Genomic DNA, 144,179 nt, shown 5'->3' with positions numbered 1-144,179 from the left:
TTTTTTCAATTTTTCGGGGAAAATTATTCTGCGCCTAATCGTTTATTTATCGCGTTAAACGGCATCCGCGCGAGCCAGGGGACTCATATATGCCGAGACTGAGCGCTTACGAGACACTTTATTTTTCGTCGGAAAAATGATAATTCCCTGGGCTATAGGCTTAGCATTTTTGCAATTTTCGGCGAAAATTATTCTGCGCCTAATCGTTTATTTATCGCGTTAAACGGCATCCGCGCGAGCCAGGGGACTCATATATGCCGAGACTGAGCGCTTACGAGACACTTTATTTTTCGTCGGAAAAATGATATTTCCCTGGGCTATAGGCTTAGCATTTTTTCAATTTTTCGGGGAAAATTATTCTCGGCCTAATCGTTTATTTATCGCGTTAAACGGCATCAGCGCGAGTCCGGGGACACATATATGCCGAGACTGAGCGCTTACGAGACACTTTATTTTTCGTCGGAAAAATGATATTTTCTTGGGCTATAGGCTTAGCATTTTTTCAATTTTTCGGGGAAAATTATTCTGCGCCTAATCGTTTATTTATCGCGTTAAACGGCATCAGCGCGAGCCCGGTGACTCATATATGCCGAGACTGAGCGCTTACGAGACTCTTTATTTTTCGTCGCAAAAATGATACTTCCCTGGGCGATAAGCTTAGCATTTTTTCAATTTTTCGGGGAAAATTATTCTTGGCCTAATCGTTTATTTATCGCGTTAAACGGCATCAGCGCGAGCCCGGGGACTCATATATGCCGAGAATGAGCGCTTAGGAGACACTTTATTTTTCGTCAGAAATAATATTTCCCTGGGCTATAGGCTCAGCATTTCTTCAATTTTTCGGGGAAATTTATTCTCGGCCTAATCGTTTATTTATCGCGTTAAACGGCATCAGCGCGAGCCCGGGGACTCATATATGCCGAGACTGAGCGCTTACGAGACACTTTAGTTTTCGTCGGAAAAATGATATTTCCCTGGGCTATAGGCTTAGCATTTTTTCAATTTTTCTTGGAAAATTATTCTCGGCCTAATCGTTTATTTATCGCGTTAAACGGCATCAGCGCGAGCCCGGGGACTCATATATGCCGAGACTGAGCGCTTACGAGACACTTTATTTTTCGTCGGAAAAATGATATTTCCCTGGGCTATAGGCTTAGCATTTTTTCAATTTTTCGTGGAAAATTATTCTCGGCCTAATCGTTTATTTATCGCGTTAAACGGCATCAGCGCGAGCTCGGGGACTCATATATGCCGAGACTGAGCGCTTACGAGACACTTTAGTTTTCGTCGGAAAAATGATATTTCCCTGGGCTATGGGCTTAGCATTTTTTTCAATTTTTCCTGGAAAATTATTCTCGGCCTAATCGTTTATTTATCGCGTTAAACGGCATCAGCGCGAACCCGGGGAGTCATGTATGCCGAGACTGAGCGCTTACGAGACACTTTATTTTTCGTCGGAAAAATGATATTTTCCTGGGCTATAGGCTTAGCATTTTTTCAATTTTTCGGGGAAAATTATTCTCGGTCTCATCGTTTATTTATCGCGTTAAACGGCATCAGTGCGAGCCCGGGGACTCATATATGCCGAGACTGAGCGCTTACGAGACACTTTATTTTTAGTCGGAAAAATGATATTTCCCTGGGCTATAGGCTTAGCATTTTTTCAATTTTTCGGGGAAAATTATTCTCGGCCTAATCGTTTATTTATCGCGTTAAACGGCATCCGCGCGAGCCAGGGGACTCATATATGCCGAGAATGAGCGCTTAGGAGACACTTTATTTTTCGTCGGAAAAATGATATTTTCCTGGGCTATAGGCTTAGCATTTTTGCAATTTTTCGGCGAAAATTATTCTGCGCCTAATCGTTTATTTATCGCGTTAATCGGCATCCCCGCGAGCCAGGGGACTCATATATGCCGAGACTGAGCGCTTACGAGATACTTTATTTTTCGTCGGAAAAATGATATTTCCCTGGGCTATAGGCTTAGCATTTTTTCAATTTTTCGGGGAAAATTATTCTGCGCCTAATCGTTTATTTATCGCTTTAAACGGCATCCGCGCGAGCGAGGGGACTCATATATGCTGAGAATGAGCGCTTAGGAGACACTTTATTTTTCGTCGAAAAAATGATATTTTCCTGGGCTATAGGCTTAGCATTTTTGCAATTTTTCGGCGAAAATTATTCTGCGCCTAATCGTTTATTTATCGCGTTAAACGGCATCCGCGCGAGCCAGGGGACTCATATATGCCGAGACTGAGCGCTTACGAGACACTTTATTTTTCGTCGGAAAAATGATAATTCCCTGGGCTATAGGCTTAGCATTTTTGCAATTTTTCGGCGAAAATTATTCTGCGCCTAATCATTTATTTATCGCGTTAAACGGCATCAGCGCGAGCCCGGGGACACATATATGCCGAGACTGAGCGCTTACGACACACTTTATTTTTCGTCGGAAAAATGATATTTTCCTGGGCTATAGGCTTAGCATTTTTTCAATTTTTCGGGGAAAATTATTCTGCGCCTAATCGTTTATTTATCGCGTTAAACGGCATCCGCGCGAGCCAGGGGACTCATATATGCCGAGACTGAGCGCTTACGAGACACTTTATTTTTCGTCGGAAAAATGATAATTCCCTGGGCTATAGGCTTAGCATTTTTGCAATTTTTCGGCGAAAATTATTCTGCGCCTAATCGTTTATTTATCGCGTTAAACGGCATCAGCGCGAGCCCGGGGACACATATATGCCGAGACTGAGCGTTTACGAGACACTTTATTTTTCGTCGGAAAAATGATTTTTTCCTGGGCTATAGGCTTAGCATTTTTTCAATTTTTCGGGGAAAATTATTCTCGGCCTAATCGTTTATTTATCGCGTTAAACGGCATCAGCGCGAGCCCGGGGACTCATATATGCCGAGAATGAGCGCTTAGGAGACACTTTATTTTTCGTCGGAAAAATGATATTTTCCTGGGCTATAGGCTTAGCATTTTTACAATTTTTCGGCGAAAATTATTCTGCGCCTAATCGTTTATTTATCGCGTTAAACGGCATCAGCGCAAGCCCGGTGACACATATATGCCGAGACTGAGCGCTTACGAGACACTTTATTTTTCGTCGGAAAAATGATATTTTTCTGGGCTATAGGCTTAGCATTTTTTCAATTTTTCGGGGAAAATTATTCTCGGCCTAATCGTTTATTTGTCGCGTTAAACGGCATCCGCGCGAGCCAGGGGACTCATATATGCCGAGACTGAGCGCTTACGAGACACTTTATTTTTCGTCGGAAAAATGATAATTCCCTGGGCTATAGGCTTAGCATTTTTGCAATTTTTCGGCGAAAATTATTCTGCGCCTAATCGTTTATTTATCGCGTTAATCGGCATCCCCGCGAGCCCAGGGACTCATATATGCCGAGACTGAGCGTTTACGAGACACTTTATTTTTCGTCTGAAAAATGATATTTCCCTGGGCTATAGGCTTAGCATTTTTTCAATTTTTCGAAGAAAATTATTCTGGGCCTAATCCTTTATTTATCGCGTTAAACGGCATCTGCGCGAGCCAGGGGACTCATATATGCCGAGAATGAGCGCTTAGGAGACACTTTATTTTTCGTCGGAAAAATGATATTTTCCTGGGCTATAGGATTAGCATTTTTGCAATTTTTCGGCGAAAATTATTCTGCGCCTAATCGTTTATTTATCGCGTTAATCGGCATCCCCGCGAGCCAGGGGACTCATATATGCCGAGACTGAGCGCTTACGAGATACCTTATTTTTCGTCGGAAAAATGATATTTCCCTGGGCTATAGGCTTAGCATTTTTTCAATTTTTCGGGGAAAATTATTCTGCGCCTAATCGTTTATTTATCGCGTTAAACGGCATCCGCGCGAGCCAGGGGACTCATATATGCTGAGAATGAGCGCTTAGGAGACACTTTATTTTTCGTCGGAAAAATGATATTTTCCTGGGCTAGGGGCTCAGCATTTTTGCAATTTTTCGGCGAAAATTATTCTGCGCCTAATCGTTTATTTATCGCGTTAAACGGCATCCGCGCGAGCCAGGGGACTCATATATGCCGAGACTGAGCGCTTACGAGACACTTTATTTTTCGTCGGAAAAATGATAATTGCCTGGGCTATAGGCTTAGCATTTTTGCAATTTTTCGGCGAAAATTATTCTGCGCCTAATCGTTTATTTATCGCGTTAAACGGCATCAGCGCGAGCCCGGGGACACATATATGCCGAGACTGAGCGCTTACGACACACTTTATTTTTCGTCGGAAAAATGATATTTTCCTGGGCTATAGGCTTAGCATTTTTGCAATTTTTCGGCGAAAATTATTCTGCGCCTAATCGTTTATTTATCGCGTTAAACGGCATCAGCGCGAGCCCGGGGACACATATATGCCGAGACTGAGCGTTTACGAGACACTTTATTTTTCGTCGGAAAAATGATTTTTTCCTGGCCTATAGGCTTAGCATTTTTTCAATTTTTCGGGGAAAATATTCTCGGCCTAATCGTTTATTTATCGCGTTAAACGGCATCAGCGCGAGCCCGGGGACTCATATATGCCGAGAATGAGCGCTTAGGAGACACTTTATTTTTCGTCGGAAAAATGATATTTTCCTGGGCTATAGGCTTAGCATTTTTACAATTTTTCGGCGAAAATTATTCTGCGCCTAATCGTTTATTTATCGCGTTAAACGGCATCAGCGCAAGCCCGGTGACACATATATGCCGAGACTGAGCGCTTACGAGACACTTTATTTTTCGTCGGAAAAATGATATTTTTCTGGGCTATAGGCTTAGCATTTTTTCAATTTTCGGGGAAAATTATTCTCGGCCTAATCGTTTATTTATCGCGTTAAACGGCATCCGCGCGAGCCAGGGGACTCATATATGCCGAGACTGAGCGCTTAGGAGACACTTTATTTTTCGTTTGAAAATGATATTTTCCTGGGCTATAGGCTTAGCATTTTTTCAATTTTTCGGGGAAAATTATTCTCGGCCTAATCGTTTATTTATCGCGATAATCGGCATCCCCGCGAGCCCAGGGACTCATATATGCCGAGACTGAGCGCTTACGAGACACTTTATTTTTCGTTGGAAAAATGATATTTCCCTGGGCTTAGCATTTTTGCAATTTTTGGGGGAAAATTATTCTCGGCCTAATCGTTTATTTATCGCGTTAAACGGCATCCGCGCGAGCCAGGGGACTCATATATGCCGGGACTGAGCGCTTAGGAGACACTTTATTTTTCGTCGGAAAATGATATTTTCCTGGGCTATAGGCTTAGCATTTTTTCAATTTTTCGGCGAAAATTATTCTCGGCCTAATCGTTTATTTATCGCGTTAAACGGCATCCGCGCGAGCCAGGGGACGCATATATGCCGAGACTGAGCGCTTAGGAGACACTTTATTTTTCGTCGGAAAAATGATAATTCCCTAGGCTATAGGCTTAGCATTTTTGCAATTTTTCGGCGAAAATTATTCTGCGCCTAATCGTTTATTTATCGCGTTAATCGGCATCCCCGCGAGCCCAGGGACTCATATATGCCGAGACTGAGCGCTTACGAGACACTTTATTTTTCGTCGGAAAATGATATTTTCCTGGGCTATAGGCTTAGCATTTTTTCAATTTTTCTAATCGTTTATTTATCGCGTTAAACGGCATCCGCGCGAGCCAGGGGACTCATATATGCCGAGACTGAGCGCTTACGAGACACTTTATTTTTCGTCGGAAAAATGATAATTCCCTGGGCTATAGGCTTAGCATTTTTGCAATTTTTCGGCGAAAATTATTCTGCGCCTAATCGTTTATTTATCGCGTTAAACGGCATCAGCGCGAGCCCGGGGACTCATATATGCCGAGAATGAGCGCTTAGGAGACACTTTATTTTTCGTCGGAAAAATGATATTTTCCTGGGCTATAGGCTTAGCATTTTTGCAATTTTTCGGCGAAAATTATTCTGCGCCTAATCGTTTATTTATCGCGTTAATCGGCATCCCCGCGAGCCAGGGGACTCATATATGCCGAGACTGAGCGCTTACGAGATACTTTATTTTTCGTCGGAAAAATGATATTTCCCTGGGCTATAGGCTTAGCATTTTTTCAATTTTTCGGGGAAAATTATTCTGCGCCTAATCGTTTATTTATCGCGTTAAACGGCATCCCCGCGAGCCAGGGGACTCATATATGCTGAGAATGAGCGCTTAGGAGACACTTTATTTTTCGTCGGAAAAATGATATTTTCCTGGGCTATAGGCTTAGCATTTTTGCAATTTTTCGGCGAAAATTATTCTGCGCCTAATCGTTTATTTATCGCGTTAAACGGCATCCGCGCGAGCCAGGGGACTCATATATGCCGAGACTGAGCGCTTACGAGACACTTTATTTTTCGTTGGAAAAATGATATTTCCCTGGGCTTAGCATTTTTGCAATTTTTCGGCGAAAATTATTCTGCGCCTAATCGTTTATTTATCGCGTTAAACGGCATCAGCGCGAGCCCGGGGACACATATATGCCGGGACTGAGCGCTTACGACACACTTTATTTTTCGTCGGAAAAATGATATTTTCCTGGGCTATAGGCTTAGCATTTTTTCAATTTTTGGGGGAAAATTATTCTGCGCCTAATCGTTTATTTATCGCGTTAAACGGCATCCGCGCGAGCCAGGGGACTCATATATGCCGAGACTGAGCGCTTACGAGACACTTTATTTTTCGTCGGAAAAATGATAATTCCCTGGGCTATAGGCTTAGCATTTTTGCAATTTTTCGGCGAAAATTATTCTGCGCCTAATCGTTTATTTATCGCGTTAAACGGCATCAGCGCGAGCCCGGGGACACATATATGCCGAGACTGAGCGTTTACGAGACACTTTATTTTTCGTCGGAAAAATGATTTTTTCCTGGGCTATAGGCTTAGCATTTTTTCAATTTTTCGGGGAAAATTATTCTGCGCCTAATCGTTTATTTATCGCGTTAAACGGCATCCGCGCGAGCCAGGGGACTCATATATGCCGAGACTGAGCGCTTACGAGACACTTTATTTTTCGTCGGAAAAATGATAATTCCCTGGGCTATAGTCTTAGCATTTTTGCAATTTTTCGGCGAAAATTATTCTGCGCCTAATCGTTTATTTATCGCGTTAATCGGCATCCCCGCGAGCCCGGGGACTCATATATGCCGAGACTGAGCGCTTACGAGACACTTTATTTTTCGTCGGAAAAATGATATTTCCCTGGGCGATAAGCTTAGAACTTTTTCAATTTTTCGGGGAAAATTATTCTCGGCCTAATCGTTTATTTATCGCGTTAAACGGCATCAGCGCGAGCCCGGGGACTCATATATGCCGAGAATGAGCGCTTAGGAGACACTTTATTTTTCGTCGGAAAAATGATATTTTCCTGGGCTATAGGCTTAGCATTTTTTCAATTTTTCGGGGCAAATTATTCTCGGCCTAATCGTTTATTTATCGCGTTAAACGGCATCAGCGCGAGCCCGGGGACACATATATGCCGAGAGTGAGCGCTTACGAGACACCTTATTTTTCGTCGGAAAAATGATATTTTCCTGGGCTATAGGCTTAGCATTTTTTCAATTTTTCGGGGAAAATTATTCTGCGCCTAATCGTTTATTTATCGCGTTAAACGGCATCAGCGCGAGCCCGGGGACTCATATATGCCGAGACTGAGCGCTTATGAGACTCTTTATTTTTCGTCGGAAAAATGATACTTCCCTGGGCGATAAGCTTAGTATTTTTTCAATTTTTCGGGGAAAATTATTCTTGGCCTAATCGTTTATTTATCGCGTTAAACGGCATCAGCGCGAGCCCGGGGACTCATATATGCCGAGAATGAGCGCTTAGGACACACTTTATTTTACGTCAGAAATAATATTTCCCTGGGCTATAGGCTCAGCATTTCATCAATTTTTCGGGGAAATTTATTCTCGGCCTAATCGTTTATTTATCGCGTTAAACGGCATCAGCGCGAGCCCGGGGACTCATATATGCCGAGACTGAGCGCTTACGAGACTTTATTTTTCGTCGGAAAAATGATATTTCCCTGGGCTATAGGCTTAGCATTTTTTCAATTTTACGGGGAAAATTATTCTCGGCCTAATCGTTTATTTATCGCGTTAAACGGCATCCGCGCGAGCCAGGGGTCGCATATATGCCGAGACTGAGCGCTTACGAGACACTTTATTTTTCGTCGGAAAAATGATATTTCCCTGAGCTATAGGCTTAGTATTTTTTCAATTTTTCGGAGAAAATTATTCTCGGCCAAATCGTTTATTTATCGCGCTAAAAGGCATCCGCGCGAGCCAGGGGACTCATATATGCCGCGACTGAGCGCTTAGGAGACACTTTATTTTTCGTCGGAAAAATGATATTTCCCTGGGCTATAGGCTTAGCATTTTTTTTCAATTTTTCGGGGAAAATTATTCTGCGCCTAATCGTTTATTTATCGCGTTAATCGTCATCCGCGTGAGCCAGGGGACTCATATATGCCGAGACTGAGCGCTTACGAGACACTTTATTTTTCGTCGGAAAAATGATATTTCGCTGGGCTCTAGGCTTAGCATTTTTGCAATTTTTCGGCGAAAATTATACTGCGCCTAATCGTTTATTTATCGCGTTAATCGGCATCCCCGCGAGCCAGGGGACTCATATATGCCGAGACTGAGCGCTTACGAAACACTTTATTTTTCGTCGGAAAAATGATATTTCCCTGGGCTATAGGCTTAGCATTTTTTTCAATTTTTCGGGGGAAATTATTCTGCGCCTAATCGTTTATTTATCGCGTTAAACGGCATCCGCGCGAGCCAGGGGACTTATATATGCCGAGACTGACCGCTTACGAGACACTTTATTTTTCGTCGGAAAAATTATATTTCCCTGGGCTATAGGCTTAGCATTTTTTCCATTTTTCGGGGAAAATTATTCTGCGCCTAATCGTTTATTTATCGCGTTAAACGGCATCCGCGCGAGCCAGGGGACTCATATATGCCGAGAATGAGCGCTTAGGAGACACTTTATTTTTCGTCGGAAAAATGATACTTTCCTGGGCTATAGGCTTAGCATTTTTTCAATTTTCGGGGAAAATTATTCTGCGCCTAATCGTTTATTTATCGCGTTAAACGGCATCCGCGCGAGCCAGGGGACTCATATATGCCGAGACTGAGCGCTTACGAGACACTTTATTTTTCGTAGGAAAAATGATATTTCCCTGGGCTATAGGCTTAGCATTTTTTCTATTTTTCGTGGAAAATTATTCTCGGCCTAATCGTTTATTTATCGCGTTTAACGGCATCAGCGCGAGCCCGGGGACTCATATATGCCGAGACTGAGCGCTTACGAGACACTTTATTTTTCGTCGGAAAAATGATATTTCCCTGGGCTCTAGGCTTAGCATTTTTGCAATTTTTCGGCGAAAATTATTCTGCGCCTAATCGTTTATTTATCGCGTTAATCGGCATCCCCGCGAGCCAGGGGACTCATATATGCCGAGACTGAGCACTTACGAGACACTTTATTTTTCGTCGGAAAAATGATATTTCCCTGGGCTATAGGCTTAGCATTTTTTCAATTTTTCGGGGGAAATTATTCTGCGCCTAATCGTTTATTTATCGCGTTAAACGGCATCCGCGCGAGCCCGGGGACTCATATATGCCGAGAATGAGCGCTTAGGAGACACTTTATTTTTCGTCGGAAAAATGATATTTCCCTGGGCTATAGGCTTAGCATTTTTTCAATTTTTCGGGGAAAATGATTCTCCGCCTAATCGTTTATTTATCGCGTTAAACGGCATCAGCACGAGCCAGGGGACTCATATATGCCGAGAATGAGCGCTTAGGAGACACTTTATTTTTCGTAGGAAAAATGATATTTCCCTGGGCTATAGGCTTAGCATTTTTTCAATTTTTCGTGGAAAATTATTCTCGGCCTAATCGTTTATTTATCGCGTTTAACGGCATCAGCGCGAGCCCGGGGACTCATATATGCCGAGATTGAGCGCTTACGAGACACTTTATTTTTCGTCGGAAAAATGATATTTCCCTGGGCTCTAGGCTTAGCATTTTTGCAATTTTTCGGCGAAAATTATTCTGCGCCTAATCGTTTATTTATCGCGTTAATCGGCATCCCCGCGAGCCAGGGGACTCATATATGCCGAGACTGAGCGCTTACGAGACACTTTATTTTTCTTTGGAAAAATGATATTTCCCTAGGCTATAGGCTTAGCATTTTTTCAATTTTTCGGGGAAAATTATTCTGCGCCTAATCGTTTATTTATCGCGTTAAACGGCATCCGCGCGAGCCAGGGGATGCATATATGCCGAGACTGAGCGCTTACGAGACACTTTATTTTTCGTCGGAAAAATGATATTTCCCTGGGCTATAGGCTTAGTATTTTTTCAATTTTTCGGAGAAAATTATTCTCGGCCTAATCGTTTATTTATCGCGCTAAACGGCATCCGCGCGAGCCAGGGGACTCATATATGCCGAGACTGAGCGCTTACGAGACACTTTATTTTTCGTCGGGAAAAATGATATTTCCCTGGGCTATAGGCTTAGCATTTTTGCAATTTTTCGGCGAAAATTATTCTGCGCCTAATCGTTTATTTATCGCGTTAAACGGCATCCGCGCGAGCCAGGGGACGCATATATGCCGAGACTGAGCGCTTACGAGACACTTTATTTTTCGTCGGAAAAATGATATTTCCCTGGGCTATAGGCTTAGTATTTTTTCAATTTTTCGGAGAAAATTATTCTCGGCCTAATCGTTTATTTATCGCGTTAAACGGCATCCGCGCGAGCCAGGGGACTCATATATGCCGAGACTGAGCGCTTACGAGCCACTTTATTTTTCGTCGGAAAAATGATATTTCCCTGGGCTATAAGCTTAGCATTTTTTCAATTTTTCGGAGAAAATTATTCTCGGCGTAATCGTTTATTTATCGCGTTAAACGGCATCCGCGCGAGCCCGGGGACTCATATATGCCGAGACTGAGCGCTTACGAGACACTTTATTTTTCGTCGGAAAAATGATATTTCCCTGGGCTATAGGCTTAGCATGTTTTCAATTTTTCGGGGAAAATTATTCCGACCTAATCGTTTATTTATCGCGTTAAACGGCATCAGCGCGAACCCGGGGACTCATATATGCCGAGACTGAGCGCTTACGAGACACTTTATTTTTCGTCGGAAAAATGATATTTCCCTGGGCTATAGGCTTAGCATTTTTTCAATTTTTCGGGGAAAATTATTCCGGCCTAATCGTTTATTTATCGCGTTAAACGGCATCAGCACGAGCCCGGGGACTCATATATGCCGAGACTGAGCGCTTACGAGACACTTTATTTTTCGTCGGAAAAATGATATTTCCCTGGGCTATAGGCTTAGTATTTTTTCAATTTTTCGGGGAAAATTATTCTCGGCCTAATCGTTTATTTATCGCGTTAAACGGCATCCGCGCGAGCCCGGGGACTCATATATGCCGATACTGAGCGCTTACGAGCCACTTTATTTTTCGTCGGAAAAATGATATTTCCCTGGGCTATAAGCTTAGCATTTTTTCAATTTTTCGGAGAAAATTATTCTCGGCCTAATCGTTTATTTATCGCGTTAAACGGCATCAGCGCGAGCCCGGGGACTCATATATGCCGAGACTGAGCGCTTACGAGACACTTTATTTTTCGTCGGAAAAATGATATTTCCCTGGGCTTAGCATTTTTTCAATTTTTCGGGGAAAGTTATTCTGCGCCTAATCGTTTATTTATCGCGTTAAACGGCATCAGCGCGAGCCCGGGGACTGATATATGCCGAGACTGAGCGCTTACGAGACACTTTATTTTTCGTCGGAAAAATGATATTTCCCTGGGCTATAGGCTTAGCATTTTGTCAATTTTTCGGGGAAAATTATTCTCGGCCTAATCGTTTATTTATCGCGTTAAACGGCATCAGCGCGAGCCCGGGGACTCATATATGCCGAGACTGAGCGCTTACGAGACACTTTATTTTTCGTCGGAAAAATGATATTTCCCTGGGCTATAGGCTTAGCATTTTTTCAATTTTTCGGGGAAAGTTATTCTGCGCCTAATCGTTTATTTATCGCGTTAAACGGCATCAGCGCGAGCCCGGGGACTGATATATGCCGAGACTGAGCGCTTACGAGACACTTTATTTTTCGTCGGAAAAATGATATTTCCCTGGGAAATAGGCTTAGCATTTTGTCAATTTTTCGGGGAAAATTATTCTCGGCCTAATCGTTTATTTATCGCGTTAAACGGCATCAGCGCGAGCCCGGGGACTCATATATGCCGAGACTGAGCGCTTACGAGACACTTTATTTTTCGTCGGAAAAATGATATTTCCCTGGGCTTAGCATTTTTTCAATTTTTCGGGGAAAGTTATTCTGCGCCTAATCGTTTATTTATCGCGTTAAACGGCATCAGCGCGAGCCCGGGGACTGATATATGCCGAGACTGAGCGCTTACGAGACACTTTATTTTTCGTCGGAAAAATGATATTTCCCTGGGCTATAGGCTTAGCATTTTTTCAATTTTTCGGGGAAAATTATTCCGACCTAATCGTTTATTTATCGCGTTAAACGGCATCAGCGCGAACCCGGGGACTCATATATGCCGAGACTGAGCGCTTACGAGACACTTTATTTTTCGTCGGAAAAATGATATTTCCCTGGGCTATAGGCTTAGCATTTTTTCAATTTTTCGGGGAAAATTATTCCGGCCTAATCGTTTATTTATCGCGTTAATCGGCATCAGCGCGAGCCCGGGGACTCATATATGCCGAGACTGAGCGCTTACGAGACACTTTATTTTTCGTCGGAAAAATGATATTTCCCTGGGCTATAGGCTTAGTATTTTTTCAATTTTTCGGGGAAAATTATTCTCGGCCTAATCGTTTATTTATCGCGTTAAACGGCATCCGCGCGAGCCCGGGGACTCATATATGCCGATACTGAGCGATTACGAGCCACTTTATTTTTCGTCGGAAAAATGATATTTCCCTGGGCTATACGCTTAGCATTTTTTCAATTTTTGGAGAAAATTATTCTCGGCCTAATCGTTTATTTATCGCGTTAAACGGCATCAGCGCGAGCCCGGGGACTCATATATGCCGAGACTGAGCGCTTACGAGACACTTTATTTTTCGTCGGAAAAATGATATTTCCCTGGGCTATAGGCTTAGTATTTTTTCAATTTTTCGGAGAAAATTATTCTCGGCCTAATCGTTTATTTATCGCGTTAAACGGCATCAGCGCGAGCCCGGGGACTCATATATGCCGAGACTGAGCGCTTACGAGACACTTTATTTTTCGTCGGAAAAATGATATTTCCCTGGGTTATAGGCTTAGCATTTTTTCAATTTTTCGGGGAAAATTATTCTCGGCCTAATCGTTTATTTATCGCGTTAAACGGCATCAGCACGAGCCAGGGGACTCATCTATGCCGAGAATGAGCGCTTAGGAGACACTTTATTTTTCGTCTGAAAAATGATATTTCCCTGGGCTATAGGATTAGCATTTTTTCAATTTTTCGGGGAAAATTATTCTGCGCCTAATCGTTTATTTATCGCGTTAAACGGCATCCGCGCGAGCCCGGGGACTCATATATGCCGAGACTGAGCGCTTACGAGACACTTTATTTTTCGTCGGAAAAATGATATTTCCCTGGGCTATAGGCTTAGCATTTTTGCAATTATTCGGCGAAAATTATTCTGCGCCTAATCGTTTATTTATCGCGTTAAACGGCATCCGCGCGAGCCAGGGGACGCATATATGCCGAGACTGAGCGCTTACGAGACACTTTATTTTTCGTCGGAAAAATGATATTTCCCTGAGCTATAGGCTTAGTATTTTTCAAATTTTCGGAGAAAATTATTCTCGGCCAAATCGTTTATTTATCGCGCTAAACGGCATCCGCGCGAGCCAGGGGACTCATATATGCCGCGACTGAGCGCTTAGGAGACACTTTATTTTTCGTCGGAAAAATGATATTTCCCTGGGCTATAGGCTTAGCATTTTTTTCAATTTTTCGGGGAAAATTATTCTGCGCCTAATCGTTTATTTATCGCGTTAATCGTCATCCGCGCGAGCCAGGGGACTCATATATGCCGAGACTGAGCGCTTACGAGACACTTTATTTTTCGTCGGAAAAATGATATTTCCCTGGGCTCTAGGTTTAGCATTTTTGCAATTTTTCGGCGTAAATTATTCTGCGCCTAATCGTTTATTTATCGCGTTAATCGGCATCCCCGCGAGCCAGGGGACTCATATATGCCGAGACTGAGCGCTTACGAAACACTTTATTTTTCGTCGGAAAAATGATATTTCCCTGGGCTATAGGCTTAGCATTTTTTTCAATTTTTCGGGGGAAATTATTCTGCGCCTAATCGTTTATTTATCGCGTTAAACGGCATCCGCGCGAGCCAGGGGACTTATATATGCCGAGACTGAGCGCTTACGAGACACTTTATTTTTCGTCGGAAAAATTATATTTCCCTGGGCTATAGGCTTAGCATTTTTTCCATTTTTCGGGGAAAATTATTCTGCGCCTAATCGTTTATTTATCGCGTTAAACGGCATCCGCGCGAGCCAGGGGACTCATATATGCCGAGAATGAGCGCTTAGGAGACACTTTATTTTTCGTCGGAAAAATGATACTTTCCTGGGCTATAGGCTTAGCATTTTTTCAATTTTCGGGGAAAATTATTCTGCGCCTAATCGTTTATTTATCGCGTTAAACGGCATCCGCGCGAGCCAGGGGACTCATATATGCCGAGACTGAGCGCTTACGAGACACTTTATTTTTCGTAGGAAAAATGATATTTCCCTGGGCTATAGGCTTAGCATTTTTTCAATTTTTCGTGGAAAATTATTCTCGGCCTAATCGTTTATTTATCGCGTTTAACGGCATCAGCGCGAGCCCGGGGACTCATATATGCCGAGACTGAGCGCTTACGAGACACTTTATTTTTCGTCGGAAAAATGATATTTCCCTGGGCTCTAGGCTTAGCATTTTTGCAATTTTTCGGCGAAAATTATTCTGCGCCTAATCGTTTATTTATCGCGTTAATCGGCATCCCCGCGAGCCAGGGGACTCATATATGCCGAGACTGAGCGCTTACGAGACACTTTATTTTTCGTCGGAAAAATGATATTTCCCTGGGCTATAGGCTTAGCATTTTTTCAATTTTTCGGGGGAAATTATTCTGCGCCTAATCGTTTATTTATCGCGTTAAACGGCATCCGCGCGAGCCCGGGGACTCATATATGCCGAGAATGAGCGCTTAGGAGACACTTTATTTTTCGTCGGAAAAATGATATTTCCCTGGGCTATAGGCTTAGCATTTTTTCAATTTTTCGGGGAAAATGATTCTCGGCCTGATCGTTTATTTATCGCGTTAAACGGCATCAGCACGAGCCAGGGGACTCATATATGCCGAGAATGAGCGCTTAGGAGACACTTTATTTTTCGTCTGAAAAATGATATTTCCCTGGGCTATAGGCTTAGCATTTTTTCAATTTTTCGGAGAAAATTATTCTCGGCCTAATCGTTTATTTTTCGCGCTAAACGGCATCCGCGCGAGCCCGGGGACTCATATATGCCGAGAATGAGCGCTTTGGAGACACTCTATTTTTCGACGGAAAAATGATATTTCCCTGGGCTTAGCATTTTTTCAATTTTTCGGGGAAAATAATTCTGCGCCTAATCGTTTATTTATCGCGTTAAACGGCATCAGCGCGAGCCCGGGGACTCATATATGCCGAGAATGAGCGCTTAGGAGACACTTTATTTTTCGTCGGAAAAATGATAATTCCCTGGGCTATAGGCTTAGCATTTTTGCAATTTTTCGGCGAAAATTATTCTGCGCCTCATCGTTTATTTATCGCGTTAATCGGCATCCCCGCGAGCCAGGGGACTCATATATGCCGAGACTGAGCGCTTACGAGACACTTTATTTTTCTTTGGAAAAATGATATTTCCCTAGGCTATAGGCTTAGCATTTTTTCAATTTTTCGGGGAAAATTATTCTACGCCTAATCGTTTATTTATCGCGTTAAACGGCATCCGCGCGAGCCAGGGGATGCATATATGCCGAGACTGAGCGCTTACGAGACACTTTATTTTTCGTCGGAAAAATGATATTTCCCTGGGCTATAGGCTTAGTATTTTTTCAATTTTTCGGAGAAAATTATTCTCGGCCTAATCGTTTATTTATCGCGCTAAACGGCATCCGCGCGAGCCAGGGGACTCATATATGCCGAGACTGAGCGCTTACGAGACACTTTATTTTTCGTCGGGAAAAATGATATTTCCCTGGGCTATAGGCTTAGCATTTTTGCAATTTTTCGGCGAAAATTATTCTGCGCCTAATCGTTTATTTATCGCGTTAAACGGCATCCGCGCGAGCCAGGGGACGCATATATGCCGAGACTGAGCGCTTACGAGACACTTTATTTTTCGTCGGAAAAATGATATTTCCCTGGGCTATAGGCTTAGTATTTTTTCAATTTTTCGGAGAAAATTATTCTCGGCCTAATCGTTTATTTATCGCGTTAAACGGCATCCGCGCGAGCCAGGGGACTCATATATGCCGAGACTGAGCGCTTACGAGCCACTTTATTTTTCGTCGGAAAAATGATATTTCCCTAGGCTATAAGCTTAGCATTTTTTCAATTTTTCGGAGAAAATTATTCTCGGCCTAATCGTTTATTTATCGCGTTAAACGGCATCCGCGCGAGCCCGGGGACTCATATATGCCGAGACTGAGCGCTTACGAGACACTTTATTTTTCGTCGGAAAAATGATATTTCCCTGGGCTATAGGCTTAGCATGTTTTCAATTTTTCGGGGAAAATTATTCCGACCTAATCGTTTATTTATCGCGTTAAACGGCATCAGCGCGAACCCGGGGACTCATATATGCCGAGACTGAGCGCTTACGAGACACTTTATTTTTCGTCGGAAAAATGATATTTCCCTTAGCATTTTTTCAATTTTTCGGGGAAAATTATTCCGGCCTAATCGTTTATTTATCGCGTTAAACGGCATCAACACGAGCCCGGGGACTCATATATGCCGAGACTGAGCGCTTACGAGACACTTTATTTTTCGTCGGAAAAATGATATTTCCCTGGGCTATAGGCTTAGTATTTTTTCAATTTTTCGGGGAAAATTATTCTCGGCCTAATCGTTTATTTATCGCGTTAAACGGCATCCGCGCGAGCCCGGGGACTCATATATGCCGATACTGAGCGCTTACGAGCCACTTTATTTTTCGTCGGAAAAATGATATTTCCCTGGGCTATAAGCTTAGCATTTTTTCAATTTTTCGGAGAAAATTATTCTCGGCCTAATCGTTTATTTATCGCGTTAAACGGCATCAGCGCGAGCCCGGGGACTCATATATGCCGAGACTGAGCGCTTACGAGACACTTTATTTTTCGTCGGAAAAATATTTCCCTGGGCTATAGGCTTAGCATTTTTTCAATTTTTCGGGGAAAGTTATTCTGCGCCTAATCGTTTATTTATCGCGTTAAACGGCATCAGCGCGAGCCCGGGGACTGATATATGCCGAGACTGAGCGCTTACGAGATACTTTATTTTTCGTCGGAAAAATGATATTTCCCTGGGCTATAGGCTTAGCATTTTGTCAATTTTTCGGGGAAAATTATTCTCGGCCTAATCGTTTATTTATCGCGTTAAACGGCATCAGCGCGAGCCCGGGGACTCATATATGCCGAGACTGAGCGCTTACGAGACACTTTATTTTTCGTCGGAAAAATATTTCCCTGGGCTATAGGCTTAGCATTTTTTCAATTTTTCGGGGAAAGTTATTCTGCGCCTAATCGTTTATTTATCGCGTTAAACGGCATCAGCGCGAGCCCGGGGACTGATATATGCGAAGACTGAGCGCTTACGAGACACTTTATTTTTCGTCGGAAAAATGATATTTCCCTGGGCTATAGGCTTAGCATTTTGTCAATTTTTCGGGGAAAATTATTCTCGGCCTAATCGTTTATTTATCGCGTTAAACGGCATCAGCGCGAGCCCGGGGACTCATATATGCCGAGACTGAGCGCTTACGAGACACTTTATTTTTCGTCGGAAAAATGATATTTCCCTGGGCTTAGCATTTTTTCAATTTTTCGGGGAAAGTTATTCTGCGCCTAATCGTTTATTTATCGCGTTAAACGGCATCAGCGCGAGCCCGGGGACTGATATATGCCGAGACTGAGCGCTTACGAGACACTTTATTTTTCGTCGGAAAAATGATATTTCCCTGGGCTATAGGCTTAGCATTTTTTCAATTTTTCGGGGAAAATTATTCCGAACTAATCGTTTATTTATCGCGTTAAACGGCATCAGCGCGAACCCGGGGACTCATATATGCCGAGACTGAGCGCTTACGAGACACTTTATTTTTCGTCGGAAAAATGATATTTCCCTGGGCTATAGGCTTAGCATTTTTTCAATTTTTCGGGGAAAATTATTCCGGCCTAATCCTTTATTTATCGCGTTAAACGGCATCAGCGCGAGCCCGGGGACTCATATATGCCGAGACTGAGCGCTTACGAGACACTTTATTTTTCGTCGGAAAAATGATATTTCCCTGGGCTATAGGCTTAGTATTTTTTCAATTTTTCGGGGAAAATTATTCTCGGCCTAATCGTTTATTTATCGCGTTAAACGGCATCCGCGCGAGCCCGGGGACTCATATATGCCGATACTGAGCGCTTACGAGCCACTTTATTTTTCGTCGGAAAAATGATATTTCCCTGGGCTATACGCTTAGCATTTTTTCAATTTTTCGGAGAAAATTATTCTCGGCCTAATCGTTTATTTATCGCGTTAAACGGCATCAGCGCGAGCCCGGGGACTCATATATGCCGAGACTGAGCGCTTACGAGACACTTTATTTTTCGTCGGAAAAATGATATTTCCCTGGGCTATAGGCTTAGTATTTTTTCAATTTTTCGGAGAAAATTATTCTCGGCCTAATCGTTCATTTATCGCGTTAAAAGGCATCAGCGCGAACCCGGGGACTCATATATGCCCAGACTGAGCGCTTACGAGACACTTTATTTTTCGTCGGAAAAATGATATTTCCCTGGGCTATAGGCTTAGCATTTTTTCAATTTTTCGGGGAAAATTATTCCGGCCTAATCGTTTATTTATCGCGTTAAACGGCATCAGCGCGAGCCCGGGGACACATATATGCCGATACTGAGCGCTTACGAGCCACTTTATTTTTCGTCGGAATAATGATATTTCCCTGGGCTATAGGCTTAGCATTTTGTCAATTTTTCGGGGAAAATTATTCTCGGCCTAATCGTTTATTTATCGCGTTAAACGGCATCAGCGCGAGCCCGGGGACTCATATATGCCGAGACTGACCGCTTACGAGACACTTTATTTTTCGTCGGAAAAATGATATTTCCCTGGGCTTAGCATTTTTTCAATTTTTCGGGGAAAGTTATTCTGCGCCTAATCGTTTATTTATCGCGTTAAACGGCATCAGCGCGAGCCCGGGGACTGATATATGCCGAGACTGAGCGCTTACGAGACACTTTATTTTTCGTCGGAAAAATGATATTTCCCTGGGCTATAGGCTTAGCATTTTTTCAATTTTTCGGGGAAAATTATTCCGACCTAATCGTTTGTTTATCGCGTTAAACGGCATCAGCGCGAACCCGGGGACTCATATATGCCGAGACTGAGCGCTTACGAGACACTTTATTTTTCGTCGGAAAAATGATATTTCCCTGGGCTATAGGCTTAGCATTTTTTCAATTTTTCGCGGAAAATTATTCCGGCCTAATCGTTTATTTATCGCGTTAAACGGCATCAGCGCGAGCCCGGGGACTCATATATGCCGAGACTGAGCGCTTACGAGACACTTTATTTTTCGTCGGAAAAATGATATTTCCCTGGGCTATAGGCTTAGTATTTTTTCAATTTTTCGGGGAAAATTATTCTCGGCCTAATCGTTTATTTATCGCGTTAAACGGCATCCGCGCGAGCCCGGGGACTCATATATGCCGATACTGAGCGCTTACGAGCCACTTTATTTTTCGTCGGAAAAATGATATTTCCCTGGGCTATAAGCTTAGCATTTTTTCAATTTTTCGGAGAAAATTATTCTCGGCCTAATCGTTTATTTATCGCGTTAAACGGCATCAGCGCGAGCCCGGGGACTCATATATGCCGAGACTGAGCGCTTACGAGACACTTTATTTTTCGTCGGAAAAATGATATTTCCCTGGGCTATAGGCTTAGTATTTTTTCAATTTTTCGGAGAAAATTATTCTCGGCCTAATCGTTCATTTATCGCGTTAAACGGCATCAGCGCGAACCCGGGGACTCATATATGCCGAGACTGAGCGCTTACGAGACACTTTATTTTTCGTCGGAAAAATGATATTTCCCTGGGCTATAGGCTTAGCATTTTTTCAATTTTTCGCGGAAAATTATTCCGGCCTAATCGTTCATTTATCGCGCTAAACGGCATCCGCGCGAGCCCGGGGACTCATATATGCCGAGACTGAGCGCTTACGAGACACTTTATTTTTCGTCGGAAAAATGATATTTCCCTGGGCTATAGGCTTAGCATTTTTTCAATTTTTCGCGGAAAATTATTCCGGCCTAATCGTTTATTTATTGCGTTAAACGGCATCAGCGCGAGCCCGGGGACACATATATGCCGATACTGAGCGCTTACGAGCCACTTTATTTTTCGTCGGAAAAATGATATTTCCCTGGGCTATAGGCTTAGTATTTTTCAATTTTTCGGAGAAAATTATTCTCGGCCTAATCGTTCATTTATCGCGCTAAACGGCATCCGCGCGAGCCCGGGGACTCATATATGCCGAGACTGAGCGCTTACGAGACACTTTATTTTTCGTCGGAAAAATGATATTTCCCTGGGCTATAGGCTTAGCATTTTGTCAATTTTTCGGGGAAAATTATTCTCGGCCTAATCGTTTATTTATCGCGTTAAACGGCATCAGCGCGAGCTCGGGGACTCATATATGCCCAGACTGAGCGCTTACGAGACACTTTATTTTTCGTCGGAAAAATGATATTTCCCTGGGCTATAGGCTTAGTATTTTTTCAATTTTTCGGGGAAAATTATTCTCGGCCTAATCGTTTATTTATCGCGTTAAACGGCATCCGCGCGAGCCCGGGGACTCATATATGCCGATACTGAGCGCTTACGAGCCACTTTATTTTTCGTTGGAAAAATGATATTTCCCTGGGCTATAAGCTTAGCATTTTTTCAATTTTTCGGAGAAAATTATTCTCGGCCTAATCGTTTATTTATCGCGTTAAACGGCATCAGAGCGAGCCCGGGGACTCATATATGCCGAGACTGAGCGCTTACGAGACACTTTATTTTCCGTCGGAAAAATGATATTTCCCTGGGCTATAGGCTTAGTATTTTTTCAATTTTTCGGAGAAAATTATTCTCGGCCTAATCGTTCATTTATCGCGTTAAACGGCATCAGCGCGAACCCGGGGACTCATATATGCCCAGACTGAGCGCTTACGAGACACTTTATTTTTCGTCGGAAAAATGATATTTCCCTGGGCTATAGGCTTAGCATTTTTTCAATTTTTCGGGGAAAATTATTCTCGGCCTAATCGTTTATTTATCGCGTTAAACGGCATCAGCGCGAGCCCGGGGACTCATATATGCCGAGACTGAGCGCTTACGAGACACTTTATTTTTCGTCGGAAAAATGATATTTCCCTGGGCTTAGCATTTTTTCAATTTTTCGGGGAAAGTTATTCTGCGCCTAATCGTTTATTTATCGCGTTAAACGGCATCAGCGCGAGCCCGGGGACTGATATATGCCGAGACTGAGCGCTTACGAGACACTTTATTTTTCGTCGGAAAAATGATATTTCCCTGGGCTATAGGCTTAGCATTTTTTCAATTTTTCGGGGAAAATTATTCCGACCTAATCGTTTATTTATCGCGTTAAACGGCATCAGCGCGAACCCGGGGACTCATATATGCCGAGACTGAGCGCTTACGAGACACTTTATTTTTCGTCGGAAAAATGATATTTCCCTGGGCTATAGGCTTAGCATTTTTTCAATTTTTCGGGGAAAATTATTCCGGCCTAATCGTTTATTTATCGCGTTAAACGGCATCAGCGCGAGCCCGGGGACTCATATATGCCGAGACTGAGCGCTTACGAGACACTTTATTTTTCGTCGGAAAAATGATATTTCCCTGGGCTATAGGCTTAGTATTTTTTCAATGTTTCGGGGAAAATTATTCTCGGCCTAATCGTTCATTTATCGCGTTAAACGGCATCCGCGCGAGCCCGGGGACTCATATATGCCGATACTGAGCGCTTACCAGCCACTTTATTTTTCGTCGGAAAAATGATATTTCCCTGGGCTATAAGCTTAGCATTTTTTCAATTTTTCGGGGAAAGTTATTCTGCGCCTAATCGTTTATTTATCGCGTTAAACGGCATCAGCGCGAGCCCGGGGACTGATATATGCCGAGACTGAGCGCTTACGAGACACTTTATTTTTCGTCGGAAAAATGATATTTCCCTGGGCTATAGGCTTAGTATTTTTTCAATTTTTCGGGGAAAATTATTCTCGGCCTAATCGTTTATTTATCGCGTTAAACGGCATCCCGAGCCCGGGGACTCATATATGCCGATACTGAGCGCTTACGAGCCACTTTATTTTTCGTCGGAAAAATGATATTTCCCTGGGCTATAAGCTTAGCATTTTTTCAATTTTTCGGAGAAAATTATTCTCGGCCTAATCGTTTATTTATCGCGTTAAACGGCATCAGAGCGAGCCCGGGGACTCATATATGCCGAGACTGAGCGCTTACGAGACACTTTATTTTTCGTCGGAAAAATGATATTTCCCTGGGCTATAAGCTTAGCATTTTTTCAATTTTTCGGAGAAAATTATTCTCGGCCTAATCGTTTATTTATCGCGTTAAACGGCATCAGAGCGAGCCCGGGGACTCATATATGCCGAGACTGAGCGCTTACGAGACACTTTATTTTCCGTCGGAAAAATGATATTTCCCTGGGCTATAGGCTTAGTATTTTTTCAATTTTTCGGAGAAAATTATTCTCGGCCTAATCGTTCATTTATCGCGTTAAACGGCATCAGCGCGAACCTGGGGACTCATATATGCCCAGACTGAGCGCTTACGAGACACTTTATTTTTCGTCGGAAAAATGATATTTCCCTGGGCTATAGGCTTAGCATTTTTTCAATTTTTCGGGGAAAATTATTCTCGGCCTAATCGTTTATTTATCGCGTTAAACGGCATCAGCGCGAGCCCGGGGACTGATATATGCCGAGACTGAGCGCTTACGAGACACTTTATTTTTCGTCGGAAAAATGATATTTCCCTGGGCTATAGGCTTAGCATTTTTTCAATTTTTCGGGGAAAATTATTCCGACCTAATCGTTTATTTATCGCGTTAAACGGCATCAGCGCGAACCCGGGGACTCATATATGCCGAGACTGAGCGCTTACGAGACACTTTATTTTTCGTCGGAAAAATGATATTTCCCTGGGCTATAGGCTTAGTATTTTTTCAATGTTTCGGGGAAAATTATTCTCGGCCTAATCGTTCATTTATCGCGTTAAACGGCATCCGCGCGAGCCCGGGGACTCATATATGCCGATACTGAGCGCTTACCAGCCACTTTATTTTTCGTCGGAAAAATGATATTTCCCTGGGCTATAAGCTTAGCATTTTTTCAATTTTTCGGGGAAAGTTATTCTGCGCCTAATCGTTTATTTATCGCGTTAAACGGCATCAGCGCGAGCCCGGGGACTGATATATGCCGAGACTGAGCGCTTACGAGACACTTTATTTTTCGTCGGAAAAATGATATTTCCCTGGGCTATAGGCTTAGTATTTTTTCAATTTTTCGGGGAAAATTATTCTCGGCCTAATCGTTTATTTATCGCGTTAAACGGCATCCGCGCGAGCCCGGGGACTCATATATGCCGATACTGAGCGCTTACGAGCCACTTTATTTTTCGTCGGAAAAATGATATTTCCCTGGGCTATAAGCTTAGCATTTTTTCAATTTTTCGGAGAAAATTATTCTCGGCCTAATCGTTTATTTATCGCGTTAAACGGCATCAGAGCGCGCCCGGGGACTCATATATGCCGAGACTGAGCGCTTACGAGACACTTTATTTTTCGTCGGAAAAATGATATTTCCCTGGGTTATAGGCTTAGTATTTTTTCAATTTTTCGGAGAAAATTATTCTCGGCCTAATCGTTCATTTATCGCGTTAAACGGCATCAGCGCGAACCCGGGGACTCATATATGCCCAGACTGAGCGCTTACGAGACACTTTATTTTTCGTCGGAAAAATGATATTTCCCTGGGCTATAGGCTTAGCATTTTTTCAATTTTTCGGGGAAAATTATTCTCGGCCTAATCGTTTATTTATCGCGTTAAACGGCATCAGCGCGAGCCCGGGGACTCATATATGCCGAGACTGAGCGCTTACGAGACACTTTATTTTTCGTCGGAAAAATGATATTTCCCTGGGCTTAGCATTTTTTCAATTTTTCGGGGAAAGTTATTCTGCGCCTAATCGTTTATTTATCGCGTTAAACGGCATCAGCGCGAGCCCGGGGACTGATATATGCCGAGACTGAGCGCTTACGAGACACTTTATTTTTCGTCGGAAAAATGATATTTCCCTGGGCTATAGGCTTAGCATTTTTTCAATTTTTCGGGGAAAATTATTCCGACCTAATCGTTTATTTATCGCGTTAAACGGCATCAGCGCGAACCCGGGGACTCATATATGCCGAGACTGAGCGCTTACGAGACACTTTATTTTTCGTCGGAAAAATGATATTTCCCTGGGCTATAGGCTTAGCATTTTTTCAATTTTTCGGGGAAAATTATTCCGGCCTAATCGTTTATTTATCGCGTTAAACGGCATCAGCGCGAGCCCGGGGACTCATATATGCCGAGACTGAGCGCTTACGAGACACTTTATTTTTCGTCGGAAAAATGATATTTCCCTGGGCTATAGGCTTAGTAATTTTTCAATGTTTCGGGGAAAATTATTCTCGGCCTAATCGTTCATTTATCGCGTTAAACGGCATCCGCGCGAGCCCGGGGACTCATATATGCCGATACTGAGCGCTTACGAGCCACTTTATTTTTCGTCGGAAAAATGATATTTCCCTGGGCTATAAGCTTAGCATTTTTTCAATTTTTCGGAGAAAATTATTCTCGGCCTAATCGTTTATTTATCGCGTTAAACGGCATCAGCGCGAGCCCGGGGACTCATATATGCCGAGACTGAGCGCTTACGAGACACTTTATTTTTCGTCGGAAAAATGATATTTCCCTGGGCTATAGGCTTAGTATTTTTTCAATTTTTCGGAGAAAATTATTCTCGGCCTAATCGTTCATTTATCGCGTTAAACGGCATCAGCGCGAACCCGGGGACTCATATATGCCCAGACTGAGCGCTTACGAGACACTTTATTTTTCGTCGGAAAAATGATATTTCCCTGGGCTATAGGCTTAGCATTTTTTCAATTTTTCGGGGAAAATTATTCCGACCTAATCGTTTATTTATCGCGTTAAACGGCATCAGCGCGAACCCGGGGACTCATATATGCCGAGACTGAGCGCTTACGAGACACTTTATTTTTCGTCGGAAAAATGATATTTCCCTGGGCTATAGGCTTAGCATTTTTTCAATTTTTCGGGGAAAATTATTCCGGCCTAATCGTTTATTTATCGCGTTAAACGGCATCAGCGCGAGCCCGGGGACTCATATATGCCGAGACTGAGCGCTTACGAGACACTTTATTTTTCGTCGGAAAAATGATATTTCCCTGGGCTATAGGCTTAGTATTTTTTCAATGTTTCGGGGAAAATTATTCTCGGCCTAATCGTTCATTTATCGCGTTAAACGGCATCCGCGCGAGCCCGGGGACTCATATATGCCGATACTGAGCGCTTACCAGCCACTTTATTTTTCGTCGGAAAAATGATATTTCCCTGGGCTATAAGCTTAGCATTTTTTCAATTTTTCGGGGAAAGTTATTCTGCGCCTAATCGTTTATTTATCGCGTTAAACGGCATCAGCGCGAGCCCGGGGACTGATATATGCCGAGACTGAGCGCTTACGAGACACTTTATTTTTCGTCGGAAAAATGATATTTCCCTGCGCTATAGGCTTAGTATTTTTTCAATTTTTCGGGGAAAATTATTCTCGGCCTAATCGTTTATTTATCGCGTTAAACGGCATCCGCGCGAGCCCGGGGACTCATATATGCCGATACTGAGCGCTTACGAGCCACTTTATTTTTCGTCGGAAAAATGATATTTCCCTGGGCTATAAGCTTAGCATTTTTTCAATTTTTCGGAGAAAATTATTCTCGGCCTAATCGTTTATTTATCGCGTTAAACGGCATCAGAGCGAGCCCGGGGACTCATATATGCCGAGACTGAGCGCTTACGAAACACTTTATTTTTCGTCGGAAAAATGATATTTCCCTGGGCTATAGGCTTAGTATTTTTTCAATTTTTCGGAGAAAATTATTCTCGGCCTAATCGTTCATTTATCGCGTTAAACGGCATCAGCGCGAACCCGGGGACTCATATATGCCCAGACTGAGCGCTTACGAGACACTTTATTTTTCGTCGGAAAAATGATATTTCCCTGGGCTATAGGCTTAGCATTTTTTCAATTTTTCGGGGAAAATTATTCTCGGCCTAATCGTTTATTTATCGCGTTAAACGGCATCAGCGCGAGCCCGGGGACTCATATATGCCGAGACTGAGCGCTTACGAGACACTTTATTTTTCGTCGGAAAAATGATATTTCCCTGGGCTTAGCATTTTTTCAATTTTTCGGGGAAAGTTATTCTGCGCCTAATCGTTTATTTATCGCGTTAAACGGCATCAGCGCGAGCCCGGGGACTGATATATGCCGAGACTGAGCGCTTACGAGACACTTTATTTTTCGTCGGAAAAATGATATTTCCCTGGGCTATAGGCTTAGCATTTTTTCAATTTTTCGGGGAAAATTATTCCGACCTAATCGTTTATTTATCGCGTTAAACGGCATCAGCGCGAACCCGGGGACTCATATATGCCGAGACTGAGCGCTTACGAGACACTTTATTTTTCGTCGGAAAAATGATATTTCCCTGGGCTATAGGCTTAGCATTTTTTCAATTTTTCGGGGAAAATTATTCCGGCCTAATCGTTTATTTATCGCGTTAAACGGCATCAGCGCGAGCCCGGGGACTCATATATGCCGAGACTGAGCGCTTACGAGACACTTTATTTTTCGTCGGAAAAATGATATTTCCCTGGGCTATAGGCTTAGTATTTTTTCAATGTTTCGGGGAAAATTATTCTCGGCCTAATCGTTCATTTATCGCGTTAAACGGCATCCGCGCGAGCCCGGGGACTCATATATGCCGATACTGAGCGCTTACGAGCCACTTTATTTTTCGTCGGAAAAATGATATTTCCCTGGGCTATAAGCTTGGCATTTTTTCAATTTTTCGGAGAAAATTATTCTCGGCCTAATCGTTTATTTATCGCGTTAAACGGCATCAGCGCGAGCCCGGGGACTCATATATGCCGAGACTGAGCGCTTACGAGACACTATTTTTCGTCGGAAAAATGATATTTCCCTGGGCTATAGGCTTAGTATTTTTTCAATTTTTCGGAGAAAATTATTCTCGGCCTAATCGTTCATTTATCGCGTTAAACGGCATCAGCGCGAACCCGGGGACTCATATATGCCCAGACTGAGCGCTTACGAGACACTTTATTTTTCGTCGGAAAAATGATATTTCCCTGGGCTATAGGCTTAGCATTTTTTCAATTTTTCGGGGAAAATTATTCCGACCTAATCGTTTATTTATCGCGTTAAACGGCATCAGCGCGAACCCGGGGACTCATACATGCCGAGACTGAGCGCTTACGAGACACTTTATTTTTCGTCGGAAAAATGATATTTCCCTGGGCTATAGGCTTAGCATTTTTTCAATTTTTCGGGGAAAATTATTCCGGCCTAATCGTTTATTTATCGCGTTAAACGGCATCAGCGCGAGCCCGGGGACTCATATATGCCGAGACTGAGCGCTTACGAGACACTTTATTTTTCGTCGGAAAAATGATATTTCCCTGGGCTATAGGCTTAGTATTTTTTCAATGTTTCGGGGAAAATTATTCTCGGCCTAATCGTTCATTTATCGCGTTAAACGGCATCCGCGCGAGCCCGGGGACTCATATATGCCGATACTGAGCGCTTACCAGCCACTTTATTTTTCGTCGGAAAAATGATATTTCCCTGGGCTATAAGCTTAGCATTTTTTCAATTTTTCGGGGAAAGTTATTCTGCGCCTAATCGTTTATTTATCGCGTTAAACGGCATCAGCGCGAGCCCGGGGACTGATATATGCCGAGACTGAGCGCTTACGAGACACTTTATTTTTCGTCGGAAAAATGATATTTCCCTGGGCTATAGGCTTAGTATTTTTTCAATTTTTCGGGGAAAATTATTCTCGGCCTAATCGTTTATTTATCGCGTTAAACGGCATCCGCGCGAGCCCGGGGACTCATATATGCCGATACTGAGCGCTTACGAGCCACTTTATTTTTCGTCGGAAAAATGATATTTCCCTGGGCTATAAGCTTAGCATTTTTTCAATTTTTCGGAGAAAATTATTCTCGGCCTAATCGTTTATTTATCGCGTTAAACGGCATCAGAGCGAGCCCGGGGACTCATATATGCCGAGACTGAGCGCTTACGAGACACTTTATTTTTCGTCGGAAAAATGATATTTCCTTGGGCTATAGGCTTAGTATTTTTTCAATTTTTCGGAGAAAATTATTCTCGGCCTAATCGTTCATTTATCGCGTTAAACGGCATCAGCGCGAACCCGGGGACTCATATATGCCCAGACTGAGCGCTTACGAGACACTTTATTTTTCGTCGTTAAAATGATATTTCCCTGGGCTATAGGCTTAGCATTTTTTCAATTTTTCGGGGAAAATTATTCTCGGCCTAATCGTTTATTTATCGCGTTAAACGGCATCAGCGCGAGCCCGGGGACTCATATATGCCGAGACTGAGCGCTTACGAGACACTTTATTTTTCGTCGGAAAAATGATATTTCCCTGGGCTTAGCATTTTTTCAATTTTTCGGGGAAAGTTATTCTGCGCCTAATCGTTTATTTATCGCGTTAAACGGCATCAGCGCGAGCCCGGGGACTGATATATGCCGAGACTGAGCGCTTACGAGACACTTTATTTTTCGTCGGAAAAATGATATTTCCCTGGGCTATAGGCTTAGCATTTTTTCAATTTTTCGGGGAAAATTATTCCGACCTAATCGTTTATTTATCGCGTTAAACGGCATCAGCGCGAACCCGGGGACTCATATATGCCGAGACTGAGCGCTTACGAGACACTTTATTTTTCGTCGGAAAAATGATATTTCCCTGGGCTATAGGCTTAGCATTTTTTCAATTTTTCGGGGAAAATTATTCCGGCCTAATCGTTTATTTATCGCGTTAAACGGCATCAGCGCGAGCCCGGGGACTCATATATGCCGAGACTGAGCGCTTACGAGACACTTTATTTTTCGTCTGAAAAATGATATTTCCCTGGGCTATAGGCTTAGTATTTTTTCAATGTTTCGGGGAAAATTATTCTCGGCCTAATCGTTCATTTATCGCGTTAAACGGCATCCGCGCGAGCCCGGGGACTCATATATGCCGATACTGAGCGCTTACGAGCCACTTTATTTTTCGTCGGAAAAATGATATTTCCCTGGGCTATAAGCTTAGCATTTTTTCAATTTTTCGGAGAAAATTATTCTCGGCCTAATCGTTTATTTATCGCGTTAAACGGCATCAGCGCGAGCCCGGGGACTCATATATGCCGAGACTGAGCGCTTACGAGACACTTTATTTTTCGTCGGAAAAATGATATTTCCCTGGGCTATAGGCTTAGTATTTTTTCAATTTTTCGGAGAAAATTATTCTCGGCCTAATCGTTCATTTATCGCGTTAAACGGCATCAGCGCGAACCCGGGGACTCATATATGCCCAGACTGAGCGCTTACGAGACACTTTATTTTTCGTCGGAAAAATGATATTTCCCTGGGCTATAGGCTTAGCATTTTTTCAATTTTTCGGGGAAAATTATTCCGGCCTAATCGTTTATTTATCGCGTTAAAGGGCATCAGCGCGATCCCGGGGACACATATATGCCGATACTGAGCGCTTACGAGCCACTTTATTTTTCGTCGGAAAAATGATATTTCCCTGGGCTATAGGCTTAGTATTTTTTCAATTTTTCGGAGAAAATTATTCTCGGCCTAATCGTTCATTTATCGCGCTAAACGGCATCCGCGCGAGCCCGGGGACTCATATATGCCGAGACTGAGCGCTTACGAGACACTTTATTTTTCGTCGGAAAAATGATATTTCCCTGGGCTATAAGCTTAGCATTTTTTCAATTTTTCGGAGAAAATTATTCTCGGCCTAATCGTTTATTTATCGCGTTAAACGGCATCAGCGCGAGCCCGGGGACTCATATATGCCCAGACTGAGCGCTTACGAGACACTTTATTTTTCGTCGGAAAAATGATATTTCCCTGGGCTATAGGCTTAGTATTTTTTCAATTTTTCGGAGAAAATTATTCTCGGCCTAATCGTTCATTTATCGCGCTAAACGGCATCCGCGCGAGCCCGGGTACTCATATATGCCGAGACTGAGCGCTTACGAGACACTTTATTTTTCGTCGGAAAAATGATATTTCCCTGGGCTATAAGCTTAGCATTTTTTCAATTTTTCGGAGAAAATTATTCTCGGCCTAATCGTTTATTTATCGCGTTAAACGGCATCAGCGCGAGCCCGGGGACTCATATATGCCCAGACTGAGCGCTTACGAGCCACTTTATTTTTCGTCGGAAAAATGATATTTCCCTGGGCTATAGGCTTAGTATTTTTTCAATGTTTCGGGGAAAATTATTCTCGGCCTAATCGTTCATTTATCGCGTTAAACGGCATCAGCGCGAACCCGGGGACTCATATATGCCCAGACTGAGCGCTTACGAGACACTTTATTTTTCGTTGGAAAAATGATATTTCCCTGGGCTATAGGCTTAGCATTTTGTCAATTTTTCGGGGAAAATTATTCTCGGCCTAATCGTTTATTTATCGCGTTAAACGGCATCAGCGCGAGCCCGGGGACTCATATATGCCCAGACTGAGCGCTTACGAGACACTTTATTTTTCGTCGGAAAAATGATATTTCCCTGGGCTATAGGCTTAGTATTTTTTCAATTTTTCGGAGAAAATTATTCTCGGCCTAATCGTTCATTTATCGCGCTAAACGGCATCCGCGCGAGCCCGGGGACTCATATATGCCGAGACTGAGCGCTTACGAGACACTTTATTTTTCGTCGGAAAAATGATATTTCCCTGGGCTATAAGCTTAGCATTTTTTCAATTTTTCGGAGAAAATTATTCTCGGCCTAATCGTTTATTTATCGCGTTAAACGGCATCAGCGCGAGCCCGGGGACTCATATATGCCGAGACTGAGCGCTTACGAGACACTTTATTTTTCGTCGGAAAAATGATATTTCCCTGGGTTATAGGCTTAGCATTTTTTCAATTTTTCGGGGAAAATTATTCTCGGCCTAATCGTTTATTTATCGCGTTAAACGGCATCAGCGCGAGCCCGGGGACTCATATATGCCGAGACTGAGCGCTTACGAGACACTTTATTTTTCGTCGGAAAAATGATATTTCCCTGGGCTATAGGCTTAGCATTTTTTCAATTTTTCGGGGAAAGTTATTCTGCGCCTAATCGTTTATTTATCGCGTTAAACGGCATCAGCGCGAGCCCGGGGACTGATATATGCCGAGACTGAGCGCTTACGAGACACTTTATTTTTCGTCGGAAAAATGATATTTCCCTGGGCTATAGGCTTAGCATTTTGTCAATTTTTCGGGGAAAATTATTCTCGGCCTAATCGTTTATTTATCGCGTTAAACGGCATCAGCGCGAGCCCGGGGACTCATATATGCCGAGACTGAGCGCTTACGAGACACTTTATTTTTCGTCGGAAACATGATATTTCCCTGGGCTTAGCATTTTTTCAATTTTTCGGGGAAAGTTATTCTGCGCCTAATCGTTTATTTATCGCGTTAAACGGCATCAGCGCGAGCCCGGGGATTGATATATGCTGAGACTGAGCGCTTACGAGACACTTTATTTTTCGTCGGAAAAATGATATTTCCCTGGGCTTAGCATTTTGTCAATTTTTCGGGGAAAATTATTCTCGGCCTAATCGTTTATTTATCGCGTTAAACGGCATCAGCGCGAGCCCGGGGACTCATATATGCCGAGACTGAGCGCTTACGAGACACTTTATTTTTCGTCGGAAAAATGATATTTCCCTGGGCTATAGGCTTAGCATTTTTTCAATTTTTCGGGGAAAGTTATTCTGCGCCTAATCGTTTATTTATCCCGTTAAACGGCATCCGCGCGAGCCCGGGGACACATAAACAAATAGCCTAGATTAATTTTCTCGGGAAAATGAAAAAAAGTGAAGGCTATATATAGCCCATGAAAATATCGTTTCAGCCAAGAAATTTAAGTTCCCTCTAAAGCGTTAGTTCTTTTTACTTTACTCCCCGCGCAGGTGCTGATCCCAATTTACGCGCTAAATAAACAAATAAGCCTAGATTAATTTTCTCGTAAAAAAACCGGGAGAACCACACGCAGACACTTTTGCAGCCGCACTGATTATTTTCAAGGGTGTTCGTTCAACTCGAGCAGAGATAATTAAGCTCTTTTACTGATAAAGAAATCGGCGGCTTTACTGGCACGTGCGCTTGAAATATGGTGCGATAACCCCGGAAGGTCGCCGGATTTTTCGACCCATGAGCCACCTAAGGTTATCGGTGTAATAAGTGGTTATGCGCAGATAGGTTTACGCACACACACACACACACACACAAAAGAAACAAGAAAACGAAACGAAATAGGCAAGTGCTCGTTACAGTGACGCCGTAGCAGTGTTCACACAGTGAATGGCTCGTGCTGAAGGATTGCTGACGCCGATTCCGGAAAGGACTCCGGAAATTTCGACCACCTGGGCTTTTTTAACGTGCACCTGAATTTGATTACACGGGCGTTTACGACCCCATCGAAATGCGGCCGCCGTGGCCGGGATTCGATCCCGCGACCTCGTGCTCAGCAGCCCAACACCATAGCCACTGAGCAACCACGGCGGTTTTCCCGCGATGAATAAACGGACCTGTGCCGATGTGCGCTTGTAGTGGTGCAGATGCTTCGGATGTGTTCTTGAAGTTTGGGGGGTGGTGCAGATGCTTCGGATGTGTTCTTGAAGTTTGGGGGTGGAAATACATTTGTTGAGGTTGAAGAGGAAAGGGGAGACCATCCTTCACCCCTCCCCTCTTTTTTCGTGGACCGGGGTGCCCTCAGTTTTACGCGGAGTCTTTGGAGAAAGCAATGAACCTGCTTTTAAAGAAGGTGCGCCATTTCCGCATGTTTTATGGCTGACACGCGAGAGGACTCTATGGGAAAGGAGGCAGTTTATGCGGTTACACGGCGCGGATTCTCGTTGGGCTTACGGCCGATTTACGCTCGAGCCGTACCCATCGCCGCAAGCCGCACCGCACGCGTGTAGTCGCGCGAAAAATTGCACGTATCCCGCACTTGTGCAAAAATTACCATTTACACTGTGTGCACAGTGTATACCTTACACATTGTGAGCCGAAATGTGTGCACACGCGTTTGGTACGTGCAATCTTTCGCGAGACCGCACGCGTGCGGTGCGGCTTGCGGCGATGGGCGGCTCGAGCGTAAATCGGCCCTTGTTCCAGCGATGTTCGTTCGTGCAGCGAACACGTAGTTGAACTGAAAGCCGTGCAAGTTGGTACCCAGTCACATTCATACATGGTTTGCGCTTGAAACACGCGGACGAAGGAAAGGCTTCCGAAGCCGCTGAGCAAGGGGTTCAACAGGGACACGATCGCTCCGACAGCGCTTATTGCAGTCTTCAAAGGACCCACGACAGTCGCAACCCAAGGTGTGAAAGCTGCAGGAGGAAGAGGGAGAAGAGGAAGTGGAAGAAAGAGGGGGAAACTTACGGAACGACTCTCTGTCCGGGTCGCCGCTGTTGCTGCCCAGCTTGGCCGCAGGTCATTTTGTCCGTTATTGCGCACACGGCTCTGACCGTCGCGTCTGATGGTCTGTCGACCATGGCGAGAGTTTATCAACCCCTTGAATAGGCGTATAAATCAGGAGCATCTACAGAGACAACTCCGGATTCTCCGTACATCCCAGCTTCAGTACTGCAATGGTTTTCGAGAGCTAGACGACCTCCATAACACTTGGGCCCAGCAGAGGAGGAGTGTGCTGTTGCTCCATCCCATCTGTCATAGCCCATTGAGAGTACCTCAGCTTGGGTACATTTTAGCGCATTCAATCGATTAAGTTGCTGTTGATTTGTTAATGAAATTTGCTTTATATTCGATATGCAAGAGGGATAAGTAAAAAAAGCCTCATAGTCACTCTTTACAAAGAAGTGAACTTCCTTCTGAACAACTGACAAAGATATCTTAAGGATGTGCAAATCAGTAAGAAATTCCAGCCACTTACCTCCGCCTCGCTGTACGCTATACATGATATAGCTCGACCAAAACTAGCAGTCTGCTGTTCAAGCTATAGCAAGCGCCTTGCGACGAGACAATGTTTCAAACCTTCCTGTGTTTTGTTTCAACAACACTTACAGCAACATGAAATACAATAAACAAAGCTTAATTAGCAGAAAACGTCCATCAATACTCGCCGCGCCCACCCTTTCAACCCGGCTTTCTACAAAAGTTACGCGGTGCGATGTTAAAACCCGTGTGCCACTCGCACATGATGGCGGCAAAGGCGGAAAGACACACATCTTCGAAAGCTTTTCTTTATACTAATATCTCGACTGGTCACTAAGAAAAATGAGGAACATTTCGTACGTACTTGGCATTAATTAGTCGACTAATGAGATAAAAACTCTAGGTGCGCTCATTAAATGTTCAGCTCCCCCCCCCTCCCCCTCCCTCGTCGAAACTTATTAAACAACGCTACGGCCTCGTCTTGGACGTCCTGCGTCTCCTGCATCATCCCGAGCACGTCCCTGTCGGTGCCGCTCGCTTTGCGGACGTCGGTGATGCCGCGGCTCGTCTCGGGCAGTCGCACGAGCACGGCGACGCCACCGAACACCGCCGAGCCTACGACGGCGAAGCCGAGGTCCTCGCGGCCCACGTCCTCGAGCATGGCGAGCGCCGAGGCGGCCGTGGCGCCCAGCCGGCCGCACGCGTAGGCGCCGCACAGTGCAGTGCTGCGCACGCGCGTCGGGAACAGCTCGGCCACGTACAGGAAGTTGGCCGGAGCCTGGACGCGCGCGCAGCACTGCGCCACGACCAGCAGGGCGTCGCCACACCAGGCGCGGATTGGCCGAGATGGCGACGGCGAAGAGGAGGCAGGTGCCGCCCAGCAGCCTCATGGCGGCCACCAGGAACTGGAGCCTGCGGAGATATAAGCGCGATGGCCGATTGCGGCGCGCCGGACGAGTGAGATTCGGCATGGCTCCGAAGTACACGGTCGACCGCCTTTAGGTCGAAGTGCCTGGGGCCCAACGGACTGCCTTAAACGGACTGCCTTAAATGGTGTGCGATAATAAGCGTTGTCACTCACCTGCCCCAGGTCATGAGCGCCAGGTACATGACCACGTATGAAGGCGCAGACAGGACGACGGACACGATGCTTATCGTCGCGTCCTTGCGCATCCTGCTAGACCAGGTGAGGCCGTAGAAACCCAGCATCAGCGTGAACGTCACGACGAACACTCCGGCCATGCGGGCGCCCCTGGCTTCCGCGCCGGGCGCGACCCCGGGCGACAAGGTGCCCTCGCTGCGGTTGATGTCGTCGCGGAGCCTCTGCATGGCCCGCCTGGCCGTGACCCGGTGCACGTCGTTCACCCTGGCGGCCTCGAGCATGACCGCCTCGGCCTCGTCGACCCGGCACAGCACCAGCAGCCAGGCGGGAGACTCGTGCACAGAGCACACAGCGAGCACCAGCAGCACCGTCGGCGACAAGATGACCACCTGCAGCACGGTCCAGGAGAGCGGGAACACCGCCAGAATCAGCAGGAACACGTCGACCAGGAAGACGCCCAGCGAGCAGGAGATGCCCACGTAGAAGACGCGGTAGGCGAGCGGCACCACTTCGTAGAGAAGAATCAGGGCGACAACGAAGACGGCGCTGGCGCAGGCCGAATTCACGAACCTGGTCGCCAGGTAGAGCCAGTAGGAGCGCGTCAGGCAAGTGCACACGGTACTCAGCAGCAGCACCGCGAAGCCCGACGCGATGACGAGCTTGCGCCCGTACGTGTCCGCCAGGCACCCGGCGACCGGCACAATGAACAGGGCACCGCTCATGTAGACCGCGTTGGCCAGGGACAGCAACCACGTCCGGTGGCACACCAGGTTCCAGAAGCTCCTCGCGGACCGGCGCGCTTGAGCGGCGTCGTAGTCCCACGCGTCGCACTCGATGGTCTCGGTGTCGTTCGGCTGGTGACCCGGACGGACGTACGCGAGGCATTCGCTGGGGCTCCCCGCATCGTCGACGGGAACGCCGACGTTCTTCCAGCGGGCGGTGGAAAGGTCGGCGAACTTCGAGGGCGGTCGGCACCAGTGGTGCACGGGTCGAGCAACCAGGGAGGACGACTGGCTGTGGCAGTGCAGCACGATGAGCGTCAGCACGACCAAGCAACAGAGGAGACGCTGGAAGTCGCCGTGGCCGTAGATGGTGGTGCCGCACTCCAGCTGCTGCTGCGTGCCGTCGACGTCTCGGTCCTGTGCGCAGCTGGTCGCGGGCTCGCTCGACACTTGCTTCGGGGTGCGGATCGCTGGGCCTTTCTTTTTCCTGCTGGGAGTGCCGCTCATGCTCCTAGGCATCTTCGCGGCAGTCGCTGCAGGGGTACGGACAGCGAACGAATCGTAGCGGTCGTCGCAGGTTTCAACAATGCGTAGCGCGCGCTGGTGTTCCACTGCGCGGGCTCGCTCGCTCAAGAGTTGCTGATGATGATGGCTTTTTACGGCTTTTTAGCGAATGACGCCACAGCTGCCCGGAATAATCGCAGCCTGTGCTGCTCATGATCGTGATGGTTTTCATACTATGGCACACAACCACAGCGGAACGTTTGCTCTGCTAGACCAGTTAAAGTCGGGCCGCGTCCTCCTCTGAGTTGCAGCCAGCTCGGCGCCCACAAGACATAAATCAAGGAGCTCTATACTGGCCACACACAAATAAAGGGGAGACTGAAGAAGATGGCGCTTGCAAAACGTGCGTTAAGCGTTCACTATTTCGCTGTGGCTTCAATTCAGGGCTTCAGTGAGGCCAATCCCCCACGTGGCCCCATTGGAGGCAATGAAAAGTATACACACAATAAAAACATCACCATCATGGAATTTTTTTTTTGGAAACGAAACTCTTTTTGGTTCTCGCTTGCTGCATAGCACCAACTTAGGGCGGTTTTTCTTAATTACATTTTCTTTTACCTATCTTAAACCCCTATCTATCCGAATGAAGTCGGGTAGCAATGATTATGTTGCAATCAATAACGGTGCTACACAGCATTATGACGTAAGCAACGTATGGTTTAAATAGGAGAGAATCGGATGTTGAGAGACCTCCTCGCTACCCCCCCCCCCCCCCCGCCCCACCCCCCACACACACAGGTTGGTCTTAAAACAAGTTCCCTGGAGTGGCAGGCCCGTCGTGGCTAGCTCTTTCCCAGCACAGGTGAAGGCTACCGTTGCCTCCCCATCACCTCTGAAAGAGAGATGAGGCAGATGAAGTACGATGATAACTCCAGTCATCGAGAGATGACTGCTTACCATCCGCAGTCCAGCGGACTTACGCAGCTATTAAACAACACCGTCACACACACCAGCACAAAACATGGGAGCGTATGTCTTGCCTTACGTGACCTTCGGGCATAATACCGCGGTACAAGAAAGATCGAGCTTCAGTCCATTTTACCTCGTTTAGAGCCGCGAAGTTCAGAAGATGCTGAGTGCTATGCATCCGTGTCAAGACATCGAGCACCTAACTACTGACGCCGAGGAATTTGATGAGAGCGCTGAGGAAGCTCGCCAGCTCGCGCAGCTGCACATCGGTCAGCAGGAACACACACATGCACGGCGTTACAACATCCGCCAAAGACAAGTGTGCTACAACTCCGGAGACCAAGTGTTGGTGTAGACTGCAGTTCGCTGCCACGGCCTTTGTGAAAAGCTGCCGAGCCGGTATTTTGGCCCATGCAAAGTGCTGCGCCGCATTAGTGATGTGAACTACGAAATCGTTCCGGACAGTGCGACACAAACATGGCTTCGAGAACCACTTAGCCCTGACATAGTTCACGTTGTGCGCATGAAACCATGTGTTGCGCGGTCTTTATTATTTTTTGTTCATTTATTGGCTTCTACATTTACCCTCCCATTTCCAGCTAATGTGGTCACCTCTCTTGAGAATGCACATCCCGCTTCACCACTGCTGAGCTTTTGTACTTCCTGTAGCTGTCCCTGGAGCTGTCCTTGTAGCTGTCCCTGTAGCTGTCCCTGTGTTCTATGCGCGAGGACCTGCCTTGAGCACATTTTTTCCCCTTTCTTACACCACTTCTTGAGCATCGAGCCGATGCTCATTCCGAGGAAGGGTGTATCATGGCACTTGCAGTCAGTGGGCACAATGCAAGAGAAGAGACAGGCAAGGACAAGAAAGAAAGAAGTAAGCGTGCTACCCACCCCGCTCGATAGCCAGGTCTCACCGGCGTGTTCTTAAGGAACCAGCTATCCTAAATAAACGTTGTCAGTTTCCTTTCAATACATGTGACAACAAACATACATACATACATACATACATACATACATACATACATACATACATACATACATACATACATACATACATACATACATACATACATACATACATACATACATACATACATACATACATACATACATACATACATACATACATACATTTGCACATACGCTCACCAAAAGCGACAAAACTTTTATTCTGTAAAACATTTTCTGTAAAAATTTCTGTAGACATGCCTTTGATATTTGCCATCGCAGTACAGAAACCCGCAAATCTTCAGCAGCAAAACGGCGACCAATCTCTTTCAACGGTCTAGTCCGCTCATGGAAAGAACCGCATACGCGCTGACAAAAATCGAAGTGTCCATGCTACTATGTCATTGTATTTCAACCCTTGTAATGGCCCTACAGCGTGGACGACAGTATTAATAAATAAATGAAATGTAATGCAAGCTGCTCAGACAATTCCGGTCATTGCACTTCCGCTCAGTTCTAACTGAGCCATGTGAGTGCAACGGATGGCGCCGCACTCCCCGACAAGCCCCAAATTCGATCGCAGCTGCTGCGCATTATGCAAGCACGTACAGGCACCCAAATCTTTAACTGGTGTGCGGGAGCGGCGACTTTTCCGGGCGTCAGCGCCGTATGACGCGGCGAGGCTGGAAACAGCCTAGTAGACGATGGGCCCATCTGAGCGCGCTTTGTCCGCATGCGCTTAGCCTCAGACTGTTTCCAGCCTCGCCCCGTCAAACGGCGCTGACGCACGGAAAAGTCGCCGCTCCCGCACACCAGTTAAATATTTGGGCGACTGTACGCGTGCACTGGCTCACACTCTGAAACGAGCTATCAGGCCGTTGCTGAAGGTACCACCCATTGGTCCTCGCCGCAAGCTTCCTCTGCGCTCAGACGTTTTCAATATGCCTAACGCTGCTCCTGACGTCGTCTGTCACGAGATATCGTCGCACGTGCCTCCAGCAGTCCTCGATCAGGTCGTCCAGTTGCATACGGCCGTCGTCGGGTGGATGGCAGACGACTCGCTCCCTGACGACTCCGGCGGCCTGCATGAATCCGTCCAAGGTTTCGGTTCTCTTCAGGCGTTCTCGCATCAGGCCAACGATTTCCGATTGGTCGATATGGGCCTGCCGAGCCACCTCCTCCAATAGCACAGGGTACCGGGAGACACGCTCCAGCGCTCCGGTGACGTACCTGCGCGTGACCAATGCTGTTTTTCTGAGAAACACAAATTCTTGTATGTTGCACCGTGGTAGACATGGGGTCCTATAACGTAAAACTATTCCAATATGTTTCTATTCTAATTTTCTGACGTCAAATTTGCGTAACCGCTGACGCAAGCATCAGGTGGTCACTCGTAGGTTTGTCTAAGCAGACCAATCAAACGCTCGATCTCCTCGTTCATAGGAGGTTGCTTTTGTTTGCTTGAAAAACGAATAATATTGCCTACACTGAGGGGCTTGTTTTATCTAATTGGCTCGAAAGAGGCGAGAAGCACGCTGAAGTGGAGAGGGATTTGATGGGGCCGAGCCACTGCACTGAATATCGATAACTGGATGAAGAGGGTGGTGCCGGCGTCTACGATTGGTCCGCTTTCCCTTACTTAGCTGGCGGTGGCTGGTCAACAATCGTGGCGGCATGCAACGGAAGCTTAAGAATGACACTAGAACGGATCCTCACCAAAGAAGAGTTGACAGAACGCGGTCTTAAACGTTCCGAAAGTGCTCGAAAACGTTACACGGCTACGCAAAATGTTTCATTGTACGCAAATAAACCCATGCTTTCCGATAGGTGCGAGTAGCTAGTGCATCAGCGATCGGCAGCAGCCATTTTTTATTCCTTTCGGAACGGGGCAGCCAGCGGTTATTCAGAAGAAAATTCAGTTTTGTTCGGCATATTAATGCATCTTTGACGCGTACACGCCACTCTGACGCGGTGAGTTTTTGCAGTTTTGTGACGTCTCGTGACAGGCAGGTGAAGTGGGTGCTGCCCGAACACTTTTGACCAATAGCCGAGGGCTAGTGCCGAAAAGGCGTCGAATCAGAAATAACTATATTTCTTTTGTTCGGTCAAATCATGCATAATCAGTGTGTAGACGTCATATGAGATGGGGAGCTATCGCGGTTTTCGTGACGTCGCGTGACCTACAGTTGAAGTGGGGGTGGCCCAAAAAAGCTTTTGACCAATCGCGGAAGGCTGATTGCATAATTGGAATAGAAACGTTTGGAATAGTTTTACGTTATAGCGCCCATGGTTCAAGTTTGTAAATTAGCAGGTGCATATTGGAAACTTGCGCACTGCTTCCTTGCGGTGTGTGTTAAGGGCGTTAAACCCAGCAGCGACTGCTACACATGGGTTTGTACGAGGCCTCTAACAAACAGGTCCCTAATACTCCCGATGGCTATGAGAACACGCTCGTACAGGTTCACTGCATCTTATGTATCGGTCGTCAGATTGGCAAATGTACGCCATTTTTTTTAAGCAGAAGCGAACTTGTTCGCGAGGTCTGCGCAGACATTCGTTTCACGCAAACTACGTCATCGCCCGACATGGCGGGCTCGCTGCAACTGCTGCCTTTACACAATTGAAACATACACTGACGTACACAAGCGCATTTAATGCATCAAAATGCCAAATTTCAATGAAAATAATAGTGCTAAATAAAGAACGACACGAAGGCACGCGCCCCAGGTTCTATATACGCGTCTCAATAGCATTTCAAAAAGCTCAAGAACGCCGACATTGAACGCATGAATGATTTTTACCACTGCGTGTCTCACCTGATCGCAGGAGGTCATGCCCAGTGCAGAACCACACGCTCATTCGTGTTCACAAACACTCGAACGCGTCACAAGCATGGATTGGCTTGAGACTGGCTCGTATTGCGTCTGCTTCGGGCAAGCATACGCGAACATATTGACACGTGTACTTATATTTATCGGGCGGGCACGTTTCGCCGCCTAACAAATGTTATCGCACAGCGCGGGACGCGGCTGCATGTATCCGAAGTTTCTGGAAAGTTATCGATGCTTCTATCCGCTGTCCGTTGTCGCCGAACCTTGTGTTATCTGATTTCATCGCGTGACGCGAATGGTGTAGAACTTTGTGGAAGGCATGCGGGTCCCAACAATTAGTCTGGAACATTCGATGACTGCTGTATAAAAGCCGACGCACTTGACCCGCTGATCAGACTTTCGACGATCGCCGACCGTGTTAGCCGCTATCGTTGTGCTATAAGTGCAGCCTGCTTTGTGGGCACAGGTTCGCCCAATAAAAGTTAGTTTTGTCTTTCACAGTATTGCTACTGTGTTCTTAACGTCACCACCGCGTGACAATGTGCGCTCATCTTGCCCGCGCATCAAGTGCGGAATGCGCCAAATCGCTATAATAAACATTTCATTATGACTATGACTTGTTATTGCATACTACGTGCCTGAGCTCCTCGAGGCCAAACGTGATCATGTTTCAATGACGTGTGCGAGATCCCTGCGTGCCTGCGTGAAGACGTACGTGTTAGCACTTCTTCCAGAACTGTCCCGACAGCTTCGTGTTCATGACACGGAATTGCTCACTGAAAAACCAATTTTCAAACATTTATTAGCCTATGTAAACATCTCCGCGCGTTCTAATCCAAGCTCTCGGAATGTACTCTTCTTTCACGGGTAATGGACATTCCAGTGGCATGTACTTGCGAACCTCTTCGTACATGCTTTCGCTCTCCTATGTCACGTAAGTGGCCGCAGATACTTCGCTAACCTAGTCTGCTTCAAAAATGAAAAAGGAATATTTCTTTTTCAACGAAGGAGCTTCACTTAACGCCTATTCCAGTTTTCCTTTTTTGTTGTTGTTTATATACAGGTAAACCTTGAAACGGCATTTATATGACAACTGTCGAAAGATCTCGAATTAAATGCGCTGCATCTAAAAGAAAATATGCAATTCTGCTGATTGCTGGGAAGAAACGCCTGCTTTGGTTCTCAAAGGTATTGCGAAAATTGCCGGAAATTCTTAAATTGCGAAAAATCCCAATGTACATATTTGTAACGCAATCACAAGCGAATGATAGCGCTTGCAATGACGCCAAGCTATGATATTTATTTGGGCGAAACATGGCCTACGTTTACACTGCGATCTTGGACGACATGGTAACATGTAATAAGTTTTTTAGAAGCCGCTACAGGCAGGGGAGACGAAAAAAAAAGAAGACAAGTGACCATGTTTGTTTTGCTTGTTCCTTTGCATCTGACCGTCTCGTAGAGCGCTTTCGGTAAGTTTACGATGTCGTAACTTCGCACACGTCACCGTTGGAAGAAGACCTATAGCTCTGCGAGGTTTCGTTGGGAAGCTCTGGGGGTCCGTAGACGCAAAGGTTCCTATGAGAGCGGGTAACGGACGGCGCCTCTATTCTTCTGAAAAATGTACGGTCCTGCAACGTACGTGAACTATTTTACTAGCGAACTTATGATGTAGGTTACGTTAAGAACGCTGGGAGACCAGAAAAAGAAAGAATCAGAAAAGTGAAGGTGGTGCAGAAGAGCATTCTACTAGGTTGTGGAGAGAACCGTATTTTCTACGCGTACGGGGCAGCCGCGTGTCACCTTACCTGTCGGAATGTGAAGCCTCCAAGAATCGAGCCGCTCGCGCGACGAGACCCGAGTTCCTCAGCATCGTCTCTATGAGGGCGTACCAGTGTCCCGCCGTGTCCGCGTCTATGGAATAACTGCACACCACATCCAGCAGCGTCCAGTTGTCCGCGATGTCCATCGAAAGGCGTCGAATGAAGACAGATGCGCCGTTGTTGTCCACGTCGAAGAACTCGGCGACTGTGATGTTCCGGTTTCGTTTGAGCGAGTCAGCCAAGGCCTCGATGTCTGGCGTGCTAAGGTGCTGCGAGTCAACCTTCAGGTGCCTGAGGCTCTCGTTTCGTGCCAGGGACTCGGCTACGACTGACCCCCACGGGCTCGGTCCCTCGGCTTGGGCCGCGAGGTCCCAGCCGACGTTAAGCACGAGATGGCGCAGCCCGGTCGTCGAGCTTAAATATCGTGCAAGTGCCAGAAAGGGTGTCATGCTGTTCGACCTCAGCTCGATGTTCAGGTAAGTCACGTGTCGAAAGTTTGGCAAGACTCTCAAAGCGGCTACTAAGCGGTCGTCTGGTTCATTTGCGGGGAATTCTATTTTAGAGATTGCCTTGCAGTGCAGCAGGTCGACGTCGCACGCGGAGGAGTCGAATGTGACGGAAACTTTTTCTTCCAAGCCAAGGCTTTCGACCTGGGCGTAGACGGCCAGGAACTGACGGTGGTCGTATTCCACATTGATGTTCACCTTTTTCAAGTTTTCTTTATTCGGCAGCGCCCTAATGAACGAAGCCCACTCTGACGGCCGGAACGTCTCCAAGGGAAAGCTGACTTCTCGCAATGTGTCGTTTTTAATGAGTGGAGGGACCCAGCAGCCGTAAACCGAGAGCGGCCCAACCGCACGGTCATATCTGAGAGAAATGCTCAGGCTACTAATCACGGTGTTCTCCCTGATAAGTGCAGCTACCATTCCCGGGTTTTCTTCGTTTTCAATTAAACGGCCGATGAGGAGATTATCGATACTCCTGTTTTTCAGCATGCCTTCGAGAAGAGCCTTCTGCACAACCTCATTCGCCCTTTCGACGGCCAAACGCTTTAGAGCCGTGGTCGTAGCAAGGTATTCGTTTAGGGCGTACGGGTAAGAGTCGCATATGATTTCGGAGCCTAGCAGATAGAGCTCTTTCAGCTTGTGTTTGTTTAATAGCAAGCCTGTGAAAAGCGTGTCCGCCACCGGTCCTATGAGCTGAAAGAAACTTAGGTATAGACTCTTAAGAGACGATGAAGCCTGCAGAAGTGTCCACAGCGCGGCTACAAATCCTTGTGGGGGAGCCTCGTGTCTGGTGCAGGATGCGCAGTGAAGCTCTTCGATTCTCGTCAAGGAGGGTATGACTTCGAAAGCAGCGTCCAAGGATTTCATATCCTGGAAACGCAGCGTCACTGTCTTGGTCCCCGAGCTGTGCCGAAGAGTGTCAAGTACCGCCAAGCTTGTCATTTCGGCGACACACAGCGTAAGATCGACACATGCTACGCAGCGATGTGTTCTCAGTAACCGTCCAATGAGGTCTGGGTGCTGCGGCATCCGCAGTGCATCAACATTTCCAGTCGTCGGTAAAACGCCGGAACAATTTATCAAGGAAAGTTGGCCGGCAGTTTTCGGCATTTCTCGCAGTCCGAATCGGGAACAGTGAAGGAGCTCGTTCCAGGTCGACAGCTTGTCGACAATCTGGCACGTTTTGTTTTCACTTGCCGTGCAGGGCACGAAGAGGTCAGTGGCTCCATCTCCCGAGCCTTCCATCACGTCACGTACCGTAGCACGTCACTTCTACAGCTACGGCTTGTGTTACGGAGACATGCACTTGGGAGTTCGGCGGAGCACCTGCATAATAAGAGGGTTAGAAATTGCTGGTTGCAGACCACATTGGACACCGAGAGATTGTTTTCCTTCCTGTTTAGCCCCATTATCGAATATTCAATTGTGTGCACTTTGACAGCAGCCACCCACAACATTGCAAAATGGTTAGAACGACAGAAAGCTGAGCTAGTTGGTAAGGATTCATTATGCAAAGAAGAAGTGAGGTGTGCAGACAAGACACAAGAGTAGAGAAGTGGACAACACGAACGGCGTTCGAAGCGTTCGTCTTGTCCACTTCTCTACTCTTGTGTCCTGTCTGCACGCCTCACTTCTTTTTGCATATTGTAAAACGGGCATCCCAAAATTTCAAACCTGCACGTATCGCAGTATTTGTCCCGACATGCAAAAATTTTGACACACATGCAGAACTAAAGCATGCGCTATTGCATCAAAATTAGGTAGAAGTCACCGTTGACGGCGCCATAATACGTGATCGCTGCGTAAACAGGAACGACAGGAATCTCCCGTATAGGCTCTAAGGCTCCCGTATAGTGGGGCCGAAACGTCTTTTTTTTTTTCAAAGATTGGTCGGCGTTTATTTCCCGCCATAAAATTTTCCCGACCAGACGGGTTGCCGTCGAAACCTGGATTTCAATGACAATCTATGAGCCTACCCGCCGTAGTCGCTCAGTGGCTATGGGCTTGAGCTGCTGAGCACGAGGTCGCGGAATCGAATCCCGGCCACGGCGGCCGCATTCCGATGGGGGCGAAATGCGAAAACACCCTTGTGCTTAGATTTAGGTGCACGTTAAAGAACCCCAGGGGGTCGAAATTTCCGGAGTCGTCCACTACGGCGTGCCTCATAATCAGAAAGTGGTTTTGCACGCAAAACCCCATAATTAATGAATCTATGAACTTAAATCTGTACCCGACGGCTATCTCCGACAGACACCTAACGCAAACATATTCCTCACCGTTGACACGGTTCAAGATATATATTTCCCAGCAATATAAGCTAATTCGGCAGAGGGACCGATTAAGCGCTATCTTCATAGAGCTGTAGTAATGGTATACCTAGCTTCATAGAAGCAAGGTAGAGCTAGGAGCTAGAGCTGTGCCCACAATTATTGTTAAGACAACAGAGAACAACCCTGTTACGTGCCCTTTCACAGCGAGTTCCAGCGTACTGCACTGCCTTGTAAGTAATGAATTCGTTGCTAAATACGAACGCATTCAACAGGGGCGATGTCGTCCTTCGTATGACGCTTGATCAATTTCATGGTTAAGTACAATGCGTTCCCCAATAAACTACGCATCTTTTAGGTGAGCTAGGAAACCCGCTCGCTAAGACTACTGCTGCCGGATATGCCAGAAGCAGTGAAAAACGTTTGGCCGAACATTAGGCTCTGCGAACAACCGTCAAGTCTGATGCAGGTAATGAAATGCACCCACTGCATTTAGATGCGTCGAGTAAAGTGCACGGTTCTCACTCACCAAGGCAGCTTTCAACCACAGGATCATCGGGTTCTTGACTTCGTTTAGTTTGGTGCCTGTAGTTAGAGCACAACCCACTACGGAGGATTGGCCATGAATTGGGCGGCAGTGGGTCGAAAAAGAATAAATACCTAAATAGGCTGTTTTTTTTTTACTGAAAATGAGATATTAAATGAATTCTAATCGTCAATAATAATATCCATGCTACAGTTTCTTAAAATTAGAATTTAATATTTTCGGTTGCTTTCTTGACTAGTACCTTTTCGCTGTTCTTCTTCTTCTTCCTTCAACATTCTGGCCCGTACCCATGGGGGGGGGGGGGGAGGGGCTATTGGCCATGGTTCGCCGTGGAAACATAACATGAACTTCTTGCTTCCCGCTAACTTATTGATCTGCACTATCCATATTTAATTAATAGTGCATATAAATTATTTTTTTCTGTTTTCGTCGCGGAGTGGTCATGCAGGATCTCATGCAGGTCACGCATTAATAGTGGTCATGCTAACTTTGATGAATGTGCTATATTACTAAAATAACGCGATTCAGTGTTAATCTGAGGAAAATGTGCTTGACATGAATGAATGAATGAATGAATGAATGAATGAATGAATGAATGAATGAATGAATGAATGAACTGTTATTTACACTGAAAAGTGGCTGTCTGAGCACGGCCTCGGCACGGCAGGCCGAGGGGGGATCGGGCACTGCCCCACAGACTAGGGACAACTGAAGTTGCTTCTTCACGGCCTCAGCCTCCAGGCGGATGCACCCCGCACACAACAAAGAACGCAGGGAGCACAGAGCTAAAACCATAGTTAGAAGAATGTATGATAAAAGAACTGATCAGATAGCCTACATCGACGCAGCTTGCGGTAGACATGGGGCTGCGTGCAGTCTCGGCTGTCGTAGACGGTGACGCAATACCCAAAATCACGGCCTCCTCCAGCACCAGAGATGCAAGTACGGCTGAAGAAGTCGCAACAGCGCTCGCTTGCACTGGTACGCAGGCGAACATAAGTATTAGCGATAGCAAAACAGCTATTTGGAATTTTCGTAAAGGAAGAATATATGGGAGGAAGCTAGATGCTCAACATGAGTCTCCCAGTCGCAATGACGTACTCGTGTACACAGTGACACACTTCCTTTCGAGCTCGGTCAAGGTTACCTGCCCCCGAAAGATAAGTCAGTCACCGAGAGAGGAAAGCCCATACGCGATAGGGCCTACTCTAAGTAGGTCTTTCTTTCGGAATAATATTTCCGGCAAAAGAGGAGGAAATGGTCCAGTGATTCTATATCCCCACATGATGCACAAAGGCTCGATGGTGCGAACTCACACCTACTCACGTATAGATTTAGTTGCGGTATCCGACAACGTAATTTTGTAATGGAAACTTCGCAATGCACAGAGGGACAAGACCGGACATATTCCAGGGGAACGCTTAATGTTCGCAATCCGATGCAGCAAGGAGGAGCTCATTTTCCACCTAGGACTTTGTCGCCTTTGGAATCTTGTTACCGCTAGCAGAGCAAGGTTGGGTATAAACAGTCTCATTACGTGCTATTCCACAATGTTCAGGTATCCACAAAAACCGAATTTCATTAACATGAGGCGGAATAAAGAAGTGTATCGATCGGTGCAATAGTGAATTATTTGAGCTTTCTAGCGACATAAGAACGGACAGGCAGTCTGTGAGCAATATTATGTGTGACATCTTTTTGGAATTTTGCATACGGCCAACCATAAGGCCATGATTTCGGCCACATAAACAAGGAGTGTAATCGGGCGGGCGGGTAGCAAAGCTCCATACTAGTGTTTGAGAGCAAATGCCTATCGCTATTCTCTCATCTCTTTGTGAGGCGTCCATGGACACTACATTGTATGAGCGAAAATCTTCCAGATACTCATTCAAGAGTCTGACGTGTCTGTTTGGTTATGAATTTAGCATTCTTTGGAAAGACGTCATCGATCTTAAAAGTATTACATGTTTTTTATTGAAGTGACACATTGAACTGATCACAGGTTAACGCTTATATTTACTAAAAGACTCTGCGTAAACACGACTGGGAGCTTGTATCTTGGCCACATAGAACAAAAAAAATAGTGCCAGTTGAGCGACAAACACCGGTTAGCTCGTACCGGGTTCGTATGCTCTAAGAAATGTTTTTTTACTGTTAGGAGCTGAAATTTCGAGGCTAAATCTGGCATGTTTGTTTCTAAACATACAGTTCGCCACATACTAAGGAACGCCAAGACACTGACGTATGGCCCGTCTCTATGCCATAAATAAAGGTTTCAACTTATAATTTGAAGAGCCAGATATCAGCACGCAACCAAATTCAAGAACGGGAGTTACACCGCTCCGGCGTAGCAACGGCACCAACAAGCGCTTCTCGCCCCTCCGTATACGCCTCTCGAGCGAAAATGGCGCTGAAGCACGGCGCGAGTGCCCACGTGACGCTGTTAGGCCAATAGCGAAGCGCCGTCGGCCAGCGCGCGCGAGGAGGAGGCGGCGGCATTGTTCAAGGCGTGGCGCTACTCTACAACGTTTAAGGGGTTTTAGGTGAGCGAGATGTGCGCGCGTAGGGGGGCGGCTTCGCATGGCGCAGCCGCGCGCGTCCTATGTTGAAGGTAATTGTTGAATGTTGACGGTAAGATGAATGTTGAATTGGTAATGTTGAAGGTAAGGTGGTGGGTTCGAAGGCTAGTCGACCCGAGATAGCTGGTGGCTTCGTGTGCGCTGCGTCCTCGCGCGCCTAGTTCACGTTGAAGCGAGAGGCTGCACGAAGGGGAAATCGCTCGCCGCTGCTGCCGCTCATCACGCCAGCGCGCTCCGACTGCGAGTGTCCACAGCCATCGAGTGAGACGACTTCATGTGTGCCTGTGCGCAGACGATTCCGTGCTTGCTAATGTAGTTAGTCTTAGCTGATTAGCTGATCTTAGCTAATCTTAGCTGATAAAGCTACTAGCCTTACTGCACATAGTTGTCTAACAACTTGCGATCGCAATCAATTCTTCGCCTTTCGGGCAAAACGGCCATTTTTCTGCGAGCCTTCTCCAGCGCCAGGGCCACTCTGTCGAGATACTGCCGCAAGCCCGGCGTGGAAGTAATGTGCGGGAAGTGCAAATGTCGAGCCGAGACGGCTGGTGCCTTGACGCAGTCTTCCCTCGCGCCTACAGTGTTGGAGCTCGCGTAATCTCAAGTGTCGAAGCGCGGTGAAGCGAGAGGCATCACGAAGCGTTCGCTTCCCGTTCCCGGCGCTCATCACACCAGCGTTGCGACGACTGCTGGTGGTCATCAAGCGAGATCTATTCATGTGTGCCTGTGCGCGCGTGACACCGTGCTCAGTGGTGGCCCAGCAAGTTCAGCATTTTGGAGCAGTTTTCGGAACAGCAAGGATCTCGTTCTGAAGCAGTTTAGGAGCTGCCACACAAGCATTTTGGAGCAGTTACAGAGCAGAGAGAAACTCAGTGCCCTTCCAAACAAGGATGACCAACGAAGCTGTGCGTGTAGGCCCCTTAATGGCGAACTGCATCTCCGCCGCGGATCGGCCTGGCATTGCACTATTTCCGGGATCGGCCCACGTATGAAGACCTTTTTGCTTGCCACGCCAACGACTACACGAAAGACCCACGAATACACGCAAAGTGCCTCGAGCAGCCAGTCGCACGACAATTTTGCGTGTATTCGTGGTCTTCTTTCACGCTCGGAAAAACTTTTGCGTAGCACGTATTCAGCAACGGAAAACTGTATCGGGAGTTTTTTCATGCTGCTCTGCAATTTTCTCACTGACACTTCTCATTTAACTATTACACTTAGATTAATTAAGCCTAGTTGTCAAATTAGCCTGAATGCAAAAAAAAATAATAATCCGAATATCTACGAGCGAGTGTAAACAACATTACCTTGGTTCGGTACAGCTGCGTCGCATTTGCAAATTTTTAACGTTTGGCTCAAGTTATGTGAAACACTGTGCGTTGACTCTATGGGGTACTCTGGGGGTGCCGCGGAGGAGTCAGAAAAATCGGGCGTCGACTGTAGCTGCATGACCCTACTGAAAACATTGCACTGCCGTGAAAACGCGAAAACACCGTACTTTTGTGCAGTTAGCGCAAATGGTACTCGAGTGGGCGCAGCCAAGTCGAATTGCAGTCTGGCCATTACTGTATATGTCATTTAACTCGCAGACAAATTTTTACGGTATTTTATATGGCAATTAAAACTACAGGCCATTGTATACTTGTCTCTTTGCTACTGCTATCAACGCTTCGCCTTTCAGGCAAAAATGTGACCCCCCCTTTTTTTTCTCAATGACGAAGAGTACTCGTATCCTTTTACACTTTTTACTTGTTTTAATTTGTAACCGTCGTCTGATGATGACTGCATGAACTAAGCACGGTCAATCATGGCCTCCAAGAGGGGGCAGCGTAAATCTCGAATGCTGCGAGACACGCCGATGCATTCCCTTTGGCACGATGTGCATTAACGCTCAGAATCGCCCAATTATGAACCAACCCACTTGCGATAAATTATAAGTGCTTCCTGAGAAGATTCTATCCACCAGAAATGTTCTGGTAATTTCAGGACCATGTTTTACTGTCTAAACTTTGAAACCTTGACTTAACAAAATTGGCAATTTAACGGAGTTTTTCAATGCAAGTACGACTGTTATAATGAGGCTTGGCTGTAAAGCCTTTCTTTTTTCACACTTGCAGCCTCGCGCTGGTTTCTGTGATGATCAAGCCCACAAATTTTACCAAGGCAGAGAACTGTGTGAAGTGTTTTTGTATGTACTCGGAACACTTTTCTCCTAACCACAATCTATTCCTTTTGTGGCCGTTTTCGTGTCTTCGTCCCATCGCACTCCTGCAATGAACCTTCAAGATGAACGAACTTGTCCAAATCAAGTTGTTGCTACCAATAAGTGCATATAAATATTTTCTTTGGGCAAAAAACAAAAAAACAAACTATCGTAGAGTTATTATCAAAGTCAAGCGACAGCTTCCGGGCAGGTCAGCTGCTGGGATACTTATTGGTTAGCCCTGTTGGTTGATGGTGTGAAGCATGTGGGCGCTGTGATGTATGCAGGCTGCAATGCACTTGGCACGTTGCCCTTGGCTTCGGCATGCAGCGAGACGAGATGCATGCCAATGTGTTCATTTTCCCTGCACCTATAGCGAGTTTTTTTCGAGGGAGTGTCAGACTTTGAGATGGTGATTGACGAGTGCACGGATGCTTATGATCAATAATAATAATAAAACTGGTAGCAGCTACCAGAGTTGTGCTACCAGCATATCAGCATGCCAGTGCACACCCCATATGGAGCAGCAAGGTTCACCGTGTTTGTCTTCCCCCTTCCCTTGCTCTCTTTTTTTGCCCTGTAGGTTGGCAGGGAGAGCCAAGTCCAACATCTGTACCAGCTTTTTTCTTGTGTGTGAATTTTCTACGTGCTGGCGGGTTCTGTGAAATAACCATTAAACCCTTCTCTCTCCAGAGCAAAAGAAAAGTAATGGCTGGGAAGAAGGCTTCACGAGTCACGTGGTGTATGCTGGTGCTGTACACGCAAAATTTATGGGTAGGGGGAGTCGGGGCATCTCCCCTGGATCCATGCATGCCTATGGTTACGTGTAGTACCATCAGATACCGCTGTGGCCAGTGCCCTGCAAAGAATTGCTCATGTTGCGAAATGCTTTTTGTTTCCATCCAGTGCGCACATGACAGTGCTCCAGGAATTCCAGTTTAGCATCCACTTTTGCCAGAGCTGGAGATAGTGTGCATACGTACATACACACAGTCACCCCTATTCCCATCTGGGACACAACACCAAGAGTGCAGTGGTTGCAATATTCATATAATTGCTAGCGGAACGAAATACTGGCCATAAGAGGTCAAAGAAATGAATGTGGTCAGCATAGACTTTATTACATGCTGCAAGAGCAAGAGGAAAAAAAAAAGACCTAGCAGGTTTTCTTAAGCAGATAAGGCAGGATTAGGCAAGATGGAAATGTCTTCCTTGTTCCTGATGCCATTCTTGTCCACAATCTGCACTCGGAAGGCAGGGAGGTTGACAAGAAAACGTTTCTGAACCTCGCCAACACACTTCTTCAGCATACCGATCGCCTCGTCCTCGCTCATGTCTGCAAAGAGAAACCAGTGCCACCTCTTTCAGCAACCCTTTCAGTCACTGCATCTGCGTCATGAGTTTCCAAGCATTCGACAGAATTCTCGAAAAAAAAAAAAAATCCAGCAGGTGACAGCACAGCAGCAAAATCCCCTGCATGTAAGCTGAAGTTCTGGCTTGTTGGCACTACGCAGTGCATAGCACTGTGCGAAGTGTGCCTGATGTTAAAAGAGCAGTACACATATATTTTTGAATAGGCTAGTTGGAATGAGTCCATTGTAGTTGCCTGTAACTGAAGAAACTAGACCACATGTTCCTGGCACATAAAAGCATGACACTCTGCAGGTACGGAGGTTGAGAAACACTTATAATCTGGCTCTAATGTTTTCTGTGTCCAAACTGCCAGACCTGGTATCACTGACGTTATCGCGACACCATGATAAATAAAAATGGCAGTTTCGCTCTAAACGTGAAGCACGTAAACCGACAGCAAGGTTTAGCATTGCACTCAATCTCCTCCGGCAGTATTCTAACAACATGCGGGGGCGACACCTAAGCACGACAAAGCTTGCGTAGAAAGTACCACTCCACGGCAGAAACAGCACCCTGGCATCTGCCAGACATCTCAGAATGCTGGCAAGTGGTGCTGTAGGCGTCGAACCTCAATGGTGCACAAGGTGAGACTGATGGAAAACAGTTGTGCCCTCAGATTTGGTGCCCATTCTCCTCAGACAAGTGTGTACACTATGGTGTGGTATACACACAATGGCTCAGGAAGGCTAGTGTGCGTGCACGCAACACTGATGGCACCAGCTGAAGGCAGACCACTGCTCCAGCTCTGCTGCAGACCCAATTGAGTGCAGCACGACAGTGCCTCTGCATGGCTTCCTAATGTTGGCAACCGGATGGACTGTGCTTCACTCGCATTTCTGAAGACCTCTTAATCCTCCTTGTGCAGGCTGTGCCAATGGTGACCTTAAGTGTCCGTATAATTGCGATCACAATAAATGCTCTTGCAGGAACGAAGCAAGCCGGTGTTTCACGATTCCATTACCTATACACCTCCTGGGCACAGCAACTAGTTCATAGAAGCAAGTATTCAAATATTTAGGGTGCTCTACAGTTGCCAGCAGAAAGGGGACACACATATTCCTCTTAGTGATTTAGTTTCCCATAACTCTTTCCAGGCATGACCTTCATGACTGAAAGAATGTAAGGAGTTGAAAATGTCTTAACAGTAGTACTATAGCAAACTCAATTTCCAGTGCTTTGAAGCGGCAGTACATGCAAAATATACTGTGTATAATGATTCATTGTAACTACAGCAGTGCAACAGAAACAATGACAAATAAGAAAATGGGACAGGTGCTCCTTATTTGTGATGCCCCTACAGCTGTTATATTAAACCATTACCGACTGGCCTTGTTATCAGTCCTGTTTGTCTGCAGGTAGTTTTGCAAATGCCGTGGCAGCAGTGAGCCTGCATGCCAAGGAACTTGCAGTCACATGTACGATCAGGCTACTATGCCAGAACAAACATTTTTGAAGTGGTTCAATGTACAGGTCATTTCAACATATTCAAATACAGTCGACGTCTAATTTTCTGGACTGCAAAAACAAAAAAATTCAGGCAGTCCGAAAAAAGGATAATAAGAGAGAAGAAATGAATGCATGCCTTTTATTGTTCCCAAGGGCCAAAATTGCTACAAACATGTCTGAAAAACCTGCCAGTACACTTATCAGGCTAACTGGTGCTCGTACTGTGACAGGAGATGGCAGGTGCATGCATGCATAATTAAGGAATACATACTGTGTCCCTTAACAGTAGCCCCTTTCCACTCTTGGCAAGCTTCACTGCAATACACTGCCCAAGCTTGAGCGGGTAACATTGCTGCACTGCAGCAAAGCCAACTCTTCGAAAGTGGCATTACGTAATGCTTGATCCTTGCCTTGCTTTCCATGCTTCAAAGCCATTTGCGAAGGTGACAAAGTCTGTACCTTCACTGACAGCGGCAATTTCTTCAATGAAAAACATGGCACTGGACAGCAGAGAGTTTGACAGCTAATATCAAAGCAGCTAGGGCTAGTGCTGCTGCGGAGGCTACATTTGCCAGCGAATCGGCGTGTAACAGGACTGGTTTGAGGGGGTAAGGTCATCAAAATGGCAGTGGTAGAGGCTCTGATTAATGCTGTTTTGGACCTGTGGTCACGCAAGAAATCAGGAAAATTGGACAGCAAAGGGTTTCAGTGTTCAAAATTTCAGACATCCCTATTCACAGGCTCTAGAGGTGCCACAGAGGTGCCATAAAGGCATCTGAATTATCAAGCATGTCCGAAAAAACGGTTGTTCACTGCAACAGTAATGCGACACATGCCTTTTCGTGTAACTTATGACGAAATTTGTTAGTGAAATTGTGAATAAATGCAGAGAAAAAGCGTAATAAAACCTCATGATTTGTGTTCTGGTGCACTTAGGTGAATCTTCATTGTCTTCTTGCCAGCAGGCTATTTCTGCAAGCAAAACAAGCTTTCCAGGGTCTATGTTTTTAAACAGCAAGATGGTCTACAGTAAGCATGAATATTTATTTATTTTTTTTTATTTCAAAGTACCTTACAGGCCCCAAGGGGAGCATTGAGTAAGGGGGGCGTCATTGAACAAATGACAAGAGAAAACATATATATGAGCGCTAAAAAATGTGAGCTAAATATGTTTGTAATGATCACATGCTTCCAAACAGTGTTTAAAAAAAAAAAAAACGCTAAATCAATACAAAGCGTTATCGGGAAAGGAATGAAAAGGGCAATTCACTCTAACATAAAAGGCAATGTAACACTTGCGCGAAATAACGTACATAGTGCGAGTACATAAAGCAAACAAAATTGAAACCACAATAACAAGAGTCACGTATTATATGACATGACATATGTACAGATGAATATATTTGTTATGATGAAGACTGTAGGTTCAGTAGATGTCTGAATTTATCATTGCTCATTTGAGCGACAGTGCTATTAGGAAGCGAATTCCATAACCGAATCGCTCGTGGTAAAGCCGAGAAGTTAAATGCGTTAGTGTTGCCATAAATGCGAGTGAGGCTTAAATCATTATTAAGTCGTCGTGATGTGCAAGACGCGCGTTCCAGTGGCAAGTTTGGTGGCTTGACTTGGTGAACATATCTATGGAGCAAGGACAGGAGGGCTATGTCACGTCGGCTACTCAGTGATTGAAGTGAAAGGTCGAGTTTTAATTGAGTAATGCTTGACTGGTAGCTGTAATTTCGGGAAATAAATCGACTAGCTCGGTTTTGGATGGCTTCTAACATGTGGATTAGGTATTCATGGTAGGGAGACCATATAGGGGACGCGAATTCGAGCTGAGGGCGTGCAAGTGATACGAATGCTAATTTACGGATGTTAGACGGGCAATTACGCAAGTTGCGGCGAATATACCCAAGAGATTTGGAAGCGTTTGTGCATATAGTTGCAATGTGAAAGGCCCAGGAAAGGCTCGGTGTAAGATTTACGCCTAGATATTTATATGCTGATTGATGCCTGAGATACTATATTTGAGTTGATATAATAGGAAAACCTATGAGTTGTTGTTTTTCGCGTGAATGTCATTAGTTGGCATTTAGATGAGTTAAGTTTCATTTGCCAGTCTTCACACCATTTGGTAACGAGATGAAGGTCCTCTTGAAGAATGCGATGGTCATCAAGGCTGCGAATGGGTCGATATATTATACAATCATCGACGAAAACACGCATGCAGGATGAGATGTTATTGCGCAGATCATTGATGTAAATAAGAAAAAGCAAGGGTCCTAGTACGCTACCCTGCGGTACACCGGAACTGACATATGCAAGGGGTGACGTAAAATTATTAACGACTGTAAATTGCTGACCGTTTGTGAGGAAGTTACGAATCCAGGAGAGCGTTAAGCAGTCTAATTTGAGAACGGATAACTTGGAAATTAAACGACAGTGAGCCACACGGTCGAAGGCTTTGGAGAAGTCGAGAAAAAAGCAATCTGTTTGAAGATTATGGTCCATGTTAAAATGCAAGTCTGTAGTGAATTCTAGTAACTGCGTCTCACATGACAAACCTTTTCTAAACCCATGTTGGTTAATAAAGAAAAAATTATTTGATTCCAGATGATGATATATGTGAGATGCAATGATATGTTCAAGCATTTTGCAGCAAATACTTGTCAATGATATAGGCCGATAGTTTTCTGGGGAATTCTTGCTACCATTTTTGTGAACTGGTATCACTTTTGCAATTTTCCAGTCTAAGGGAAGCTGACCTGATGACAACGACTGGCGGAATATATTGCATAAGAATTTGCTAGATAACGTGACTGTATTCTTTAAAATTTTTGAGTTAATATTATCGACACCCGAAGAAGTAGTCAACTTAAGGTTATTTATGAGACCTGTGATACCATCCTCTGTTACATCGATGGATTGCATGTACTGGTAATCTATGCACGGAATGCCTTTGGAAAGCAACAACCCTGAGAACAAATGTCCCCCCGTCCCCCTGCGGTGGAAAAATGCCATTTTAATACATGGTTTACATGAGATCACTCAAGCCATGCCATGGAGTTTCACATACAAAAAAACAAAAAATTAGAGGAATATTTTGCGCTTTTCTCAGTGTGTGCTACCATAACAGCTGCTCATTACAATAGTATTATTACGAGGCATGCTGTAGTAGGAGACTCCATATTAATTTTGACCATGTGGATTCTTTAATGTGCACTTAATGCAAGTTACATGGGTGTCTTTGCATTTTCAGGGTGTCTACCAAGTTGACATTTCCAAATTCCCTGAGTTTTCCAGGTTTTCCCCGAGTGCCATTGCAAATTTCTCTGAGTGATGCAGAAGTATGTTTTATGTCAAGGCGGACTGAAACCATACCGCCTGATGCTGTCACTCTTTAGTAAGCAGATAAAAAAAATAAAAACGTGACTGAATCCAATTTGAATACAAAGGAGCAGTGTTTATGTTATTCAAAAAGAGAATAGAAGGCATGGGTTAGTAAAATGCATAGCAAATAAAGTGTCTGCGAAAAAAATTGCAAATGGGGTAGGACATTATCAAATATAAATAAAAAGGAGATGCATATAGAAGTAAATATTTTCGAATATGAGCTATTTCTATCAAATGATAGCAACCTCAGTGGGATGAGGCCCGAACTCTGTCACAATTGAGATTCTGTCTCAACAGCTCCTAAGTCAACCTCAACTGTCCTGACATACTCTCAGTCCGCGCATGACGCCCGAGTGTTGTGTTTCACTGCTTTAATTAAAGAGTTTGTTTTGGTTTGGATGAGGGACACCTGCATCTCCGCATAAGCCAAAACTTTATTTTTTGAGCTCAAGCTCCTTCAAAACAGTAGCAGCAAGCTTCCATTCCCATTTATTCCTCAATGCATAGGTAATTTTTGTTCTTGTCCGCCTTCTGCCACTCGTTCGCCCCAAGGACCATTTGAAGCATCTTGGTCAGTTGCACAGTCCACGACCGATTTTTCGAACTCCCTAGGGGCCGCGAAAACGTCCGAAAAATCAGCCAGTTGGAAAAAAATAAATCCGTGTCATTTACTGCCCTTAGGGGCTCAAACCGCCACAGGCACATTCGAAAATGCTCTAAAGGCCTGTCGGTACACATATTAGGCATATCAGTGCTCGTACTGTGACAGGAAATACCAGGTGCCCGCGTGTATAATTAAGGAATACATACTGTGTTCCGTGGCCCCTTCCCACGCTTGCTATGCTTCACTGCAACACTTTTGCATAAGCTTCGCCAAGTAACATTTCCGTATAGAGGCAAAGCTGACTTTCAGAAACCAGCATTATGCAACGCACTGCATTTTCGAAGTTTCTAAGCCAATCACGAGGACCACAAATGCAGAGTCCCTGCCATTGCTGACAGCAGCTAATTCTTTCAATAAAAAACTCGGCACCCAACGACAAGAAGCTTCATAGCGAATGTCGAAGCAGCTAGGCCTAGCATTGCCGCAGTGGTGGCAACGGCTGCCAGTGGATCTGCGTGCAAGAGTGCCGGTTCAAGGTGGCAAAGTAATCAAAACGGCAGTGGTGGTGCCTTTGATTATTGCCGCTTCAGACCTGCGGTCACGGCAAAGTGTCCGGAAATTCAGACGCCAAAGAGTTCTTGCGTCGGAAATTTCACACGTTTTTATACATTGCCTCTATGGGGTACGTGGCAGTTCCGCGAAGCCGTCCAAATTATCGAGAATCTGGAAAGTCGCTCGTTGACTGTACACTGGCAACTCCTCCTGCTGACGACAGGGCATCAAAGATGATTCATTACGATTCCTGTCTGTTACTCGATTCAGCTTTACCGCGACTTTCGACCCTTTCAATAAAATTGCCGCTAATTTTCCCTGATAGAGGCCCAAATTCCCCGAGTTTTCCCTGACTTTTTCCAGACTACTCAAAATCCCTGAGAATGCCCAGTTTTCCCGGTTGGTAGACACCCTGATTTTGCTCCCATCAAAAGGTGGCTGCCGTGGCCAGGATTCGTACCCCTGCTTTTGAGATTAGCAGCATAACATGGAAGTCAATATGCCACTATGGCAGGTGATCTGTGATTGATGACAACCTATGAATTCAGTACAACCTCTGCACATAAAATCACACTACAACCATGCTGTGTGCCTCCATGCTCCAACATAGTTTTGAAAAGATGAGATATGGAAAGAAGTTCACCTCTGCCATGGCATCATTGAAATTAGCAAACATTGTTGGCTGGTGAATCTATTAGAAATTCTTTTTCAGTTAGAAAGTGGTTTATTTGCCCCTGCATGTTCTATAGAGCTGTAGATGCAGATGGTTCTTACCCCGCTCCAATTGGGTTTGGAGCAATACAGAGCCCTTTCGAGGTTTGAGCCAGAGAAAGCATGTCCTGGTTGAACATTCAGCTGCTGCCAGAGCAATTGAAGTCACCACGTGATGAATATTTTGTTATTTCAATCGCACTCCCAGCTCGAAGGTGGCCGCACCTTCCAGCACTTTGAGCTAGAGTGCGGTGCTTTGAATAAACCAGGTGAATGTGTTTCGAGAGCTTGATTTTGGCCAGCTGAACATGCCATTAGGTTATCGCTGACTTGTAGATTGAGTCACAGGAATGATAGTGCATTTATTTCAAGGCCAACCGCAACAAAATTTTAGAACGCGCAAGAACCCTAGTTTCACATAGTGCCGATAGAGCGCAGCTTCTACGCAATATTTTAATTTTGAAATACATGAAGATAGGCCACAAAAATCTATCAAAAATTAACATTTTTGATAACATAATAAGAAAAGGCCACCATTTATTGCTTGCCTGAAGTGATGCATGACCTAAGACATCGAGAACAAGTGCGAATCCACGAGATGAACTCCCAAGATTTAGGCACTGCCCACATCACACTGAAAAATCTCAGAGGCAATGTGCTGGAACTTGCATCATACCCGCTAACATCCAGATGCATGCATGTGTCATCTGCTTAGGTGCTATCTAAAGTCTGGTAATAAGAAAATTGGATAATTGCCAGCCCTGCAGCTTTGCCAAGATTGCTTCAATAATATATAACACTCATTTAGAGCTGATTCAGCCAAAGTGAAATTTGCTGCAGTTGGACTGCTACTGGGTTTTACACGGCTGTGACCGTCTAGACAAATAAATCCAGTTAAGACCATGCAGTTTCGTCACTTCTTTTTCTGATATTGCTTAGGCGCTGCGCAATTACACATTCATTTTCAGCATCCACCAGCAACCGTGTTATCAAGGGCGTCTCATCCACCTACCTTCTCTGTAGTACCTGTCAAGTACAGACATGAGAAAGAAGGCCCCGTAACCATGTGCCGCAAACGGCACCTTCGCCATGGTCGCCAGGTAGTCAAGGTAGTAGAGCTCGGCACCCCCAGCATCGTCGTGGCCAGCCAGGAGAACATTGACGGAGTATGGGGTCTGCAGCGTCACGTGTTTCGGTCATGCAATGAAAGCACAAAGTCAGCTTACTTACGGATCGAGTTACACGAGCTGCAAGTAAGTGCAGACATATTGTGATAAGGTACGAGAAGACTCGGCACAGGGATAGAGAAAAAAAAAAGGCTTTAGTGAGAGAAGGGTGGAGAGGTCGGCCTCAGTGAAGAGCCTCTTGCCTGCTACTCCACGTTGAGGAAGGGGTTTGTGGGAACGACAGGGTAGGAAGATGAAGGCGGTATACAAAGGTGATGATGAAAGCTGCTGCACAGTCTAATGTTTCTCAGTACACTTCTCTATACTACTGCCTATAATGTTTCGTGCATAGCTCGAGATGCTGTGGAGCTTAGAGCAACTTTTCACGCTACCCACATTTGCATCCAAAAAACAGTGTGGGCTACATGACAAAAAGATATAGGAATGTGCTCATTTTTTTTTTTCCAATTAATTGCGTTCTGGGCAGTCTTATGTGTCAAAACTACTATCTAATTATGTGGCTTGCTGTAGTGGAGGGACTACAAATTAAGTGCGACCGTCTGGGGTTCCTTTAACGAGCACCTAAATTTAGGTGTGCGAGGGTTTCTGCATTCCACCCCCATCAAAATGCAACCACGGCGGCTGGAATCAAACCCGCGACCTCGAGCTGAGCAGCGCAATGTCAGAGCCCCTGATCAATCGTGGCAGGTGTAGGGATGCGCAGCATAATTTCGCTTGGCAGTTAGTACTCGTTGTATTACAATAACAAAATACAAAGTCAGTGCCACATAGAAGTCATAGCAGATGTGAACATATTAACGACAAGAGTAGAACGTCTGTACGATTGCACTCACTGCACAGCTTCTACAGCACACCACCTGACTTCGCGAGAAAAACATAGTACATACATACCGTAAGCTCAAGGCATACAAAAAAAAAAAGTACATTGAGGTAAAATTGATTCCATATGCTATACTTACATTACAGTTGCAGCTCCATGTAGTTAACTATGATACGACAACGAATTATAGAATATAAGAAAGTAGATCTACTAAAATTATGGGGTTTTACGCGCCAAAACCACTTTTTGATTATGAGGCATGCCGTAGTGGAGGGCTCCGGAGATTTTAACCACCTGGGGTTCTTTAACGTGCACATAAATCTAATTTTTCGCATTTCACCCCCATCGAAATGCGACCGCCATGGCCGGGAACCAGGGCGGGTAAAGTAGATCTACGTTTATAGCCGGTGTCAGCATGTAACAAATGCAAATGCATGAAGGAATCTGACATTACAAGGGCATTTTTGTGAGATGTGAGCTGATTATAATGAGGCACAGCTGCAAGAAGCTTGTAGGTACTAAATGACTTCACAGATCAAAAGCCAGTCTTCTAGGAAACACGTGGAACGATATATTCCCAAGGGCTCGCTACTTGCACAGCTTACGCAGCACTGCTTGCCCAGTATAAAATGGAGTGCACACGGATCAATACAGACCAAGTACAGCACATTACCATTGGCATCTTTGCATTTCTACAATGCCCTTCAGCTCAACCGAGTCTGTACTATGATGGCCAAATTATTTAGTCGATGAGAGCTCACAACCTCATCAGCTCAAACACTAAGAGCCCATGTTCAGAAGCAAGGGCAGCGCTCACACTTATGTGCAGAGTTCGGCCTGCGCACTCTGCCATTTTTAAAGGCATCTGAGCTCTGGAACTGCCTTTCGATCCCACGGTGAACGCTATTGCATGCGTGCCTTTCCTTTCCACTTTTTCTGTCCATTTCCCCCTACCCCAGTGTAGGGTAGCAAATCAGGCGCATCATGGTTGGCCTCCCTGCCTTTCCATTTCCCTCTCTCACAATGTCCCACGAACAGGAGTGAAGCTCAGGTTCTGGGGGTGCCTACTTTCGAGAAAATGTGGCACTCACCCTGCTCCTGAGGTAGTCTGCAAGGTTTCGCCGAGTGAAGCAGGCTGCTGCGGATGGGGAGAGCTCGTAACCTGCACAAGTAAAGCCAGGTCAGGCCTGCTTAAAAAGGCTTGCCAACCACAGATTGCACTGTTTCTGCACCTCAGTTCTTCACAATATCCTAAGCTCCTGATAGCAACGTGATGGCCGCCATGCTGTCACTGAATATAAACAGAAGTGCACAGGAAGACAGAGGCTTGAACTGACCCACAGTAGTCGAACAAGGAACAGCATGCAATTGCTGTCCTTAGCTCTGGCCACATTCCTTGTTCGACCTACATTACTGATCACAACAGCAAGCACGACAGGTGGGTTTGGTTGAATGACTCAGTGGAGCACATTCTCTAGCCGATCGGCAAAGAAAAATGCACACTGTTTTGGATAAACATGTTCTGCACAATACTAAGAACAACTTCAAGACAGGATGGGATATGTACACTGCACAGAGAGTGATTGACAGATCAGATTGGCCCCAACTGCAGCTTTACAAGATCAAGCACAGTAGCTTATGATTGATCAAGGTTTGCAACTGCTTGACAGACGTGCAGGCTTCAGGCATGCAGCTGCAAACATAGAGAAATGTGCTTATTACGAAAAAAAAAGAGAGCTGACAGGAGAGCAAGCAATGAAGTAGCTAAGCCGGAGAAAGGTGTTGCAGAGCCACTTAAACCATAGTGAATGACCTGTTCTTCTAAACTTGTGAAGTTGCGACTACAGAACAAACTGAAGAGCCACAGTATCAATACTTGATTACACTTAATATGTGAACAGTATGTACATACCCACTTTAGTACCTACAGACGGCTTCTCCAGTGAGTATAAAACAAATGTGCTGGTACTTTTGTTGCAAATTTTGTTCTTTTCACAGCAAGTACTAAATTCTGTAGAGGTACCTTTGCCTTTGCCCCTGTCAGTCTGCAACTCAGCCATAACAATTATTCAAGATGAGTCAAGGCTGTCTTGACAGTATACCATTAGCCGAGTCATAACAAACTTACAGCAAAGTTCTAACAGCTGCATGTTCAAAATTCTCTCAAATTATGGGGAAAAAGCCAGGTGCACTGGATGGTTATAGGGCTGCATAGAATACAAGAGAAATGTGAGAAAATTTACAGGAGTGTTAGCCAAGCAGCTGCATGAGTAGAAAGGAAAGATGAGGTCATTTCAGATTGAGCATGCACCGTGACTCACTCAGACCAGAATCTGTGCTGACTCATTGAGAGAAAGAAAAAAAAAAGTGCTGCAGTGTCAACCATACCCACCAATTTAAAAACAATGACGAGAGGATGTGGACAAGGAAGTTCAACACAATCGCATTATGCTAAAGCCACACAAAATGAGATTAGGTATCAATCCTGCCAGGTGCCTGTCAGTAATGCTGCATGTTTCAACAATTAAAACAAAAGACAGCCATCATGATTAGCTAATTGAAAACCTCACTCACTTCCTACTTCCATTCAAACTAGTGCTTTTATATACCAAGAGCTGATGAAACATTTGACCTCGGCGAACACAATTTAGATAAACTGAGATATGACGTGCACAGCTGGGCAAATTCCAATACCAGTTATCTGCCGCGGGATTGTAATAGCACATAAGAGTGCTGGAAACAAATATTGGTGCTGGGCTCATTAGCGGCAGCTGCCGTGGTCGATGGCTCCCACATTGTCATTCCTGGCTTCCCTTCGTTCCCCCATTGATATTCCCTCCGTCCTGGGTGTGTCCCAGAACACAATTTAGATAAACTGAGATATGACGTGCACAGCTGGGCAAATTCCAATACAAGTTATCTGCTGCGGGATTGTAATAGCACATAGGAGTGCTCGAATGCTTTCATAATGTCGTACAATGAAGAGAATTCTGATAGAAATTGTCTGCCACAGTACAGTCTGATGGCATAGGACACTTTAAACAGATCTCAGAAAATTAGACCAGATGGTGGGCAGAAGAGAAAAAAAGAAAGAAATGAAACAATTCTGTTTTTGTTTGTATTGCTTTCTGGAGAATCTTAATACCTTAATAATGTACTGAATGCACTGTGATGTCCACAATACTGGCCTCAAACTTCAAAGGGACAATAAAGGGGAATATTAGTTAAGCTGTACTAGTAAACTACGCTTGTACAACAACAAAACAGCCACTAACTGCACAAAGAGGCTTAGTGAGCCTCATAACCACAACTACAATGGGCACACGGCAATGTCTCCTTAAAGTTTCCACCATAGCTCTTCATGATGTGGGGAACTTTAAGTGCTTGATGGAGAGTGAGTAATGGCTAGTCAATAAGCAAGGATTACACTTCATTCTAAAGAGACCTAGAGATCAACATGACGACATATTAAACATCTTATGAACCAACATATTGTACACGCAAGAAAATTCTAAAGAGACCTAGGGACCAACATGACGACATTTTAAACATCTTATGCACAAACATATTGTACATACAAGAAAATGCTTTGAAATTTATCAGATCAACACAACATACTGGCACAGCAATTGTGATTCAACATTCAAGACAAGAAGGGTTGGCCTTCATTTTCTACAATGGCAGTCTCCCGTTTTCCATCAGATTAACAAGTTTTTTTTTTACGAATACTTTACTAGCCTGAAGTGGTTTAGTGTTGCTCTTTTACAGTCCATTTAAAATTCTCAACTTCCAGCAGACAATCAAGCCTGCCAACCTGTCTGTAGTCAGAGCTGATCCCAGATTCAGCAAATGATGGAACACAGAAATCCACGTCACCAAACTTTCAGAATGAGGCAGTACAGATTAAGATAGATAGTTGGTCTATCAGCGCTGCTCGTTATCACACAGTGTACGTGTCCCTATCCTCGTAACACCACTCTGTTTCCCAGAAATACTGATCAGATGATGACGCACAACACAGATTTTCCTCCTTCCTCAATGCAATCCAACCCCTGTGTAGCCAACAGCAGCAGGAACAAGAAAACTACATACACTGAATGCATAATGCCACATTTCCTGCAGGATATGGACAACGGCAAGCGCTGGCAACACTACATGCTGGTGATTGCAGGCATTTCACATTCCGGTTTACCTGTCTGTTTATGTTTTTCTTACAGAAATATTAAAGGGGAACGAGTTGATAATAACCAATGCGAAAATTTGCCAGAAAGAATTCCTGCAGAAACCATCGAAGATAAATGCCAAAGTAAGCCATAGCTTTCTCCTTACGCTGCTGCGTTTCTTATGTGGACAGAACGTAGCCTAAGCCGTGATGTTACACTTCACGACTGGTCAATCCCACTAACAACACGGACAGAATGTTGCTCCGACCCCTGACAAAGTGCAAAAAGCACGAAAAAAGACAGCATCCTAAAAGGCATCAATAAAAAAATCACGGCCATGGTGCTTGCCCTCCTTACCTCTTTCCTTCCTGCTCTGTGCACATGCTTCCCTTTCCACTCTGTACTTTCCTTTTCCTCACTCATTACCCTCTACGATGTTAGATTATCATCAACTAATGGCGATCCAACAAGAACGCGAATCATGAAGCACAGAGAAAAACCCAAAAAGGGCAGCGTATGCCGTCATTATTCAAAAGTATTACATGTTAGTTCACACTGCAAGATAAAGAGGGAAGCATGTATACATAAACAGAGAAAAAGACAAATGAAGTTAAACGAACAGAGGCACAACGTACCATTGCGCATCTTGAAAAGCTGGATGTTCTTGGCAATGAACTCGGCAAACTGGACCGTGTCACCAGCCTCCCCGCAGACCGCCATGAGCAGCTTGTTGCTCAGTTTGTGAATCTTTTCTTCATCTGCAACGAGAAGTGACGGCTCGTGAGCATCAGTTCCCAGCCTCAAAGGCATGGTGAACCATTCATGCTGTAAACAAGTTTTAAGGCGATAGCGTTAAGGGCCCCATGTCGCAGAAAATCCGGCGTCTGCACCCTGCCTCCAGAATCGACTGTTGTTTCAGCAAAAATCATTTCAAACCATGCATACCCAACTGCAGGCCCTCCATGTAGCGCAAGGAAGTTACTGAACTAATTTAATTTCTCAAGATAAAATGTCAGAAAAATTTTGAAGTACGAGTTACACACAACCAACAGACATGCTAGCGTCGGATTGTAATTTGAATATATGAGAAAATATAATTCTATTAGGCAGAAACTCAAAACACAAACTCCTTTTCCAGTGATTTGTGCCTGCAAATCTCAAAGGCCATAAAGTGGCACACCCAGTTCCTTACACCACCTCCAGATGATGCTCGCCTCCCGCTGCATTGAATTTTCTTCTTAACTTAGGTAGGACATTAGGCAGTATAATAGCAAGAGCTTGGTGGCGCAACCCACCGCCTCGTTCCGCAGGGGACGGACGGACGGACGGACGTCCGTCCGTCCGTGCGTCCATCCATCCATCCATCCATCCATCCATCCATCCATCCATCCATCCATCCATCCATCCATCCATCCATCCATCCATACATACATCCACCCACCCACCCACCCGCCCACTTATCTATCGTGGCCCAAGCAAGAGGCTACCGGGCAGCTCGCCTTCATGCATGGCGTTCGCCACCAGCATTTCCTGCTAAAGATTGTCGTTACGTAAGCTGCAGTTGGGAGGATGCACGAGAAGCAGTCGAGGATCTTTTAATGCTATCGTGTTCCATTCTTAAAGGCAAAGATTAAGCGTCCTCTACATTTTTAAGACTAACTCCATTACCAAGAGCCATGAGCAAAACAAAGAACACTGCAGCCCTTGCAGACATACTGCTTTCATCTAAGCACCGGATGTACTTGTCTACTTTTTTGAAAGTATCCTGCCATTCTCATAATAATTTATGGTAGTGCCGACACAAACATATTGTGTCTCACTTTCTTTTGCCTATTTAGATCTCTCTAAACACCATAATTTTGGTATGAAGTCTAAGTTCCTTGACAGCGCCACTAATAATTCATTACACCACCTTTATACGACTCGTTCAAAACATGCATCAAGCCCAGCGCAGCTTTGGACGTGAAAATGGAGACTCATCATGTACCGAAAGTAGAGGTGACAGTTGCATGTTATCACAAACAACCCAAGAGCATGCCGGTCAGCCCGGTGTAGTGATAGAAGGCCATACAGTGACTGTGTCACTGAAAGCTGCTGTCAAATTGGCCCTTCCAATTGTTTGTATCTCTTGGAAACACAGGGGGCCTCACTCTCCCCTGTTGTCCCGTTGTGTGCTGAATGGACTTCTCTTGGTTCGACCCCACAAGACTACCACATCAGGTTTCAGTTAGACCTATCACCGTTATCACCGCCCATCCTACTGCGGTAAGCATCTTCGCCTATCTGTTTCACAGTGCGTGGTGCCGTCCGAAGCAAGCATAGCGTACCCCTTTAATGGGCACTGACTGAAACACGCAGCGGTTCCCTGCTGCAGACTGCAATGGTATACGTTTTTTGGCTGCAAGATCCCATGTAAACATAAATAAAACTTGAGGTGTGCACGATCGAGAACAGTATATAGCCCGTCTCACATGAAAACGACGGCGTGCAGTTTCTTATTCTGGTATCAGCCAATCTCTGCCCGGGTTGTCGCACACCCTGCTGCCAAACCTATTGCGATAAGCATCTTCACAATCAGGTCTCGGAGCGCGTGGTGCATTGTGCCATTGGTTGCGTACTGCACGCTGCGATAATCCAGGTGGCAGGATGTGGGCATCACGTTTCGGTGGCATCTGGGGTTGCCAATGAGCTCTATTTCGTTACAGTTTCCGGTCAGTCGCCCTCTAATGACACCCGGCAATTGGAAAATAAGGAAAACAACAAAATGCATCTCGAGTCTTGGGCCCCAACTATTCATGCGACACTTCACATTACATGGATGTCAGCAATAGTTGAGTTTGCAAATTTTTTTTTAGTTTGGATCGCACATTTTCCCGGTTAGTGTGTTTCTTCTTGCATTTTTTTTTCTTTCCAAAAACGTATGAACGAGGTTTTTACTGTATATTTAATTGGTCGCGATAAAGTGCAACGGACTTTATTATTCTCTGTGTTTCCAAGGGGTTAAGGTTCCATAGTGTAATTATTGGGCCGGTGGCTATCCAATAAGATAAAAGCAAGGAAAAAAGTTTTTGCGAGTATTCCTCTAAGCTACCAGCAAGGTATGCAATAGCTGGCACTGTTTAACTCTTTTAGGCAGTTTTTACGGTCTTGTTGCTCCTTGCTAAAATTATTTTTTTTACATTTACTTAATCGTGCAATTCAGTTCCTTAAACCAAGCTCCAATGGACCTTAAGTGCCATAGGCAAGCTGTACACATGTAGACAAAAGAAGCACTGTAGCAGATAAATTATTGAAGTGCCGAGTTGGGAATGGCACAAATATTTATACAAAGAGCACATAAATTCACCGACTCATTCTTTCCTCTTTGTTACCTGCCAACTCATCAATAATCTATTGCACAAAACTTCTGAAAGTTAGCCTTGTTGTTTGCGAAACTTCAAACCAGGGGCGCAATCGGATATTGCTGTTCGAAATGCACATTAAGTTTGCGCTCAGTTTCGCATTATGCGTTTGGCTAGACTGTTGTTTGAAACATGTGTTCAGTTGGCATTCAGTTTTGCGTCAAATGACTGGCTAGATCACTGTTCGAAATGCGCATTCTATTTTACCTCATGCGATTGGCCCAGCCAATCGTTAAATCTCCATTAAGCCAGCATGCCAATAAAATACTGAATTGAGCAGAATGCTAGATTTTGATTCAAGTTGATCTAATGTCACCAAGAGACATTTATTCTCAACACAAGCAACACACTACCATCATGCAACATGGCAACAGTGATACCCAGGTGAATGCGATTACTGGCGAACAGCAAAAGAGCCATACTGATGCTTGGCGATATCTAACTCTGTAATGTCATAGCAGAAGCATTCATCAAAAGCAAATGGTAATGTCCACTGATAATAACAATCCTTGTAGTGTTAACATACCATCTTGTCGAAATTCAATCATATTATTTATGTAAAAAAGAGAAAGGCACCTCGAGGACAACGGCATTTTTCTGTCTCGCATCTGTGTGATGCCCTATGAAAATCAATTATGCAGCGTCCTCTTCGGCAGAGTTTCTGGCTAAATGTCTTCAGCCGACGCTGAACGACAGGTAGCGAGCGTCTTTTGTTGGATTAGAGCAGAAACACAGGACAAGAGAGACGCTTTGCTCATGACTTTTTCTTCTGAAAGTGGTTAGAGGAGATAGATGCAGGATCCCAGATTGCAGTGGTATTGCACGGATAATGTGGAGAATCTTCGAATCCTTTACTTTGTGTAAACTTGACTCTTCGTTGTGTTTTTATTAACAAAGCATTGTATAATTGTATAATTTCGTATAATTGTTTGCTCTTTATACTGTGTCAATTTTTCCCCCCTTACCCATTCTTCGGGCCTGTAAGGTATTTTGAATAAATAAATAAAAATGCAGTGTACACCTTATTTCACATACAATGAGGACTGTCTGCACTATACTCCATTCCATAAATAGCATTCAATGCTGTGGACACTAGAGAGACTTCTTGCAGCGGCTTCGTTAGGAATTGGATATAGTTCAATGTTTCTTAACTGCAGCTGTGTGCAACTGATTTTTATACAGGCTCAGTACTGAATGAAACAAGCTTTAATCCTTAGAAACAAACACACCATGGTATACGGCTGCTAATGCATTGTTTTAGATCATTTTTATTTTTGTTGTTGTTTTCGTTTTTTTTATTATTATTTGCAACCAGCCGCGAGGAGCGCTGTTGGCGCACAGCAAAGCATGGCCGGAACACCCAGCGAAGCATAGACAGAATGCATGGAGTGATAACTTTTCTTGACCGAACTTCTTGCATAGCTTGCACAGCGTTGACTGCTATGTATGTAACGGAGTATAGCTCCAAACGAAGCAATAGATGGCTTGGGATGGAGCTTGCTTCCAGGGATCTGCATCCCTATTGCTGAAAAAGCTTCTGCAAAATATATGTATAATTTTCATGGAATATGCTTAACCGTTGGTGTATTTTGCAAATTTGTATGGAAAAGAATTTAAGAGGGGGGGGGGGGTGTACATGACAAACTAATAATCAGAAATTGGTACAGAGAAACAAGCATTATAGGAAACTACTTAGAGTGTTCCGATACGTTCTGGTATTAGTTCAATGGTTTAAAGAGCTTAGATCTTCATTTCAAACACACAAGCACAAAAATTGACAAGTCAAGATGTCATGTCAGTGCTTTTTTAAACGAAGAAAACATACAAAATTGATGACGGTTGGAATTGGCTTAGAAAATAACGTTCTGAAGTGTGTAAATGAGAGTGAAAATGGAAATCAATTTATGTGGCCCACCTAGCATTTTACCAAGTTCAAAATAACTTGAAACAAAAATTTCAAATTTGTTTACCTGAAAATCACAGTTCAATATTTTCAATATTTTATTTGTTTTGAATTCACACACACTTTTCTACTTTAAAGAGCTTTTTATATCAACATAAATGTGGCAGTCTGGCCTTTTTATGCTGCTATCCTCTTAAGAAACAAGAATTGCTGCATACAGTTTAGATTAAATACTTTTTCCCTTAATTGCTGCCTGTAAGATTGGTAAAACTATTCATGTTCCTCATGCGTGCATGCAATTGGCATGTCTGCACAGTTAGTGTCGAACACTCACTCACTCAGATATTGCCTAACATGAGACCAAAAAAATGAGACCAAGAAATGAACATGTTTAATAACAGTGTGGAACTTCTCGCTTATCTGCGAAGATCCTTCCATATTACATTAAGAAGAATTCAGCTAGAATGGCCCCAGCAAAGGAATCTAGAAGCAGAAATCTACTTAATGAAAGGGATTTCTTCCACCCCATCCGTTTTAAGTGTGCAAAGAATGGTGTGACTTGTGGAAAGGAAGCTGCACAGAGCTGTTCTTGATTCACCACTAAACCGTTCCTAATTTTTGTCCCCATCCCAACATTCAAGTCTTTCAAGTGATGGCACAAGCACATAGTAAAAACAGAATATAGACCCACAAGCTACACATCAAGATTGCCAGGAAAAGGAAGCAAAACCCAATTGAAAAACAACAACAAAAACGTCTTTAACAGTTTGCCGGAGAATATTTTAGCGCAGTGCGCCTACGCGTTTCGTCCAGCACATGACCACAGCAATCATCCCACACCTGTTAGCACTTCTGAGGTACATTTTTTTTTCTGCCCTTTTCCCTTCCCTCTGACAGACAGCTGCATTTCAGGCAGCCTTTACGAAGCATGTTGCCGGCGCTGAATCAGCGCTGTCACAACTGCAATTGACGCTTTCGCAGTCACCAACTGTTTTGGAAAGCAAGTGGTGGAGAAGACAATTTGCAATCAGAATCAGAATCGGTTTTTATTGAGATCATTAGAATATCATTGCATAAGCTGTACGAGGGAAACTCAAGTATGAAGGCGTAGCAGCGTCCACAGCTTGCTTTTGTTGCTAGTTATTGTTGTCCAGGGGTTATATTTTGCAAGTATTCTTTCTGCCAGTTTATTTTGCCATCCGGCCCATCGAATGGGTAATCCCGGTGACACCGAGGTCTCGGCTTCGTGCAGGACAATGACAAATAATAGAAAACGGACGCAAAGGAATGCTGTAAAATGTGGCCACAGATCTCAATCCCACGAAATGTGAAAAAAAAAGAAGACTAGACCTGCTTCTCATCTGTACGTACTCTCCACAATGTAAACATTTAATGTGGGTGTGCCACTGAACCATAAATCTGGACAAACAATGAACTGCTTCCTCTTTCTTTGTGGGGCTTCAACTGTGCTCAACATGTTTGATTATGATTATCACTAGAGCAATGCTATGCCACGTTGGAAGTCCAATTCCTCGAGGCAGTTAACAGAACTCAAAATTTTAACACTGCACATAGGCTTAGTTGTTTCTTGATCACGGGTGTGTTGTTGAGCTGCATAGCTTTAACATGAGACATGAGAGAGCAAAAAAAAAAAAATTTCACTTGCACACACACAGCATAATGCACAGTATCCCGTGCGGGTGTGATCGTGTTTTCTGTGTGCGCTTCAGAGCTATGCAGTGAAACTTCACATCTGCAGGGGAACTCGATTCCATCAGAACTTGAGCATATGAGCTGGATCCAAGACACGCTCAGTACTGATAAGCACATAGATAGGTACACACTGCACCATTTAATTTGAGGTTGTGGATGCAACTTGCGAAATCCTTTTTTTTTCTTTTGCAGTGCAAATGACATCCATATTTTTCTCGAAGTGGTGCATGAGGGTCATTCAGAGTTATTTATTCTTGGTAATTATTTACTCATTATCGCTAATATGCAAATGCAAGTAATGTATAATTTACCAGGCTGCATTAAGTACACTCTATGCAGGATAGTAGAAAAACAGACGTTCCTTCACACTGCTCACGTTTAACCTATTAAGCGCTGAAAACCTGCACAATCCAAAGCGTACGACGTTTGATGTGATATGCAGTCCCCAGTAAAAGACAGGCACGAGGTTCGTCGAAGAAAAGAAATAGGTGCCCTTTATTGTTCAGCACAACAGTTGGTTCGAAAGCGCATCTCGCTCACCTCTCTCGTTGAGGAAGATGATGTGCGTTTCAAGAGAAATAAAAGTGAGTGTAGCCACGTCGACAAGGGAAGAAAAAACAAGAAGAAACACAGAACTTGCAGGAGAAAAAACACGAAGGCACTTAATCACAGGTTTCACAAGACTGCCACGTACTTTGATGTTCACACTGTCAACATGCAACAGGCTACCAAATAGCGCTGGGAGATCAAAAATTTTGTTTTCACCATGACAAAAGGTGAATGAATGCATCTGCCTCTTCCCGTCATCTTTCGAGCAAATGTAAGTGCTTGGCAGTTATGTTTGGTGCAGTGTAATGACATTGGGTACAAGGAACGAGTAGCACACACATCATCGACAGGGTCCTCAAGTGACAAGACTAACACTACAAAACTCCTGCCGAAATGTTTCTGCCAATGGCTGTGCATGCAGACGGCAGAAGTTCGCTTTTTTCTTCTTTTTTCAAATAGACGAACTGGGAAACTATTAGCAGTAAATACACATGAACAGCAACATAAAAAGAAAAAAAGCAATCTTAGCAAGCAAGCCACTGGTGCACACAATATATTTTTACTACTATAAACTTTTGCACTGGAATGAATGAGCTCAATGTGGCTAGCCCAGTAATCGGGCAATAGCTGAGCTACCAAAATACGAAGGAAATCATGCAGATCTTTTTTTCCCCTCGTATATCTACCAGAAAATAGTGCCTCACTGTGGAAAATTTTGTACTGACAAAAATAGTTTCTTCACGTATCGAAGAACTTCCCCGCTACTCAGGTGAATGGTCCTTCTGTCCACATCGTTCTCAAATCCTATCATTTTGCAAGCCCCCGAAATGTCTACAGCCTGTGAAATGTCATTTTATGTCTTAAGATGTTGATGACAGGGCCCAGATGCCTGTTTGCACCAGAATATGAGATATTTACGAGTTAAGAACAGCGGAAATTCAGTATGAAAAATTATATTTCAGACAACAGAGTCACTTGCGCTTTTGTTAATTGGGAAAGTTGCTTTGTAAGCTGGATGAGGTCAGCATGGACAGTGTCAGTAGAAAAGATTTCTAAGTTTACACTAGGATATGCTCTTCTAAACAAAGTAATGATTGCTATCAAAAGCTGTTAGTAAATTCATTGTTACTTTGTACGGTGACATTCATATAAAATAATTACACCACTTAGCAGCTAACAGGCGCAAGAGTACTGTGGGCAAACGAGTTGTCACAAACTACTTTCATTATGACCAAAATCATCACATTTATCTGTGTGGCACCACTCAATAGGGGCTAGAACTCCTAAGCACCTTAAGTGCTTATGCAGTGAAGGTATTAACTAGTACATGGCCAGTCATGTCACGTCACAGGTGCTTTAGCGTGATGGCCACGAGCTCAGCACATGCACTTCTTTGAGCGTCAAGTGTGCTTATCAAAATTTGCAAAGTAAGAATGGACGCGAGAAGCAGAGGTTTGCCACAGCTCGAAAAACCAGACGGTTAGCCTATCCGAGACATTTTTGGCGATTTTCCGAACCCAGCATAGACCCTATGTTATAATTCGCAAGTGCGATGTACATTTGCCCAACTAAGGTCATCATTCAAATGAAGACTGCTGGGACTTGTCACTTACTCATGGTTTCATTGCGAGAGCCGGGTCTACATTTTCAATGTTCATTTTCCCCACAAACAGTACTCGGGCACACTGTTTGCGAAAATGACTATGCTGCCGTTAGTTGGGCAAACTGCCTTGCAGGAAAGCTAGCTTTACAATTACCAAAAAGGGGCTATTAAAAGTGGTAAGGTTGTAGCCACTGAAGTGTTTTCCCCCAACGTAACAGCGCTGCGGTTTTTTTTCTTTTTAAGGCATTGTTCACGCAAACATGCCCATTTCGCGAACTCACCAGACGTGAAGTGTGACAAAGTGCCACAACACGAGTCTGTATATCACTTTTTGCTCCGACGGTGACTGAAAGATTAAGGCAGATGCAAAATATTTCAAGTAGAGTTTCGAGCAGGCTTTTTCCTATCAATGTTTTGTTACTCTGAAGTCGAATAAACATTAGCAAGAATAATGTTCTTATAACCCAGTAGCCAGCATATTTTTGTTTTACACTGAACAATCCTGTTGCATGTATGCAGCAATGGCAGGCAGTCTGAGTGCAAATGTTTTGAAATTTTGGGGGTCAAACACTACCTTCACTACAATCAGATGCGCACAAATCTTTCTTAAAGTGTGATAACAATGCAGCATCAAACATCAGACATAGCATGGAGCCTGCCACAATGGCTTCACCATACATAAAAAACTTGGCAAATGAACTACCAGTAGCAGTTCTACGCCAGCAGAAGTCTGCATTAGTAGATCATTACTCGCTTGCCAGTCAGCAACAACTGGCTAATCAACCAGCATACAGGAGTACACGAAACAGGACACACCATAATTTTCATCCTGTACCTGCAATCTGTACGAACACACAGAGCGAAAAAGATTCAGAATTAATATATTTTAAAAAAATGAGAAAGAAGAAAGCTTTCTGTAGAAATAAGATCCTCTAAGTGGTTTCTGCTACGCATCACACTGGCTCCTACAGTAACACAGCACTGTCACCTATAAATACCTTTGGGCACTAAACTTGTCAATGGCACAAGCCATTAACCACTTTGAGCACCAACCAAGTGAATGTAGATACCGGTATTACAAACACGCACACACACACACACACACACACACACACATGCACACGACTCTACGAGGAATATAAGACATCCACCAACTAGAGCACAAGGCAGATGGAAACATAGGTTCCGCAAGCTCTATCTATCATGAGCTCAACCTCCGGAAGGCACTAACTACAGCTGCAGCAGAGTGCAGCCCACACAGCAAGCAAAGCTCTGAGCTGTTGGGTACAATGCACAAATACCTACTGCCACAGTCCGACTTGCATCACATTTTCTAAGGCACAAGCAAGACAAGCACGGTGCTGTCCAGACAATTGAATCATCAGCGACAGGCCAAGAATGCAGGACAGACTCTTCCCCTGAAAGTGTACTACGCTTGGTTTTTGTCCCTTACCACTCCCCCTCCCCCTCTCCCAAAGTAGTTCCTTCAAGGTTGATTCACACGATGAACTGAACAGCTCAATTAGCTTGCCAACCAAACATGCTGTGGCCCAATTAACCACACGATGCCCAAAAACCAATAAAAATAAAGAAAAATTTAATCTTATAGCTGTGGGGAGAACGTGTGTGCAAAAGAAAAGTTACATGAGTAAACAACTAATAGGCACATTAATTATACACTACGCTTATACGCTTTTGAACTATCCAACACTGAAAACATTTTCCAGCCTGTCAGAAACGCTACTATGAACTTTGAATAAAGTTTCTCAAGCTTAAATCTGAATCCTAATTTTGCGAGGCTAATGGCACTGAATCGTGCTGAGAGAGGCTAAAAAAGTTTTTTGGCTTAATGTATTGAAGCTTTGCAGTGGGTTATGAAGAACATTACAGTGAAGGTCTTTTAAGTTACTTTTGACCACTTGGGGTTCTGGGACCCCCTAGGATCAGGGGTGCTCCCATTGGAATGCAACGAGGTGGCTGGGAAATGCAAGTCGCTGATCACCGACACACCGACAATACGATGAAGAGCCAGTGAGCTGCATTACACTCCACCCAGGAACCGATTCAGCTATTTCATCTGTCATGTGAATCAACCTTTACTGATTGCACAGACGCAAAGTTGAGGTGCCCCAGTGTGTCAGCCGCGACAACAACACACAGAGACAGGACCAGTGGGCTGGGCACAAAGAGTACAGGGGAGGTTCTCTGCAAGAGGCTGCTGTTTAAGTTATGATTGGCTGGGCTGGACTGCGTATCCGCGGCAGCGAGGTGTTACAGTCAACCAGCACTTCAGCAGCAGGCGAAATGGACATGTCCACTAGGTGGACATTAACAGAATACATCCCCAGGTTGCATTCGCAGCAATACAGCTAGTTTTGAAAACCGGTCAGGTGAGGAGTCATTCTGACCTTGCAAACAGGCAAAAAAAAAAAAGCACCTCAACAAGAGATCAAGAAGCATGGATGGTGAGATGAGGGAAGAGGAAATATGAAGAAACGAAACGCTCAGTTTGTAGGACACATTCTGCTGAGTTCTTGACCAGCCAATGATGATAGTAAACGCACAAGGAATGAGCTGCTTGCTTTGGTCATCAGATTCTACTGAGCTTCACTTCCTCACCGGAGATCACACAAGAATTTAGTGAAGCGTAATGCCGCAAGACAGTCCTACGAATTAGAAGGTAAGCAGAAGGCATACCATGTTACACAAATTCCAAGGCAGCATTCAGTGCACACCATGGACACAAGGCCGGCTGAATGCAATTGTGAATGCACGAACCAACCATTCAGCCACCCTTCTGGCTCTGAACAGATGAAGAACACCCAGGCCAATGCAAGGGTTTATTATTATAATAAAAAAGAAACGCTAGAGAAGCCATCAGGAAGCTAAGAGAAATTAGTGTCCAGCACAAACAGTGAAGGGTAACAGGAAAGCCCTACACAAGAGTGATCTCCAACAGGAACCACTGAACACACGCAGCAGTTGTTGCTATCTTGCCATGGATAACACTATCAGCAGCCTATCCAACCTTGGACTTTGGAGAGCACCACTGGTGAGAGCGATAAACACAAGTCAAAAGAACAAAAAGAAGGCAGAAGGGCTTTGGAAGTAGTATGTTTGGGAACAGGACACCTAGATTTTCAAACACTTCCTTTCCTTCACCGGTGAATATATATATATATATATATATATATATATAGTAAAGATCACGGAAGCTTTGTTTGCATGCTCAAAACCAAGTTACACACCCACGGGCCAGCATGAGAGAGTGATGGACAAGCGAGATCAATGAACTCCAGTGTGAACTAAGCTTGTACACAAAAATTTTGTAGTCTCTCATTCTGCGCACAAGTTTCTCAATCTACTAGTCACACAGGCAACAAACACTCAGCACAAAGGGGCATCGCACAAGGTCTTAGTGCATAAGCCTGCTGCAACAAAACAAACCACTCAGAGTGCAATGACCCAGAAGAATGAACGTGGCAGAAGAAATCCGAATGAGTCACCCTGATGAAATGCCGCTACTCAGAGCCATGTCGCAATCGCGGACAAGAGACATATTCCCACAATGTTTGGCGCCACTCAAGGAACTGTAATCTATGCAGGTATGCGACAAGCTGAGAATTACGGCTGACCTTCCTTCAAAGGCTTAGCTCTCCCTCACAACCTCGAGAGTGCCTCCGTTAATGTAAACAAGACTTTGCGACACTCCGTGAAGGCACGTGACCGTTCGCACAGGCACTAGATAAAACGATCAGGCGTGAGGCTACAACGCATGCACGTGGAGTGACGCCGCTGCATTTCAAGCAGTGAGGATGTTCCACTACCTTATTTTGTTTTAGTCTTTCTATGCTCTTGCAACAGTTCACAAGGATTCTGCCTCTTTCTTTCTCTCTCTCACATACACACAAACATGCATGCTGAGTGAAATAAGGAACTAGATAAATAGCCAAGCAAGCACAATAATAACCTGTTTTGCCTAAGCTGAGCATACAGAGAATCACACAAGCACAGAATTTCTTACAAACACTACAAGAAGAAAATCTGGAGGTTGCAATTGTACCAGTTACCACAATAATTATGAGAAGTACACAGATATTTTTGTGCATCGGTGCAGGTTTGCTAAAAAAAAAAAAAAGCCCTGTGGCTCTTCTGTTGCCTGTGGGCAAATTGCCTGCTGTGCCGACAGGCTTTTTTAATGGCAAAATGATATCTTTGGGCAAACAGCACCATGGCTATTGCTGTGGTTAATTCATGCCTTATATGTTACCTTTCCCAATCACAACTCCTTTCGTTAATTCGGTGTGCTTAAAGTAATTACGATAATTTAGGTTGCGTTGCGCCGCCAAACATAGATCATATTTCTACTGCAACACTCGCAATGGGCCAGTGCTTTTACCATTCTGAATAATTCCTTTAATTCGACAAATTCTAAATACTGTCCAAAATAAAATGGACAGGGGAAGTTAAATTAGACTAATGGCAAACACTGAACTAAAACACAATGACAGAGCAGCATTAAAGAAAAGGTTAACACAAGAAGCCACAAGGATGAAGTTTTAGAGAAATTCATGTACAGCAACTCATTCTCATGTTGGCATTGTGATGGAGCACATAGACACCTCCAGCCGGATCTCATCCTAGCATTTGTAGTATGGTACTTGATGCACGCAAGTAGTAGCCTCCAACAAGGAAGTTGACAGCAACAAACTAAAATGATCACAGAGACTGAACACTGGTCAATTTTCAAAGGAGCACTGCATAAGCGTCCAGGACTGCTGTGCTAAATGACACGCCATCAAAAAAAGAAACGGTCAACATTCTGATCTAAAGGCACCGTCAATTTATGGAGGAATCAAATGTGCAGAGGTGGTGCTTTAAACTCAAGGCGTGAAAATGTATTCTTAGACGCGTGTGCCTGTTCACGTTTGAACACAACTGCCTTTGCAGGTCTGCCCAATCTGTGCACATTCAATGTGACAGCCTTGAAGGTGACTGGTCAAGAACAGGACCCAGGGGAACATGGGATGCAGCTACAAAAAGAAGCCATATCTGAATCTGCCACATACGCTGCCGACAGAACGAGAAAGTAGACGTATGATTTCATTTTACACTATCAACAAACGAAAGGTGTTGCAACAAAAGTAGTCAACAAGACTGCCGACCGAGCATTCCTAAGGGCTTGGGATGTTCTCGAAAAACACAGCCGGCACAACGATAATGGCCCACTGTGCCGTCACCGATTCACTACGATGTGCTTCACAATAAGACGTGTGTACACTAACGCTACCTAACTCGCAAGCAATACGAATAGCAATACAGAAGGCATGGTGCACTAAGGCAGCGCTGACACGCTCCCCTTGAAAAGAACAGGAAACAAATTCAATTCGTAAAAGACCTATTCGAAAAAAATATATATATAGACACTGTAAACTACAATATAAAATAAAAATGCCGCTATTTATGTAGCATCAACTATACTGTGCAACATGGTATTAAGGACACTTAAAAGTTCACCTACAAGCTTCGGCTTTGAAACGACAGCCTGTTCAAAAGTCGTGTTGCCCAACGCTCGCTGTTATGTCTCAAATCAACAAAGTTCCCTGAGACATGCCATGCAAAACAAGTAATCAAAGGCACCAGGAACCCCACAAGGCTAGTTAATAAGTCTGCAAGGCTATTGTGGTCTTGCCATTAGGGGTGAAACAATACACAGCGCAGTCACATGAGGTGCTAATATAAATGAAAGCCATTAACATAAGCAGTATGCCACAAGGACTTGTACAAAAGCTTTGGTCTAAGCAGTGACACATAGAAGCACACGGCACATGGTTTGCTCTATCGTTGTATCGGTGTAACAATCAGAGTGCCTACGTTAAATAACAATACAACAGGAACTGGAGAAAAAAAACAAAAGCAATTGCAAACTCCAAAGCAAGCAGCAGATATAACTCTGTGCATTGTATGCGGTAGGTTAATATGCATGTTATTCAAAGAAGCAAGCATCAATCTAGTAAATCGCTAGCTGCATTCTAACAAGTAATTGAAGATGGAGAAGTGTGCGAACGATGACTCAGCAAATACAAGAAAGCGCGCCAAACAGGGACATGCAACACAGCGGACCCTCCAAACATCCAGCACAAATATCTCTGTCAAGAATATGTGAACTCGAGGTGCATAACTCAGACTGCAAAAGCCAACATGGCAGAACCAACTGTACTGGGCCTCCACTCCAAGCACTGGACAAATATGAAAGGATAAAATAAAGAAACACGCTGTTTAAATTGTGCCTCTTGCCTCTCTAACCCCTTCTTTTCGCATATAGGTGGGTCAATGATGGAAATTAGCTCCCATCCGCCCCATTGGTTGAATAGCTCTAAAAGCTTGAACAAATCTCTCCATCCACACACTCCTTTCTCACTCATCACAGAGAGTGGTAATCTTGCCACACTGCCACCATTCTACAGAAAGTGATCTGAGAGGTCTAACAAAGAAGTGCCTCAACGACCACAGCGCTGTTTTTACTTCAGCTTGATTGCCACGTGCAAGTGACGACTGACAGGTGACGCAGAATTCACCACATGTGGCGTCTGTCAGATAATAGTGGGGCTTTCTACTCGTACCCATGGGTTAGCACATACGCATTAAGGGAGCAATCCCCTCAGCAAAAACAAGTGAAGCAAAAAACTGCAAATGCCGCCAGCCACTAGTGCTGCAGATTGCGAACATGGGGAATCCATCTCCTGTTTGGATCTACACTGGAGTGGAATGGAAGCAGAGGGGTGGCTTGTCTGGGCTTCTACGGTAGTGCTGACAGCACAGCATTCACATATTTGACCTTAGTGGCACAGATACCAACCCCCACTGTGGAATGCCCTGCTCTTTCATACGGCAGTCACATACTCAGGCATCGATTCAGGGTGCATCTTGCAGCAGTGGACAAGATGCATGCTTCACTTCGGGGGAAAGCGCCAGTGATATGCAAACTGCGCAGAGCTCACAACGAGTCGACGAGACCCACAATTTGGGCCAACGTGCTGGAACCTCTCCCTATTCTTGGCTGACAGGCTTAGGCAGTCCTCAAGTTGAATTAATTGCTCAGTTGCTTAGACCTGCTCGTTTCGCCCGGGGAGCGACTAAGCGGTGGTCGCAAGCGGCGGGAACGAGACACATGACCGCTGCTTGCTACGGGTGGTTTCCAAACGACCAACGAGACGCGCGGCCCGTGACACAGCAATAACCGTTCCACAAAAGAAAGCACAAAACGATGCCATCTCCCTCGAGGCGTGTGAGGGAAGTCCCGTCAGAGCATCACGCAACAGCGGCAATAACGCGGCTGCGTCCCCGATCGGCCTCGCAACGGCTGCGCAGCGCGGTCTGCGGCGGCGTCGTGGCCTTCGTTGTGTCTCTGAGGCTGCGGCGGCAGCGGCGGGAAGTACGTGTGGATGCGGAGCTGGGGCATGCGCGCGTTGAACTTGCCCACGGCCTCGCGCGTGATCAGCTGGCAGTCGTAGAGGTCGACGCGGCGCAGCGCCGGGCAGCGCGACAGGTACTCGAGCGAGGCCTCCGAGACCAGCGGGCAGTTGTCCAGTTCCAGGAGCACGAGCTTCTCCAGGCCGGCGGACAGGTGCCGTATGCCCTCGTCGGTCAGCTGCTCGCAGTGCGACAGGCTCAGCTTCTGCAGGCGCGGGCAGAAGCCCGCGAGTGCCAACAAGGTGGCGTCGGTGATGTGGATGCACTCCTCGAGGTCCATGCGCTCAAGCACGGGGCAGCTGCGCGCCAGCGCCTGGAAGCCAACGTCGGTGAGGCGCGAGCAGCCGGCCACCTCCAGGGTCCGCAGAGATGGGCAGTACTGCGCCAGTGCTAGGAGCGCGGCGTCGGTGATCAGGGCGCAGTTGGAAAGCCCGACGTAGGCCAGGTCCGGGCAGCGCGACGCGATCGCCACGACGCCAGCGTCCGTCACGGCAGCGCACTCGTTGAAGCCGATGGCACGTAGCGAATGGCAGCCTTCGCCGAGCGCCTGGCACGCGGCGTCGTTGAGGCCCGGGCACCCCTTGGCGATCACGGAGCGCAAACGGGGGCAGCCGCGCGCGATGCAGACGAAACCGTCGGGCGTCACTTGCTGCGACCAAGAGATGTCCAGGCGCTCCAGGTAGCGGCAACCGGCCGCGATGGCTCTCAGCGAGCGGTCCGTCAGCTGGCCGCACGAGCCGACGTCCAGGTCGACGAGGCGCGAGCAATGGGCGCCGACGCTCTCGCACGTGACGTCCGTCACGCGTCGGCAGCCGTTCAACGACAGGGCTTCGATGTTGCGGCAGCGCGCGGCGAACGCCTGCATCGCCGCGTCGCCGACGCTTTGGCAGCCGCGCAGCCCGAGCCGACGGAGGAAGCCGCCGCAGCGCATCGCGATGTTCTGCACGACGGGGCCCTCGATGTCTCGTTGAAACTCGAACAGGTCGATCGTCTGCCAGTTGCTGCCGTCGAGCGCGAGGACGTTCCATGACTTGGACACTTGGGCGCAGCGGCACAGCGAGACGAGGTCCAGAAACGAGAAGATCTTGAGGAGCAGCTCCCGGGGCAGCCGCTTGTCGATGAGGGCAACCTCGGCAGTGTTGTCACCGCCGCCGTCGCTCGCAACATCGCCGTTCGCGGTCGGGGCGACGTCGACTTGTTCGCTCGTCGCCGTCGCAGGCTTTGTTGTTGTCGCCTTGGCTCTGCCCGAGAAGCTCATGGCACGCCGCAGCTCGGTCAACCTGGCACGCATCGGCCCACGCGGCTGCAGGAGGGCGATGGTTCCTTTGTGTGTGTCTTCGGCGCGGCCGGGCGGGCTTTCCCCTCCGTCACGGCCGAAGGTTCGACGACACCAGCGACGGGGGCCCGCTCTCTCCGTCAACACATCGCCATGTTCTGTCGCCCGCCGTGGACTGCTCACGGAACAGTGGTGCAAGCGGCCCAGCAACAGCACGCACGGCTTTGTTTGCGCCCGTAGGGAGATCGTCGGCCGTGAGAGTGCGCAACGGTCCACAACGCGCACTCGTCAGCAGCTTATCGGACGTTGCATACTGTGTTTAAAAGCGCATCACGATTCCAGTCGCTACCTGATAGTGTCTGAACATAAAGAAACCACTGCACAGCGCACAGCTAGAGCCAAACTGCGTTCTGAGTGGTGGCAGGGTCACGCAACCCTCCGCCGAAGCTCAGTCGAAAACGACGACAGCGCCAGCATCACGACTTGTGGTCCCCCTGAGAGGCTCGACTGTGCCATTACGAAAGAACCCGAGCGCGTTCCCATGGTTGTGCAATCTTTTGATCGAAAACGCAAGCGTCATGGGACGGAACCGAGTACGCCCAGTAGCCGATAGATCGCGCTTCTGGCGGGTAAGCAAATTCGAGCCCCGCGCCCATTAGTCGCGCATTCCGAGCAATTTCTGGAAAAGACCAAAGCCGCAATGGTCCTGAAATTCACCAGAAACAACCGGAAAACCACGAGCAAATCAAGTAAGGGAAAATAAACGAACGCGATGAGCGACGCGGGTAGTACAGTGTCTATCGTTCCGGAAACACCGGCACGTTCGAAGCTGATAGGAAAATTTGGTATCAATTCGACATCGGTCTGGACCTAAGGAAACGATCGAATGTTGACCAGGAAATATTTGTTTTCGTTCCATAGGCAATGGACAATAGGAAATGAGGCGTTGCAAAAGCGCACACTCACCGTGCTTAAGGACTATGATGCTGAATGCGGTCGTCCTGTCGGCCGCCAGCAGCGCAAAGTCCTTGAAGGCGACTCCCACGAGACATTCCATGCTTAGTCCGGTGAATCGGCTTGGTGTGGACCACGCAGTTAAAGGATAACACGTGAGAAAAAAAAAATCGAAGTCGTCGAACAGACACTAGCTTGGACGCTCAAACTCACGACGACGACAGACCGGAAGTTGGGAAGCGCTCCCTGTTGCCTCTCCAGTACTGTGAATGTTTTGTTTCCTGTTGACACCTTTTACCGCAGCGACTCGAGCCCTTATTAAAATACATAGCTTTGCTTTTACAAAACTGAGTATACACATTGTGACAAGTATCAAACGAAATGCTTATCTATATTCGTTTAAACTTTTTATCTTTCATGTATGTTGATGCAGTCAACTGTGTAGTGGCGCTGAGGTACCGCTTAGAAACCGAAACACAAGACAGCTAGCGAGATCATGACGAGTGGCGGTGCCGCAGAGGCAGTCGACGTCGGTTTCCTCAGCCGTTCCACGTAGCGTGCCGACGTGAGTATCATGCCTTCCATCTCAATCTGTATTGCGAGTTTCGAACCTCTCATACGTAACACTAAACAGGTAGTGCAGTATTTTCTGAATTCCCTGGAAGCAGTCGTGGAATGAATGGAACACCGTGTACGGGCCTTGAATTTAGTTTCCTGGGTGTATTGGGTCGATTCGATCGCCGTGCTACGTGAAAGCCCTGAGAATTGACTCCGTGTGGACGGAAAGAGAACGTATTGCCATATTTCCTTAGAGTATTCGAAAACACTGTGGAAAGCGCGTGGCTTTGCGTCACCGCTTTGGCGATATGCACACGGCCCTCGATCAAAGGTCGTTTCTTGATAGGTGTCATCGTGTCTGGCAGAAGCGGTGGAACAATCCCGTGATGACCAAGGGCAGCATCTTCGTGACCGGAGGCGCCGGCTACGTCGGTAGCCACACCGTCCTAGAGTTGCTCAACGCCGACTACGATGTTGTTGTCATGGACAATTACCACAACGCTCATCCGGGTACGGATTGTCTGGCGGTCGCTTTGTTCATACTTTTTTGCATGCTACGGCGCGTAGCGCAGTAGACACCTTTCGCTGCGCTGTCAGGTTCGTTGCAACTTGATTGCAGCTGCCAGCGCGGTGCGCACGTCGGCTGCTTTTACGCGTGTGTCACCGCGCATGCGTCGCTCCTTAGAGCAGACGACACACAAGCTGCTGAAACATGGCTTTTTTTTTTTTTTTTACCCTAGTTGCACACATTTTAATGGCACCTAGTAGACGTGGCTGTTCACAGCTTATTCTTGTCACGCATATACAGCAGTGAAGCGACAGTAACGAACTGGGCTGTCAGCCGAGAGTTGGCTGACATATTGACAAGTGCCCCGACAGTTACATTCTAGCCGGGACATGGGAAAGGTGGAAAACAATATATACATTGTACCGACATGCAGTCTTGCCTACTGGTGTCATGTGCCTCTTATATTTTACAAGAAAAGCTCTATTGGGAGATATCTTTAATACATTGAACTGCATACCGTATAACAGCTTTTGCAAAGAAAGAACAGGTTTCACAACGAGATAGTGAAGCTTTGTACTTGTGCAATTTCCAAGAGCGCCATGATGTCTCCATTGCATGACTGAATAGCTTTTCGGCCATCACTTTCTCTCAATGAGAAAAAATCGCCAACACATACAATTGTCTGGTGAATATTGTGGACGCGCGAGCAGGTCACGTTCTGTCTGTGAATTTCTCACAGGTAACAGAATGACGGACCTACTTTTTCTTGCAGATAAGCAAGGTAAAATGCCCGAGAGCTTACGGAGGGTTCAGGAGTTGACCGGTAAGACTGTGACATTCTACAAGGCTGACTTGAATGACCAGGATTCCATAGACAACATCTTCAAGAAGGCGAGCATACTTCCAAGTAAAACTATGCAAAACTCACACTGAATAGCTATCTGATGAATGCATGAGAATGTTCAAACTATTAATTCAGCAAAATAAAAATGTGACAAATTCATGATTTAGATGCTGTCAGAACATCTCTGATATCAGCTAAAAATTAACTGTCAGCCCTTCCCAAGAACCACGAACACTTTGTATGTATGCCAATACCACAACAACTGCCATGCATATCAGCGTGAATATATAATTACAGTGAGCACAAAGCCAAAAACAATTTCACAGATATTATGTGATGAACGAATGACCCATAAAGGTTTATTGGCATTCGGCCTGCAGCTTGCTCGTTGTCAGTTTTACCATTAACAGATCCTTACCTAGTTACTCCTATGAAATCAAAGCTAAAGCTAGTTAGGTTGATGTTTACAGATGCCTGAAAATGTTTCCATTTCGGATGCAATGTGAGAAGCAAACATAACCATCAAAATCTGTTTTAAGAGAGACCTTATACTGTATCCAAGATTCCATATTTTTCTTTTTAAAGACAAACAGCATCAATGTATCTTCATTACATACAGATAACAATCGGTCTGCTATTTTGTTGGCAAATGCATGCAGCAAACTTTCTTGTGCGATTCGAGCATTGGTACTACGGCAACCCACTAGACTCTGGTTCAAGCTTTCTTTTTTTTTCCCCTCTCTCGCTCTCTCCTGTTCCTGAACCATGCAGCATCACTTCGACTGCGTCATCCACTTCGCAGCGCTCAAGGCTGTCGGGGAGTCATGGCAAATCCCGCTCGACTACTACCGCACCAACCTCGGCGGAACCGTGAACCTGCTTGACGTGAGTGCCACACATTCTGAATACCTTGACGCCTACATAGTTCGAGCAATAACACCTGCCTACCTCTCGTTTATGATGCTGGCAAAGTGCAATAAACGTGCAGCTGGTCGTACCTGCCATATGCATCAGAAATGGTGTGCTTAGTTCATCTTTATCTTATTTTAAAATCTTGGATCGTAAGGTAACTGGGTAGCAAAAACAAAAGCACAAGTCAGATGGATACATCACCAGATTACTTCAAAGAGTAATGAGGGGCCAATTTCAGTGATATGTTGGAGCACATAGAAGCCCTTGTTTCAGATAGCATAGGTACGAAGCAGCACCCCACGCAAAATTTTAGGTTTGAAATACGAGTGGGATGTATTATACCCACAAGAAAACGGCGTGTGTGATACCGAAACTAAACAGAACACCACCATTACCGCAAATTATGGAAAACTCGGAGCATGGTGGACAAGCCTAGCGCTTGGGCATGACCTCTTAGATCGGGCAGCGCCTGCAACACCCTGAAAATCTCAGAGGTCGTGGTCTATGATTTACGTCATGTGTGCTAACCACTAGATGCCCATGTCATCGGCTTTAATGCTATGTAAAGGCTGCTGACAAGAAACTTAGACCTTTACCAGCCTTGCAACCTTGCCAAGATTGCTTCAATAGAGTATAGAGTGTTTTCTTATTTTTATTACAGAATTTTAAAAAATTGCCCATTTCATGTAGCACAGTTCTACTTCTTGAGATGGATTACTCTCAGTAGCAGACATTATTACGTAAGGAATCAAAATTAATTTCAATTTTATTATCGTGCAAATATAAACATGACAATTAACAATGTTCAGCTAATTAACTTCTGAACTAATAACTTCACAGCACATTGGCTGCTGCTGCTCATGTGTTGTCAAAGCTAAACCATCGTTAATAAAACGTACCTGCCGTGGTTCCTTAGTGGCTATGGTGTTGGGCTACTAAGCATGAAGTCACGGGATCGAATCCCAACCAAGGTGGCCACATTTCAATGGGGGCGAAATGTGAAAACACCTGCAGATTTAGGTGCACGTTAAAGAACCCCTAGTGGTCCAAATTATTCTGGAATCCCCCATTACAGCGTGCCTTATAATCAAATCGTGGTTTTGGCGCATGAAACTCCATAATTCTTCTTAATAAACCGTGTATGTGTCCCACAAAAGGTAGGCAAGCTTAAAATGAATACATGTTGCACATGTGCAGCCAAAGCATGTTTTGGGTACACGAAATGTTGATGCGTCTCCTGTGATAAGAACACACACAATGATAAGAACATGCACAACTTCCTAGAGCTCAGAACATGGGACCAACTTAAGCCGGGAGTCTAGTTTCTCCTTTAGTCTTGGCCTGTGGGCAATACAATTGTTTCGGCTGAAACAATAAACTTCAAGCTTCAAAACCTCATGCTTTCAAATGCAGGTGATGAGGAGTCACGATGTTAAGAAAATCGTGTTTTCGAGCTCGTGTACAGTCTATGGCGTGCCCCAGTATCTGCCCATCGACGAGAACCACCCAACGGGTCAGTCCTGCACCAACCCTTACGGACGCACCAAGTACTTTATTGAGGAAATGCTCAAGGATCTCAGTGCTTCGGAGAAGGTGAGGGTCACAGCATGGGCGTGGAAATGGCATATCTTCTTTGTGTGAACGTCCCTCGCGAGTTATACGTTAAAGGAAAATCGACGTGACATTTACGACTTGTCTTTTTCTTTTATATACTACCGCATATAGTCGTGTAAGGGGCACACTTTCTTTTCTAGAATCTTGGCTGGGTGTGTGCACGAATCAGGCCAATGATGGCCCACTAAAGGTTCGTACTGTTTCTGCAACTGTAGCAGAGAGTAAGAGAGGCGCAAATGACGTAGCACTGCAGTAAACAACCTCAGATGCCGGCCCATAATCCCCAAGCAGCACTGACCTACACTGGGTTCCCACCTCTAGAGGTGAAATACCACTGATCTGACTGGAAATGCTGCCAACACAGCCAAGACGACACACCACACAAAGAAATAATGGCATGGCGGTGCCGGCTTGAGCAGCATGGATGGAAAAGCAGCTAGAGTCATCTAGCAGCAACAGAACTAACTTCACTTTGCAGCGGGATGTTTTGAACTTTCTTCCCAACATTTTGCCCTCCAATGTGGGGGTGCGGCACTTATACGAGTGTATACGGTATTAAGGTGCAAACACTAGAAAATATATAGCCAACATGTAAAAGCACCTTACGTGATTAATTTCGACGAACCAGTGTCAGTAGTTTTCACTTTGCGTATCTCGCACATTGTGCAGTGGACTCCTTTTAAGAGCTCCATTAACGCATTCACTGTGGTATAAGTCATGGCTGGGCTCGTGGCAGTTATTCCTCGTGTGCGGCATGCAGGGCATTTCTGCAGTGTGCGAGTAACGTCTTTGCTAGAAATCGGAGGAGAGGAAATATTCTTGCTTTTGTGTTGACAAGTCAAGGTAACCGTCCTCTCCGCAACTTCAGGAAGTTTTGAAAAAGCACAACTTCCTGGTTACTCGCAGGTAGGTAACTACGCACCAGAGGAATATGACAAGTGACCCCATTTGCGAGTTATACCATGCAAGAATTGAGACTTTGGAAATTTTTACCACCCTAACATGTTAATATGGCTTGCCTGGGTTCGATTCCCAACCACAGTGCCTGCGTTTCAGTGGGAGCGAAATGCAAAAACACTTGTGCTTAGGGACGTTAAACCAAATGAACGAATGAATGAGTCAATCAATCAGTCTGATAATCAGAGTAGTTTGGGGACCTTTATCAAATTTCCGACAGGTTCAGTGAACTTCAAATGACAGAAAGCTGAGCTAGTTGGTAAGGATTCATTGTGCAAAAAAGGTGAGGCGTGCAGACAGGACACAAGAGAAGTGGACAACATGAACGCCGGCGTTCGTGTTGTCCTCTTCTCTTGGGTCCTGTCTGCACGCCTCACCTTTTTTGCATCAGTGAACTTCCTTTAGCCGATTTCCTTATATATTCAAAATCACTTGAGATTCATCTTGTTGCTGTAAAGATAAGGCAACTCAGGTTTTTTTTATTTATCTATTTTTTCATGGCAGCTGTGTTTGACTTGGACATCTCATTTGGTTTCAAGTACAGCTCCAGCCCCACTAGAAATACAAGCGACTGTTTCAAATCGAAGAGCCAGGGTTCGTTGTATATATGAGTTCGTTATCACTTGTGTTATGACAAGGTTTTGACTGTGTTTTGCACTAGCTACCTTCGAGCTTGCACATTTCATTTAGTTTCGGGTACAGTTCTGGTCCCACTGGATTACAAGTGACTGTTTTCAACAAAAAACCTGTAGCTCCTATAGCGAGTGGCCTTTGTCTTATTCCTGTATATCCCAGGGCTGGTCGATAGTGCTGCTCCGATACTTCAATCCAGTAGGCGCCCACGAATCCGGCTACATTGGCGAAGACCCCCAAGGTGTACCCAACAACCTCATGCCTTACGTCTCACAAGTGGCGATTGGCCGTCGGCCAGAGCTTTCCGTCTTTGGCAACGACTTCGACACTCGCGACGGCACAGGTGAGCTTGATCGCCAACATGGTGCTTGATCAGCCCAGCTACTCGAACCGTCTTTTTCTTGAGAGAATTGGCAAGAAGTTTCAGATAACACATCAGCTGCCCATGCCTTATGGCCTTATGAAATTGAAAGGTGTACCATTTTGCCCGGCTATAGATAATCAAGAAATTATCATTTACTTTCGTTCACCTGAACACATGTAACGCACTGGTTTATAGTTGATGAAGGGCATTGTGCAGCAAATGCTAGAAGCCCATGTCCATCGTTTAGCTTTGCAACGATAGACAAGAGAGGTGAATGGTAATGTGCAAGCTTACAATCAAGTCTCAATGTAACGCAGTAAATATAACATTTTTCTCATTGATATGAGTGTGCAGCATATGTAACAAAAGCAGTTTTGTAATGAATGTGGCTTTGCTATAACGAGGTCCAAATGTATTACGACCCTGTGCACTTTTGAATAAGGGCACTGGGATGAAACGAAAGTTAAAAGAACGCTGACACCTCAACCATGCGTGTGTGTGAGCATAACATGCTCTCTAGCACACATGGCTGTGTACTGTTAGTATCAGAAGTTCACGGGGCACGGAATTCCTAAAAGATCTGAATATTTCAGAAACACGAGCACACATCCTGGAATTTGAACACATGTGCCTTGAGAAGCGTTTGCAACAGACAGTATCATATTGTTTTAATGGCTCTGGTCAAAAGTACATAGCGGTGCAGTTTTTTTCACAAAGTCCGTGGTTTACAAATGTTCTACATCGATTGCACCAGTATTCCTACTGCTTTCCTTGAAGGCATGCTTTGATGTGTGCCTCGAAATGTTTGATATTTCACTTCAAATGATTGCTGGCCAACTGGCCACAGCCCAAGCTGCTTTGCCCATCTTTTGCTTTAAAGGAGTTTTGTTGTCAGCAACACTACAGGCAGACGTGGGTGGTAAGAACACCTAAAACAGATTTGTAAACATTGTACATAACTGAGGAGGCCTCTTTTGCCACAATGCAGGTGTTCGCGACTATGTCCATGTGGTTGACCTTGCCAAAGGTCATGTGGCAACGCTGGAAAAGGTCATGGCTGGAGAGATCCACGGTTGCAAGGTTGGTTACGCCTTTTATCTTTACTGAACAATGCTGGTCAAAAGGACTCTTCCTATGCAATTGGGCACTAACAAGGCAGTGCTAAATGCAATATCTTTTTCAAAAAGTAGAAAAAGTGTGGCTGTAGAATTTGATGACACCTTGCCACACCTTTATTTTTAATAAAATAAAATAATTTTCTTTTTATTAATTACGTACTTCTTCGCACCTTTTGGGTTTCCACAAAACTATTACGTCAGCCTTTATTTTTTATGTCGATGCTTGGTATGTACAGCATGGTCCACTGTTAAAGGGAACATGCAGATAGTGTTCTGCCATCAATTAACGCTGAGATAGAGCATAATGGCTCATAGGCAATCTTCTTTTGTATAAATGCATGTCCAGCTGATGACATCAGCCACTTCTTTTCAATAAATGCAAAGAAACATCCTGTCATTGCTAGCTAGGTGTCCTGTTTTACTGTTGACTGTAATGTACATACAGCAATGGATTTTTTTGAGAGAATGCCTTGATACAAGCAGTCCATGCTCTATTCAGATCATAAGCTCTAGAACGTGTCAAGCGATAAGTGCCGGCCGTGAGGCTTCCTACAAAAATTACCTCGGAGAGCTCAGGCACTAGCGTCTATGAGAGCTGCAGGCATGACGGTTCAGCCATCCTGAGAATGGGTCCATATATTTGCCTAAACTTCACCCTTCTAGCTTCGAACGACTTTATCCGTTTGTGAATTGATCAATTTCATCTAAGTATTGCGTTATAAATGCAGCGGTGCGCAATAATTCAGCTTCTGCAGAGAAACTGGTTGCCTTCACATGTTTAACAAACATATATAATTTCTCGGAAAGCTAGAAAGGTAAAGCATAATAACTAACACCACAAGAATGTCCGAAGCCATAAGCACAAAGATTAGACAAACCCGCGTACTAACCGTTATTTCCATGGTAGCTTAACGACTGCCATGCCACATTTATCTATAGTAATTCTAGTTAACTCCAGCGTGCTCACTCACTAGCCCTCTTATCAAGCACGACTTCTCCCCACAGTCTGGCAAACACTGCCATCTTTGAGATGCCACCAGACGGCAAATCCCCGACCGCTGTATCTCGCTGGTGCGTTCAAGTGTTGTGCTTTTGACCTTGTCTGTTTGCAGCCCTTCAACCTGGGCACAGGTCAGGGTTCCACGGTGCTGGAGGTGATAGCAGCGTTTGAGCAAGCGTCCGGCACGAAGATTCCATACAAGATAGTCGACCGACGACAGGGCGACGTCGCCGAGCTGTACGCGATTCCAGACCGTGCCGAGGCGGAGCTTGGCTGGAAGGCCGAGAAGTCACTCTACGACATGTGTAAGTTGCGCCACTGTTATGTTAAAATAATAGAAGGGGCACCACTAGAGAGACACCACGAATAATTTAAGGCTGGTGGAGTACTCTTCCAATACGTAATCGGCATTTTCTTAACGTTAAAAAAGAAGTGTTCATTCTTAGCACAGAGAAACCTGCCATGGTGGTTCAAAGGTTGCAGCATTCCACTGCCAAGTTTGCATTCTGATAAAGCGAAATGTGAAAATGCTTGTTTGCCATGTAGATTAAAAAACTCCAGCAGGCTGAAATTAATTCAGGACAGCCCATTTTGGCATTCTGCACAGCCATCATAATACTAAAAATTTTGATTAGCCCATTATACTGTAATGTATATTGAAGCTCTGAATCGGCATAACAGGACATATGGTTATTACAAACTGCCTGTGGTTTCCCAGGGCAGAGCATTGAGACCAAAAGCAGCTGATGAGATGAGAGGACATTTTTAAGAGTGTGTGTGTGTGTGTGTGTGTAAATGAGTGGATTATATATTTCTTGAAAGCAGCGCCCTGCAACCAATGACTGGTTGCTTAGTGGCTATGGTGTTGGGCTCCCAAGCACAAAGTCGTGGCATTGAATCCCGGCCACGGCGGCTACATTTTGGTGGGGGTGAAATGCGAAAACACCCGTGTACTTAGATTTAGGTGCACGTTAAAGAACCCTTGGCGGTCCAAATTTCCGGAGTCCCCCACTACGGCGTGCCTCATAACCAAAAAGTGGTTTCGGCACGTAAAACACCATAATTTAATCTTCTTTTTTAATTTGCAGCCAACGACTGTCTTTAGGGCAAAATAATTTTTGCGAGCCAAAATTCATAGCTGTGGGGAATAGGACATGTCAGGTTTGTAATTCCTAATGCATTCCTTAATTGACCATTTCAATAATTATTGTTTTTTTTAGTTAGCAACTTTAGCGCACAAGTTGAGATGCAAGTAGGGTGAAATTATAAATTTAGTTGTTCCCTTCCGGTACTTGCACTGAAGAGCGCTGCCAGTATTGCTCATATGTAAACGAATCATTGTCAAACTACACTGTTTTTCTTTGTGGCTTTCATTTTTCCAGGCAAGGACATGTGGAACTGGCAAAAGAAGAACCCCAACGGTTTTCTAGAAACAACAAACTAGCTCGCGGGTGAATGGCAGTGAGTGAACGGCAGTGGGTGCCTTGCACTTGGCCTGTTTACTTTTTTTTCTTCTCTCAGTTTATAGCTTTCTTTTGTTCTCAGTTGGATGTTGAGTGTAGTCAGGGTTGTGCCGCGACCTTTCGTTGACAAAGCTCGAGAAAAGGTCGCGAGAAAGAAAAGCAATCGAAAGAACACTAGTCTCATCTCAAAAACCATTTTTGCTGGTTGTGTTGTTCCCCGTTATGGTCAGACCACGTTGCATGAAACTTCGAGCTTTTCTCCTTTCGTTGTTGTTATTTTCTCTGCACTACTGAGCCCAAACAATTCTCTGAAGTCTTGCGCCTAGTCAGAGCATATCAAGTTGTCCATCTAGTCTCTTCATTTGTGCCAAAGACTCCGGAGTAGTGATGCAGCTTGATGTTTGCCATTCACTGTCATATCAACGTGTGACAGTAACTAAGGAAAGCACCACTTCAAAACTTTTTTGCTATATTTGATTGTTTATCAGCCTGCACGTTAAGGGTTGCCATAAATGATAACCGCAAGATCATTCAACGAATCATTCTTTCCAAATGCTTTTTGTGTTCGACAGCATCAGAATTCCACATAAGCTCCTATTTTTGTTGTTGTTTATTCAAGACGGCACGATTATTTTTTGAGGTGGTTGCCACCACAGGATGGCAAGAACAATAAAAAAGTTTATGGCCAGTCATCGGAGCACATTAATGCCCGTTCTTGAATATAACTGTTATGATGCAATGATGGTGTTGAACATAAAATCAGGAAAAGAGCGATTTCTTGGAGAATCCACCAGAGAGCTTGAATGGCATTGTAGCTCTGTATTTGCAGTCACTGTTGTCTTGGATACACAACTTAATAATCTAGATTGCAGGTTTACTTTGCTGTAATTTTTGCCTGCAGTTGCTATTGTCTTGATACAGAACTGGAAAAGCACTACTGCAGGTTTGTTTTGTTGTTTTTTTGCCTGTTTATCAGTTCTCTACACTTGTTGCTGAAGAATGTCAAGGACTGCTGTGGAAATCATGCTTCTTATGGAAGGATATTTTGCTTAATAGTGTCAACATTTCGCAACAGTTGTTTTCAAAGAGGCATTATTGTGCATTGGCGTTTTGAATGCAAACCTCTTTCCAGTCGTTGTTTTTTATTGTTTTTGCCATTTTAAGGCGCAGCGTCCCCTGCGTGTACTGCATACTATATACAAAGGCAAAAAGTACTGTTTTATGCATTGTTCTGTTTACTGCATTCCTCGTACCGATATGTAGCCTGGAAAAGTTCCTTTCTTCTGGAGCAAGCTTTTATGATCTTCAATATGCAGTGCTTTTTCTACAGAGTATTTTATAGATCAACACAGACACTTTCTATGACATTTTTCTCTTTCGTAATAAAGTATTTTTACTCGTACAAGCAAACTTGTGTGGAGTGACTTTCTAACAACTGCAAGCACTTATTCACTCATTCTGGTGCCACAGCGCCTAAGGCATGCATCACTTTATGGGCTAAGCAATGAGCTAGTCACCTACACGTTCATTTCACATTATCTAAAGGAGCAACCTGAAGTGTTTTGATTTTCAGATCATTCTCTGGGCAGAAGAAATAAAATGTGGCTCAGACTGAACCATAGGAGGAAGTCAATATGCACAGTTGTTCCCAAAAAGAGAAACTCGCAGAACCAACTTTGGGTTTATATCTTTGTAAGCGATAGCATGCATATTATGACACAGACACTAGGCAGGTTTCAGTGAAGAGCGTGTCTAGCAGCCAACATGGTGGGCGTTGCAGAGCAAGCGGAAGGATGTGTTGAATCGCGCTTGACCTTGCAGAAACGCACCACAGCACGATAAGATACAGGCTACGAACTTCCTGTTGTTACCAAAGAATGGTTGATACTTGCTACAGGAGATTGTTGGCCAGGAAGCAGGGGGTGTTACAAGTGTCCTTATTAAGATTGTAACCAAAATAAAATTTAGCACATCGAAATGTGGTATCCGAGACGAGCTGTCAACTTCTTTCTTCATAGTCTAGAATATGTGTGTACTCACTTTTTATAGGTAAATTGTTCCTATGCGCCATGCCGAGCATGCCAAACGTCTAAGCTCTGGCTTGCATGAGTTTATTCCGCCTTTTCTGGCATGCGTCCAAGGTCTAATGGTTAGAGTATCAAACTCCGCTAGTGGGGGACCAGGATTCGAAAACGACCATTGGACATTTTTACGAATTTATTATGTATTTAGAGTGACATCTAACATTCCAAGTTGGCCATAAATGGCTAGAAACGAACAAGCGGTAAAGCGGGTGGAAATGCCAAATAAAGCTGTCGTTTAAAAAACAAAAAAGCTGTCCTAGTTGCGCTGAAATTATTTAGGTTACCACAGTGGCCGAGTTAGAGTAAATAAAGCTTGTGGGAAAGCACCTCAAAGGAAAGGTTCTTTGAGTAGCACTCTGAACAGTAAGTAGTAGCTGGTTGAACAGTTACTCCATGATTGCAACACTATGGCTCCAATGATAATGACAACTACAAATACTACTCGCAGCTGGACGACTACGAATGGAATTGTGAGTGGACGCTATAGCACTGCTACAGCCAGAATAATGGTAGCAATGCAGTGTTTTTTGCCAAGAAAACACGACGAAGATAAATATAACGGCAATACTTCAGAAAATGCCTTGAAGGCCAAAGAATGTTAACTTAAGTCATCACTGCAAAAGTGTCACGAAAATATTCTTACAGTGCTTGCAGCTTTATCAAACAGCTTGTATCCTTCGAAACGTCTCTCACCACCCAAAACAAGCTGAACAACCAGCCATCATGCTACGAAACATGGTGCATGTTGCACATCTGCTACTAGGCAATGTAATAAAATCAGAACTATTTTGACACATGGAAATGACTTGCCTAACATGAACTCTCAGCTGAATCTCGGCGTTCCAAAGTCAAGCAAGACTGAGCAATCCGGTGCTCTAGGCCTTGGTCCACATTGTGTTCAGCAGTTATGTGAAAAAACACACACAATAAAAAAAACTACAAAACAAAATAAAAATATCCATGAACTCCTAATTTTGTCACCTCAGAGAGATGCATTGTGATAGCATTTAGGGGATTTCATCAGTGGGTGATCTACCACAGAACATTCCAACTGAATGAACCTAAAATTTTTCATGGAACAAAAACCGCTTGTGTCAATTTGTTAGCACAAAACCAAAACTCACCACAACAGTAATTTTGACCATAACTTCACATTTAATTCCATTCCAGCAATCACATTTTAGCCACCCGTGGTCCACAAACATATACCTGTTTCTCGTGTTTTCTATTTACACACATATACAGTCATAGCCTCCTATATACTTTCTGTGCCTGCTCGAAGGCGGCAAAGCCACCGTCCACTCTCTCTAACCGGTTGACGAGTTGACACCATTTCCCACAAGGTGGTGCTACCAGCCCCGAGTAGTGTGCAGGGAATTAGCCACATGCTTGTATGTCAAAACTTGTGTTAACTGGAGATTTTTATGTGTTCTTATTATGCCATAGCTTACTGCTGTGGTCCAAAGTGCAACTCGGATGGTAAACGTAATGTACCTGGCACTTCGTTTAATGAGATTGCTAGCGACAGTGAAGCAAAAGCAGCTTGGGTGAGAGCCATTGCTAGGAAAGACTGGATGCCTAATACGACATCACATTACTTGGTTGCATTAATTTCACGCTTTTTGCAATGTTGACTACGCTAGTAGCGAGACGACGATGCTACTCCCTCCTGTGCACTACCCAGGGCTGCAGGTGTCACCTGGCGGCTCACTTTCAAATGAAGTTTGCATATGACTCGGATGAAGCATAGGCTGCTGGTGGGGGCATCAACAGAGGTGTCGAACTTGAACAGGCCTATGGACACCAACAGTGCGCCAGAGAGGAACAGCAGCCAATTGAGAGCATAAATGCTGGCGAGCGTCCTCATATACAAGGTCAATCAGGTCAAACATCCACTCTTGTTGCTTCGATGGTGGAGATTTGCCTGAATTCTGACTTGGACACAGAAATCCTGAGAAGGCAGGATCCTAACGTGCAAGCTTCGGCCACCTTTGACTCTCCAGGACCAGGTGAGGCCATAACAGCGACTGTGTGTGGATCGGCTGATGGCAACCAGCAGGGGTCAGCCTGGTTGAGCACGGGAGCCAGGCAGAGAGGCAAATGACAGGTTTGCTCCCCATCTACGCCTAATGTCCTCCTCGAACAGCGAGGTATATTCCCCTGCATGTTGCGGGGATCTCTTAACAGGGACGAAAACTCTGTCAGTCGTCAAGGCGCAACGAAAGGTGGTAAGGCAGTGGCAATCAGCTTCGACAATGCTATCCTGGTTGACATCGTAATGGTGAGAGAAAGGGCCACCACCAAGCCAAAAAGCAACGAAGACTGTTTAAAATGTGGACAAGCTTTTATGACCAAGATTGGCTTAGGCCAATCTTTGTCCTGCAAACCCGACGAGCCCCTCGGCCACACCCTTCGAAGGTGTCATCGAACAGATCACACCCGTACTACAAGACACGACAACATTCTAGAACATCTGGAGAAGAAAATAACGGAATTGGGATGGCAAGTAGTGAGGGAACCACACTTCAACACATTGAACGGCACAAGGATCCCCAAGCTAGTAATTACTAGAGAGCACCAAGCTTTGATATTGGTTGTTTAGGTCATTGGAATGCGAATGCCACTTTCAGATGCCCATGATGTTAAGAGAAACAAATACACGATCCCAGATTTGATCACGCAAATACCACACCATCCAATAGTATCAAGAGTAACATTAAACTATCACAGAGTATGGGGCACCCAATCGATAGGCCTGCTTAAGGGCATAGGGCTAGATGCACAGGACTTCAAGTTAATGACAATTAAATGTCTACAGGGGGGCCTCCACGATTTTCGAACCCGCCAAAGGATGACCTCAGTTGGACCCAAGTAAAGACGTTGGAAATGTATCAAATGCTGTCGAAGAAGGGTCTCTCTGCCAATAGTTGATAAGATTACTGCGTTTTCTTCATGCGTTTTGTGCGCAGAAGAATGTGAAGTGCAGTGAGTGAGCAGGCACAGAAAGTACATTAGAGGCTATGATATAGTGCACTGTCATGACAACGCAAGTAACCAGAGCAGTTCATGATGATACAGTAAAGATTAAAGCAGTGCTGTCAATTTATCTTTTTTATAAACCACTGTTCACTGACACTTTAGTCTTAAGAAACTTCCATATATGAACACGTTCAAAACGTTTTGTAAGATATTCCGAGTTGAACATTTTCAACCAATGCATTCTTTATGGTAACACCGAGATAAAGTTCCTAGATAGATTTTCCATGCTAGAAACTGGCACAGGCATATTGTACCTGCACAAACTAATGTTTCTGCTAGCATTGATAACATTACTAGTTAGTTTGATTATATGCTTTATTAGAGCAGCATTGGGTGGATTATGAATAAATATTGCATGAAGGCTCAGGTTATTTTACTATAAATAGTACCTGCATGATCGCCAAAGTACAGCCACTGACTTACTACAGACACTGTCATATCTCATGGGACATTTCCAATGTAACACGTGGACTGTCATACATCAGCTGAAAAAAGAAGACACACTGAACATGTACACTTCACCCATGTTTTCATGGTGCACGTAAAATGCGTCGTTGCAATAGTTACTGATGTTACCAGACAAGAGTGGTCGCACAGAATTTTGAAGTAAAGAGGAAATTCAACAGCAGAAATGTGTCTACTGCAAATCCACCTTGGTAGGCTATGTATCGTAGAATACAATTTACCGTGTTTACTCGAATCTAACACGCAATTCCGAGGAAACGGGTCCAAAATTAGCCTGCACATTAGAATCGAGCATGACCGTAAATCTGCGTTACCATATTTCCATCGGAATTCCAAATGGTCGCCTCACACGCGCTTCAAGCCAAGCTGCCATAGCTTTCTCCATGTGTTGTAGTACGTGTGCTTAGGTTAGTGCACCGTCCATTTTCCCAGTCTTCCCATGTTCTGTGTTTGCTCTATTAACATGGAGGTGCCAACTGCAAAGGCATGCTGAGCTCATCACGATGCCGCAATTAAGACGAAAGTGGTCATGTGTGCGGAGACGGAGGAAAATCGGGCCGCATCATGGGCGTTCGGAGTTCCCGAAACTTGCGTGCGGGACTAGTCGCAAACAGGTGAAGCTTTCTACTCCGGCGGCCCCTATCTTGAAAGCGATCTACGATGCAGACAAGAGTCTACGTATCTAGGCGCACCGCGCTATGTTATCTTTGCTTAGTGCATGTTGAAGCGAGAATCCGCACAAAGGTCAATTCGCTCGCTCCTGCTACTGCACTTTCCCACTCTAGCGTTTTGATAATGTTTCCGCGGTCATTGCGTGAGACGTGTTCATGCTTGCTTGTGCGCGTATGACACAATGCTTGTTAATTTAGTTAGTTAGCGAAGGCTTAAAAATTTATACGGCTGATAAAAGTGCTATCCTTTTCGTATATATGTCTACTAATTTGCTATCGTAATCAATGCTTCGCCTTTTAGGTGAAACTGCGACTTCTTTTATTTATTGCAACTTTAGTGTATTGGGAGTAAATCTTTGTTTTTCTAAATGAGAGAAAGTTGTATTCCGGTATGAAAAAATGAGGTGCGCATTAAATTCGAGGGCGTTTTTTTTTTCTTTTTTAGTCACGGAACGTGGGTACATGTTACAATCGAGGGCGCGTTAGAATCGAGTAAATATGGTATATAAAATGTGAATGTGTGCTTCTGATCATAGTTCATACTAATAATATCACTCAATCCTCAAATCATTAAATATAATTAGTTATACCTGATTAGCCATAACTAGGCATTACACCATGTCAAAGCAACAAGCAATTGTGTCCTACATCATGAAAGTTCTGAATTAAACTGAATTCAACTAAGATATTGGCTTAGTATATACCACAAAGTAAAGCAACAGGCCGGTGGCAGACATGCCCTCAGACACTGATTACTATGACTAATTACCCCATATCGCATGGCATGCGGTGTTAAACTGATAGCCAATCAATATTAATATGTACAAGTTGAGTTAAACCTATCGTGAAAGGTAGTCAAACACAGCATGAAGCTGAATTATCGAACCTAACTTGAGGTTCAGGATGATACTTGAACGTCAACAATTATTTTAAATATTTTCGGTATGCCGTATCAGACCGGCAGGCCAATGCTTTATAGTATCAGTACACAAAATGGTTAACTGCAGAGAACGAGCCAACATTACTGCTCATACATGTCATACATAACACAAGTCTACAGAAAACCGACATGCGCATTGACTCTTTGACTATCATGCACCTTGACTCTTCCACGATGGTGAAAGTTGTGTGATGGAGTTCACATTTTTCCTTTAAGAACAGTGCTGCAAATGACAAAGAAAGGAAGGTTTCAAGAGAGCGTGCCATCTTTGTGCAGCTTGAAGAACGTAGAGGCCCGGCATTGTTGCCCAGGCACAGAAAAGAATGTTCAAGTGCAATAAATGACATTGACAAAATAAGTGAATGCATGCCTACTGCACTGCTGTGTCTTTTATTGCGCTTGAACTTCTTTCTACAGCTTCTCTGTGCTCTTTACATTTTGTCTCTGTGTCGTCTGCATTTCTACTTCCCTGACATCTGTCACAATGCTCCCACGCGGCCTAACCATTTGAAACTGGCTGACACACCATAACAGCCCGACAGGCAATGTGCTTTTGCACATCAGGACGCGCACCATCAACCACACGTAACGAGGGGACGTAAACAGCACTTAACGCAAGTCTGCAGAAGACTCGAATGTCCGCTGCCATCGATGCATAGCCTGTTGCGTGGCGAGACTTTCTACAACAGCGTGCTGCCCAGTCAGCGTCACGTCTTGGCCGGCTGAAGCTTGAGCGAGGCCACGTTGAAGCCGTCGCCCGCGTGCTTGGCGACAAGCCTCAACATGCTGCGCTTCTTGGCGACCGCCTCGGACGACTGCAGCTCGTACAGAGTGCACACGTTGAAGAGGTAGCCCTCGTGCAAGCAGAGCGCGGGGTCACCGTGCATCGTCGACTCTAGCAGGTGGACTGACTCGCTCAGCCGGCCCAGGTAGAGAAGGCAGACCGCCATGTTGTTGATGAACTGCACGACGATTTGCACGTGGAGAGCCTGTCAACTGGCACGTGCCACTAACAGATGGCGTTCACAGTAGAAGTTGTTATGAGTTAGTCATTTCATGCTTAAAAGGACATTAAAGAGAAAAATAAATCCACTTGAATTTTTTAATTACGCTTTTACACTACCACAAACATCACTCTTACCATGAAAGGAGGCTTAGTAAGCCACAAGAGAGTCAAAGATGGGTGGCAATGCGGCTTTAAGGTTTTCACCCCAGCTCATCAAAACATCGTGGACTTTTGACGGCGTCTGCTAAGACCTAGTTAATTTTTTATCGGCAAAGATGGACTACACTGTATTCTAATAGTCCATAGATTGAACTCTGCAACAAGTTTTGAAAGCTTTTACTGGAGCATGGTGTCCTAAATACTATAAAATTTGTTGAACTCCATGACGTCACACCAAGGTTTAGGTCTCGCCACAAAATTCAGAACACTGCATTTTGACCTTCATTTTCTCTCCTAATAATCAACCTATTACTGCAAAATTAACGCCGACAGAGTTCTGATAGAATACTTTGTCAGTTTAAACTAATTTAGTATTTCCCTTTAGTGTCCCTTTAAAGTGATAACTGCTGCATTAACATGACAACACCATAAAGGTAACAGGAACATGTGTTGCATGTATAGTATTTAGTGACACGTCGACCTCATCGTTTTCTGCCGAAATTGATTTCTTTGATGACAAATCCTGATATAGCATGTGGAAATTAATAACAAACCGCCATTAAGCTGGCACATGATCCTTCGCAACTGTGCTTATTATCCCTGTCTTCCTTCCTGAAATAAACGAGTTGTGGGCATTGCATTTTTCCTGTCACCTTTCTTGCATCTGTCGTGCTCATGCTATGACTATTGCTTTAGGTGTTCACACCGTACACCTCAATGATGCCCTCATAGAAACAGAAAGTATTCTCAAAGGCCATGCATTTGAATGCTGCATGCACTGAAAACATGTTGTGACCACCATATTTTGAACAACACTCACATGCAGAGCAAAGCTGGGTCTGCAAATACGGATGCAGCAATGTCTGCAGACACACTTTCTGTGGAACGCAATGCGAAAAGCCCACAGCATATATAGGGCAACCTTTGTAGATCATTGTATGACCACTGTGTGTTTAATAGCATAAAATCCGGTTAGGTCACTAAGTCATTAGGAGATTTATTAGGTCACTATCTGAGACATCAGCTCTTTTCTTACAATGTCTGTTGAACACAAATCATGGGCGACCATGATAGTATGTAACAAAATTTATTACTAAAACATTTTATTAAAACACTTCATTTTGTTGTGTCCCCCAAAGCACTTTTGTAAGGAATGTCTTGAATAAATGAATAAAGAAAGAAGGAAAGAAGGAAAGAAATAGGGCCATTTCTCCAATGGCAAAAAGAAAGAGTTAGAGAAATCACTAACATAAAGTAAAAAGAAATAAACGTAGCAAAGCACACTCAACGGAGAATAACTTATACTCGGCAAAGGCAAAATCGTGGCTAATTAAAAAACCAAAATGCCGCAATTTTGATAGAGTAACGAAGTTTAACAAGTGATCGAAGTATACTGATAGACAAACCTACACAGGCGTGCGAACTCACCAGGGGATTCTTTGGCTGCAGCTTGCTGGCTTCCTCATAAAAGTGATATGCCTCTGCGTAGTTGTTCAGAGCCAGGGCCATTGTACCTCTGTACAGGAACAAATCAAAACCAAGTGTAGTGGTTAAACTGCCAGAGCAACTCACAAGCTATAAAGGACAGCACAGTGAAGGAGGGGGAGGAAACCTTCTGGACTAATTTTGACCACCTGAAGTTATTTAACATGCACCTAAGTCTAAGTGCATGAGTAGTCTTGCATTCTGTCCCCACCAAAATGCCTGCCATGGGAGCAAGAAACTGAACCCACAACTCCATACTTGGCAGAAAAACGCCACAGCCACCGTGGCAAGATACATATGAGAACGGAAATGTGGCGTGTCAGCCAAGTACAGAGTATGACGAAATCTCACTGATTTGTAATTATACACCACAAATAAAGAAGACGGACAGCATCCCCGAGAGTTAGAAACCTTGTCCATGGCTTTGTGAACAAAGCTACAATGCACGAGTCAAAAGTTAACCCATGTAACTTCTTTTTTTTTTTTGTCTGCCTGCCTTCTTTATTTGCGACAGGCACAGCTAGTACGAAAAATTAGGCTCTGCATAGTGTGCTAGTTGTAGTTGGCATAAATGTTCTTGTGTACAGCATGCCCTGAAAAAAATAATATTGCATTGAGTATGGCAGGGTGGGCGTGTGATGACATCAAAAGTGTTACGCATCCTAATGCATGTTTTTATTTGGATGGTTGGTACTGGTATGCAGTTTCTCAGACAAGCTGCATGTCTGTAAATGTAGGAAGTTCTACTAGACATAGTGTAAGAAAATACTTTGCTAAGATGCAGGCGAAAAATTGCAGAGGTGTACACACTGGCTCCCCTCCCCTCGCTGCTATTTACAGACATGTAACAAATTATAAGACTTAACGAAGTAAATCAAGTTTTACCTCGCTGATATCAGTCTAAAATGGAAATTCGGGCTACTTGGATTGGAACAATTTATAGACAAGGAATTACCACAGAAACAGTGCCCTGCATTTCTTGTTTCTATGGTCGTCCCTTGTCTACAACATGCTGCGACTTGCCGATATCGGATAATAGAGGATATAATGAAGATATTTTTGCACCAGATGCGACTTTCTTAAAGTTAAGTTCAGTTGCATTTGCTGTGTTGCTCTGATTGGCATGAATACAAAGCTTTTAACATATTACTGCCAAATCCTAATCTTGATTTTCGCTTGACTTTTGACAAAAACTGTGCCGGTGGAGTACGTAATGACAGTACATAATGAGCATATGATCTCCCTCTTCGTTGCTTACTCCTGCACAAATGAAGCACCTCCCACCATCAAGTTACATCTAGAAGCTTGTCCATAAAGCACGTCACAAAGCCCCAAAAGGCAATTCAGCGCCTCTGTATGTCCCCATCATTCATTCTTGTGTGAACATGTTTTTTCCAAGTGCGTTGCTTCACTAATGTCATGGATCACCAACTAGACAGTCAGTACCCATTAAGAAGTAACCTATGTGGCTCGTCAAGTCGGCACGGTAACTGGCAGACATGGTCATCGGGCTGGTTGGTAGGCGTGGTGACATCTGACAAGTCACTCGGTACGTTCAACACATAAAGTGTGCTCCGATTCTGGCTAGCATACAGTATAGGTTGACAGCTGAGCTTTCAGCCGAAGTAAACAAACACGTCTGGAAGATGCCTCTGCAACTTGATGCCACCTTGCGCCAACCATAAAAAAACTACAAGATAACTGTATTTTAACACCTTGTGTGTGCAAACTTTTAGAAAACACAATGTAGCTTACATTCAGCATGTAAGAAAGCATGACTATTTTTCTTGTCCGCAGGCGACTTTCTCGTTGAGTTTCCAAGCCTTCTGCTAATCTGCCATCTTGTCTGGACAGTAAAGATGTGTTCATTGTTTTTTGACATCAATGCTGTTTTCAAGAAGCCAACCCTATTGCCGGCTTCATGAGAACTGATGCGAGGCTTAAGATGGCTGCTGTCTGCTTATCTGTCTATTTAGCTGTCTACGGAGAGTACTAAAACACAGCGACAGGTGTGAGAAATTTGAGAATCCCGCAAAGTCTATCTTGTGGCAAATGTCCTGTCATGAGGACACTAGTGATGTGAAAAGCTTTGAAAGCCAAAGGGGGCCAGTGCTGAAAAAAGACTCACTTGTTAATGAGAATTTCGAGTCTCCCCTCCAAAGCCATGCTGTGGTACAGGGCCTCAGCTTTGTGGAAGTGGCTCTGAGCTGTTTCCACATCCCCAAGCTGTTGATGAAAAAGTTATGGAGAAGAGAGAAAAGAAAACGGAAGGGTCAATCCTACCTCTTGTCGCAAGAACATCAATGCTTTTCCACAACACACTTGAAGCACTACAATGCTCCTTGCTTTCTTGTTTTTTTTTTTCTGTGATTGCTCTCTCCGTCTCCATATGCACACCCAACTATTTTAGCCGTTTTCAAACCTGTCAGCATCTTGGTTCCAAGTGCTACAGCACCAAAAATTTCCTCTAAAGTTTGCCAGTCATTACCATCAACAACAATCTCCATGTTCACTGAAGCACTGAATCCTCTCCAAGCACTCTACCGTTGTTCCCGTCCGGTGTCAGCCGATTTCACCCTAGGCCTGCAAATTTCCTTATCTCATCAGCCATCTAATCCTCTGCCACACTTTATAGCATTTTAATTACCTTGGCACCCAGTCCTTTACTCAAATGTTCCGCTTATTACACATTGCACAACCCGTCCATCTCAACTCCTTCCTTTTTATGTTAAAAAGAATCTCATTTACTCGCATTTGATCTGTAATCTATACAGTCATCTTCCTATCTCTTCATGTTTTTCCTGTCATTTTCGTTTCCATCGCTCGTTGCACATTCCTTGGCATCTCGTGAAGTTTCATACCCTCATGCTTTTGAAGTCTGTTCTTATTACCAACTGGTAAGTTACCAGCATGAAAGATACATCTTGTTTAAACACAGTGCTCAGACACTGAAGGTAGCATCTTCATGTACGTGGACAGAGTAACTGTTTCATGATCCTTGTCATGAAAAACAATTTTCTCAGCATCAACCTAGAGACAAAGGCTTAATGTATCACCTGCTAAATTGGTATGTTGATGCTGCATCCAGACTTTTCATATCAACTCGCGATTTTCAAAACGCACTTCACAAGTGCTTTTCGTCACCTGCAATGACAACGGTACTGATCAAGCATAATTTTTCATGAAAGCTGTTGGCAAGAAAAACTAGGTGAGAATTTAGCCCCACTGACTCTCTAAATATGCAGCATACTTGGATTGTGACCATTGTAATGTTTCATCAGCTGCACGCACGTGAGTCTTGGGTGACCTTGCACACTCCCATTTAATGAAATGACCTTTCTGTATCTCATATCTCCTCACAATGTGATGTGCTCACATACACTCAATACACCTAGAGTTTTCCATCAGATACCTCCAAAGTGGGTGAAGTCTGCCTATAATGCTATAGAGAAATCAGTGATCGATTGTGGGGTCGAACATCTGTCTCCGAGCACAGCAGACCAATGCTCCAACCTTTAAGCCACAATCACACGAATGCATGCTTCTCTCGTGCCAAGGTTGTTCTTTTAAAGGTCAGGCACATGCGTCACATGCCAATGTCTCGAATTTTTCTCTCTAGACAGCTACCATATTGAGACGCTGTGTTAGGCCACACAACCTTCGAGATTGGCCCACATTGTATCAATGATAGCTGCACAGCCTTCGGAATCAGCCCATATTTTTCAGACTGAGCATCCTTTGGGATCGGCCCAAAGTCCCCCTATAATGCTATCTCATTAAAACATGTTTAAACCGCTCATTAAAACATGTTTAAACTGCTTCCATACAGTTCCACATGCATCCAACTTCATGTTCATGATGAATATTTTTGTGCAGTTACTTCCAAGTCAATCTTTAAAAAGATTCAAGTCAACACACATTATAATGTACGAGGGGTCGCAAAGGGAGATGCTTAAGCATAAGCCCCGTAAATTGGCACTGGCACAACACTTCACCACCTTACCTGGAGGTATATCCTTCCGAGGGCTGAATGCAGCTGCGCTTTGCGTCCACTGTTCTTCTCAAGCAGGATCCTGGCCACTTTGATGGCCACTATGTAGTCCTGCACACCACGCATGACCAGGCCAGCCTTCAGCAGGAATTCACTCTCAAGGTCTAGCAGAAAGCTGATGGGCTGGCCAGCTACAATTCACACTATGAACAATGTTAGGCACAGGGCCAACCTCATCCAGTACACACATGTTCACACTTTTCAGAACTGTTCGTGGTATGCATCCAATGCTGCTGCAGCTTTTGAGGTCACGCTGTTTTCACAGCAAAATATTTCCACTTGCATTATACTCTTTTCTTTTTTGTCTTTTATGCTGGGACCACTTTCTTCATTGATGGCTATTCTAGTCAATGGATCAATTACAGTGCAATGCAAGCTATGTAAATATGGCTAGCTTAAGCCACAGTCTGGTTCTACATACAGTCAAAGGTCCCCTCACCTAGCTTTGCTAATTTGAGTCTTACTGGTGTTAAAGAGACACTACTAAATAAAAAAACAAGTTTACCTGGACAAACTACACTACTTTTCTACAATATGAAAAATGCCACTCTTACCATGAGAAAAGCCACAGCAAGCCAGAAAAAATAAAGTTTGTGCGGAAATTCCTCTAGGAGTTGTCTAAGTATGGGTAAGCATTGTGCCACTTGCTCATCTCCACACAACCCTGTGTCATTATCAATGTTATGAAACTTGATCAGGCCAGTATAAACGACAGCGCTGTGGCAAAAGGAGCTGCTGCAGATGGCGACACAAGGCGGATCGATGACGCAAGCAAACTACTGCAGGTGGCCACGCCAGGTGCGCTGATGACTTTCCCATCATTGTAAGCCATTATCGCTATTTAGCGGCTCATCCATCTGCGTCGAAGCATTATCAACCGCTTACAATGGTACTCCGGCAGCTGCCGCACGGGCCCTATCTTGATAGCGATCTACGATGGGGACCAAGCACTGATAGCTTCGTGTGCGCTGCGTTCTCGCTGCTTAGGTTGCGTTGAAGCGAAAGGCAGCATTAGGGTCAATTTGCTCGCTCCTGCTGCTGCCGTGCTTCGTCTTAATGACAGATACGTGACGTTATGGGTAGGTGCCCAAATGCTTACGCATTTAAAACAAAAGATGGGTGGTGATGCCACCTTGAAGTTCTTGTACTAGCTCACCGTGGTGCCATGGGTCTTGCGCTGTATTCTAAAAAGCCAAATGCTGAACCCAGCAAGTTTCATGAGCATCTACTGCACTACGACATCCAAAGTACGAGAAAATAAGTTGAAATCCTCTATGTCGGGACGACGTACCGGCAATGCAATCTGCAGCGCGCATTCAAGAAGTGGAAGTTTGGGCAGCATTTTCTCTTCCAGTAATCGAGCTCTTACCGCAATATTAACGAAAATAAACCTCTTTTAAAGAATGGTTTACAAGTCTGAATTGTTGTAGCGCTTCTCTTTGGTGTCATTTTAAGCCGTAACACAGAAAAAAAAAATTAATTCTGGGGTTTTAAACGCCAAAACCACAATCCGATATGAAGCATGCCGTAGTGGAGGGACACCGGATCAGTTTTGAGCACCTGGGGTTCTTTAAGCGCACCTAAATCACGAGCACTCTTGTATTTCACCTTCCCCGAAATGCAGCCGCTGTGGCCGGAATTGAACCCTCAACCTAAGCTCAGCAGCGCAACACCTTGGCCACGAAGCTACGATAGCGGACAAGCTATTCCATGTGAGCCATTGCCTCACATGGAATTTTTCAGGCTGCCTATCAGGTACACTTCACAAGGCTCAATTCCATTCACTCCGGCTAATAATATATCCTCTTAACGAGACCCGTGAAGGTGCCAACAGTTGTGTACACAACGCACACTGTATGTCACTCCAAGTGAACATTGTTGTGTAATGTTCATACGTGAGCCTCAAAACTGTGCTTTTGCATGCAAGGGCATTTGGCTTCGTACAACCTAGCAAATGGAAAACTTCAGCTGCCATCTTTCTGCCACTACAGGAGGGATGAGTAGCACAGACTTCAAACTGGAATTCACTGACATTCACTGACATTCGCTGACTCTGCTTTACCGTGGGTTAGGTTCTGCAGCTTTGAGCATTCCAGTTCCTTTCTGGTCATTCCACTTCCCTTTCCCTTGTAGCTTGGTGGTTTCACTCTATTGCCATGGAGATTCACAGAATATTATGCATTCCCTGACCTCACATGCCCGCTTCATGCAACAATCTGATTATGATACTGTGGCCTCGGCCAGTTACCATCAGTGAGCAGAATGACAGTTCTGGAGTGGGAAGCATGCAGATTAGCAACCTCACAATGGATTACAGTATGCGCAATATTTCTAGCTACGAGTTTTGTCTGTGAAGTATAAAGAAAAACTTTAGCAATATGTTGTGACGGTCTTACTGACTGAAAAGAAATTTACGTGGCCATAACCACACTGGGCTCTAGGCCATAAGCCAAATCAAGCCAGTGTTTGTACCGATCAATCCAATCACAGTGGAAGCGTCGCTATGGAAACTCATGCCAACACTAGTAACAGATTTCCCTCCAAATCAGTTTGTCTGAAGCCTTACGGCCAGGAGCAAAAGCATCATACAGAGACTGTGATCACACAAGTGGAGTAATTTAATGCCATTAGTAAATATCAGCAAAAATACGTAAGTAGATGCTGGACCAGGACAGCAGTATTTTTCTGTTGAGGTTAGTGACCCACAAACTTGCTTGAACAGCAGCAAGCAAAAGAAGCTGAGTTATGAGGCACTCACCTTTTGGTTGAGGACACAGTTTAGGATGGCAAAGTAGACTCGGCACTCACGGTCTTCCCACAACTTCATGGATGCTGCAGACAAGCAGGTTACACATATCATGAAATTCCTTCGTGACAACGCACAAAGAAGAAAGTACCGTTGAGCCCTTACACATACGTGCCAACTCTCCTGATTTTTACGGAAGGCTCCCTAATTTCAACCGATCCTCCAGGTTATACAGACACGGCCATAGATCTCCACAAAAACTGCCCCAGTCCCACCGCGAGAGAAAAGAAAATACACATCATGCAGCATAGTCGCATCGTAAAGCCATTATGCATTAGCCGAAGTGAGATTTAAATACAAGCCATTTGTGGGCAGGCAGTGTAGCCCTAACTCGGTTTACTTCAGATCGAGACATCCATCGAGGAATTCGTGTGTGGCAAAGGTCTAATATGCGTTGCACAATGACCGATCCGCTTAAGTCAGCTTTGCCGCTACACAGCCATGTTTAGCAGTAAGACATATTAATAGTGGAAAGGGGCCGCTGTAATGAGAATTAGTATGTGCTCCGTAATTATACACGCACCATCTCTGGTCACAGTACGAGTGCCAAGATGCCTAATAACTGTACTGACAACCATTCAAAGCTGTTTATGATGTTGCTGCAGCGCAGAAAAACAAAACAAAAATGGGATTGAACTTTTTTGTTATCAACATATCCCCCCCCACCCCCTTCTTCTTAATTGTCTCGACGAATCTCCCGAATTTTGAGGTCCCCACGTTGACACGTATGCATAAATATAACAAAGAGGAATATAATAAATAAGTGAATGTAACAAAGTAAATCTAACATGTTTCTGGCAGATACCAACATATACAGTTAAACCTCTATATAATGAAGTAGGTAAACTTGGCAATTTCTTTTCTTATATCGAAATTTTGTTGTATTGAAAGTTGAACTTTTATGCAAATGAGTTTGGTCGCCAATCAATTTTTCTTACACGGAAAGGGGCCGCACAATTTTCCGAATTGTAGGGCAATCGAAAAAAGCTAACTTGAATGAGACAACAATTAATTTTGATAAATTTGAGAGTCGGCGACGAATGATATGGTTTTATGCCACGTCGAAGATATCTTCACATTGGCAGTGCGAAATGAGCGAAGCCAGCCATGCTTTCGCGTGCAATCCGCCCAAACGGCTGATAGCGTCACCCGCACTGGGACAATGCTATCGCGAAAAGCACTGGCAGCAGGAAGTGAATGCTTCATCTGTCTCTCGCTGCAACCAATCACCGAAACTTGAGATCACACAACTTCCAATACTAAATGCACGGGTAGACAGCTTGCATGATGCCACAATGTCTGGGCATGCCCACTCTTCCCACACACAGCAGATTACCTCTAAAGCAGGGTGCGCGGCTGCGTATTTGCTCAGCCGCACTTACAGCAATGTGCATCTATGGCTGAGACGCATGCCAGCAATTGCGACGCGCGGCCACTTACCCGCCCCACCCCTTGCGGGCACTTGATTTGTTACTGCGAGCCCACTCCCCTCCCCATCTTTCCATTTACTCGCTCAGGAAGGCAGCACTCGTGCTTGAAGCCACCATCTTTTTTTCTCATCCTCGCACACTTTCACTAGCACTTAAAGGACAAAGTCGCAAGGTGCGATAGGGTGTTATCACACTTTGACTTTATACGGAACATGATGCGGCTCCACTTCGGCGGTCGCTCCTGTCTTGTGGCACACGATTTGAGAGGTGTGTTTGCAATAGCCGCTTGTAATTCAATCATTTGACCATCTGCATCCGTGGACGTTTTCATTTATTGTCTCAGAATTCCTTTGCAGCAGAAGCAAAATTTCGTTGTCTTGAAGTCGCATGCACACTTATGAAAAGTTAAATACTGCGTTATATCGAGAATTTTATTATATTAAAGCTTGTTATATCGAGGCTTAACTGTATATACACTGATAACGAATATCAGATATAACGAAGGTATTTTTATGTTGCGCACAACTTCTAACAAGGTTTGAATGCATTCTTTAAAACACTCCCCATGTCTTTCACATAAAGCCAAAAATTCCCTCCTGATTGTCCCTCTGCTGCCAGAAGAAAGGAAGAGAGCGACAGTAACAAGAGAACAGTGACTTGTACTTGCACTTATTGAGGAAATTTGCTGTTGCTATATCACATCAGCAAACCTAGAACAGCATCTCTGAGATAGCGCACACAGTTGTAATCCCACTTCACTCCTTTCGCCTTGTTACAACCACTTACTCCCTTCCCTTGCACTCAAGATTTCTATCACAGGGACTATCAGCGGCTACTAAGTACACCAGCAAAATCCAGAACGGTATTAATCAGAAGGCACGGTTGTAACAAAGTCTCAGTGCCCTCCCTCACCTTGTCTCAACTGTTCACTCATGTCCAGCAAGCTGCCGTCTTCAGATATGCCATTCGTTAAATTTCCAAGAATCTGCAAAGAGAAATGAAAAAAGTTGTGCAGAAACAATTGACAGAAAGCTCACACACAAACTTGATGAGCATGATAGTTTTGCCATGAAATTTTTTTTCCTGTCTCACCGTGAGAAAAATTAAGCAGAATTTGGAAATTCCTCTGGCTCTGAACTACAAACTCCACTTCCGAGGAAAAGGATTGAATTCCATGATGCAGACATGAGGTCTCTCGTCAATGCACTTCACAACACTGTTACATGGCCAGCTGCAGGTAAATACTTTGCCAAACATTTCATTGAGGATCCATTCAAGTTGCAAGTAGCATACTAGTGTTAATAGGAGTGTGCAAATATTCAAGACACATTGAATGGCGAATCCAACAATTCCCTATTAGTTTCAGTCATCATATCGTATAGTGAGCACTGCAAATGCAAACATTTTTTAAATAATTTGAACTTGTTTTCAAAAAGTGTGCACGATCAAACATAAGTTTGGAACAAAGATGGGATAAATTTCAACCTGGCGGCCACAGCAGACATAGAATGCAAAAAGTTATACATTGGGTGCGCCCTATACATAGCGCAGGGAGCAGACTTATACCTATCACTCGCACTCTCAAAAGAATCCCAATAAGAAAAAAAAAAACTGCTTATTTGCTCCTAATGCCCCATTTGGACTTCCATTAAACAACACTTCAACATGTACAACATTATTACAGGAATCTGCTACCACTGTTACTAGTGCAGCCTACACTCGTTACAACGGATCCACATACAACATAGTTTCCGATATAACAGACCATTTTTCTTACTCAGTTTGGTCTGCTTACACTATTCATGCAAGATATTTCAGTTTTAACGGACCCAGCTATAACGGACTATCAGCTACAATCGACAAATTTTTGTTCAGATTTTGTATGGATGGTGTAAATACAACAAGCTTTGCTGCGGCAATGTGTGTGTGTGTGGTGGTGTACTGCATGCAGCTATTTCCGGCAACTGGCAGAATGTGGTAAAATGCACTTTTTCTTAAAGAACGAACCCACTAGCGACAAGATCCCTGCAACGGCAGGCTCCGCGCAACGTCCTGCTGGCTCAATGTCGCCGAAGTGCAGAAGGTGCCGCTAGGCCTAATGCACTGAGCAAAGGTGTAGGATATGGCACTTCAAAAACAACTGCAAACACTTGCGAAATGCATCGTGTTCAGAACACTTTATTTATCACTGCATCAGTTCGCACAAAAAAGAAAACACACTGCTATTCGCAAATGATGTGATTCGTAAAAGTGTGATGCAAATGAGCCGCGTCACAAGTAGTGCACGGTTATGGTTATTAGTCATGGTTAATGACAAAACAAGCTCAGTAAAGAGGCGACTGCGTGTGTGACCATGACTCTCTGGCTGGAAGCAGACATTCTTGAGAGAGAAGGAGCGCAACGTTTGGTTAAAAATTTCAGCTGTTTTCAAGGCAGGCACGCAGTGCCATATTACTTTGTAGACATGACCGTCAATGTATCATGTAGTATACGCTATGCTTGTTTGTTAAAAATGGCCAAACCTGGTGAGAGGCCCTTTAAACAGCCTTTCTGTTGACGTTCGACCAAGTATAATGCATAACTTAATTTTTGCAGGGGCCCTGCTTACTTACCCTGTGCACCACGTTGAGGAGTTTGTAGAGGGAATTGAGAGCCGTGCAGTGGTTTCCCTGGAACTGCGGAAGCTCAGCCAACAGCAGGCGCATGGCGAATGGCACCATCGAACCTGGAGTCATCAGGAGATCCACTCTTAGAAAACGGAAACTGCGCGCTACGTGACCAGTGTAGCTAGACTGAGCAGCATTAAACACACTCACCTCGCTTGTCTGGGTAGGTATCTGGATAGAATTCGTAGAACAGGTCTGGTTTGTCCAGGTCCCCAAAGGCATCGCCCTCGACCTCCGCGTAGGCAAACTTGCGCTGTTTCACAAAGAGCGCCAGCCGCGTGTACCACAGCTGCAAGGGGGAAAAGCGAGTGAATTACTGTTGCGCCTGTTTCACATCATTGTGTGATGCAAAATTGTCTGATGATGATGTATAGGGTTTTTTGGTGCAAGGGCCAGGGATGGCCAAAGAACGCCAAGAAATGGTGTGGGAAAGGAAACAATAAAGAAAGAAAGAAAAGAAAGAAAGAAAGAAAAGAAAGAAAAGAAAGAAAGAAAGTCGATGCGGTGAGTGACAGCCGTCAGATGTATCGAGGCTGTATGGAGGCCTAAAATATTCCCTGTAAGGTACGTAAAATACACAAGTATTAAAATGATGTCAAGGACAAGAGATGTAAGTGATGACCATAATATATATTCTAAAATGAAAAAACACAACGAAAGAATGTGTCGATTACACTAGCACTACCGCCTCACTAAGAGCCTTGAGCATAAGGGTCTGGAGGCACGTGCTCTACGAAACACTTAAGCTCGCAGCAAAACCCTCTAGATATAGGGAAGACTACAAATCTCTCGGGGCTGCTAACATGCAGCAGCACATCATTTAAAAAGTTAAGCACTGCCTTGGTTTCAAATAGAGGTTCTGGGCCAAGAAACAGTGTTGGATGTAAAGGGATACATTGTTTGTATGCCAAGGGAAAGTGCCGTATTCGCACTTCTTCAGCTTCCCGGCACTCCATTAAGGCTTGGAGTACGGTCAGCCTCTCACCCCATCTGCCACAGAGGGGAGGTTCGGCACGAGTTAAAAGGTATGAATGTGTACCATATGTATACCCTATTCTGAGGTGGCAAAAGAGAACTTCAGATCGTCGTGACTTTGTTAATGATGGCCAGTTTCCTAGCACAGGCTTAATTAGATGGAGCTTATCCAATGTTTGCTCATCCCACAAGTGTTGCCAACAGCTCCTGAGCTTTTTGCATAGGAATGGCTTCAGCTCTGTGGCAGGAACAGGTATGGATGGATTTCTAGGTTTTCTTGGCATTGAAGTTACCATTTTACCTGCGAGCTCGTTACCTTCCATAGAGCTGTGCCCAAGCACCCAACATACTATTACAACCTGTCAGTTGTCTGCAAATTGTCTGCAAGGTGTTTTGTGCCACTATGGGGAGACATTCTTTTCACCTGTTTCAACTTTAACTGTCAGCCAGTGTGGTGACCTCCACTCTTCTAGTGGCGACTGCCTGCTTCTGCCAACACATACACGTACATAACACACTGTGCTGCTGCCATCGGTGAGATGCAGCGCTGCAGCAGTTTCCATTAAGCTTGAACTTGACCACGCCACCATGGCTGCCATGCATGACCAGTTCCTGCGAGTGCTACAGCCACAGTCCAGCCACAGACGACCAGTTGCAACTCATCCATAATACACAAGCCATTAACAATCCATCACTACTCCTGTCTAGTCTCGCCAGTCTCGGTGCCCCCTTCATCACCATCAGCCTGCAGAATAAAGGCCTCTCCCAGCCACCTTACCCTAAACTGTCTCTCCTTGGATACTTCTAAATACAAATGCTTCCTGGGTCTCTCTGCCTGCCTGATATTGACATGTGTACTTTATTATCTTTATCGGGCAACCACGTTGCACCGCCGAAAAAATTTTATCACACAGCTCAGGATGCAACTGCATGTCAGAAGTTTCTGGAATGTTATCGATGGTTCCATCTGCTGTCTGTGACCGAACCTTGTGTAATGTGATTGCATGTACGTGTGCGAGACGCGAATAATGTAGAACTTTGTGGAAGACACACGGGCCCGGCGATTACTCTGGAACATTCGACAACTGATGTATAAAAGCCGACGCGCTTGACCCGCTGATCAGATTTCGACGACCGCCAATCGTGTTCACCACTATTGCTCTCCTTTGAGTGTAACTTGATTTTGTAGGCGCAAGTTAGCCCAATAAAGTTTCGCCAATTACAGGTTTGCTTTCTTCACCGTCACTACCATGTGACAATATATTGATCGCGTGCACACACACACACGCAAAAAAAAGGGGGGGGGGAGACGAGGACAGTAAGGCGTACCTGGAGCGAGTAAGGGCTGTGCCTAGTTGGATGACCTCCAGCTCCGACTCCTTGGCCAATGCTGGTCAATAGCCTGGTCGTCAGGTTGATGGCCGCATTGTGGCACTGGGCCCCCTGTGAGGCACAAAAAATACATGGGTCAGCAAGGTTTGATGCTGAAAGACTGAGTTTTATGTACCGTAGAGGCAAAAGTCACCAACGCAAAACACACTTCCCGAGCAGCAGAAATTGTTTGCATTATACTTTGTAAAGTTCACTACATTTACAACCTGCTAAACAACGATAATGAAAATGAAAGCTCAGATTCTTTTTTTTAATGCTTTCTCACAGATCTGCAACATCATGCTAATAATGATATCAGCTAGATACAGGTAAACCTCAATATGAAGAAGTAGGTCAAATCGGCAATTTGCTTGATTATGTATACTAAATCTAATTACATTGAAATTCTACCTTTTATTCAAATAAGTACAGTCGCAACGGATTTCTCTTACACGAAAGGGGCTGAAATACTATTTTCCTAATTATCGGGCAATCGGAAAAAGCAAATTTGAATGAGAAAAGAGTTCATCTTGTTGAGCTTGAGAGTTGGCAACGAAGGAAACGGTTTCATGCCGTGTCGACGATGTCTTACATCGGAAGCATGAAGCAAAGCCAGCCACGCTTTCGCATCGATTCCACCCCCGCGTCGCCCGCAATGGGACAAAGCTGTCACAAAAAGTGCCAACTCAATGTTACACAACCTCCAGTACTAAAAACGCAGGAAGACAGCGCACACAATTCGAGACCATCTCTGCATGCCCACTCTTTGAACGCATAATAAATTACCTCTAAAACAGGGTGCGCGGGCTGTGTATGGGCTCAGCCACCCTCACAGCCATGCAAAGCCATGCTCTGCCAGAAAACGAGACGCGTGGCAGCCTCAACGTTAACGTTCGTGTTCCAGTTGCAGGTCTAGCACACTTCTGTGGCGCTGTGTCCCCGTAATACACAATAGCAGAGGTAAGGCTCACAATGAGCTGCTTCAGTCCATCTTCACTCTGCGGAACGTCATCAACAGTCAGTGTACGACGAGCGTTGGCCTCGTCGATGATGTGCTCCTGAAGCAATGATCGAACGGTATCCACCTGCCAGAGATAAAAATCAAAAGTGAAGGAAAGAAAAGGCATAGCAGATGCAGCGAGAGACCAACAAAGGCAAAAAAAGTAGCTTTGGGGTTTTTGCACAGATTTCAAGGACAGGCAGTAAAATTTGGAGTTGATAACGAATTAAGCAGTGTCCTGTGAACGAGGTGACCAAGAGTGCCCTTTACCATGACACTTACATTACTGAAATGTGCTTCAGAGTTCTTCATCTACAACACAAAAGCCATGCTAGATGTCATGTTGATGAGAAAGCGCAGTATAAACAACTCTTTTGGCTAAGCCACTCGCTTATTTGCACAGAATCACTAGAATTTTTCACAGAGCCAGCATTTGCTTGTGCACTGTGTTTTATTCCATGCTTAGCTGCACTTGCCTGTTTTATGCAGAATAACCCAGACGTACATGTCATACGTAGCAATGCCAAAGAAAAAGATGTAGATTTCCTCAACTAAAGGTACGGTTACCTCGTCTGTCTTTAGGAATGTGAAACCACACAGCACCCTTTTATCTACAATGAGTGTTTTACACTTAACAACTTGACAATGTGCTGGATGGACCAAGCACCTCTGTTAATCATGGGCACGATGCACACACTATCGGCTACAACACCCGTGACATAATGACCATCAGATACCAAAGGTGAACATTAATGTGCAAAAGCCAAAAGTAAATATTTAGAGCAAACAAAAGGGCAAACATGATATGCACTTAAAGCACCTGTGTGAATCACTGAAGGAGTCTTAGAAATAATGTCAAGCGGCGTTACGCATCCCAAAATCTAAACTCCTTTGTATGCCTGTTGTGTTCTATGTTACTCTCTGCGCATTTTTTTTAAAAATCGTTTTGCTTTCTTTTGTACTCTTTTTGCATTCATTTGTACACTTGGCCAATCACATCCTCTAACTTTGGGTGCTTTGTCTGAATTTCCCTATTTCAAAGTGTTGTAGCTATGGGGGGAAAAAAACTTTAACAATGAAATTACACTTTCAAAATTATCTGTGGCCCATAATGCCATCGCCACATTACTTCTGCTGTACAGAAGAAGCAAAGGTCGCACCTGGGACTCATCGATAATGACACCAGGCATGGTGAGGTGTTCGCGCTCAGGGAAGACAGAGCCAGGTTCAGATGTTGCAAGTCTGGTCAGGAAGTCTCTTGTCGCAGCCGACGGCAACCAGCTGTCATAAGCGCAGATGTCACTGTCCTCCACGGGCTCCGTCATCAGGCAAGGCTCCTGTGGTGTAATATTAGAACGGTCTGGTTAATTCTTGCTATGTTCAAACTTGCTTAACGGAAACATAAGATCCAAGCTGAGCACAGAATAGTTTAAGCTCGTAATACAGATGTCACATCTGAAACAAGAAATACTTTTCTATCTTCAAATTTATGTTACACAGATGCTTCCCCTGAATTAGAAACCCCACACACGTTTGACACAAGCAGATCCTTTGAAGCGCTGCTACATCATCTATGGCTCAGTACTACATTTAGAAAACGTTCTTTCAAAGAATGCATCAACTTCAACTTGTCCAGCTTTCCACCTTATTATAAGACACTTTCTGCACAAAATTTAATGCTCTGATAGCCTGCAATTCACTTGTGGCCATGTGGATAAGGGTATACAGCATCTCCGATTCGAATGTCTGTCACACAACACAGAACTACGTTTAATATGTGATTTAGTGACATCAGACAGCTGGCCCTTCAGTTTCAAGAGGATACTAGGTCCATGACCAACATATTCACTGTTAATGGTTCTCCATGATTTGTGGAAGCAAGCAATATCCCTGGAAAATACTGAATTGATTTTTTATCCTGCATTGTAAGCTCACTCTGTGTTTTATTAAGCTTCATTTAATATGTCTTCCCTTGAATGTCCTCCATGTTTTCTTCTGGGCACTGAATTAAGCCTTGTTATGTGACTGGACATTGCATTTCAGTGCATTTCATGTTACACTTTGTGACATGTCTATAGTGTAAATAAATGACTTGGTTTTTTAAGACTGAGTGTGCTTCAATTATTTATGTGACTTGAGTTTAAGATTAATTGTGTTTGACTTAAATATTTGAGTAGTCTTTAGGTCTGAGTGTGTTTTTATGTGGCGTTTCCACGCCTGTGCCCTTTAATTACTGGGTGCGTCAAAAGTTCTTGGACTGAGCTAGTCTGGGATATTCTGGTAAGTGTACCTATCTTTTCCAGATAATTTTGTTCCCGTCTCTGGCTTCTTTATTATGTACTATTTATTTATTTATATATTATTTTTATATTGCAGTAAGTGATATTTATGGCCTTTAATTTTTCAGAAATCATGACGCTATATCAAGCAGCAACTCTTAATTTCGCCAGCAATGGTGTGCCATATTCTGTGATCTCAGAAAGGCTCCATGTGCCAAGGTCGACAGTGTATTATACAACAAATCGATTCTTTGGGTCATTATTTACCGTATTCATTATTAGTGAATAATGACCCCTGCAATTCTGATGGTCTGTCAATGGCAGCAATACACAGCGCACAGACACTGCTAAATTACAAATGGCCTTTGTCATTAATATGTAGCTGCGCAATCAGCGTTTTCACATAGGATCGACACTTTGGCGTTCTGGCTGTGGACCAGCCAAGCCATTGGCTAAAATGCACATGCTAGTCCACAGTGTGCAATTTCAGGTTGCTCTTGCTGAGCATTTGGTGCTTTTACTAACAGAATACCCACTTCAAGCTGTGGGCAAACAAATACACTAGTTTTGACATAACCAATACTGTCCCAGATTTGGCATTTTTTTGGATTCGTTATAGCAGTAGAATGCTCAGTGAAATAAAGCATGGCCGGTCGAATTTATATGATTGTAATAGCAATTATACCAATGCTCAAGGTGTGCCTGGGCTGTTGCCATTGCCGTGATGTCTCATGAGCAACACCATGTGCACAGCTCACGTGCCGTGCACTGGCAGTCATGTGATCTGCAGCAAGTACCGTATTTACACGATTGTAAGTCGACTCGAATGGGTAGTTCTGAACTTAGTGTCACACATTACTTCCCCCCTCTTTTTTGGCTTCTGGATTGGATTGGCGCGGCTCGCTACGTGCTTGCGCGCGCTTTTCCGAGCGCAGATTGGTGTGCGCCTGGTTTCTGCACTAGGCTGTTATGCGATCGCTTTTTCGACCGCACATTGATGTGAGCCTGGTTTTTGCACTAGGCTTTTGCACGATCGCCTGCTTTTTGCACTGGGCTTTCAAAAGGCGAAGTGAGCGTCGCTTACTGCAGGCGGCAAGTGATTTGACTCACGTACTGCGTGAGCAAAAACATAGGCACGTGGCTCATGAAGGAGATGACCGGCGACTTGCTTCATCTGTCGGACCATGTCATCGCCGACTGGAGGAACTACGCTCGTGAGGTCGTGCGGGACGAGCTGCTGGCGCGACCCCCACTCGGTGGCCCCGGGAGGATTGTGCAAATTGATGAATGCCTCCTTCGCGGCAAGCGAAAATACAATCGAGGCCGCCTGATGACGGGCGACAACGTTCCGCCGAGCCGCCAAAATTACGGCGGCATTGCAGATCGTGGACCATGGGTATTCGGCATGATCTGCGTGACCACCGGGGAGCTCCGACTATTCAAGGTCGACCGACGAGACGCGGCGACGCTAGGCCCCATTATTGCAGCCAACGTTGAACCGGGAACCACCATGCACAGTGATGAATGGGCCCCATACAACTTCATCCCGAACTTGGTGGGGGCTAACGGAGCAAGACTGAATTTGCAATGGGAGGCTGTTAACCACAGCATGAACTTTGTAGACCCAATCACGGGCGCTCACACCCAGAAAATCGAAAGCTACTGGCAGAAGGTGAAGCGCTACCTCGACTCCGCCGGCTACAGGGTGACTCTCCTCTCGAGTCGCACCTGATATGGCTATGGTGGGCATCGATTAATGGGCACATGCGCTGCAAGGACTCGTTTCTGCGTTTATTAGAAGCGATCGCACGGCGCTACCCAGTGTGACATAGTAATGGAAAATAAAGCGCACTTTTCTGACCCTTTGCTTTTGTATGAATGTTTCCCGGCATTGCTGTGCGCTTCCATACACGGTAGGCCCGCGGCGCTGCACTTCCGCAATCTGCGCTCGAAAAAGCGATCGCATAACAGCCTAGTGCAGAAACCAGGCGCACACCAATCTGCGCTCGGAAAAGCGCGCGCAAGCACGTAGCGAGCCGCGCCAATCCAATCCAGAAGCCAAAGAAGAGGGGGGGAGTAATGTGTGACACTAAGTTCAGAACTACCCTCGAATGTAAGTCGACCCCCCCATATCGCGTGACCGAAAAAAAAAAAATAAGAGTGCATACCCGAGGGCGCATTCGATAACGAAAATTTATTAGTAGCTGACATGGGCACTGGACTACTCGTCTTCACTAGTGCTGCCATCGTCATCGTTGCTGCGGTCCCACAGCGCGTCGTGGTCCAGCGAAATTTCAAATTTGGCAAACATCTTGCAGAACAGCAGCCCACGCCAAATGCACCTAACCACACGCAGCCGTCAGGGAGGCTCTTTTGACAGGTCCGGTTAGCGTAATTTCGCAGTCTTCTGCCGCCAGCCACTCGTTGTACTCACGGCGGAGCAGAACCTTAAAATTAAGGCGAAGGTCCGGGCTTGTTTCATGACCACGTCGCACTTCACTGGCAGGGACCGATCACGCATTTCACCGACGTACGCCGCGAGCTTAGCATACAGCTCCGGAAAGCGTCCAGACTTCGGCACGTGGGAAATTTCTCACTTGCCGTCACAGGTGAAAATTTCGCTTCGCTGCAGTCGCCACTCTCGCACCACCCGTTTAGAAACATCGAAATTGCGGCCCGCTGCGCAGCGATTTGTTTCTTCGGCGTAAAGGATGGCAGCCCTCTTGAACGCTGCTGTGAACGAGTCCCGAACGATTAGTGGGCCTGGAGCACTCATGACTACTGGGGAAGCATAGAAGTAGCACGTAGCCGGCAGTCAAGTGGAACGCGTCTAGCCTTTTAACAGAAAAGAGAAACCATCTATGGAGAAACCCGCAAGCGCTGTTTGCTCTTCCATGAACTACCGATGCTCCCCGCAAGCGCCGCCCATAGAGAAAGGGAATTGAACTATATGCGCCGCCGTTCTGAGGGTGCCGCCGCAAATGGGAACAGCGGCGCTTCCATCAACTATCGACACCCCCTCACCCATCATTGTTGCATGCACTGTAAAACTCTCAAAAATGTTGAAAAACCCTTCCGAAAAGCGAACAAACACGCGGGATAGCGAAAAGATACGGGTAGGGCCATAGAGGAACCATAAAATTGTAACTACATTGTAGCTCCCGTTGGTATCGTTTTTTTTGGCGGCGCCATGTTTTGGTTTCGATTGTAAGTCGACCCCCCAACTTCAGACTTTCAAATTTAAAAAAAGGGGTCGACTTACAATCGTGTAAATACGGTACGAGTGCAAGCATGTGAGGGCGACAGCAAGAACAAGTCGGAAAGGCCTGCGCCCTGCTGCGTGTTTTCTTGGGCTCCTTGTGGTGGAGGTTGAATGATTTGCCGAGTTTGCGAGACATGGCACAGTGATACGGCAAAGGGCACGGCAGCATGGAATGCTCACATTGGGGCAAGCATGCGTGCTCCCCGCGGCCAGCACCTTTCACAACAGCACTGTGGACAGCGAGTACTCACGGTCATCAAGTTATATCTGCCCATGTGTCTCTTTCACGTTTCGTTCGTAAGTGAATATTTAATGCATCTTAAACTGCTGATAAAACTGCAAGCCTTATTTTATGTATTATTCTGATACCATACCATTTGTACGTGATGCTTTGCCCACTGGTCCAAACTGCGACTTTTTCACTTGATTGCACTCATCATAAAAACTATGCACTAGCTCATGTGCCGTGTTTTGGCACATGAGCTAGACTTACTCTTGACTTACGAGTAAGAGGCATCGAGTAAGAGCAAGACTGACAGAAGAGAAGCACTTGCGTGCGTCTTTTCACTCAGCCTTCCACGCGTTGGTGGGCTGTTTTTACAATTGATTACCAGCTGGCCTAGTTACATACCTTGCTTCATTACATTAAAACTCGAATTGATAGTGAAAGTTACTTAACACAGACAAATCATATATCTGGACGGACTGACCACAAGTACAAAATTAGGGAATACCAGGCCAGGACGAACCTGTATGCCAATTCTTTTTTTGTAAAAGCTATCGATCAGTGGAATCGACTGATGTCTGAGCAAGTGTGCAGTTTGAATGAAGATGGAATTTTTTCGAGATTGCAAAACCCCCCCGCTGTAGCGCCTTCAGGCAAAGCGGGGAAATACACGAATAAAGAAAAGAAACAATTCATTACATACAGATCTGACGCATACCTGCACAAATGAAATGGGGCTCGCACTGCCCGACGACCGGCCAGATAGCTCGACGCCAGCTATGCCAGCAGCGAGGACGTCGAAGAATGCCTTTCCCTCCTGATCCCCACCGCTGCAGTCGCTTGAGAAGAACTTGCTCAATGATGGTCCTTCTTCGCTGACGCTCCGTGAGGCATTTCTGTTCTCGGGCGACTCCACAACAGCGGGCTCTTGCGCAGGCATCGAGTAAGAGGGCGTTGGGCCTGGACAAAGAGGGGCAGATTGATGGGATCTAAAATTTATGAACAGTTGGACATTGCAAGTACTAATCTATGGGGTCATAAGTTATGGGATAACAATGTAAACTGATAAGAAATGATAAGCGATAGGACGAGATATTAAAAACATAGCCCCAGCCATGACATTTCTCACTCGTCAGTTCTTTCTTTTTCGTTATTGCAGATCGATACAATTATACACGCTGGAGAAAATATTGATAAGCATCAGAAGGACAGCGGTACGCACTAGAGGTCAAAGATGCACAGATTACTTCCTTGTAGAGATGAAGAGTAAAAAGCACAGCTACGCTAGTCTTCTATATGTAGAACATATACAACTGGTGGTTTATTAGAGTTATAGAACTGGTGTCAAGGGAAGGAATACAAGCAGAACTAACAGTTGATTGAGTTGGTGCGCGTTCCATTCAAGAGTGTTAGTAACAGGTCCCAAAATGTTTGTAAGGTTAAGGCTACACACGAATGTTCACAATTCTGAAGACACAGAATGTTATTGGAAAACTTTTTGCGTTAGGTGCTGGCATTTCAGATGCAAGCTGTTTTACTCCACTGTTTCGGGCCTTCCTTAACAGAATGATATAGAGTGATGTGGCACCTTCAACAGCTTCCTGTGCAATGACAGCGACCTCGGATCCTTGAACGGAGCTGTCGCCGAGAGAGAAGTACACGGAAGAATCCTCAGGTGGCTTCTCGTTTATGAGCGGTGCTTCTGGAACTACGTCCTCCAGGGCTGTGCCTGCCTTCTGCGCCATGTTCACTTCCGAGACGCTCTTCATCATGGGCGACGTGCTCACGGCTAGCGAATCGAAGAAGGAGCAGGCGGCCGCATCTGTTGGCGTGTTGCTGAAGTACCGCTTCAGGTCTGCCTCTTTACCTGGATCAGAGTCCTGCACAGAGAGGCATGTGTAAAGTTACGGCAATAGCAACATTCGTGGATAAAGATCATACGCATGCATGCACTTGCTCCACACTGATTTCATCGGTGTGGAGAGTGACTCACAAAAAGTGCGATTAGACGTGGGTATTAATGAGTGATGGTGAGCCTGAGTTGTCGCAACTACGAACGTGCACAAGTGTTGGTGTGTGAGAGCGGACATGAGTATGGGTATTAGTGGGTGCCAGTAACCGTGCATGCAAAATGAGCATGAACACAAGTGAGTGTTGGCGGGTATGCGTGGGCTCAAGCAGCACTTCAAGTGAGCACCGACAAGTGAGTAGGTGTGAGCGTGAATGAAAACAATGGTGACTAGGCATGTGTGAGTGTTCACTTACGGTGCCAACCTCACTAAATACACACAGCCGATACACATTTTGGAAGTTGTGAAAACTCTACCAGACACTTCTCAAGCATAGAAGGAAGATAGGAAGAATGAGGATAGACAGAAGATAAACATAGAAGGTTGGGAAACAATTATAAGTCACTTAAAGTTGGTCTCAAATGTCAGACCTATGTGTTTTTTTACATTATTGTGACGTCATGGCACTGAGGAATATTTTCTGATGTTGCATAGTAATAAGCTTAGGTGTTATGGTGTCGTTCATAAAGAAAGTAAGAGCACTCAGCATGATTCTAATGGTCACACTCATGTTTGGAAGGCAAAGCATTCACAAGAATGGAAAGTGTCAGTATACCATGCTGCCATGACTCCCCTACCTTGTGGGTACCTAAACTAAGACTAGTTCGTAGAAGCGAGTATTATATGAATTATTTATGGAGTTCTGATTTACAGTATTTTCTCTAAGGCTCAAAGAGCTTGGACTTTCATGTAACACATACAGAAAAAAACTTTTGCATCGCTCTGCTATCACAAACACCAGAGACCAGTGGAGCTGGGGGAAGGCCAGTAAAGTAGTGCCAAACCGCACACTTCGTCTAACTTTTGCTAGGCTTCCCCCAGTTCCGCTGGTCTGTGGTGTTTGTGATAGCAGAGCCACGCATTTTTGTTTCCACTGCGAGAAAGAGGACCGCCGAAGCAAGCATGTTGGTTTTTATCGGAGAACAATGACGTCACACAACCTGTGTCCCCACCGCGTCGTTCCTTCTCCCCCCGTTAGGCTCCACCCACCCTCGCCACATCGCTATGCTGCACGATGCTATTTTTATACTCTGATTTCACTCTCTCTCCCCCAGCTTGGCAAAGCTGCGGACGTCAAGAGAAACCCAGCGAGGTTTTAACAGCTCAACTGTAAAAATGACAAGGAAATCAATGATGTACACCCTTGCAATTTTTAATAATATTGCAGGAGCGTTGACCACATGGAGCACAGAGTTTCATACAATAGCTACTAGAGTTAACTCTGGCGCTAATGTCTAGAGAAGCTGCAAGTGGGGCAGTTCAGCCAGCATGGGCATTATGGGAAGTACATGGATTTGCCTAAACTTCGTTCTTTTAGCTTCAAAGGGCTTCGTGACTTTGTAATCTCATCATTTTCAACAAAGTACTGAGCAATAAATAATTAAACAAACATTATCAAAATTGTCCGATGGCAGGATTCGAACACATGACCTCTAGCACAGAAGCCTGACACTGAAACCGCGTCACCATGGATGCACGCATCGACAAGCGGCATAGAACGCCCTTATGAGTTTCTCGTGGGCAAGTCAATGCGCTAAGATGCTTTGCACATTTTGATTTGGCCATTTTGACAGGCAGATCTGCAATTAGTAGTGAGTGTGTGTGTTTGTGGAGTCTTCTGCATTTAATAAAGTATAAATTTTTCTGAAATTTATGACAACGAAGGCAGATAAAGCATAATAAAGAACACCACAAGAACGTATGAAGCCCCAAGCACAAAGATAAGACAAATCCACATACTACCCATCATTCCCATGGCAGCCGAATGAACGCAGTGCTAGAGTTACCTCTAGTAATTATTGTATGAAATTCTATGGCATGGCGTGTCAGAGGCCTTGTAGCTACGAGGGGTAGCAAGATTGTTGACAGTAATGTGCAGGCATGCAAGGCGATTTCTAGTTTGAATGCCATCTGCTGTGCTGTTCCTTTCAGGAGTGCCCGTCATCGCTACAATGCCACTGACACGCCATGAGGCCAATGCTCGCATTATAAAAAAATTGCCACGTTGCACAATGACTGTGCAACTAAACATGCCAATTTAAGGCTAACTAATGTGCATACTTTCATTTCCACTGTCTACAGTCCATGCAATGTTTGCGTTATTTTGGCTCGTACACTTAGGTAAGAGTTTACATCACCTTTAGTGACCAGATGCGTAGCGGCATGACATTGCACTCACGAGTGCGATGGGGTGCAGTGCGCTCGCGAGTGCAACGTGCATATGCGCTGTTCTACATAAGAATTTCCCTGCTGCGTTTCATTCGGCGAGTCCAGTACCTTTAGACACAGCACATAAACAGCAGCAAACTCAGAACAGTGAAGACTGTCAAGAAATATTTGTTTTTAGGTCACAGCGACTTTTCAGCAACATTGCTGCTGCCAATTTCACCTGCTTCAGGAACTTGTCTATAGAAACCACTTCATGCCTAGCAGGCTTAAAAAGCACCTATCTAGCCACTTGAAAATTATGCCCGGTGCAACACACTGTGAAAAGCAACAAAAGTAAACTTGCTACATATAATGACATACTCATACCGAGCAAAAACTCCCAACCGTCTCCTTGTCACTCATTTTACTGAAACATTTTGCACATTTTATTCAAGCTTGCAGCAGAATCCCAATCAGAAGTGTTTCAAGATGAATGCGACACATTTTAAATATCATTACTTTCATCAATGCCATTACAGCTGATGCACAATCTTGCTGTACACAACAGGTACACAGAGCCTTAAAGGGTTAACAAGCTGCACCGAGCACACACTTTTGTTTTCTGCACGGTATAGAATCGGGTAGTGAATGACTTGAATGCAGCAGAAGTGCAAGAAAATAGGTGTGCAGAAGTGCAGGAAAATAGGTGTGTGGTAAGCAGAAAAATGCACCAACACACTAACCACATTATGGTGCTTCACACTTTAGTGCTCTGAGCTACATTCACCTCATGAACTTAGGCCAACTTGCCTGAATCGCTGTCTGGTAGCTCTTTGGTTTAAATCTGAGTAGTTCTTGTTTTAGTTTGTGCGATATACCTCATATCCAGCGCTGATAACATTGCCTGGTGGCAGAAACTTTCGGCACCAAGAGGCAATTATTGAAATGTCAGTTATGAAGGCACCTATGACTAGATGAGACCATAATGTGTGATTTCAGCTTGCACGCTATTTGTATAGGTGCTTCAAAGGGGTCAATAAAATGCGAGCTTTTACCACAATGCAAGCTTTTAGCATGGTTTGTAACTGCTCCTGCTTAATGTTGTGCATTGTTAACTGGTGCAGATCTCTATTTGGTGCACATTACAGATGAATAAATATGTTAAGGTTACTCGTTAGGCAGATCAAATAAATGGCAACTCTCGAATACAACCACGGAAACTGATTTGTTTTCACTTTCGTTTTCTGTGTAAGCATTGACACAGCAGCATGACAACTTCCTCAGCAAGCATATGATGCAATTCTGTGATTGGCGGCACACATAATCAACATATGACGAGTGAATTTAAAGGCGAAGGCCTGCAAAAGATGGCTCAAGAGTGACTTTGAATATGCATTCATTTTGGAATTCCACTGGTAAAGTAACATCCAAATGAGCAATGTTATTTCTAAACTTCCTTTTGCATTTTTCTCAGTTAGATGTGGATAACGGAGGCTATAGGAGCCGTGAAATCATGACAGGGTCCACTCTGAATTCATAAGTTTGTGCCACGTTCTATATGGCATCATGTCAAAGCTAAGGCCAAGAATGAATGGACCACTGTCTCATATAGTAGCTAAAAACAAGAAAGGGGCTGGCAGATGGAATGGCACACTGTGGTATAAACTTTTTTAAAACAGGGTTGAAGTACCTCAGACAGGCTGGCCAACGTTTCGTTTCGATAGGTGGACCTATCTTCGTCAAAGGCGGCCTCGTCATCCTCGGCGTGTTAGTTTTAAAGGGTTAGTGCAGTGACGTCACGTGCGGGTGTTGTCGCTGGCGGCTGGTTTTAAAGAGAGAGATTACAAGAGGGAACAGGCGCTGCCGTCCGACGTCTGTGAGCCTCATTCTCAAGACGAAGGGACAAGAGCGTGAGAGTGGGCACGCGGGGAGGAAAGAAAAGAAATAGAAGCAGAAAAAAGGGGAAAAGAAGGGAAAAAAAAAAAGCAGGGGGGTGCCAGGGCCGTACCAAGACACAACAAAGGGGGGGGGGGGTGAAAGAAAAAGAAAGAGAAAAATGAAATCTTTAAGAAATACGGGGGCTTGGGAGCGTGTTGGGGATGCGAAGGGTTAGGAGGTAATCCGGGGGAGTCGTTGGCGGCATGTTTTTGAGGCATTAGAACGGCCGGTCAAGCAATAGGTCGAGTAATTTTGAAATAGTTAAGGTGGCGACGGGGAGTCTGCGGTGCAATGGTGGGGAGACTGAAAGGCAGCGGCATGGTCTTTCAAGGGGCACTGCCCCACGCGCTTAACGTAGGTGTCGTTACGGCGGCATCCAGAAGGCGATGGTTGAGGCGCCGAAAAAGGCATATTGACTTCGGAATGTGTTGTCGAGGGGGTTTCAAAAAAAAAAAAAGACTAAAAAAGGGGTAAGGGGGAAGGGGGGGGCGAAATCGGTATAGCAAACAGGAGGGCGACGCGTGCAGAAGCGGGCGCGGGCAAGTGTACATGGAAGAAGGGGATCGTAGTACACTTGGTATAGACGTAAAATCCTGAAAGAGTACATTAAATTGAGTAGTAGGCAGGAAATTTTTTTTCTTTTTTTCTCTTCCCTTTCCCTTCCTCCTCTCTCCCCCTCTCCCCCTTTTTTCCTCCGAAATGAAAGAGTAGGTGAGGTTAAGAATTAAAGTTGGCTGGTGGCCTAATGTGTTTTGTGTATTGGTTGATGATATGAGAGTTTCAGATTTAAGTTACAGCTTTTAAAGATTCTAAGTTGCCGCGTGCCAAATTAATTCCTGTCGGGTGTAGGCAATTAAACTTGTGTATGAGGTATGATTCCGTGTACTTCCTTTCGCGAGGGGAACGGAAATTTGTTTGTAGTATATAGAGCCTTGCTTTGTCAAACATATGTCCATGTTCATTAAAGTGGCTGGCTACTGCTTTGGGTAAATTGTGTTTTGTGTCCGCGCGGTGACCATTGAGTCTTGTATTGATTTGTTGTCCGGTCTCACCTATGTATTGTTTGCTACAAGCGGCGCATTCTAGACAGTAGACTACATTGCTTGATGTGCAGGTGAAAGCCGAAGTTACTTTGTGTGTGTAATTCGACGCTGTACTTTTTACTGTAGTAGTGGATAGGTCCACCTATCGAAACGTTGGCCAGCCTGTCTGAGGTACTTCAACCCTGTTTTAAAAAAGTTCATATAGTAGCTACTAATTGGACAGCTTAGCAGTAAACAAAATCTGGATCAAGACTAGCACATTAGAGATGACTGGCTCACTGACATGATGCGCGGTATACAACATTTAAGAACGCGGAGTGGGACATGCTTCCGTCCTTCTCTGCCTATTAATGCAAGCATTCTGTTGCGCCGCAGTATGTCAACCAGGCCCATCTCTGTTTTCACAGCACGTACTTCTTACCTCATGAAAGATACGGTGTTAACGCGTACGAGTTTACATAAAAGAATAAAAAAAGAATTTTGAAACAATATAGTGGCACACACTAACAGTTGTTCTATACTATAGTTGACGCAAAGGCATATGATAAGGCTGAAGAACACACAAAAAAACGCAAGCGACATTCTCCCACGCAAGACTTCCTCGTACTCCATAACAGCAGGAGAGTTCCTTGGTCCCTAATAATCTCAGTTTCGTTAAACTCAAGATCGAGCATTTGTAGCGCGCAAGCTAGTGTACGAAATGAAACAAACATTACAACCGACATTCACAGCAACGTGCTCCAAAAGAATAATCAGATCGAAGTTCAAAGTTTCGGCCTATACGCAACGAACCGCATGCTAAAAAAAAACACGTAATAGTTCCCAGTCCTACATCGCAGCATGCTGCGATCAAAGCGAAATGTTTTCGAATTTTCATCCAGTACTTCAAGGTATACATCAGATATGAATCAAGTAGCGCGTAGGCACTTAATTCAAGGCGGCCGTTACCTCCGAGTAGATGTCGGTCGTCTCTAGAGCCACTGTTTCCATCGGCGCCGAGTCATCCTTAGTGCCGTCTTCGACACCAGACTGCGGAGCTGCGTCAGAGTTTGTGCCGGTGTTTGCCGATTCGCCCCAGTCGTGAGCATCCGACGGCGGAGGGTGTGTTTCGGACATCACGCCGGCAGCTTGCCGTTCCCGCCTGCAGAGTAGTCCAACTACTTTCGGAATTTGATCGTAGCCTTCTTTTCAGTCTAACACGTGCGAGTGCGAAATTTCTGCGAGCATTTTCGTGGCACAAATGACAATAAATAGCAAGAGATGCAGCCGACAGTGTAAACACCTCTCTACCACAGTCTCTACTAACTACAGCCTGGCTATATCGACGGGCGACGGCACAATAACCATAGAGAAAATGCAATAACACTGGTGTTATTTTCACTGCAACGCTAAATGAAATATCTTGACAGTCTCCAACATATTGGTGCAGTAGTTACTTACAGAACAATGCAATAAAGTCAAGTGGCCTCAGAGACTCCGTACTATTACTTATTAACATTCTTTATTAAGCAATAACAAATTAGCCCTTCAAAACCGTCCGACCAGTGTTTTCACGTCCCACGTCGAAATAGCACGCTTTCATTCCGAAAACAGCCGGCTCGTGCTGTCTGCTAGCTGCTCGAGGCTTGTGTAGCTCGACTGACCCATTCGTAACTGAGCAACGCTTTAAGCGCCCAGTTCATAGCACAGTAACCGCTAGAAAATAATAATGCTACGTAACTGGCAAACTAAGTATCCCTAATTGATCGCTCATCGAATCCTCGCAACGCCGGCGACGACAGGGCGATGCGTTTTGAAGGCAGCTGCAAGAATCTCGTGACAGCTTCCTGAATCGTTAGGTAGAGTGCGTAAATACAAAGAGATGGAAGACGAAGCTGCTGTCATCTACGGGCTAGAGCTTCAGGTATGTTGCTACAAGTGATTGGCAAAGGTACCGGTGTAGCAGCTTTGACAATTGGCTCAAACGAGAGGACTACAGTGTCGTGCGACGTGTGGAAGCGTTTGTCCGACAGATTCGTTTCTCTTGCAGTCCCGATCATTGGCAGCTTTGGCCGCCGAGACTGAGACAGTCTGTTTCCTCGTGGGTACTCAGTCGCTCAAGTGCGACAACCAGGTTGGTTTCCATGGCGCGTCAGCGCCAGACCGAAGCTTCTAATAGAACTATAATTAAGCTACACTGCACGACATGTTCTTGCCGTAGTTACAGTGGTAGTTGTACTTCCTATCAGTGGCGCGTACCCACTCTCGTGATTGGAGGATTACTGCTCAAAATACCGCGCTGTGCATTTTGTCGTCTTTATTTGCCGACCCACACGTAGGAAATCTCGCTTTTTTTGTCATTCTGCATTGAATGTGCAATAAATTATGACATATGATCACTTAAGGCCTTGTTGGCTATGCTCCGTCTGTTTGAGTCATCGAGCGAATATCATACCGCTGTCGCACGACCATTTTCGATCGCGATCAAGCCCGATCCGGATCGAAATTCTCGACCGTGATTGGCTCCCTCGCGCAGATACCAATCGCGACCGAGAAATTCGATCCGGATCGGGCTTGAGTGCGATCTTAAGTGCGCCGTGTGACACCCGTATAATGCATATTACGATAGGAATATTTGATCATTTCGTATACAAACCGCAGCGACATGTCCCAGCTCGTGCATACATCTATACCGAGCTCTTGTATATTGCTTCCATCAGATCCACGTTCTGGTCTACAACGAAGAGACCAACTCGTTGAGCAAGGCGATCTACATCCACAGCGCTGGCGAGCTCTGGCATTTGGCCTGCTCACCCACGGACAGGACCCTCTTCTCTTCCTGCTACAATGAGATCAGTGAGCACCGAGCCTCTGTTTCCTTTGTCCATGCTTCTTGCCTTGGCCTTCTGACACTCACAATCTAAGCTTTGGTGTTGAGAAAGCTATAGAATCATGAAAAACTGAACATCTTTAGAAGGCAATTGCAATAGTTCCCTGCATAAAAGTAAAAATAAAAGAGAGAGAAGTACTTCGTTGGTGACACTTTTTGAGAAGGAGCACAACTATCCTACCAAAGCCCTTGTGACCCTTGTGCATGTGTGAGCAGAAAAGTACTTGTGTTGAGGCTCGGAAAGCAAGAAAATGTGTGCAAGCTGTTGGAAGTTTGTTCTGATGGGTGCGAACTTACCTAAACGCAGTAGATGTGTTCGTCCATTTTGAGTAAATGAGCATCAACTGAACAAGTGTTTCTCCGTATGTCCTACCTTTCTCATCCCACCTTTTTCCCGGCACTGTTCTGCATCGTGTTTCGCCTAAGAGAATGCCAGCTAGTCCGCTTGTCAACTCTTGTGACGACGCCACTTGTCGCATGTGGCGTCAGCTAAAATTGATTTGACATATGTTCTCACTGGTGAGACAATTTAAGTGAGAAGCAAATAGACAATGAAGCCAAGGGAAGCATGTGGTTAATTAACTATTCCTTAATTGCAGAAACAGTGAGGTAAAGGGAACCAAAAGTGAAAGAGGAGAGCTCATAGCGTCATTCTTTTTTTTAGGTCTCTGTTCTATTTGCACTTTTTCTTTAATATCATCGCACACCTGTGGTAACCAGTCAGAGGACCACTTCTTTTAAGGTGTGCCACTGGTGGTCTTACATCTGAATGAGTACGTAACGGAAAAATTTGTGAAGCCGTGCTAGACTAGCAACCACGTCAAGACCTTGCAACAGAGGCTGAAGTATGAGGAAGACCACTTTGGAAATGAATTCGATCTTATTCTCAGGCTCATCAATTGCGCTTGGCCTGTGAGCAGGTGCAGGCACTATCTTTAGAGAATCGCAGCCAAGAGAAGCAATGGGTGACTTGACTTGTTCAATAACTACTGCACATTCAAAGAACTTAAGGGTTTCATGTGCCAAACACGGATTCTTTGTGGAACATAGTCCAAGCGTACAGCATGCACAATGTCCATGGACTGATCAGTAAGAGCAAAGAGAAAAACTACTATGGCTACTAGTGGGATGAGAATGCGAGCAAGACATGAAACCGATGGGGATGACTAAGCAGCCCTTGACTTGTCCAAGTCTCTTGGTCAAGCTCATAGTACAGTCAAACCTCAACAGTCGCATTGCATATTAAAATACCTTTGTTATATATCTGAAATTCGTTACAAGGACATATTCATTACATGGTAATATCGAAAAGACTTTAAATTTGCTCTGTTGTATGCAATACTTATTACATCTGTGTTTGTTACATCGAGGTACATGCTATGTCAGGCTAATTAGCGACTCAGCTGTATCGAAATCCTTCACTTTTTTTTCTCACGTAATGCCCGTGTTTTCAGCCACAGCTTACATATGAGCTTTCTTTAGTTGATGCCAGAGTTTCTTGTGCATGTTGTCTACCTCCACCGTTGAGTTTCCCGAGTGTCTTGTTAATACCGTTCGCTCTGCACAGCCAAAGCTGGGAAATGCGAGATGCAAGCTGCCATCTGGAAGCTGCCGGAGGTCCCATCTGTGGGTGACCTTTCGCCTCCCGATGACGGACTAGCATCATTGCCGCGACTTGAAAAGGTCACCCACCTCGACACCCTGAAGTATGGCACCGAAGTGCCCAGGTGCGTGCTTCAGCCATAGGTCTTGTTTCATGCATAGTGTTTTGAGCTAAGCAAGTAGTGCGGCCGCAAAAGTCCCACTTTGCACATTTCACAGTGCAGTTACTCTTGAGCTGCCAATTTTGTACGAAATAACTACATCATATGTTACAACTTCTGGACGCAGGATTACGTCAGATCGCATAATTACTTGGCCATATTTGTGCTTCTAGTAGCCGACGTATGTTTCGGTTGTGAGCGCTACGACGTGCTGTGGCCAGCGGTTGCAGAAACATGTCACTCCCCCTGTTTGGTGGTAAATAGGTTCAGGTCTCCTATGCATTTCATGCACAGAATACGTCATTTTTTTTCCACATAAAAGTATGGGACTAATTACTTTTACATTGAATTACATTGCTACATATCTTTCATATGTGGTACACTATTTTTTGGTTGCGAATGTGAGCAGTGAGAGAAGTCTCTAGTCTCGACAGTGTTACCTGCTAAGTATGAAATGAAGTATAGTGAATCATTTAGTATTAAATAGGTGTGCTGAATGGTGAAGTCTCTGAACTGAATATAAATAGGCAAGAAAAATTACCGCTCGATATTGAATCAAATGTGGATGTGCTCATTTCTAAACAAAATGAAATGTAATGCTTGCAGGGGATACGCAACAAAATGTCCGGTCAACTGAGGAGCTTGTAAATAATAAACTGATGTCTGTTAGCAGGTGACCACGTCAATGATTGTAATGAAATGCAGTAACACCGTGTCATGAGGTGCACATAGAGTACTGTGTTTGTTGAAGGCAAGACAACGAATTTGGATTACAGGCTGCTTAAAAGTCGGGCATCCTTGCGAGTGACCAGAAATTATGAGAAGTTATTTGGCCCGTACTTTCCCTGAAATACTAGTGCCTCTGCTCAATAACTGTGCTTCTCCTGCAGCAGAAACATTCAGCGCAATTCTCACTTTTGTCAGTCCCTCTCCATAAAAATTCCAGTAAATATCACCATGTTTTATATTTGAACAGGAATTAATATTAAATAATATCAGACAGCAAGTTATTGAAATTAAATAGTAGTGCTATTTCATCATTCTGATTTTTCTGCACTATAACACTGCTGATATAATGAAAATTTTCAGCAAATACTAATCTCATTATTAGAGGCATCATTGGCCATTTTGTCGCAGCTGCACTGGTCTACAGGCAGGCGGGTTTCTATAAGGCTCACTGTTTTGTGAAATAGCACTGTACCAATGCCTCAATGCACTGAGTACCATTGTGCACTCGATATGCTTTCCTTGATCGTAAAAATTATCCCTTCGTTATAATTATCCAGACACCTGCACAATGCACAAAAGTGACAGAACGTGGAAATTCTTTTTGCGCCTCAGTTTAATCAAAATGCAAAGTGCGATTAATTTTGAGAACAGCAACACAACCCAATGACAAGAAGGACCACGCCCATCCTTTTTGGTGTTGTGTCCCTCGTTCTAGAATGTCTAGAATGCTTTGCGAAGGCTTACTTCCTGAAAGGTGTGTCACCAGCCATGCGAGTGCCGTCTCCTTTGTGCAGGGTGTTATGGGAGCCCACAGAGGGCCGCAAGTTGGTCTCTCTGGTCAACAACAATCTTCTCATGTTCGACCTCGCATCGGCAGGCACATCAGCTTCGGTAAAAATCACCTTCCTCATTTCTGTGGGACAAGGTGGGCTGGCTCAACTGGACAAGGGTTTGCCTTCCACAGATGTGTTAAACAAATGTGAAAACAAACCTCTGTCTGAATTATTCAAGGTTATTAGTATAGCAAAAATGTACGTCCACAAAGAACAGCACACATTTGTGCACATTTTTTTCTTTTGTCTCACACAGTTTAGCAATAGAATGTTTCGACAAGGAAACTTATCTTCATCAGCGCCCTGATGAACACAAGGTGACCTACTGTTGACCATTCCCTACCTTCACACATGAAAATGCAGCCAGCTCAGCCACTAGACTGCTAAACTTTCCAGAAAAGCTGACCTCTCAATAGCAGACTGCGCTGTTTTGCAAATAGCAAAAAGCACAATTCAGCACATCACAGGGTAATAGGAAGAAAAATAATAAGCATGCAGCGGCACAAAGCATTCCAGCTAGAGTAAGGAAGCTTGTCTAGGGATTTTATATTCTGCAGTTCTATCCATGGGGCGATGTTCTGCATGAAAAGCAATTGCTGCCCTGGCAAAGACAAATTCCCTTGTCAAAACAGCTCCAGTCTTGGTCAACCACTGTTCATCACTAGCACAGGGTGAGGGATGATATATTCTAGCAGTGTGTGTGTTACTCAAATGCATGGTTGAGTGCATCAGTGTGTATGTGGGAATGGTACCGACTGAACAGTTTGGATGCAGCTTCATATTGGGGCTCCTTCGAGCAGCACTGAAACTGCTTCACCTTATGAGTTAACTGGTGCAGGACAGAAAAGTGAGCAAGTTTGATGCACCTTAATGGCAGGCAGTGTAAATGGAACAAACAACAAAGAAAGTACAAAGGACAAATGGGGGGCCATATTCTCGGGTGATCACTTTCACAGTTATCCTTCGCTTTCGCCAGGCATCGTGTAACTAGCGCCAGATGCATCAGTCTCCACAGGAAGTGACAGCATTGATGGCACAATGGCAAGAGCGCCGTCTTGTCACTGTGCCAGGAACGTGGTCGCCTGTGGATGCCAATGCGTCTGGCCATCGCAAAATTTCGCAAAAGTGAAAGCGTCCGCAAAAGTGATCTGCCAAGAATGCCACCCCCGCTTGCATTATCCGCCACGATGGAGTCAACTGCACGCAGGTTCAATTTGTTTAAGCAGTGACGTTACCCAAGTGCACTGTTCCCTCCAGCTGACCGGGTGCATCACAGTGGAGCTCAAGGGCAACCCCAAGCTCACCTGCGCTGCCTGGAATCCGCACCAGAGCTGCACCCTAGTGGTCGCAGCCGTGGACACTGGAATCAAGGCCTTTGATTTGCGCTCCATGCAGTAAGTGGGCTGCTTTGTTCCAAATACACCTAAATTGTGTGTAGCATTCCAAAATTTACTTTGTGATTGCATTGTCAACGTTTCAGCAGACAAGCAAATCTAGGTACTTGCCCGCTTTGTTTACATAAGCACACTGCAAGTCTTCTGACAACTTTCTGCTAAACGTCCTTCAAATCAAAGAGCAAGCTGTGCGTTCACGCATACAACTGCACTCAGATATGCGCAATTAGAGAGATGAACGAGAAAAACAATATTACTTCATCAAGCAACAGTTTTTGAAAGGAAAAGTTAAGCCAAACCGAGTGTGTTTAGTGGTATAGCTGTGCAAGGTTTCTGCAGGGAACAGTTGAACGTGAACAGCATCAGTTGATGCTGGCACATTGTTTCAAACAACCCTGCAGGCAAGTGTGGCAGATCGAAGGGGCTCACGGACAGCTCGTTCGGGAGCTAGACTTCAACCCGAACCGTCAGTACTTCCTCGCCAGCTGTGGAGACGACTGTCTAGCCAAGTTCTGGGATGTCCGGAATCCCACTGCGCCGGCGGTCACTCTGAGTGACCATTCCCACTGGTAAGAGAAAATGCCTGTGTCCTTTATCAGCACACTTGCTACTAAAGCCGTTAATGCTGAACTATACTGGCTCTTGTCAACTGCTGCAGCATGCCTAGTGGCATGTCAATTCCAGCAGAAGGCAACACCTATCTGAAGTATTCGCAAAGGACCATGGCCTGCTGGTTCATTAGCATGAAACGTTGGGCTGCTAAAGAGGGAACTAAAGAAAAGTGAAAAATCAGCATATGTATTTTCAGCACGACGGAAAAAAAGGCTGTTTTGAAGCCATACCATGAGATGGAATTTACATAACAAGTGCACCATATTGCCACAAAGTAGCACTAGCATTTAACAAAAAGCAGCAGTGAAAGTAGGTGACCGTACGGAACAATTCTGAAGCTTTGTTTTGCAACCAGTAGCATTGACAGGCTGTTTTGGTGAAAATTTAAACAATGTTGCATGAAGTTATTTGCATGTTAATGTTCATTTTCTTTTAATTTCTTAAGACTAGGTGAAGCAGGCACATTAGTTGCCACGTCAGCATTCAAGTCATGCTCAGACACCACGGGCAGCCCAAAGTAAAAAGCAGTGCAGAGGATGTCATCAGTGAAGGTGTGCCTGCCTCTACTGCGTACCGTTCCTACTGTTCTCACCGATGCACTTCCCGTTTTTCAGGGTCTGGAGTGTGCGGTACAACCACTTTCACGACCAGCTTGTGCTGACGTCGAGCAGCGACTCGCGGGTAATCCTGTCGCGCGTCGCGTCCGTGTCGTCCGAGCCCTTTGGCCACCTTGTGGATGACGAAGAGGAGGGCGGCGATGAGCACAAAGAAAAGTGAGGCTGTGTTGCTTACTTGCGTACAGTCCTTTGCAGTGAAACATTTTGCAGCAGCACATCTACTGAGAAATGGCCATGACAAGGTGTACTACACAACCAATGCATTTTTCCAGTAGTAACCTGGAGGGGGGGTTGGAACTTGCAGGATACATACATCAGAGACCTGATGGAAGACAAAGGACTGTGCAACAAGTGTTAGAACAAAAAAATTGTAGGCATAAAGTTCAGAGGTAGAGAGACAGTTGCATATATTAGATAGCAAATTGGAGTTGGGAAGGTCATAGATAACCGGCGGGTTAATCAATGCAACAGATTAAAGGCCAAGAGGAAGGCAACGCAGTTAAGGGTGGTAAGAGATTAGATCGAGTGATGAGATTACGAAATTTGCAGGTACAGGATGGAGTCATGGGACAAGAGTAACTTTCCTTTTGATGTGAAGCTCCTGTAACTCAAACCCATTTAGCATGTGTACCACTTTACATGTTAGAAAGCATTAGCACACCACGTAAGAGGGCAAGATTTCGTCTCTTTGTCCGTTATCTTTGCGTGACACAGGGTCATTTGGACAACCATTGAATGCAATGCAGCTTCAAGAGCCCATTTACACAAGCATCCAATTTGCAGGAAATGCGAGAAAGACGGCGTGATAGCCACTTACGAGGAGCACGAGGACAGCGTCTACGCTGTGCACTGGTCGGCGGCCGATCCCTGGCTCTTCGCTTCTCTCAGCTACGATGGGCGCCTGGTACTCAACCGAGTTCCACGCACAGAGAAGTACAGAATCCTTCTCTGACAGCGCCCGACATTCCTCTCTTTTTCTTTTGGATGTTCGCAATAAATGTAATAATTTTTATCGTGTGCCGCACCAGTTGTGCGCTGAATGAGTGACACCTTTAGACATTGTGTAAGGCATACCTGGATTTTCCTAGAAAAGAAAGGTATGCAAAACTGCAGCAATTTTTCTGGTTCTCAACTTGTCTGCAACGACAGCAGCGGGTGCTCGCACTCGACGCCACTGTCTACCGAAGAACACACTTTGTTAAAATGCACCAAACATAGTCTTCATCTGCCGCAGTAATCACCTGCTATGGCCTCCAAAATCAGCACACGGACATCTCCACTCTCAAGAGTCTATAGGTTGCACAAAACCCCACACGAATTGCCCCAAGCCTGAGATAACTGGCTTGGGCATCTTCTATTTTGACATATTTACAGTGCCAAGTCCTGTCACCTTCGTGTTGTGTGTTCCCGTTTTGTCAGCGCTGCAAATGAGTATGTCAAAATCCCCAGCCTGTGTCAGTCATAGGTGTGTGATAACGCAGTGGTTGGCCTGCCAAACCTCCAACCTGACACTGCCACAGGGACACAAATTCAATTCCCAGGGGTAGTGTTGTGCAAAGGTTTGTTTTATTGCAATAGCAATTATATGGGCACTCTACGCGCATTTCTGCCATCGCCATGAGGTTCCGCATGAAGTCCAAGGGCAATAAAACTGTCGCCGCACGCCGTATGCTGTATGTGCGAGTGAAAGCGTGCGAGTGTGAGCCAGCGAACAAGACTCAATCTCACACATGCAAGCAAGGAAGGTGGGCCAGAAGCGCGCCCTCTCCTGTCATGTGCGAGACACGGGGGTGAGGCGTGGGAGACGGGTGTTGTTCTCCAACAGCGGCTGCTTAAGGCATGGCCGTGCGGGCATTGTATCTTCATAACGATCTGCGATGTTTGCAGAGTGTGTGTAGTGCTGGTAGCTTCGTATGCACTGTACTTTCGATGTTTAATTCACTCTGAAGCAAGAGATGCACAAAGGTCAATTCGATTGCTGCTGCTGCCGCGATTCCTCACTCCAGCATTTTGACAGCATTTCCATGCAAATCGAGCGAGATGCGTTCATGTTTATCTGTGCACGTGTGACGCCATGCTTGTTAATTTAGTTAAAACATGTTGGCGGGCTAGTTGGCAGGCTAGTCGTTCAGTCGCACTTACACATTATATCATTTTTAATCTAGTTAGTAAGCTTTTCCTCCTTCCCACATGTAGGGTAGCCAACTGGGCACGTCCTTGGTTAACCTCCCTGCCTTTCCCTCTGTTTCTTTCTCTCTCTCTCTCTCTAGTTAGTACGTGAATGTTTACAAGTTTATAAGGCTGATAAAACTACTATCCTTATTTCGTATAGCTATTTACAAATTTGCTATCGCAATCAATGCTTCGCCTTTCGAAGAAACTAACTTTCTTTGAAGTTCAGCTGACTTCAGATGGATTTGGTGTACCCGGTTACCTTGTAACCACTTCTAGAAAAACATCATCGGTTAGGTGACTTGTAGGTGTCGTATAACGAAGAAACTAGCATTAAATAATAGCTTGTCATGCCGAAAACACATCATCATCATCATCAGCCTGGTTACGCCCACTGCAGGGCAAAGGCCTCTCCCATACTTCGCCAACAACCCCGGTCATGTACTAATTGTGGCCATGCCGTGCCTGCAAACTTCTGAATCTCATCCGCCCACCTAACTTTCTGCCGCCCCCTGCTACGCTTCCCTTCCCTTGGGATCCAGTCCGTAACCCTTAATGACCATCGGTTATCTTCCCTCCTCATTACATGTCCTGCCCATGCCCATTTCTTTTTCTTGATTTCAACTAAGATGTCATTAACTCGCGTTTGTTCCCTCACCCAATCTGCTCTTTTCTTATCCCTTAACGTTACACCTATCATTCTTCTTTCCATAGCTCGTTGCGTCGTCCTCAATTTGAGTAGAACCCTTTTCGTAAGCCTCCAGGTTTCTGCCCCATAGGTGAGTACTGGTAAGACACAGCTATTATATACTTTTCTCTTGAGGGATAATGGCAACCTGCTGTTCATTATCTCAGAATGCCTGCCAAATGCACCCCAGCCCATTCTTATTCTTCTGATTATTTCCGTCTCATGATCCGGATCCGCCGTCACTACCTGCCCTAAGTAGATGTATTCCCTTACGACTTCCAGTGCCTCGCTGCCTATTGTAAATTGCTGTTCTCTTCCGAGACTGTTAAGCATTACTTTAATTTTCTGCAGATTAATTTTTAGACCCACTCTTCTGCTTTGCCTCTCCAGGTCAGTGAGCATGCATTGTAATTGGTCCCCTGAGTTACTAAGCAAACACATAGCAGTAATGAAAAAAAAACATATAATCAAAAACGAGTTTCATTAGCCATAAACAGGGTGGGATGTG

At 45.0% G+C, this 144,179-nt stretch overlaps 6 protein-coding genes and 1 pseudogene across 8 annotated transcripts; 2 read left to right on the top strand and 5 right to left on the bottom strand.

The window, feature by feature from the left end:
- Positions 1–34,831: 34,831 nt before the first annotated feature.
- Positions 34,832–37,377, bottom strand: LOC139046871 (solute carrier family 22 member 6-like). Its single transcript, XM_070520793.1, has 2 exons — positions 35,827–37,377; positions 34,832–35,657 (listed from the first exon to the last, which is right to left on the bottom strand). Exons 1-2 carry the CDS (start codon positions 37,086–37,088, stop codon positions 35,204–35,206), a joined length of 1,716 nt encoding a protein of 571 aa, XP_070376894.1. The 5' UTR covers positions 37,089–37,377; the 3' UTR covers positions 34,832–35,203.
- A 1,818-nt stretch (positions 37,378–39,195) lies between these two features.
- LOC139061074 (uncharacterized) lies at positions 39,196–47,092 on the bottom strand. Its single transcript, XM_070540535.1, has 3 exons — positions 46,950–47,092; positions 43,633–45,479; positions 39,196–40,223 (listed from the first exon to the last, which is right to left on the bottom strand). The coding sequence occupies exons 2-3, from the start codon at positions 45,396–45,398 to the stop codon at positions 39,920–39,922; spliced, it is 2,070 nt and encodes a 689-aa protein (XP_070396636.1). The 5' UTR covers positions 45,399–45,479; positions 46,950–47,092; the 3' UTR covers positions 39,196–39,919.
- A 5,757-nt stretch (positions 47,093–52,849) lies between these two features.
- On the bottom strand, positions 52,850–85,181 carry LOC139061073 (proteasome subunit beta type-2-like). The gene is made up of 5 exons (XM_070540533.1): positions 84,923–85,181; positions 66,674–66,796; positions 62,967–63,037; positions 60,881–61,043; positions 52,850–53,085 (listed from the first exon to the last, which is right to left on the bottom strand). Exons 1-5 carry the CDS (start codon positions 85,011–85,013, stop codon positions 52,919–52,921), a joined length of 615 nt encoding a protein of 204 aa, XP_070396634.1. The 5' UTR covers positions 85,014–85,181; the 3' UTR covers positions 52,850–52,918.
- LOC139061070 (F-box/LRR-repeat protein 20 pseudogene) lies at positions 73,523–84,904 on the bottom strand (annotated as a pseudogene).
- Positions 85,182–85,326: 145 nt separating the features above from the next.
- Gale (UDP-galactose 4'-epimerase) lies at positions 85,327–96,291 on the top strand. 2 transcript variants are annotated; one of them, XM_070540531.1, is made up of 9 exons: positions 85,327–85,475; positions 85,815–85,978; positions 86,749–86,867; positions 87,592–87,705; positions 89,146–89,325; positions 91,099–91,279; positions 92,289–92,380; positions 93,531–93,723; positions 94,801–96,291. In XM_070540531.1, exons 2-9 carry the CDS (start codon positions 85,855–85,857, stop codon positions 94,860–94,862), a joined length of 1,065 nt encoding a protein of 354 aa, XP_070396632.1. In that variant the 5' UTR covers positions 85,327–85,475; positions 85,815–85,854; the 3' UTR covers positions 94,863–96,291. The 2 variants fall into 2 exon arrangements, with proteins under 2 accessions (XP_070396632.1, XP_070396633.1); XM_070540532.1 differs by having other exon boundaries at positions 85,350–85,475; positions 85,834–85,978.
- Positions 96,292–102,177: 5,886 nt separating this feature from the next.
- LOC139061069 (trafficking protein particle complex subunit 12) lies at positions 102,178–133,311 on the bottom strand. Its single transcript, XM_070540528.1, has 14 exons — positions 132,943–133,311; positions 126,385–126,676; positions 125,515–125,756; positions 120,190–120,366; positions 119,001–119,114; positions 117,988–118,101; positions 115,834–115,972; positions 115,630–115,742; positions 113,930–114,002; positions 111,540–111,613; positions 108,734–108,832; positions 106,859–106,956; positions 104,674–104,761; positions 102,178–103,042 (listed from the first exon to the last, which is right to left on the bottom strand). The coding sequence occupies exons 1-14, from the start codon at positions 133,108–133,110 to the stop codon at positions 102,788–102,790; spliced, it is 2,046 nt and encodes a 681-aa protein (XP_070396629.1). The 5' UTR covers positions 133,111–133,311; the 3' UTR covers positions 102,178–102,787.
- On the top strand, positions 123,363–141,833 carry LOC139061071 (EARP-interacting protein homolog). Of its 2 annotated transcripts, XM_070540530.1 has the most exons (10): positions 123,363–123,414; positions 133,792–133,897; positions 134,024–134,107; positions 134,694–134,829; positions 136,431–136,590; positions 138,150–138,246; positions 139,446–139,582; positions 139,984–140,151; positions 140,809–140,967; positions 141,595–141,833. In XM_070540530.1, exons 2-10 carry the CDS (start codon positions 133,856–133,858, stop codon positions 141,761–141,763), a joined length of 1,152 nt encoding a protein of 383 aa, XP_070396631.1. In that variant the 5' UTR covers positions 123,363–123,414; positions 133,792–133,855; the 3' UTR covers positions 141,764–141,833. The 2 variants fall into 2 exon arrangements, with proteins under 2 accessions (XP_070396631.1, XP_070396630.1); XM_070540529.1 differs by lacking the exon at positions 123,363–123,414 and having other exon boundaries at positions 133,561–133,897.
- Positions 141,834–144,179: the final 2,346 nt, after the last annotated feature.

This window comes from Dermacentor albipictus, chromosome 6 (genome assembly GCF_038994185.2).
Source record: "Dermacentor albipictus isolate Rhodes 1998 colony chromosome 6, USDA_Dalb.pri_finalv2, whole genome shotgun sequence".
Taxonomy (NCBI): Eukaryota; Metazoa; Arthropoda; class Arachnida; order Ixodida; family Ixodidae; genus Dermacentor; species Dermacentor albipictus.
The sequence above is the reverse complement of the archived record's forward strand: the minus strand, read 5'-3'. Positions and strand labels throughout refer to the sequence as shown.

Excerpts from the sequence above, each read along its gene's own strand:
- Gale (XM_070540531.1), top strand. The coding sequence starts at position 85,855 with ATGACCAAGGGCAGCATCTTCGTGACCGGAGGCGCCGGCTACGTCGGT. Across the intron at positions 86,868-87,591 it reads TAGACAACATCTTCAAGAAG|CATCACTTCGACTGCGTCAT; the intron begins GCGAGCATACTT and ends TGAACCATGCAG. Across the intron at positions 93,724-94,800 it reads GAAGTCACTCTACGACATGT|GCAAGGACATGTGGAACTGG; the intron begins GTAAGTTGCGCC and ends TCATTTTTCCAG.
- LOC139061074 (XM_070540535.1), bottom strand. The coding sequence starts at position 45,398 with ATGGAAGGCTCGGGAGATGGAGCCACTGACCTCTTCGTGCCCTGCACG. Across the intron at positions 40,224-43,632 it reads GAGGCTTCACATTCCGACAG|GTACGTCACCGGAGCGCTGG; the intron begins GTAAGGTGACAC and ends GGTCACGCGCAG.
- LOC139061073 (XM_070540533.1), bottom strand. The coding sequence starts at position 85,013 with ATGGAATGTCTCGTGGGAGTCGCCTTCAAGGACTTTGCGCTGCTGGCG. Across the intron at positions 61,044-62,966 it reads CAGACTACCTCAGGAGCAGG|ACCCCATACTCCGTCAATGT; the intron begins GTGAGTGCCACA and ends GTGACGCTGCAG. Across the intron at positions 53,086-60,880 it reads TGACAGGTACTACAGAGAAG|ACATGAGCGAGGACGAGGCG; the intron begins GTAGGTGGATGA and ends TTCTCTTTGCAG.
- LOC139061071 (XM_070540530.1), top strand. The coding sequence starts at position 133,856 with ATGGAAGACGAAGCTGCTGTCATCTACGGGCTAGAGCTTCAG. Across the intron at positions 139,583-139,983 it reads TTTGATTTGCGCTCCATGCA|GCAAGTGTGGCAGATCGAAG; the intron begins GTAAGTGGGCTG and ends ACAACCCTGCAG. Across the intron at positions 140,152-140,808 it reads CTGAGTGACCATTCCCACTG|GGTCTGGAGTGTGCGGTACA; the intron begins GTAAGAGAAAAT and ends CCCGTTTTTCAG.
- LOC139061069 (XM_070540528.1), bottom strand. The coding sequence starts at position 133,110 with ATGTCCGAAACACACCCTCCGCCGTCGGATGCTCACGACTGGGGCGAA. Across the intron at positions 125,757-126,384 it reads TGCACAGGAAGCTGTTGAAG|GCCCAACGCCCTCTTACTCG; the intron begins GTGCCACATCAC and ends CTCTTTGTCCAG. Across the intron at positions 115,973-117,987 it reads ACAGCCCTTACTCGCTCCAG|CTGTGGTACACGCGGCTGGC; the intron begins GTACGCCTTACT and ends TCCCCCTTGCAG.
- LOC139046871 (XM_070520793.1), bottom strand. The coding sequence starts at position 37,088 with ATGCCTAGGAGCATGAGCGGCACTCCCAGCAGGAAAAAGAAAGGCCCA. Across the intron at positions 35,658-35,826 it reads GCGCTCATGACCTGGGGCAG|GCTCCAGTTCCTGGTGGCCG; the intron begins GTGAGTGACAAC and ends ATATCTCCGCAG.